This window comes from Cavia porcellus, unplaced genomic scaffold (genome assembly GCF_034190915.1).
Source record: "Cavia porcellus strain 051 isolate PalLab524CR breed Dunkin Hartley unplaced genomic scaffold, mCavPor4.1 scaffold_23, whole genome shotgun sequence".
In the NCBI taxonomy this organism is placed as follows: Eukaryota; Metazoa; Chordata; class Mammalia; order Rodentia; family Caviidae; genus Cavia; species Cavia porcellus.
Window position 1 is genome coordinate 12718752 of NW_026947506.1, and position 144179 is coordinate 12862930.

Genomic DNA, 144179 nt, shown 5'->3' on the forward strand with positions numbered 1-144179 from the left:
CAACCCTGCAGAAAATATTGAAAGACAGTTTAGATACACAAAGGAAAAAACCACTAAGCAAAGCAAATAATTAAACAGAACAGAAAGATAAAGATGCAACAGCAGAGAGATAACATTCCTACAATAAACCAGCATTTAACAGTAAAAACCATTAATGTAAATGGTCTCAGTGCACCAATCAAAAGAAACAGACTAGCAGAATGCATCAAGAAACAAAATCCAACCATATGCTGTTTACAGGAAACCCATCTAAGCCAGAAGGATACTCACAGACTGAAAGTCAAAGGATGGAAAACAATTCTTCATGCAGCAGGTATCCAAAAAAAGGCAGGAGTAGCCATTCTGTTTGCAGACAACGTGAACTTTAAACCAACAATGACCTTAAAGGACAAAGAAGATCACTACATACTCGTAAGGGGAAAACTCCAAGAGGAAGAGATAACTATCTTAAATATATACGCACCAAACTCCAGAGCACCCAGTTATATAAAACAACTATTACCAGAAATGAAAACTCAAATTATCAGTAACACAATTGTAACAGGATACCTTAATACACCATTGACACCAAGGGACAGATCAACCAGACAGAAAATGAGCAAAGAAATAACAGAACTGAATCACATCTGTGAACAAATGGGTTTGATAGACATATACAGAATGTTCCACCCAACAACATCAGAATACACATTCTTCTCAGCAGTACATGGATCATTTTCTAAAATAGACCATATATTAGCTCACAGAACATATTTAAACCAATGCAAAAGAGTTGAAATCATCCCTTGCATGTTATCAGATCATAGCGCTCTGAAATTAGAAATTAATGATAAAAGATACTGCAAAAATCCCACAAACACATGGAAACTGAATAACACACTCTTGAGTAATCAGTGGGTCACAGAAGAAATTAAAGAAGAAATTAAACAATACCTAAAAGAAAATGAAAATGCAGATACAACTTACCGGAATCTGTGGGATGCAATGAAAGCCGTCCTGAGAGGAAAATTTATTGCACTGAGTTCCCACATCAGGAAAACAGAATGAATACCAATAAATAACTTGATGCTACACATCAAATAGCTAGAAAAACAAGAGCAAGTCAAGCCCAAAGCCAAAAGAAGAGAGGAAATTTTACAAATCAGAGCAGATATCAATGCAATAGAGACTAAGAAAACAATCCAAAGAATCAACGAATCAAAGAGTTGGTTCTTTGAAAGAATAAATAAAATCGATAAGCCCCTAGCCAACCTTATTAAAAAAAGGGAAGAAAAAGCTCAAATTTATGCAATAAGAAATGAAAAAGGAGAAATCACTACAGACCCAATAGAAATACAGAAGACAATCAACACCTATTTCGAAAACCTCTACTCTCAAAAGTTTGATAACACAGAAGAAATACACAGATTCTTAGAAGCATATGAAGTACCAAAGCTAGATCAAGAGGATGTAAAACTGTTGAATAACCCAATCTCTGCTAATGAAATTGAAAATGTAATTAAGTCCTTACCCACCAAGAAGAGCCCAGGCCCAGATGGATGCACTGCAGAATTCTACAAGAAATATAAAGAAGACCTAATGCCAACACTCCTCAAACTATTCAATGAAATTGAAAAGGAAGCAATCCTTCCTAAGTCATTCCTGGAAGCAAATATTACTGTAGTACCAAAACCTGAGAAAGACCCAACTAAAAAAGAGAACTATAGACCGATCTCCCTAATGAACACAGATGCAAAAATCCTCAATAAAATATTGGCAAATAGGATGCAGCAAATCATCAAGAAGATTATACACCATGACCAAGTGGGATTCATCCCAGGAATGCAAGGATGGTTCAACATACACAAATTTCAATAAATGTAATCCACCATATCAATAAAGCCAAAAATAAGAATCACATGATCATTTCTATAGATGCAGAAAAAGCCTTCGATAAGGTCCAACATTAATTCATGATAAGAACTTTACAGAAAATTGGAATAGATGGCCTTTACCTCAATATAATAAAGGCCATTTATGACAAACCAACAGCCAGCATCATACTAAATGGCCAAAAATTGAAAGCCTTTACTTTAAAATCGGGCACAAGACAAGGATGTCCTTTATCGCCACTCCTATTTAATATAGTACTGGAAGTACTAGCCAGAGCATTTAGGCAAGAAAGAGAAATAAAAGGGGTAAAGATAGGAAAAGAAGTTAAATTATCATTGTTTGCAGATGACATGATACTCTACATAGAAGACCCCTTAAACTCCATTGAAAGACTCTTAGATACAAAAAATAAATTCAGTAATGTGGCTGGATACAAAATCAATACTCAGAAATCAATAGCATTCTTATACATGAACAACAAAATCACAGAGAGGGAAATAAGAGAAACTGGACTATTCACATTAGCAAGCAAAAAAATGAAATATTTAGGAATTACTCTTACAAAAGAAGTGAAAGACTTATACAGTGAAAATTATAATACACTGAAAAAGGAAATTGAGGATGATCTCAGAAAATGGAAAGACATTCCTTGCTCGTGGATAGGAAGAACAAACATTGTGAAAATGGCCATTCTCCCAAAACTGTTATACAGATTCAATGCAATCCCAATAGAAATACCATCAACATACCTTATAGATCTATAGAAATCACTCCTAAATTTCATCTGGAACCAGAAGAGACCTAGAATCACAAAGGCAATTCTAAGCAGCAAAGACAAAGCAGGAGGCATCACAATCCCTGACTTGAAGTTATACTACAAAGCAACAGTAGTAAAATTTAACATGGTATTGGAATCAAAACAGAACCGAAGATCAATGGAATAGATTAGAAGATACAACCACAACTACAAACACACTCAACCACCTTATCTTTGATAAAGGAGCCAAGCAGGTTCACTGGAAGAATGGCAGTGTCTTTAATAAATGGTGCTGGAAAAACTGGCTCTCCATTTGTCCAAACTAAAGCTAGACCCATGTCTATCACCATGTACTAAATTAAAATCTAAATGGGTCAAAGATCTGAATATTAAAACAGAAACACTAAATCTATTGGAAGACAAAGTGGGTAGAAACCTTGGAGACATAGGAGTAGGTAGAGAATTCATGAACAGGACTTAAACCGCACAGGAAATACTTCCCAGAATCAATAACTGGGACCACTTCTTATTAAAAAGTTTCTGCATGTCAAGAGAAATCTCCAGCATAGTGAAAAGAAAACCCACAAACTGGGAAAAGATTTTAGTGAACTCTCACAGACAAGGGACTCTTGTCTAAAACATATAAAGAATTAAAAAAAACTCAGACCTCCAAAATTCAAAGATCCAATCCAAAAATGGGCATCTGAGATGAATACACAATTCTCAGATGAAGAAATGCAAATGGCAAATAAATGCATGAAAAAATGCTCATCATCATCATTGGTCATTAGAGAAATGCAAATTAAAACCACACTGAGATACCATCTCACTCCTGAAAGAATGGCCAGGATCAAGAAAACCAACAACAAATGCTGGAGAGGCTGTGGGGAAAAAGGAACTCTCCTGCACTGTTGGTGAGAGTGTAGACTGGTACAGCCTTTGTGGAGATCTGTCTGGAGATTTCTCAAAAAGTTGGGATTGGAAATCCCATTTATTCCAGCTATTCCACTTCTAGGCATATTCCCAGAAGAACTGAAAGCATCATACCACAGTAATATATGTGCACCTATGTTTATAGCAGGACAATTTGTAATCGCCAGATCTTGGAAACAACTCAAGTGTCCATCAACTGAGGAATGGATAAAAAAGTTTTGGTATTTCTATACAATGGAGTATTATTCAGCTATAAAGAAGGATCACATTGAGATATTTATCAATAAATGGGCACAGCTTGAGACCATACTCATAAGTGAAATAAATCAATCTCGCATGTGTGAATACCGAATAGTTTCCCTAATGTAAGTAATGATTCAAATATATAAAAATATATGGTAATCATGATTCCCCATTATGTGGCCTTGAAGCCTTATAAAGTTTTCACTCATTAATTAGAATGGCTTTATTCTGGGCTTCTTGATATGGAAACATTTGAAGCTATAGTATATGAAGTTTTATCCAAATATTTCAAGGAAAAAGACAGACACTATGGTAACTACTATTAAGTCGGGTTATATGGTGGTGAAGTACTAGGTTGCTGAAACAGTCATGCTTTGACCTCTATTGTTATATTGTTATGTCCTGTTTTATCTCAATCTCCCCCTTATTCTTTAAAAAAAATTTTAGTTATTTCTTATGTTTGTTTTAATTAAGGGGAGAAATTTTAAAAATTAGGATATATAATAGTAACTCTTTTTGATTTCCTATTAACTTGTTTTGAAGTCCTGTAATACTACCATGATCTTGTTTTGACTGATTAGACTCTGTTCCATCCTGTATGATAGTATCAAGTTTGAGGGTATAGGCAACTACTTTGAAGGCAATAAGATTCACTAAGATGCCCACTCTGGTTTGACTATTGTCTCCTTTGGAAGTCCTGTAATGTTTACAATGCCTAAGTTTTATTGGTCTTGTTCTCTACTGTTTTGTCCAACTTTATAATATCTAATGAGATAGACAATTCTTTTTAAGGAAACAAGAGACAACGTTGATAACCATTGTTGATAACCTTGTACTCTGTTCTACATCATGTGCTATGTCTATCCTTGGTTTTGACTGACAGCTTTGTTTTGCCATATTTGACTTTATTCTCTCCCCCCCCCCAAAAGTAATAAGTACTAAGGAGTAATAAAATCCAAAATGTGTAAATTTTGTTGTAAGAAAGAGAGGGGAAAAAAAAAGAGCTCTAACGGATATAACAGCAAGTGTGTTTAGGGGTGTTAAATAGCTGACTATATCAATGTTTTTGGATCATTGAACACAGCTGTTTGCAGTCTCCCTGTTTGAATGTCCACTTTGTATTCTTTGATACTGTGATTTGAGCAACTATTTTCAAGATGATAATATGTAATCTATTAACAGGTGATTTCTTACTGTTATGTTTTTTTTTTTTGTAGTTCTGTATTACGTGTACCCTTATACCACTTTGTTTTGTTTTGTGTTTTTCTCTTTTTCCTCTTAAATAAAATTAAAAAAAATAAACATAAGTGAAGCTATGGATAACTGCATGTATGTTTAAGTGTATAGGATTGATAGCCATATTAGTTAGTTTTTATTAGATAGTTAAATAGAACTGTTTGCAGTCTCACTGTTTGAATTCCCACTTTAAAAGATCCATTTTTGTATCTTGAACAACTATTTGTAAAATGACAATATGTAAACATCAACTAGTGATTTCTTACTGTTCATTATTTTCTCTGAATGTATGTATTACTTCTACCTATTTTCTGTTTTGTTTGGTCTTTCTTTAAATAAAAATTTTAAAAAACCTCTTTTTGTACCTGAAACAAGATGTCACCACTTCAGTTGATGTAATGTGTTTCACATCTCCTTGTCTCATTTTCTTATAGCACCTTGTACTTTTAATTTTTCTTTATTATCACCACGGTGAGTTTCATACTCTTTTGTTATGAAAATATTATGCATGCTGAGAAACAGTATTGACCAAACAAAAAGTGTTACTCTGTCCTCAACATCTCATGGCTCAGACTGACAAATTCTCTTCTGTTGAGCATGGTGACTAAGCATAAACGTGATGAGATAGGGCAAATGTCTATGGGTATTCAGTAAAATTGGTAGTCCATGTCTGGGAGTGAGATAAAGTGACAGTGTTTGAATGAAACTTGAGTGATGTGCACTTGTGATTCATGCAATTATATGGAAAAATTTTGGAGCCATTGAAGCTGAATATATATGCCAGGCTGGGGTATGGCCTAAGAATGATTGAACTGGGCCAGACAGGTCACAGCTGAGACCACCTGGAGACTTGCTGGATAGTTTTCCTTAATTAGCATAATCTGTTGTTCTGAAGGGTCCTTTATCCCTCACAAGATCCTACTCAGGTTTCCTCCATTGTTCACTCAAATCCTTGATTGTTGTGATTGAATATGGGCTGCCCAGCATCCATCAGCCAGCTGGCTAGCAGAGTTATGAGACTTGCCAAAGATTTTAGTCCTCCTGGAGCTGTAAAGATTGGGTCATTTGTTTCACTGTTTTGGTCCTTCACTGTGCACCTCTTTGAGGGGTTGCATTTCTAGGCATAGACCCCAACAGCATGGTGCCTGAAGAGGGACTTTACAGTGGAGATGTCTGCTGTGGAGGGTGACTTATATTTGCTGTGTTTGTGGGATGGAAAATGGCCCCCAAACATGCCTATTTTATTTTCTTTGGAAAATTCCTTCATTTTCTTTGGAAAAAAATCCCTTTACCAGTTAACTTATGGGGAATTCTATGTCTGAAGTGCAACAGAAACATAATGCAGAAATGCTTTTCCTTAGGAAGGTGGACCATGTTTTGTTCAACTCTTGATGGAAATTCATGATCAATGTCCTTGGTATTCTGAGGTGGGTGTGATCATTGTGGCAGATTGGGAAAAAAATTGGCAAACTGCTGCATTGAAGAGGCTCAAGCTCCAATCTCTGTCTTGCACACCTGGTATCTTTCCTGGGATGTTGTGACATTTGGCAGGCAGGGAGATGGAACATCACACAGTTGGCTTAATAGTTTTCCTTGGTTCAACACTTCTGCTGCTTCTCCACCTACTCTTCCGGCTGCCTCTACAAGTTGCAAGCCTCGCAAAACCTCTGGGCAACACTTCTCTTCTGACTCCCATGCAAACGCTGGCTCAAAAAGCTTAACAACATGGGAATTAACTGCTTGATCTGTTTTGTATCAACACTGTCAAGAGCTCCACTTTGAAAGTTTGTAGTACTCTGTTTAAAGAGTTAAAAGGGTCTGGGATTAGGCTCAGTGGCATAAGTGCCAGCCTGGCCACCACAAGGTTATGAGTTCAATCCCATGTTCCAAAAAAGAAAAACAAAAAGATAAAAAGTTTAATAAGACTGTCAAGGAATATGGACTTAAAAGTACTTTTGTAATTGGCATTATTGAGGGTGTTAGCCATGGTTATGAAATGACCTCTTTGAAAAGTCTTAGTCCATACTATCGTCACTTCAATCCAACATCAGGTATAGCTCTAAGAATATACTGCTGCTGTGGACACATAAGCTTTAAATAATTTAGATTGCAATATTCCTATAGGAGTTACTGAATTATGCAGAGATGGTTTTTCAGATAGCCACCCTAAGGCTATTATGCTCAAATGGCTCAAATTGCTTTAAAAGGTTGGAAAAGAATCCCTGAAGCAGTGGACACACAAGGTTCCTTTAGTACTGTTAAACAGGAGGCCACTCAACCTTTCATTGACTTTATAGAAAGATTAAATTAAGCTATTGAATGCCAGCTGGAAAACATGGCAGCAGCCTCTATCTTGGTAAAGCAATTAATATACAAAACTGCAAATCAAGACTACAAAAATGCTTTAAAGATGTTTCTATGAACCCTGACACTACCTTACAAATCCCTGGTATGTTTTAGAAAGTTCCTACTACTTTTCATGATCCTTTACTGTTGGGACAGCTGAATTAATTCTTTCCTATTCACATGCATGAAAAAAGAGGCACTTTTATGATTCCTGGTGTCACTGATGCTGATTATACTGGCATATTGTTGATTCAATTGTGACCTCTTTACCCATTCAACTAAATGTTTCTGAATCTGTAGCCCAAGTAATTGTCCTCCCTTATGTCTCTTCTAAAGCTTGTGATGTTATTTGTTGAAATCAAGGATTTGGCTCTACTGTGGTGGCCACTGCTATTCCCCTGGGAGATGTATGCCCAAGCCTCTCTTTAACTTCTGACAACCTTTCCTGTTCAGGCTTGCCACACACTGGAGCTGATGTTTCTGTTTTACTCCACTCACCTAGAAATACTTCATTTCCCATTGTCAATGCTATTTCCTCTCTTCTCTTTAGGACGTACCCAAACACCTATAGTCCTTGGACTTGATATAATTGATATTGTCTTTCCATTTGCCAATGCTAACTTTTCCTTTTTGCTCTTCTCTGTAAGATGCAGGGCTGGATATTTAGCTCAACCTGCATGAATGCCTGCCTTACAAGTGTACAGTCATGAGTTAGATCCCTGGTTAAAAAAAAAAAAAAAGGAAAGCCTCTGCAGGTCACTTTGACTAAGTTGGTTCTATTTCTTTCCATATGCCCCATGATTCTTGTTTGTCTCAATTTTCCATACTTCCCTTTGCTCTTCAAACTTGTTTAGTTTTTACTCCTTTACAGAGTGCACTCATTGTCTTCATTGATGGACCACCCGTCATGAAGCTGTAATATGTTTTGTTTATAATACTTGGAAACACCTGTATTCTCTTCTACAAACCTCTTGTCAATTTAGTGAGAGTCTGCTGTTATTCTTGCTTTGCAAGGTTTTTCATCCCAAGTGGTTAACTTAGTTACTGACTCTTTATAAGTACATAATGTTATCCTACACTTATCTTCTGTTGTTATGTCTCCTATGGCAAAAGAGTCACACTTCATGTCTCATTTTTACATCTATAGGCTCTTCTTTGCCCTCACCATACCCCTCTTTTTCTTTTACATATACATACTCATTAACCACTACCTGGCTTTTAACCAGATAATGCTATTTCTGATCAAGGGCTGCATGTTCTCTATACCTCTCTTTCCTTGCAAACCCTGACTACAATTGATGGGAAAGGATAAGATGCGGCATTTTTGAGGCATGAGAAAGTTCTTTAGTTACCAAATGTTACATGTCACTTTTCACATTGGCAGAAGTCCAGCTAAACCAATAACTTAATTTTGAAGAGTGTGGAAAGATTTTCCACCAATATCAAGCCACTACATTCTGTGTTGTATGAGCAAGAACTAGGTATGCTAAGAAACTACATGATGCTGTCTCTCACCTGAACCTGAGCCAGTGGAGCCTATGCTGTCTTGCCTCTGTGTACCTGAATTACCAATAAAGGATTCACTCAGAAGCAGTAATTTTGTGTTGACAAATAATTTAGAAATCTTGTTGACTTGTTATCTTTCTGCTGTTGCATCTTTATCTTTCATGACAAAGAACAGCTGAAGAAATTCATGATCACCAAACTAACCTTGCAAAGAATACTGAAAGACAGTTTAGATACCCATAGGAAATACCTAACATGCAAGAAAGACAATTAAACAGCATGCAAAGATCACATGTCAACAATAAACCAATATATAACAATTATAACCATTCATGTCAATAGGCCAAGTTCACCAACTAAATGGAACAGACTGGTAGAATGGGTCAAGAAACAATGTCCAATCACATGTTGTCTACAAGAAATCCATCTAACCCAAAAGGAAACTCACAGACTGAAAGTCAAAGGATGGAAAACAATACTTCATGCAACAGGAACCCAAAAAAAGCAGGGGTAGCTACTCTGTTTGCAGACAATGTGAGCTTCAAACCAAGAATGATGCTAAAAGATAAAGAAGGTCACCACATACTATTTAGTGGAAAACTTTAGGAGGAAGAGACAACAATCTTAAATATATATGCACCAAATTCCAGAGCACACAATTTTACAAAGCAAGTGTTAATAGCAATGAAAAATCACATAAGCAATAACATATTATAACTGCATAACTTAAAACATCATTGACACCAAGAGACAGTTCAATCACACAGAAAATCAGCAAAGAAATAACAGAAGTGAATCACACCTGTGAACAAATGGACATGATATACATATACAGAGTGTTCCATCCAACATCAAAATACATATTCTTCTCAGCAGTATATGGGACATTCTCTATAAAAGACCATATACTAGCCCATGAAACATATTAAAATAAATGGAAAAGAGTTTACATTACCCCATGCATTTTGTCAGACCATAGCACCATAAAACTAGAAATTAATGCTAAAAACATGGCAAAACCCCATAAACACAAGGAAATTAAATAATACACTCTTTTTAAAATTTATTTAAAGAGAAAAAAAAGAAAGGAAATAAAAAACAAAGCAGTAAAAGGGTACAAGTAATAGAGAATTTCAAGAAAAAAATATACAGTAAGAAATCAGTAGTTGATAGGTTACATATTGTTATCTTAGAAAAAGTTGTCCAAATTATAAAATTAAAGGATATAAAGTGGACATTCATACTGTGAGATTATAGACAGTTCCATTCAGTGATCCAACAAAAGCTCAGTAATTTGGTTTTCCATCATACACACTGAAACATACATGTAGTTATATCCCTTAGACAGCCTTCTTTTCCTCTCTTGTTTACAATAACAATTACACTTTTTGGGTTTTTTTACTCCCACAGTTCTTATTACTTTTTTTGAAGAGAATAAAAGCAAATGTGACTAAACAAAACAGAGTGGGTTAGAACAGAAGGATGAGCATAGTACATGATGCAAAAATAGAATACCAGGTGATCAAGAATGGTTACCACTGTGCCTCTTGCTGTTTTTAAAAAGAGTTGCCTATATCATCAGGTATAATAGAATTGATCAACACAATACACAACAAGACAAATAAAACCTACACTGGAGACCTTACAGGACTTCAAGAGAAGATAATAGTCAGACCATAATGGGCATCACAGTAAATCTTATTGCCTTCAGAGTTGTTGCTTATACCCTCAAACTTGATACTATCAAACAAAATAGAATATAGTAAAATCAGACAAAACAAGATGGGGAGACCAATACTGGGGTTCATATAAGCTTAATAGGAAAACAAGAAAGCTACCATAATATATCCTGCTATTTTTAAATTTAGTTTTCTCTTAATTGAGAAAAAATAGATTAATTTAAAAAGGGGGGCAATTGAGATAAAAGAGGACATTGTAATAGAACAACACAGGTCAGAACCAAACAATTTAAGCATCATTATGTTTCACCCCAAATAATCTAACATAATAGTAGTCATCATATTGCCTCTTTCCTTGAATTGAGTATAACTTTGTATACTGTAGCATCAAGCATATCATGACAGTGTGAAACCATTGAAGAGAATGAAAGAATTACAGGGTATTTAGAACAACGGTTTCTATATTATCTCTTTGCCTATAAGAAATGTTGTTTATACTATCCGCATATAGTAAAATATAGTAAGATACAACATGTTAAAACCAGTGGAAACAGATGTACAACAGCTTGATGGGACTTCAAAACAAGATGATATTATATCAGCACTAGCTTGAATAATACACTCTTAAGCAATCAGTGGGTCCCAAGGGAAATTGAAGAAGAAATTAAACAATATCTACAAGCAAACAAAACAGAGATACAACTTACCAGAATCAGTAGGATGCAATGAAAGCATTTCTAATTGGAAAATATATTTCACTAAGCTCCCACATCGGCAAAACAGAACGAATACAAATAAACAACCTGATGCTACTCCTCAAACATCTAGGAAAGGAAGAGCAAGTCAAGTCTAAAGCCAAAACAAGGGAGGAAATTATAAAGATCAGAGCAGAAATTAATTCAATAGAGACTAAGAAAATAATCCAAAGAATCAATGAATAAAAGAGTTGGTTCTTTGAAAAAATAAATAAAATTGATAAGCTGCTAGCCAACCTTATTTAAAAATGGAAAGGAAAAGCTCAAATTCATGTAGTAAGGAATGAAAGTGGTAAAATCAATACATATTATACAGAAGATCCTCAACACCTATTTCAAAAACCTCTACACTTTTAGGTTGGATAACACAGAAAAAATGGACAGATGTTTAGAAACATATGAACTATCAATTCTGGGTAATGAAGATGTAAAGCTTCTGAATAACCCAATTTCTATTAATGAAATTGAAATATAATTAAGTCCTTAACTACAAAAAAGATCCCAGGCCCAGACAGATTCACTGTAGAATTCTACAAGAAATACAAAGAAGACTTAATGCCGACACTCCTCAACCTCTTCAATGAAATAAATAAGGGAGAAATTCTTCCCCAATCATTCCTGGAAACAAATACTCTCCTAGTAGGAAAACCTGAGAAAGACCCAACTAAAAAAGATTACTACATACCTATCTCACTAATGAACACAGATGCAAAAATCATCAATAACATACTGGCAAACAGGATGCAGCAAATCATCAAGAAGAGTATACACCAAGACCAAGTTGGATTCATCCCAGGCATATAGGGATAGTTCAACATACATAAATCAATGAATGTAATCCACCGTATCAATAAAGCCAAAAATAATTATGACATGATCATGTCTATAGATGCAGAAAAAGCATTTGATAAGGGCCAACACTCATTCATGATAAGAACCTTTCAGAAAATTGGAATATATGGACTTCACCTCAATATGATAAAGGCCTTCTATGACAAACCAACAGCCAGCATCATATTAATTGGTCAAAACTGAATGCCTTTACCTTAAAATCAGGCACAAGACAAGGATGGATCCAAGCTCTGAATATTGAAACAGAAACACTAAATCTTTTGGAAGACAAATTGAGTAAAAGTATTGAAGACATAGGGGTAGGTGGAAAATTCACAGACAGTTTACAAACCACATGGGAAATACTTCTCAGAATCAATAACTGGGATCATGACTTATTAAAAAGTTTCTGCAGGTCAAAAGAAATCTCCAGCATAGTGAAAATAAAACCTACAAACTCGGAAAATATCTTAGTGAACTGTCGCTCTGACAAAGGACTAAAACACATAAAGAATTTTTAAAAATCAGATCCCTGAAATTCAAAGACCCAATTCAAAAATGTTCATCTGAGATGAACACAGTTCTCAAGTGAAGAAATACAAATGGCAAACAAATACATAAGAAAAGGTTCATCATCACAGGTCATTAGAGAAATGGAAATTAAAACCACACTGAGATTGCATCTTATGCCAGAAAGAATGGCCAGGATCAAGAAAACTACCAACAACCAATGTTTGAGAGGCCTTGGGGAAAAAGGAACTCTCCTGCACTGTTGGTGGGAGTGTAGACTGGTGCAACCATTGTGGAGGTCAGTCTGGAGATTTCTCAGAAAGCTGGGACTGGAAGCACCATTTGATTCAGTTGTTCCAACTCTAGGCATATTCACAGAGGTTCTGAAAACATCTTACCACAGTGATATACGTGCACCCATGTTTATAGCAGAAAATTTGTAATAGCCAGATCTTGGAAACAGCCTACATGAACAGCAATTTTGAAGAAAACAAGACATTACAATAGCAAGTGCTGTTTTAATATCATCTTGTTTTGAAGTCATACCATGATTTTCTTCTTCTGTTTCTATTGTTTCTATCATGTTGTATCTTATTGAAGTTTATAATTTGTGATAGTATAAACATATATTTTAAGGACAATGAGATAATAAAGTAACCATTTTTCAGTTTCTCTTATTTGATTCTGAATGTCCTGTAATACTTTCATTCTCTTTAATGGATTCAAACTATTTTGCTATGTTTGATACTATATTGTATGAAAGTATACTCAACTATTTAAACAAAAGAAACATTGTGGTAGCTACAGATATAAAGGCTTGTCTTCTGGTGAAATACTGAGTTGCTTCAATTGTTCTGTTCTGAAATAAATAATTTGCAAATCTCTCAAGTTTTTTACTGATTTTGCTGATGTGCAGAAAAATGTAGGATGCACAATCTGAGTTCCCAAAAGTCAATCATTAGAGAACTATAGACATCTGAACTCATAGAAATTCAACTATAGGATCCACTTATTCCACCTATATTTTGCCTTGAAACTAAGTGGTTCTGTGACATTTTACTACACTTCTACAAGCACAAGAAGGATAAGTTTCTCAAAGCCTCCCTCATCCTTTTTGGTTTATATTTAGACAACGTGTAACAGTGCCCTGTCTCTGTGCTCACCAGACCCTCCTTTGCTTCTCACTACTGTTTCTGCCATCAGTGATATTTTATAACATTGTCTGGCTAACATTTTGTGTTATTCAAACAACTCCAGGTAAAATGCAATTTTTTCTCTTCAATTGAGCTAATGAGTTTCACAATGCCTTTTTCATTTTTTTTACATCTTGCACTTTTAATTTTTCCTTATTATTATCATGGTGAATTTCATACTCAATTGGTATGAAAATATAAAGCATGCTGAGTAATAGTATTAAATAAAAACAAAGAGTTACTCTGTCCTCAGCATCTCATGGCTCAGACTGACAAATTCTCTTCTGTTGAGCATGGTGACTAAGCACAAATGTGATGGTGTAGGGCAAATGTCTATCAGTATTATGTAAAATTGAAAGGCTATGTCTGGGAGTGAGTGAAAGTGGCAGTGTTTGAATGAGACCTGAGTGATGTGCACTTGTGATTCATGCAATTATATGGAAAAATGTTGGATTCATTGAAGCTGAATACACATACAGGTTTGTAGCATGTCCTAGGCATGAACTGAGAATGAGGAGACAAGATAGGTCACAGCTGATGCCACCAGGATATTTACTAGATAGTTTTCCTTAATTAGCATCATTTGTTGCTCTGAGGGATCCTTGAACCCCTCCCAAGATCCTGCTCAGATTTCCTCCATTGTCCACTCAACTCCTTGCTTGTTCTGCTGCTTCTCCACTTTCCTGTGTTGAGGCCTCCACAAGATTCAAACCCTGTAAAATGACTGGGCAACTCCTCACCTGTACTAACTCCCATGCAAAAGCTGGTTCAAGAAGCTAAACAAAATGGGGGATTAACTGCTTGTCCTGTTTGTATCAACAAGGACAAGAGTCCCACTTGGAATTTGCAGTTCTCTGTTTAAAGAGTTAAAAGGGGTTGGGGATTAAGCTAAGTAGGATAAGTGCATGCCTGGCAACTGCAAGGTTATGAGGTCAATCCATTTCCAAAAAAAAAGAGAGAGAGAGAGGTACAGCATTTAAAAACTGGGTCAAATAATATGCAATTAAAAGTACTTTTGTAATTGGCATTATTGAGGGTATCAGTCATGGTTATGAAATGACCCCTTTGGACTGCAAAGTCTTAGTGCATAGTATTGTTACTCCAACCCAACATCAGGTGTGGCTCTGAGAATATACTGATGCTGTGGAAATACAAGCTATAAATAATTTAGATTGCAATATTCTATAGGAACTACTGAATTATGGAGACAGAGAGCTTTTTCAGATATTTGCCAACAAGTTTATTGCCACTCTCAGGCTATTATCCTCAAATGGCTCACATGGCTTTAAAAACTTGGAAAAGAATCCCTGAAGCAGTGGGCACACAAGGTTCCTTTAGTACCATTGAACAGGAGGCCACTGATCCTTTCCTTACCATTATTGCAAGATTAAATAAAGTTATTGAGTGCCAGGTGGACAATGGGGCAGCAGCCTCTTATCTTTTTAAAGCAATTAACATAATTACATAAATGCAAAATAAGACTACAAAAATGGTTTAAAACAAATTTCTATGAAACCCGACACTACCTTGGAAATCCCTGGTATATTTTATAAGGTTCCTACTACTCTTCATGATCCTTTACCTCCTGAGCTCCTGGGACAGCTGACCTAGTTCTTTCCTATTCACCTGCATCAAAAAGAGGCACTTTTGTTATTCCTGGCATCATTGATGCTGATTATCTGGACATATTGTTGCTTCAGTTGTGATCTCTCTCAGCCATTCAACTAAATGTTTCTGAATCTGTAGCCCAACTAATTGTCTTTCCTTATGTTTCCTCTAAAGCTTTTGATGTTACTCGTGGAAATCAAGGATTTGACTGCACTGTGGTGGCCACTGCTATTCCCCAAGTAGTTGCAAGCCCAAGCCTCTCTTTAATTATTGACAGCCTTTCCTGTCCAGGTTTGCTACACACTGGAACTGATGTTTCTGTTTTACTCCAATCATTGGCATCACTTTATTTCCCATTGTCAATGCTATTTCCTCTCATCTCTTGAGGACATACTAGAACACATATAATCCTTGGAACTGTTTTAATCCATAATGTCTCACCACTTACTAAGGCTGACTTTTCCTTTTTGCTATGCTCTGCTGTTCCCTCCGCAAGACACAGGGCTGGGGATTTAGCTCAGTGGCATGAGTGTCTGCTTTCTAAGTGCACAGTCATGATTTTGATCCATGGTAACAAAAAAAAAAAAAGAAAGAAAAACATTTAAGCCTCTGCAAATCCCTTTGGCTGTTTGGCTATCTAAGTTGGTTCCATTCCTTTCCATATGCCCCATCCATGATCCTTGTTTGTCTCTATTTACACTACTTCCCTTTTCTCTTCAAACTTGTTTGGTTTGTACCCCTTTAATGAGTGCCATCATGGTCTTCACTGATGGACATCCCATCATGAAGCTGTAACATATTTTGTTTATAATACTTGGAAACACCTGTATTCTCTTCTACAAACTTCTTGTCAATGTAGTGAGTGTCTGCTGTTATCCTTGCTTTGCAAGATTTTTCATTCCAAGTCCTTAAATTACTCAGTATTTATATGTATATAACATTATGCTACAATGATTTTCTACTATTATCTCTCTTATGGCAATAGATCCACACTTAATGTCTCTTTTTTTTACATCTACAGGCTCTTCTTTGTCCTCACCATGCCCCTATTTTTTTTTTTACATATGCAGTCATTAAACCCTACCTGAAGTTTTACAAGATAATGGTGTCTCTGATAAAGCACTGCCTATTCTTGACTCTCTGTTTTGGAGAAGAGCTTTTGGGGCTGTGTCTTTCTATGCAGTTCAGGCTGGCCATGAGCTCACTCTGTAATATACCCTCTTTTTTATAAAACTAAAGAAAGCCATGTGTTTTTTTTAACATTATGCTTGTTCCTTGCCTAAACTCTTTCATATTCCACCTTCTAAAGCTAGAGCTTTTATTTCCACTGGTTTCCATTGTGCTGCCATGCCTCCTCCTTTTCCCTGTGATGTTATCAACTCTTGTGGGCTCTGCTCCAATCACCCTTGGTAACATGTCACTCACTTTTTATCATTAAAACTTTTTTCATTTCTCCACATTTCTCTTGATACATTTTCTGGTTTTATTTGTGCTTCACCACTGCATGGTGAATCTGCCAACATGCAATTCAACATCTGGCTTCGTTTGCAGTCACGGGTGGCTCTTTCTTCCTTAAAACTGACAAGGGTCTGGCCTATACCTCATGGACTTTCATTTACTTTTGTTCCACATGGCAGATTTGTCAGTAACTTGTATCCTCTATAATCCCACTGACCAAGCTATCATGGAACAAAGTCATTATACACTCAAATCTCTTCTCTTGAAAGAATTAATGGAGAAAAATGCACTTCCTGCACAGGGTTTTTCTATTCTGTGCATGGTGCTATTTACTGTAAGTCACTTGCCCAACATGGCTTTCTTTTTTAAAATTTTATTTAAAGAAAGACTAGCCAAAACAGACAATGGGTAGAAATAATACATACTTTCAAAGAAAAAATAAACAGTAAGAAATCAGTAGTTGATGATTACATATTGTCCTCATACAGATAGTTGTTCAAGATACAAAAGTGAAACATACAAAGTGGGATTCAAACAGTGAGACTGCAAATGGTTCTGTTCAACAATTCAACAAAAACTTAGTAACATGGTTATCAATCCTATAGACTTAAACAGTCATGCAGTTATCGATATCTTCATTTATGTTAAGATTAAACAAACCAAAGCATGCTAAAATCACTCTGAACAAATAATAGTATTGCTGGATTTCACGTCATGAGACTCCAGGATCAGCACTGGGTACTGTAGTGTCTCTTTTTCTTCAAAGTGTTTGTTCATTTCATCATGCATTATGAGATCAGTTCTTGTAAATTGTTTATAGGTTCTACGCATGCATGAGTCTTAACATGTATATCTATCCTTTCTATATTAGAGGAAGAAACAAAATAAAGCAAGACAAAACAAAACATATTCCTATAAACACATGAAATGAAAAAGATATATAAAGCCACTGTACAATGAGTTCTACAATGGTTACTGTTTTTTTTCTTAGTCTCTTCAATAGAATTGTCTATACCATCAGACATGTTATAATTGAATATAGCAATACATAGCAATATTAATAAAAACAAAAGTTTATAGATAGTGTAAAACTTCAAAAACAAGTAATAATCAAACCAGAATGGGTATTGTAGTGAATTTAGTCATCTTCAGTATAGTTGCCTATAGTTTGACTTGATACTATCGATCATAACAGTTTTGAATAAAATCTGTCTATACCAAACAGCAATCAAACAAACCAGATTTAACTTAGATCAGTCATTATAAAACAGTATAAGTTATGCCGGGCTCCAGATTAACTTAATAGGAAATTAAAGATGATTACTGTACTATATTTTGTTATTTTGGGGATAGCTTTCTGTGCCCTCAGATCTAGTGCAAGTAGACAAACTGGGACAGAATAAGCAGAGTGGTATGAGTAATATAGGTTTTAAATCCTGATACACTATTAACAATATCCTCTGCCATCTTTTGTAAGACTCTCCCTCCACTTTCACTTCCCCAGGGTGCACTGTGCATTTTTCGGTCTCACCAACACTCTTGATTTTTAGATTGGGTGGCGATTAACCTGTTATTTTCCTTAGTGGTTCCAAATCTCTCTCCTGGACTTGATCTCTAGTTGTATTCCTTTACCTATTAAAGCCTGTTTTTCCAACCTATCTACAAATACTACTTGAGTTGCCTCTATTACTCTCTGGTTACCTGTCACATAGAGCATTGTGTTCTCATATTTGATTTTCAGTGCATAAACCCTTTTTCAGGTTAATTATATTTCCTATAAAAATCATCTCAGGGGATCCTACTTCTTGATCCACTCTGCCTATGTTTTCTTTTTCCTTTCTTCTTCCCTGATTCAAATATGTTTTACCAGGATATAGCTCTGACAGAGCCTTTTGTGTTGTACAAAACATCCCTAATCCAAATCCTGCTGGTCTGGGGAAGAGGAAATGCTTCTGTGTTATTGCCAAGGCTTTGTGTGGATTCCTGGTCATTGTATTTGCCCTGCATGCAATGAGTTGGCACCACAGGATATACAATGTAATTCCACCATTTCACCTCTCCCTGAAGCAAACCTTGGATCCTTTTATACAAGCCCTCTGCTAGTTGGTCTATAACAAATCCAAAAGATTATTTATACAGTTGCAGATTCTAAATTTGTAAGTCCATATTGTAATTTGGCTTGATTAAGGATATGCTCAAGTGCTCTCTGATTCTATAAGGTTTTTGTCAGTCTGTACATATATCGGTTGTCTGTCTAATCTGTAGGCAGTTGCTGAGAGATGCTAAACTAGTGATTGTTCAGAAAGCAGAAAGCAAAATTGCCCATACACGATTGCTCAAGGGGCACAGAACATCTGGGAAATACTCTCAGGGCATGGAGTGCTGGATGACTAAGAATGGAGCTAGTTTAACAAAGGGGCATGGTACAAGTATGTAATTGGCCTCTGAGAATCTTAAAGTGTTCTAACAGATTCCAACAATCTGTGTGCTTATTTCTATATTTGTTTGAATCTGCACTGATCATCAGTCTATGTGTGTCCATTTGTCCACTTTATTAACAGCTTTTCCTTTCATTTTGAGCTCAATAATTTTTTCTCTTTTTCCATATTTGCATCATTTGATAAAAGATTCTTTGGGTTGTGAGTTTACAATGCATAGCTTCACTTTGGTTGCCAGTTGGTCCAAATGGCACAAAGACTGGGTATATAAATGTAATATATTCTTGTTTATCATTCACTTCATAGTCTCATTACTAAAAATGATATTATTAGGATGAATAAACAAAGTCCCTTAGGATTCAGAATCCTTGAAAGAGCTCTGAATGCTAAATAAGAAAGCAGCTGCCTGGTAACATTTTTAACCAGTTCTTGTTTATTGATCAGAGACCTCAATGATCTCCATAGCCTTATAGGAGAAACATTAACTAAAGTTCTTAAATGTATTCCTAAGTGTTTACATTGGTCATTATCAAAAGAATTAATAGACTTTAGATTGAAGATGCATGTGTAAAGGTTACAGATGGTTATGACAGTTGCTTGTTATCAAATTCATGATGTATTCGATATGTTCATATTTCTGGATGCATAGGCCTCAAAGATTTTAAAATGCAGATTACTTAATAGACTTTTGTTTCATGTTAACATCTCTACTGATACAAAAGACTTGTTCGATTCACATTCCACTAAAGGTCAATAAATTGCTCAATAATACATTAAAAACTTCTTGTATATTAGATAAGGGTGATTGACTAAAACAGATATTTTATGTCAAAAGAAAAATTCAGAGTATTGCAAGGATAACATGGTTTTCATGACACAATAACATGTATAGTTCTGATTCTTGATTTGCTATATAAAATATGTAACTGTTAGCACCATAAGTATTGAAATGTTAAAATGTCCATGCATAGTAGAAAATAGGTTCATTTAATGTTCTAAGGTGCTTCATGTTTAGATAAAATATTAATGTTATGCCTAATACACTGTATTATTATCAACCTTTTCTTGTGGATGTTGAACATCTAAGGTTTTGAGGACAAAATGAGAGAGACAGATGGGCTAAATGCATATCCAATATTTTGGCCTCAGCTCTTCATGCTTGGTGGAGACCCAGGATGTTAAATCTTGTGCTTGCATCATTCAAAGATATTCATTGAGTTCCTGTTTTTCTAATCAAGAAGACAATGAGATCATAGAAGAAAGTGATATTTGATGCAAGGTGTGCATAAGGAGAGTCAACAGTCACCAGAAAAATCACCCAAGCTTTCACAAAAGCTACTTGGTCAAGCAATGGCCATGACTTTTCCTGGTGGCTGACACTGACAGAAGAGAAATGAGGTACTATGCATGGTTGTAAGATAACTCCTGAGGAGACCTAAGTTCCCTTGAAAGGAAGTAAGGAACTGATTGTATTTAATGCAAGTCTCATGTTAGCTTGGTCTTGAACATCCTGAAGAAAATTCTGGCTTCTGGATTTACAGTGCAATGGAAAATATTGGTTGTGGGGAAGCTCAGATCACTAGCATCCTCTGACCATTGCTGTCTATGTTGGTAACTGAATACTATTATGAATTGATGCACTGCTCATTTCTGGAAATTCTCCAAACACAGCTCTTCCATCTTCAGCTGGTCACCCATCCTGTGGATCAACAAAACAAAAAAGAGGGATATGTTGGAGCCATTGAAGCTGAATACTCATGCAGGACTGTGATGTGGCCCAGACATGATTGAACTGAGAATGAGAGATGCCTCCAGGGCCAAGATAGTGTGGGATAGTTCTCCTTAAATAGCATCTTCTGTTCCTCTGAGGGGGGTCCTTGTACTTCTCTCAGGATCCTGTTCAGGTTTTCTCCATTGTTCACCCAAGTGTTGCCAACATGCATCAGCCAGCTGTCTAACAGAGTTATGAGCTCTGCCATAAATGTCACTTCTCTTCACCCCTGGAAACCATGCTGTGTGTCTCATTTCTTTCAGCCTTTGCTGTGCCCCTGTTTGGGGGATTATGGTTTGAGGAAAAGACCCCAACAAGAAACCTAAAAAGTATCTGTTTTAAAGACTGAGCACTGAAATCGGGTATTCTTGGATGAACCTTAAATCTGTTTAAGACAATTCAAGTATACAGAAGTTGTTATTTTCCACTTTATTTTTTTCACCACTGCCAAATCCTTTTTCATGACACAACTTTCATCATGACAATGATTTCCACTGAAATCAATGACCTACATATGAATTATATTCTGGAGGACACAAGATATGCAAGTTTTATGATATGTCTCCAGCAACTCATGCTGATGGCAAAATTAACAATTCAGAGCCATCCTGGGCCTGGCTGGGGAAATAGAAAACTAATTTACCCTTCCTGTGAGCTGGTAGATGCCATGTGGGTCCTGGGATGGGAAACAAGTGAATGTGCCCATCTCATGAATCCGTGGAAGCTACTCTGGTCCTCAGTGGGTAAACAAGAAAGTATCTTGCCCTTCCTTTGAGATAATCAGTGGATTGCTGTGAGACAGCATGAGAATCACCTCCTCAAAACCCCAAGCCTCTGGCTGGTTTGTAGGATAGGTTGAGTTGATAGCAACTGAAGTATAAAAACAACTTAATTCTTGTATTATTTGATTGACTTTGGTGGCCTAAGGCTAGTAATCTTAAGCATGTATAAGGAGCATAATAATATGCAATATAACAAATGTGAGGGATTTTCTTATGTCTTGTTTTTGAAATACTATTCTCTCTGTTTTATTCCATTTTATCATCTTGTTTTTTTCAGTATACAATTTTGATTGGTTTTATTCTGTCTTGTTTTCTTTGATCGTATTATATATGGTTGTAAGTGCAGTAGTTTCTTTTTTTGGTATTGGGTATTGAACTCATGGCCTCACCTTTGCGAGTGGCACTTACACCACTGAGCTAAGGTCCCAGCACCTATGGGCAGCAATTTTGAAGATAACAAGAGGCATTATGTTAACCATTGTTGATTTTCTATTATCCAATTTTGAAATCCTGTAGCACTTTCAGTGTTTTGTTTTGACTGACTTCATACTATTTCACTTGGTTTTATTTTCTTTAACATGCGAAAAGATTAATAATCCAGAAGCAAGGAAACCTGAGTAAAATTTCTTTGAGTGCATGTCTCTAGTGTATCTTTCATTGGTTATCAGAATGTTGTACATGCATACAGCCTATCTGAACTCTTTTATTTGGCCTTCCCATCTCTCTTTGCCCTCTTCCATCATTGCTTCATTGTGTTTCCATGTGTAAAATATCTCTCATTTTGGAATTACTGATTTGTTATTTTTTTGTAAAAGTAAAATTAAACAGAGTAATTTTGAGAGTAAAGTCAATAACCTATATATAGCAGCTTCCTGAATATACCAGTGCATATGGATTTCATCATCCTTCCTATGTTTCTAAGTAAACTGACAGATTTTGATTCCAGTGGATAAAATCCCAAATTATGGTTTAGCAGTCAAACTGTGACTGTGAAAGTGGAAATCCACAAATGTGTGGTGGAAACATGATGATCACAAGCATATGAGTTCAAAGCCTGAAACAAAGTATCAAGTTCATCGATCAAAAACTTTGATGAAGGGTGACCTTTATTTTGAAGTACCAATTTTGCTTTGTTATATCCAGTAGGTGTGTTGAGGGATATGGAAGCAACGAAGGTAATCATGCTCTCTGTTTATCCACATGTTAAGTCTGTCAGTACAGTAAGAGCTAATATGAAAAAAATTCCAAAACTAAAAATTAAAAGTTTCATATCTGTGGCACCACAGCATGACTAAATTACATGTCACTATGATCCACTGTTAGTCTCAATTTATCTCAGAACTACTGTGTGATGTCACATCATGAAAAGAAAAATGAATACAATGGCAAGAGCAACATTCAGAAAAGCACAGCACATTCACTGGGCACGTTACACTATAATTTGAATAACCACTACAGTATCATGTAAAAATCCTTGCAAAGATTACCAATTAAACTTTTTATAGGTATCTATGTATGTAAAAGCCTTTGTGAGTGTTTCATTACTATCTACTGTTGGAAGTATGTATTGGGTACATGGAATCATGTTCATCATGTAAGGGGGAATTACAATTTTATTGTAATAGAGAGGCACATGACTCTCATATTACAGGCTTGTAACAACAGAAGCAAAGACAGAAGTTGTCTGGAAAATTCACAAGTCAAAGCACTCTTCTAAATAACAAAAAGCATGTACATTGCCCAAGAATAACTACTCTTGCACACAAATGTCTAAATCAAAGTTTTTTTCTTGAAAACATTTTATCTTACTCTCTAGTCACTATGTTGGTTTCTCATGGGATGTGATTGAACCTGAAAAGGAATAAACCTGGAAGAGGAATACATCATTGAAATGGAAATGCCTTTTTAATTTATTTAGTATGTACTCTAGAAATGACATTGTGTGTTTATGGTAATGGAGAGATACAGAAAGACAGTGTCTAATGTCAAAGCCAACACAAGTATCACCAGACAGACAGCACTAGGACACATGCATCAGCTTGACTTTTAGAAAACTACTAAGGCTGAGGAAGCAGAAGAGTTCATGTTTGAGACACTGTTCCCCAAACCAGTTTGATTACATATCAGTATCTGTAGACCTCTTCAGAGTCTCAAAACTGTGACTACTTGTCCTTTTGAAAAGCTATGTATAGTATCAGTATTTTCTTTTCTAATTTATAAGGTGACATAAAATGAATCATGGATGGTCACAGTGTCTTATTCAAAGATTTGGGCTCCACATTATTCTCTTCATCTATAAATATTGCTGGTTGGGTGGATTACATCTTCAGCATGAGGCCGAACTGGAGCTGGCAGAGAAAAAGCAATGAATTTTCCTTGGTAAAGACTAGACAACCATCTTCCCCATAGGTGGCCTCCAGCTGGAGATAACACCAACAGAACAGTGAAAACTGCAAAGAATGAAATGCTTCACAGTGTTGGAGTGTTAGACTCAAGCACAGAAATCATGAAGAAGCAGAAGCCACAGCCATTGAGTGCCTTTTTTTCCTTTCTGAGATCGTGACCCTACTTTCCTTGGGTGTTTCTACACAGTTTTGATTTTCACATGCATAGAATTATGGGTGTGAATCTCTAATTTGTATTCATGAAATATTTGTTATCTGGCCCAGAGATAGATTTTTTTCTTATAGTTTCTGGAGAAAGGTGTGATGAATTTTGCAGTTTAGTGAGAACCTTAAATTGACTTCAGGTAAGGGTCTTCTAGTAAATAATAGGGTGTAGGATGTAGCATTTTATGAGTGGGAAAAGAGAGCAACAGAACGTGGTCAGCTCCCAGATCTGAAATTTTTACTTCTTCTTTGCCACCAGGATTCACTGTGGCACACCATTTTGGCAGCCAATTTCTTCCTCTACATGGGAAAGATATTTACCTGTGTGAATGTGAATATTTCCTTTGCTCATTGGTGCAGCAGGTGGCTTTCTTCTCACTTTTGATTCTTATGTAGAATACAGGTGCTCAAGGAATGTAATGGATGTAATAATAATTAGCATCTTGAGTTTATGTTTTCCTATTTTTTAATAAAATGTGCCATAGACAGATGTGGTGCACTCCTATAGTTTTAGCAATTAGGGGAACTTACACAAAGAAACTGCAGATTTTAAAGTTTGAAGCATTGACCCAGATTGCACACCAAAGCTGCCCGCCAGGAGGAGTGAGTTGGGCCGAGCCGTGGGATCCCATTCAGGCCTTGCCAACTGCCCTCTCACCCAGAGTGCATACTTCAACTGCCTGCTAGGAGGAGTGAGTTGGGCTGAGCCACGGGAGCCCAGTTCCAGCCATGCTGATTACACTCTTTCACCCGGAGCTAAATGGCAGCTGCCCCACCTGAAGGAGGGAACTGGGCCAAGCTGCAGGAACCTACTCCAGCCTTTCCTGTGACCTTCTTTCGACCTGGAAAGCACCAGCACTACTGCCACCACCTGGAGGAGGGAGAAGCCCTGCTAAGGAGGTTTGAGGCCTACCTAGGCCATAGGGGGATCTTCTATCAGCCTGGGGAGCTTTGCCATCCAAGGAGCTTGATGGTTACACAACATCCACTCCCTGGGAGAGTATGAGATCATTGATCTAGGGGGTTGGGGGCCCATAGGGCTTGCAGGCACACTAGATTGCGCTAAGCAGGATTTGGGATTGCCTGGACCACACCAGGTGGCCTTCTTTCCCTCAGTGGAGCTTTGCTGCCATAGGAGGGAGCTTTGTAGCTTGAGGAGGCTTTAGGTCTACCTGAGAGGAGCCTGGCAACTTTGTTTTAATCTGGGAGCTTTGCTGCCCAAGGAGAGAACTGCACTACCAGAGGAGTCTCAGGACCCCAGGATATAAGAAATAATTTCCAACACACCCAGGGGAAGCTTTGGAACAATGCTTGAAACATGGAAATATAGGAAAGTAACAAAACTAAAAACCAAAGTGTAATCTCAAAAATCCAGCCCATCCCAAGAATGCCTAGCAGCCATGTATATAAAAGAAAATACATGCCACATGCCTGAAATACCTGAAATAATAGTAACTGAAATAAAGAAGCAACTCCAAGAAGCTTTAAAGGAATTCAAACTAGAAATAATGTCTCAGGGAAAAGAAGCAATGATAAAAGAAATGAAGGAAATGCTGAACATATCTAAAAAAGACACAGTTAAAAAATTGGAGGAACTAAACAAAAGATAGAATCCCTGGAAGAACAATATAAGAAACAAACAATATATAAAGCAGATGCAAAGAGATAAACAGGAAATAAAACATTCCATTGAAAGTTGTAAAAACCACCTCAATGAATGTGAAGATAGAATTTCAGACCTTGAAGACAAGACAGCAGCAAGTGAACAAGAAAGGAAAGATATTTTAAAAATAAGTTGAAATCAGGAAATAACAATTCAACACCTGAAAATCCAAGATGTGTAAATTTTGTTGTAAAAAAGAGAGGGAAAAAAAAAAGAAAAAGAGCTCTAACGGATATAACAGCAAGTGTGTTTGGGGGTGTTAAATAGCTGACTTTATCAATGTTTTTGGAACATTGAACACAGCTGTTTGCAGTCTCCCTGTTTGAATGTCCACCTTGTGTTCTTTGATACTGTGATTTGAGGAACTATTTTCAAGAAGATAGTGTGTAATCTACTAGCAGGTGATTTCTTACTGTTATGTTGTTTTTGTTTTGTTTTGTTTTGTTTTGTTTTGTTTTTTGTAGTTCTGTATTGCGTGTACCCTTACGCCGCTTTGGTTTGTTTTGTGTTTTTCTCTTTTTCCTCTTAAATAAAAACAAATAATAATAAAAAATTAAGAAAAAAAACAATTCAACACCTGGAGGATTACTCAAAGAAAAACAACATAAGGTTGATAGGGATAAATGAAAAAGAAGGGGACACAATAAAGGATGTCAAGAGCATATGTAGAGAATTAATAACTGAAAATATCCCAAGCATGAAATTGGAATTTGATATCAAATCAATGAAGTGTATAGAACTCCAAATAGCCATAACCAAAATAAAACTACACCCAGACATATAATAATCACCATCCCAGAAATTGAACACAAGAATAGAATATTAAAAGCTGTCAGAGAGAAAGGACAGATCACCTATAAAGCAAAACCTATCAGAATCACAGCAGTCTTCTCAGCACAAAAAATAAAGTCAAGAAGAGGATGGAGTAAAGTATTTCAGATCTTAAAGGAAAATGATTTCCAACCTAGACTGATGCACCCTGCAAAACTGTCCTTCAAAATGGATGGAGAAATAAGATACTTATATGACAAAGAACAGCTAAAGAACTTCATGGTCACCAAGCCAACCCTGCAGATAATACTGAGAGACAGTTTAGATACACTTAGGAAAAAACCACTAAGCAAAGCAGACAAACAAAACAAAAAGATAAAGATGCAACAGCAGAAAGATAACATGTCAACAATAAACAAACATATGACAGTTATAATCATTAATATAAATGGTTTCAATTCACTGATTAAAAGAAACAGAGTGGCAGAATGGATCAAGAAACAACATCCAAACATATGCTGTCTACAAGAAACCCATGTAACCCAAAAGGATACTCACAGACTGAAAGTCAAAGGATGGAAAACAATACTTCATGCAACAGGAACCCCCCCCAAAAAATGGGGGTAGCTATTCTGTTGGCAGACAATGTGAACTTCAAACCAATAATGATCACAGGAGATAAAGAAGGTCGCTACATACAGGTTAGGGAAAACTTCAAGAGGAAGAGATAACTATCTTAAATATATGTGCACCAGATTCCAGCACCCAGTTAGATAAACCAAGTACTAACAGAAATGAAAAACCAAATTAGCAGTAATACAATTATAACAGGAGATCTTAACTCACCAGTGACACCAATGGACAGATCAACCAGACAGAAAATCAGCAAGGAAATAAAAGAACAGAATCACACCTTTGAACAAATGGACTTGATAGACATATACAGAGTATTACACCCAACAACAACAGAATACACATTCAGTAATAAAACCCAAAATGTGTAATTGTCATTGTACAAAATAGAGGGGGGAAAAGTGCTTTAAAGGATATAACTGCATGTATATTTAAGTGCATATAAGATAGATAACCATATTACTGAGTTTTGTTGGATCATTGAACACAATTGTTTGCAGTCTCACTGTTTGAAAGTCCACTTTATATGCTTTAATTTTGTAACTTGAACAATGATTTCTAAGATAACAATACGTAATCTATTAACTAGTGATTTCCTACTGTTTATTTTTTCTGAAATTCTATATAACTTGTACCCTTTTCCCGTTTTTTTCGATTTCTCCTTAAATAAAATTTAAAAAATAAATGGAATGCACATTCTTCTCAGCGGTGCATGGGTCATTCTCTAAAATAGACCATATATTAACCCACAGGACATATTTCAATAAATGCAAAAGAGTTGAAATTATCCCTTGTGTGTTATCGGATCATTGTGCTATGAAATTAGAAATTAATGATAAAACATGCTGCAAAAATCCCACAAACAAATGGAAACTGAATAACACACTTTGAGAAATCAGTGTGTCACAGAGGAAATTAAAGAAGAAATTAACAATATCTACAAACAATTGAAAACTGAAATACAACTTACCGGAATCTTTGCGATGCAATGGAAGTTGTCCTCGGAGGAAACTTTATTGCACTGAGTTCCCACATCAGGAAAACACAATGAATACAAATACAAATCTGATGTTACACCTAAAACATCTAGAAAAAGAAGAGCAAGTGAAGCCCAAAGCCAAAAGAAGAGAGGAATTTAGAAAAATCAGAGCAGAAATCAATGCAATAGAGACTAAGAAAACAATCCAAAATATCAATGAATCAAAGAGCTGGTTCTTTGAAAGAATAAATAAAATCAATAAGCCCCTAACCAATGTTATTAAAAAGGGAAGAAAAAGCTCAAATTCATGCAATAAAGAATGAAAAAGGAAAATCACTACAGACCCTGTAGGAATACAGAACATTGTCAACATCTATTTTGAAAAATTCTACTCTGAAAGGTTTGATAGGGGCTGGAGATTTAGCTCAGTGGCATAAGCGCCTGCTGTGCAAGCAGGCAGTCATGAGTTCAATCCCTGGTACCTATAAAAACAAAAAAGACCAAAAAAAAAAAAAAAAAGAAAGGCTTGATAACACAGAAGAAATAGACAGATTCCTGGAGGCATATGAATTACCAAAGCTAGGTCAAGAAGATGTAAAACTGCTGAATAACTAATTTCTATTAATGATATTGAAAATGTAATTAGGTCCTTACTTAAAAAAGATGATCCCAGACAGATTCACTGCTGAACTCTACAAGAAATACAAAGAAGACCTAATGCTGACACTCCTCAAATTCTTCAATGAAATTGAAAGGAAAGCAATCTTACCTGTCCTTCCTAGAAGCAAATATTACTCTAGTACCAAAACCTGAGAAAGACCCAACTGAAAAAGAGAACTATAGACCAATATCCCTAATGAATACAGATGCAAAAATCCTCAATAAAATATTGGCAAATTAGATGCAGCAAGTCATCAAGAAGATTATACACTATGGCCAAGTGGGATTCATCCCAGGCATGCAGGGTTCATTCAACATACATAAATTGATAAATGCAATCCCATACCAATAGAGCCAAATGTAAGAATCACATGAAAATTTCTACAGATGCAGAAAAAGCTTTGATAAGGTCCAACATTGATTTATGACAAGAACCTTAAAGAAAACTATAATAGATTGTCTTTACCTCAGTACAATAAAGGCTGTCTATGAAAAAATAACAGCCAGTATCATACAAAATGGCCAAAAATTGAAGGACTTTACTGGAAAATCAGGCATAAGACAAGGATGTGTCTAAGCACCACTCCTATTTAATATAGTACTGGAAATACTAGCCAGAATAGCAAGACAAGAGAGAGAAATAAAAGGTGTAAAGATAGGAAAAGAAGTCAAATTATCATTATTTGCAGATGACATGATACACTACATAGCAGACCCACTAAACTCCTTTGAAAGACTCCAAGATATAAATAATAAATTCAGCAATGTGGCTGGATACAAAATCAAAACTCAAAAATCAATAGCATTCCTCTAGACTAACAACAAAATCAGAGAGAGAAATAAGAGAAGTTACACCCTTCACACTAGCAACCAAAAAATTGAAATATTTAGGAATTACTCTTGTGAAAGACCTATACAGGGAAATTTATAATACACTGAAAAATGAAATTTAAGATGATCTCAGAAAATGGAAAGACATCCATTGCTCATGGATAGAAAGAATAAATATTGTGAAAATGGCCATTCTCTGAAAACTGTTATACAGATTCAATGCAATCCCAATAAAAATACCATCAATATAATTGATAGATCTACAGGAATGACTCCTAAAATTCATCTGGAGTGAGAAGAGACCTAGAATAACAAAGACAGTTCTAAGCAGCAAAGGAAAGGCAGGAGGCATCACAATCCCTGACTTCAAGTTATACTACAAAGCAACTGTAGTAAAATCAACATGGTACTGGAACCCATACAGAGCGCAAGATCAGTGGAATAGATTAGAAAATACAACCACAACCTCAAACACACTCAGCTTATCTTTGATAAAGGGACCAAATATGTTCACTGGAAGAACCACAGTCTCTTTAATAAATGTGTTGGAAAAACTGACTCTCCGTACGCCGAAAACTAAAACTACACTTATGCCTAACAACGTGTACTAAAATAAAATCTAAATGGATCATAGATCTGAATATTAAAATAGAAACACTAAATTTATTGGAAGACAAATTGGGTAAAAACCTTGAAGACATAGGAGTAGGTAGAGAATTCATGAACAGGACTCAAACCGCATGGGAAATACTTCCCAGAATCACTAACTGGGATCACTTCTTATTAAAAAGTTTCTGCACATCAAAACAAATCTCCAGCATAGTGAAAAGAAAACCCACAAACTGGGAAATAATCTTAATGAACTGCCCCTCAAACAAAGGATTTCTGTCTAACACATATAAAGAATTAAAAAAAACAGCCCTCCAAAATTCAAAGACCCAATCCAAAAATGGGCATTTGAGATGAATACATAATTCTCAGAAGAAGAAATACAAATGGCAAATAAATGCATGAAAAAATGTTCACCATTAATCATTAGAGAAATGCAAATTAAAACCACATTGAGATTTCATCTCACTCCTGAAAGAATGGCCAAGATCAAGAAAACCACCAACAACAAATGCTGGAAAGGCTGTGGGGGAAAAGGGATTCTCCTGCACTCCTGGTGGGTATGTAGACTGGTGTAACCATTGCGGAAGTCATTCTGGAGATTTCTCAGAAAGCTGGGATTGGAAGCCCTATTTGACTCAGCTATTCCACTTCTATGTACATTCCCAGAAGTACTGAAAGCATCATATTACAGTGATATATATGCACCGTGTTTATAGAAGCACAATTTTTAATAGCCAGACCTTGGAAACACCATAAGTGTCCATCAGCTGAGGAATGGAAAAAAAATTGTGATATTTTTATACAATGGAGTACTACTCAGCTATAAATAATGATCACATTGAGATATTTATAAATAAATAGATGCAGCTTGAGACCAAACTCATAAGTGAAATAAATCAAACTCACATGTATAAATACCAAAGTTTCCCTAGTGTAGGAAATGATAAGAATACATAAAAGTATGTGGTAATCATGCTTCCAAATCATATTGGTTGGAAGCCATATAATGTTCTCACTTATTATGTGGAATGGTTTTAATCTGGGTTGTTCAATTTTATTGTCTGTAGTAATAAGAATAGCTATTTTGAAGAAACCAAGACATCATAATAGCTAGGGCTGATTTAATATCATCTTGTTTTGAAGTCCCATCAAGCCGTTGTTCATCTGTTTCCATAGGTTTTCACATGTTGTATCTTATTATATTTTAATATATGTGATAGTATAATGAAAAATTTTTATAGGCATAGAGATAATATAGAAACCATTATTCATTTTCTGTTAGCTGGTTCTAAATACCCTGTAATACTTTCATTCTCTTGAATGGTTTCACACTGTCTTGATATGTTTGATGCTGTAGTATATGAAATTATACTCAAATATTTCAAGGAAAGAGACATTATGGTAACTACTATTATGTTAAGTTATCTGGTGGTGAAAACAATGAGACTTAAATTGTTTGGTTCTGACCTGTGTTGTTCTGTTGTTATGTCCTCTTTTATCTCAATCTTCCTTTTTTTTTTCCTTTTTGGAAAAAAATTAATGTATTTTTTAAATTATTTTTTAATTAAATGAAAAATAAATTTAAAAATCACAGGATACATTATAATAACATTTTTGTTTTTGTATTAACCTGATTTGAACCCCTGTATTTGTCTCCCCATCTTGTTCTGACTGATTTTACTATATTCTGTTTTGTTTGATACTATCAAGTTTTAGGGTATAGGCAACCACTCTGAAGGCAATAAGATTTACTATGATGCACATTATTATTTGACTATTATGCTCTTTTGAAGTTCTGTAAGGTCTCCAGTATTTAGGTTTTATTGGTATTGTTCTGTACTGTTTTGTTCAATTCTATTATACCTGATGATATAGGCAACTGTTTTTAAGATAGCTAGAGGCATAATGGTAACCATTGTTGATCACCTGTTATACTGTTTTTACATCATGTACTATGTCCACCCTTCTCTTCTAACTGACTCTGTTTTGCTTTGTTGCATTTGGTTTTTTTCTCTTCAAAAAAAAAGTTATAAGGACTGTGGGAGTAAAAAACCCACAACGTGTAAATGTTATTGTAAAAAAGAGAGGAAAAGAAAGTGATCTGAATGGTATAACTGCATGTATATTTAAGTGTGTAAGATAGAAAGCCGTATTACTAAGTTTTTATTGGATCATTGAATAGAACTGTTTGCAAACTCACTGTTTGAATATCCACTTTGAATACTTTAATTCTGTAATTTGAACAGCTATTTCTAAGATGACAATATGTAATCTATTAACTAGTGATTTCTTACTGCATATTGTTTTTCTTGAAATTCTGTATTGTACCCTTTTACTGTTTTGTTTTGTTTGTCTTTAAATAAAAAAAGAAGTTTGCAGCATTGCTGGGCAATAAGAACATACTGAAACATTTCTCAAGAAAATATGGCTAGAGATATGGATATGCACATGTGCCCTGATTTGAACCCCAAGCTGAAAAAAATAAAATGGCCTAGTTGGATAAAATTTATGAGAAAAATCTAAACAATGAATCCAAGTACCCCACTCTATACTGCTCAATGATGATATCCCCTACTTCATCCTCTACTAGGGAACCATTCATGCTATAGGAAGCCCTCCTTCTCTGAGTTCTGCTGGGTTCTAATTTACATAGTTCCCAGGGCAAGGGCATGCTGATGGGGCAGGAAGAGGCTACAGGGTGATCACTGATGGGTCATTGTCATATCCATGTATGTGACATTAGCAGGAGAGGATTATGGTTAATGTAGGCACATTATATGCTCATATGAGGGAGAGATGGGGAGACAGCAATGGGGCGGCTGCACTGCTCCCTACAACTGGCCAGACTGTTTAGATCTATGTTTAATTTTAAAAGTCCTAAGGAAACTTGAAGAAATAATCAATACAAAAGTTTGATGTCAATATTTCTTCATAAATTTTCAAGAAATGACAAATTTGAAGTGGAGCGCTCCTCAAATACATATGTTGTATGGTTTTCAATCAATCACTTGTGCCTATCTAGACATTTTACAGTGCATTTGTATTTCAACATGGAACATTTTAATTAAAGATGTTAAACTGAAATGTACTTTTCACTTTCAAGTATGGGTCATTTCAATGTATTTAAAGTTTGTCTTTAAAACTTAATTTTTATATTTATTGGTGAATTGAAATTTTAACCCTGCATTTGTTCTAATCTTTTGGTGCACATGCTTCATTTTCTGTCATAAATGATGTTTTTGAATTTGCTATATTTGCCATTAAGATAAACATTTATGGAAGCTTGGACTATGCGTTTATAACAAAGTTGTGTTCTTTTCACATAACTTGTACATTAATGAATGTTATATTTTTCATGTAGTGCTGAGAGACTGCTTACATCCTAACACCACTGGATATCCTACCATGTACATGATGTTGACTGCTTTTCTTTCTCACTGGAGCCAATATTGGGCATTTAAGTAAATCTTTGTTTTTCTAACTATCAGAATTTTACCCTGTTATGTTTATATTGCATCTTTACTTTGCTAGTAAACTTTCCCCACATGTACCAGAAGTAAATGATACCACTGTGAATATTTGATTGCCCCAGACTGACAGAACCATAACTTGTATCCAAAAGCATATCACAAATTATATTAATGACTCCAGAAAGTATGAAATGTGTTGATTTATGAGTAACCATACTTTGAAAGGAATTTTTCTCAACTGTGGAGTTCCTATGGGAAAAACATGCTACTCTATGCATCATGCAAATGCCTGTATTTTATTCTTGAGGTTGTGAGACCACTATATATTTTGTAATAATCACTGCTTTTCCCTGTGAAACTTAACTATGTCATGAAGGGAAAACTAAGATTTTAGTTGTCAATACAGTAAAAAGGGAATTTTCTCAATTATAATTCAGATTGTGTTCTGCTTTACTGAATTGTAAATTTACACAATGGCATGTCTCACTATTCATCAAGACCACTGCCTGATGTTTGTGGTGTGTGCTGATTATCTTTAAACACATACACTGTGCCATGAGAATCAGATGGTTTCCTGTGGCCTTTGGTTTTTAACTTCCATTATAACTTTCATGTAATTTGTAAAGTGTTTAAGGCAGTGTTGGTGAATACATAATTTACTTAGGTTCCAATGTAATTATGTTTTTAAATCTGTGGTGTCTGAAAACACAAGTGAACACTGCATTAAAAACCACTAATGCAGTAAAGAACACCTAATCTTTGCCCTAGCCCCAATTATGCTAGGACACATCAATTACCAACCTGTTGTGTAATCACCACTAAAATTATGTCTGTTTTGTATCTGAACCATCTGATATACTTCACAAAGTAAAAGACACTCTAAAGTACATTGTCAGCTCTATATACTACAGCAACGTGGCCAGATTCCCTGCATCACATTTCTGCTTACCATCATCAGGAAATTTTGAATTGTGTATTTCTATTCCAGCTAGTAACAGAATATTGGATCTCTAAGACATATATCCTGAGTACGTGCACTTTCTCATTTTACCATAAAAATAAATCTTGGTGGTCCTGTTGATTCGTGCTTGTAATCATAGCACCTCAAGGGGCTTATATTAGTGGAAGAGAAAGTTGAGTGAAGTCTCACAACTTAATGTGACAATGTCTCAAACTAAATCTTCAAGTTCTGCAGATGTACCCTAGTGCTTTAGTATTGTCCATTTCCTCCCCAGTGTCAACATTATTTTAATACTAACAATTACACATCAGTTGTCCTTTTATCACTAGGCCACCTAGAATTTATCCTCAAGCATCACTTTGTAAGTACAGTTGTTTATATATTAACTATGCTGAGCATCATTGGGGCAGTTGTCATTTTAACCAGTTGAATCTTGTACTGAATACATTAGAATTTTCACTTTTATATTTCTTGTACATATTAACAAAATGTGCAATTTTTGATAATAATTACACTGATAAGGAGTTATGTATAAAGGTCTAAGCTAAATGTGATTCCTTCATTTCCAGTATCAGGAGAGGATGAGACAGGACAATCATGTCATTGAAGCTGACTTCAGGAGGCAAATTTGCTAGATGGTTTAGCAGAGTGTGTAGTAGTTTTGTTTATACCTGCATTTGAAGTTTAAAAAAAAGTATTTTGAGGTCAACAATATAAGTGTAGTATAAGATAAAGAAATCACTATTACAAATCATGATTCTTGGGGTCAGGAAATGTACTTTTCATGAAACATGGTGAAACATGAGTGAGCCAGGCATTCCATGTTCTGAAATGTTGAGGCATTAAATAAATTTTTTTTTAATGCTATTGCTGCTGTTTTGTGTAGAAAATAGGATAGATTGACAAAACAAACAAAAAGCATTATATAAGATTTTAATACTCCTGCACAAACATAGAAGAGAAAAAAAAGTAAAACAAAAAAGGATGAAGAAATAACCTACAGAATGGGAGAAGGTTTGAGTGTTACTCCCTGACAGTGAACATGTAAAACCAACATGAATATGACATGAATACACAGTTTTCAGAATAAGTATGAATTGCCAAGAAATACCTGATGAACTATTGAATAACTTTGCACAATAATGAAATGCAAATAAGGACACCCTCTCATTGCAGAGAGAATGAATCACCACAAAATCAAAAGAATGTTCATAGGGGCTGGGGATTTAGGTCAGTGGCATAAGCACCTGCCTTGCAAGCAGGTGGTCATGAGTTCGATCCCCAGTACTGATTAAAATAAATAAATAAATAAAATACATATAAAAGAATGTTCATGAGACTGCATGAGTAAAAGAAATATTTAACCTTGTTGGTGGTAATGTAAGTAAGGAATTCAACCACTACTGAAGTCAGTGTTCAGAGTATTCAAAAGACTAAAATAGTAAGTCTGCTCAGTGCAGTGCTTCTTTCAGTAGGTCTCTTCCCCAAAGAGTTAAATATATATTGCAGTGATTCATGCATATTCATGTTTACTTCAGTAATAGTCACTTTCTCTGTGGTGAGCACCACCAAACACTGCTCCATCACCACAAAATTCCAATGATGAATAACAAATATTCATCAGTGTACTCCATTCAGTAAGGGATATGATATTTTCTTATGAAATGGGCTCTAAGTTAGGTTTTCCTTGTAGACTACAGGTCAGTATAAGCATGATAGTCATGCTAATGTAACAAGGCCATCAATATTACACTACTGTGTTCATTAGATTAGATATATTTGTCTTTTTGAGGCAGTGTCTTGCTATGAAGTTCAGGATGGCTCTGGGATCACTTTATAATCAAGGCTGGTCTCAAACACTGGTCTAAAAAAATTCTCCTGCCTCAGAATCTCAAGTACTGGGCTTACAAGCATGTGTCACCAGGCCCAGTTTAGATTTGGGATATTAAATGCATATTCAGTCTATTTTATTTCAACTGTTTTGATTGTTAAAGTATTTCCACTTTTTATCTCCAGCATCTGTAACCATGGTGACCTTATTGAGGTGGTGATGTACATGCCACTAGCCTCATGACATTCTCTCCTGGGTTCAGTGCTGTCAGTGTACTGCAGTGAGACTAATGTGTACATGTGTATGTAACTGTTTCTTTTACTGATTTCCTTAGAAAGATTTTTAAATTTTCCATGTATAATGAGAGGGTCAATTACCCTGACTACAGTTTCAGGCAAATGCCTGCAGTTAAATAGAGTGTACAATACACAGACAGCAAACATACCACATAGTTTCAGTGAGAGATTTGTCAAGGCAGATGAGAAGACTACTTTGTGAAGGTTTGTGTTCCTTATTATTTCTTTTCAATGAGCTTCAGATTTTCTCACTCTCATTGATGTGAGGTAAATCAGATGATTACCATAAGATATGGAGTGAAATAAGGTATTTTTTTGTACTGAGGATCAAACTTATGACCTTGCACTAGCCATGCAGATGTTTATGCCACTGAGATAAGTCCTAGGCCCCATAAAGTCTGTTATGGGTTTTAAATATCTTAAAAACTGTTTTTTTGATGTGGCCCACTTAGAAATGGAACATGCAGTGAATTGATCATACAGTGGATTGAGTCATCATGATTTTAGACATGGCACAACCATTGAAGGATTCATAGTTGTTCATTGTTGTATGCTAAGAAAATAGTTTCATTATATGTGTATTACAGCAAACCTGTAACGCGGCTCGCTGAATGTGTCTTTTTCCCTTTTTTCCCTCTGGGTGACCTAATTGATATGTTAAGCAATGCTCTCCTCTGTAAAGCATTGCAAAAATCTCAGCTAATTGGTATGTTTTTTTTTAAGGAGAAAAAGAAAAAAAAAGCAGAAATATGGTACAAGTTGTACAGAATTTCAGAAAAAAAATAAATAAACAGTAGGAAATCACTGGTTAATGGATTACATATTGTCATCTTAGAAATATTTGTCTAAGTTACAAAATTAAAGCATATAAAGTGGACATTCAAACAGTGAGACTGCAAACAGCTCTGTTCAATGATCCAACAAAACTCAATAATATCATTGTCTATCTTATACATTTAAATATACATGCAGTTATATCGTTTAGAGCACTTTCTTTGATATGTTAACCAGGGTTGCCCTCTACAGACAACAGAAGTGATGCTAAAACAAGCCAACAAGGGTTGTTAATCACTGTTAGGCACCTCTATTCTCCACTAAAGAGCTAAAGAAAACCAGGATGGCCCTCTAATTTACACTTGTTTGAAGTAACTTGCTTGCATGCAGAGAGATTTGCTTATTAGCATAACCCTTTACCTGAACTTGATCCCCCTCCCCAGAAAGAAAGAAAAACATAGCCACTGTTTTCCTGTTCTGTAGCAAGACTTATTGCCTCCACTCTCCCCTCACCTATCTATCTAGGCTAGGCCATAAAGACTTTGGGTTTCTGGTGACCCCTTCCCGACCCAGTGGTGGTCTGTCATGAAATGTGCCTTAGCTTCAAAGAAATTACAGGAAAATGTTGTGGCTTAACCCTAATACTCCAAAAGGATTAATTTCCAAATCCTTGTACAAACTTAAGTTTCAGCTTCTTGTAACTTTTGATCCCTTCCTACCTGTTAGTGTTAATGAGCTGTCCTGAGATAATTAACTTTCTACTTTCTTCTCCAAGTGTTGTTGCAGATGTGCCATTCCAAGACAATGCTTATCTGCAGTATGGGAGTAACTTAAAGGCACCAAAGGATGCCAAGGTTGTCAGAACTAAGTGGACAGCTTTTTACAGTTTCCAGATTTGGGTGAACAGTTTAACGGCTCTGTAAGTTTCTCTTGCCCCCCATCCCTTCTCCTCTGACCTCTTTTTAAAGCCCTTCCTTCAGTCTCTGGCACGCAGTCTCCAAATTGGCTCCCAGGGACTCGTCACCAGGCCTGGCCTAAATAAAGCCTTTGCTCCCCAAATTTCAGTCTCTTGCTTCCTTGGATTTTATACTGGGGTCCAAGGTATTACATTGCTCAAAAGGCTCAACGTTTCTTTCTGGTCTACAAAATACCTTCAGCGAACTTGGTAATAACAGTGAATCACATACTGTCCCATATATGGTTGCTATTTGCTGAATGGTTTTTATTTTTGTTTTCCCACATATTTTAAAGTTGAAAATGCTTGCTGATGCTAGGTCGAGAAATTGTGATTACCATTTTTTCAATTTAATCATATATTTCCTATATCCATTATATACATTTTATTTCCTATCATTATGCTAAGTGAAACTGATAAACAATTCTTAATGTTACAGTTAGAAATACAGGCAAATAGACAGTGACATAGGTGAATGAAACTCCTGGTCTTCATTGTCTGGTATGATTTTGTGTTCTATAAAATCAAAGAATGAGTTTTAGGAACAACAAAGGTGAAGAACAGAATATAATTATTGAGAGAAATAAAATCAAAGGATTTTTCTTTAGATAGGATATTATGGCAGTGGGGGGGCAGAACAAGGAGAAGTTTACCTTGAGGTCACTTTCCCATCCCTGATTCAACTTACCTGTGGCATGAAAAGAGTCCCAATCAGCTACTCCCACATCAGTAATGCCAACTTTACTCACCACCCCAGTCAAAAACAATATGTATAGCCCCACACCAAAATTGCAGCAGAAAAAGCCAAACCCCCAGTCATCGTGGGGTTCTCTTAATATTCTTAGAATAAATGCCATTTTAAATTTATATTCTCTCTGTTACTGCACTGAAAATCCTATCAAAAAGTTTCTGTCTGAGAGACACTGAAGTGGATTGCCAAGGACTCTGTATATTCTAGGGACTTTATAGAATAAAATCATTGGATGAGTTGGGTTTAAGGTGGGGAAAACTGGGTAGTCACAAGGCAGATGGGCAATGAATGGGACAGAGCTATGCTTAGCCAATAACATTAATAATTCAGGTAAAATTCATTACTTTGGGGACAAATGGGGAAGCAAATCCATAGAAAGCAGGCAGTTTTAGAGAGCAGTGACTCTCCACTAGGGGTATGGGAGGGTGACTCTGACTGAATCAGGGTGAAAGACAATTATTTAGAAAGCCACTTCTTAGGATATGGATGCATGTGCTTGGAGTTTTGTTCTCAGGCATGGCCCACAACAGGAGGTGTCTGTCTCCCACATAGTTGCAAGATATGTGGGCTTCTGCATTGGCCACTTCTAGAACCCAGTCCTGTCTCACTTCCTGTAGTATTTCTAACTAACTCAGCTGCCTGTAACAACAGGGCAGGGCTCTCAAAGGAGCCAGAGGACAAATTGTCTGATAGCTTGCAGCCTTGGAAGAGACAATCACCTCCTTCTATGGGCCAAATCTCAAGACAAAAGCCACAGGAAACACAACCAAGTGCTAAGGGACAACAGTCCAAACAGTTCTCTGATCAACCTGAAGAACTCAAGAGTCACCACCCCAATGCCTATGGGAAGAGTCCCTGCTGTTAAGCATGCCCACTTACTATGTGACTTGCTCCCCATTTGCTCATAATTTAATCAATTTTACCTGAGCAATTAACATTATTGGTTGACCACAGTTCTAACCCCGCCTTATGCTAATCTCGAAAATTCCCATTTTCCCCTCCTTTGACCCACATAACCTCAAGTTTTACTCTATAAAATTTCCTCCAAAAGACAGAGTCTTTTGAAAACTGTGCAGAACCCCTTCTCTCTCTCAGACAGAAGCTTTCTTTCTCTTAATAATTATATTCCATTCCTAACCTTTGTCTTTCTTAAAATTTATTCTTTAATTTTTGAGAACACAAACCCATACCGGACATAAGGTAGGTTAGGAGTTCCATTCCACTATATCATTAACATGAGCCAATTAACATGACTATATGGACATGGTGTATCTGAAAGTTTTTTCCTTTTTCTACAGTTTTAAGTGATTAATACAACTCACAGTGGTTATATAACTGGCAATCTTTAAAGTTGTATACATCAGTCATTATAAACATAAAATAATTGTTTTGAGTGTATAATTTAGCAGGAAGTAGACATTGCCATGGCAGTAGGGTATCTCAAATAACAGAGACGGTTCACCTAAAATTTTTTAGAAAAATATCTATATTCTGTGCTCCTTGAACAATTTTTCTTTAGATAAACTGTGTATTTTTGCCAGTTTCTATTATACTATTGAAAGATGTCTGTAGGCCTCTAAAACCTTGTCTACATTTAGATGTTTTCTCCTGTTTTCAAATTTATATGAAGATTTATTTTTATCTTAGGATTAGACTCACTGCATTGAAACTGATAGAGTGAAACAACAGTCCACTGAATTAATTTCCATTGTATACTCATGGCACTGAGCATGTGAATCACTAAGGATGGAAATTAGCTTCATACATACACAGGAATGAGCACTGTTAGAATTTTCTGGTGTAGCAGGGTAGCAGAATATAAGAAAAAGTAAAAGGGGCCTTTTTATTTAGAAATGTGGAGAGGAGCCCACAGCCACCAAGAGTTTTGCTTTTTTGTGTGTGTGATTGATTGTGGAGTTATGGGGTATGTGTGACTTGTGACTGGATGTGATGCTTGGAGTGGACATTGATGTCATGTAAGGAGCTGATTGGAATTTTATTTGGGCCCTGAGAAAGAAATGAGAAGGTTCTATTCAGGGAAAACAGAGAAAGTAGATATACAGGTAAGCATCCCTGATTGGGCCTTCCACCCTAATGAACTACCACCATAATGTTCTGCAATTGATTCTTGGGAAACTCTTTCAGTACATCCTTCAGTTTGAATGCTGAAATGAAAATAAAGATTTTTCGCTATCTGCCTTCTTATAGGATGGTGGTAAACAATTCACAAGAAATATTTTTAGTCATTTCCTTAATGAATTGTAGATACCAGAGCCAAAATTACAGATCAGTTCACTTTCAGAGAACAGAAGCAGCACTTAAAGGCAGGGATAAAGCCATTCAATGCAAGTAACCCTCAAGAATTGAGATTAACATTATGGAACACAAACTACTACTGATTTCTCTGATATCACTAAAAAGAAAAATTTATGCTAGTATTGCTATAAGGGAAAAAAACTCCCAATCTACTACAATTGGAATGAATTTGTGTTCTCTAAAATCAAAGAATAAATTTTAGGACCAACAGAGGCTAAGAATAGAATATACTTATCGCGAAAAAGAAAGCTAAGAGAGAAGGGGACTATCCTTTCTAGGGACCTTTATAGAGTAAAATCATGTGGTGAGATAGGTTTAAGATGGGGAAAACTGGGAACTCACAATGCAGATGGAGAAAAGTTGGGTCGAACTATGGGAGCCAATAAGATTGATAGTTCATTCAGGTGCTTAAATTGAAACAAATAGGAAGGAAGTCACATAGAAAGCAGGCATTCTTATGCAGCAGAGACTCTTCCCTTAGGGATTTGGGAGGGGGACTCACGACTGCATCAAGACAATAGGTACTATTGAGAATATCAGGCTCTAGAATAGGGATACATTTATTTGAATGGCAACTCCTGACTTCCTTAGAATTCTAGGGAACTATTTGTAATATCAATCTTTAGATAAGGTTACATTTGCTTGATCTTTTGTCTTCAGGCCTATCCCATTGTAGGAGATGTCTGTCTTCCCCAAAGTTGCAACATATCTGTGCTCCTGCATGGGCTCCTTTGAGGACCTAACCCTGTCTCACTGCCAATAGTATTTAACTAACTCAGCTACCCTTAATTGTATTGTTCATAAAATTGAATACAGCTGTCTTGTGCTCTGGGTGAATGCTCTCAGAATGACAGTGTGCAATGTATATACCAGTGTTGCCCTCTGATTGACATGTTTTGAGATTTAGTTTTAGTTTAATTTTTCTCTTCATCACTGAAACAAAATGGATTTGGAAATGAAAAGCCTGAGGTTAAGCTCTTCAGTACAAATTCTTCTCTGTTGAGCTGAGATAAACATGGTTGAATACAGCCAGCTCCAGAAATCTCTACACTACAATCTATCATTTGGGATTCTCTCTGCTGGGAGGGGTTCCTTTGCCTGTTCATTCTTGACTCAGAAAGAGGGCAGTAGTGCAGAAATCAGTCAGTGATGAAGAGGCAGGCTATACCAATTGTCCAATCAGGCGGGTCATGGCAGGCAGTCTCTTGGGTCTTTTCCAGTGTTTAGGCATTATTTACCTGTTATGAGCACAATACTGGGACCAGAATGCTTGCTGGATCTCATTTAGTGCTTTTGATCTCCTGTGGCCTGATTAGCCACAGGATTAGCAAAGAACCAGAGTGACTCTGGAGCCACAGAATGGTGAGGTTGCAGATGGGAGTCCAGAAATAGTGTGGAATTGGGCAAAATCAATTGCAAGGAGCTAGAAGCAGTTCCAGTGTCTGGAGCCTCAGGTACTTAGTTAGATTTATCTCCTGGGGTCCTCCACCATTGACCATGAGTCATCCACTGTCTCTTTTGCCTCTTTCTGATGCAAGGGTGATTCTGGATCCTCAGAACCCTGTACTCACTATGACAGCAGCAGACTTGAGTATCATCTTTGAAATTCTCTACTGCCCTGGCACCTCCACCAGCTTGGGCAGAGGAAGGAGTTTGGCAAGACCCTGACTGTGATGCATTTTGTAGCTGGAGCCACAGTACTGAACTTGGTCTTGGATCTCATTCCTTTGAGCACCATATCTGGAGGGTTTGACATTTATAAATATCTGTAATGCAGAGCATCATAACCACAACTGCTCTTCTTTAACTTGTGTTTTTTTTATATTTATAGTTATCACCTAAATTTATAGTATGTGCTCATATTTCCATCCTAATGACAAGTGTTTGCAAAGGTCCTGAGAATTCAGAGATGTGTAGTGATGTTCCTCAGTGGAGGCAGACTTCCCACACCCCTTGTGAACTGTTTATCATACAGAATGATGCAAAAAATTCTGAACATAATTTATTATTAGGTGACACCCCTGCTCACAGACTATGTTTGTGAGAAAAGCCATAGAGTTTCAAATTCTGAGAAAAATGAATCAGATATGAAAGTGTTAGCAAGGGCAGGATAAAGTCTGCTTGGTATGCACAGATTCCAGAATGAGCTGCCTGTTAAACCCTCATTTAAAAATGCCTAAATTTAAGCATTTGCATATACACATGATATCCTTCTGAATGTAAAGGAATGGGGGGGCATCTCTGAATTAACAGCTTCTTTAACAACTTGGGTGATGATAAACTGTCTAAATAGGGAAATGCTCTGTAATGGACTTTCCTGAATTGTGTAAAGGAGATGCTCTAAATAGAAATTGTTCAGGGATTTCAATAGTTAGGCATGAAGGGTTTTCAGCTTCAGGTGTATCAGAGGAGCATGGAAAGGATGTGGAAGTGATTGACATGATGCAGGGTGCCAAGAGCAGGACTTACAACAGAAAGTTCTCCTGCATCAGCCTCCCAAGATTTATTTCTTATATCTAAGTGGAAGGTGATCACTTGTTGACACTGAGCTATAATTTGCGGCTTGTGCCTGGTTTCATTGTTTATACACTGTGTACATACACTGTTTTCCATGAACATTTGAGTTATTATTTATGTACCATATTTGATGTTATTTATGTTTTGTTTTGTTATATGAAACTGAATTCAGATCACAAAATGCTGCTAAAGTATAATTTTTTGGTTTTTTGTTTTTTGTCTTTTATGAGACAGGGTCTCCTTATGCAGTTCAGGCTGGCCTTGAGCTCGTTTTGTAGCTTTGTAGCCCAGGCTTGTCTTGAACTCACAAAGATCCTCCCACCTCAGCCTCCAGAGTGCTGGGATTACAGTGATGAACCACCTTGCCTGGATTGCTTATGTATATTAAGAACAAAAGACTAAGGATCCTAAGTGAGATTTTAATAGATATCATCAGTAGTCTATCAAAGTGATTCATGAAATATTTGTCTGCCTCTGTGCTCTGTAGATGCTGGTCCTGCAGGCACCCTCTGTGAGCTCTGCTTTAGTGACAGTGCACAGGGATTCTTGCAGTGATTCAACACAAGAACCATTGATCCTTTTTGGCTGTTACATTAGCAGTGAGTTGCAATCTATTATCCAAATTGCTTTCTCAAAAAGTGTGTATATACACAAAATTAATGACCAAGACATGCAATTAAGATTTGAAGAATTCAGTCTCTATTCAGCTATTTTGTTTAGTTTTACTTCATTTAGTTTTGTTTTGTTTTATTGAAACAGGCTTTCTCTCTATATATATCAGCTGAGTTTGAAATCCTGATGGAGCTTACAATGGCTCTGAACACACAGCAACCCACCTGTCTCAGCCTCTTGAGTGCTGGGATTATAGATATACACTATCACACTTTGCTTTTGATTCAGATTTTTATGAGAGATTTTAAGATATCCCAGACCTTGAGTATCAAACTTCCTTTGAGAAATACATATAAATGATACATTAGGAGGCGGTGACCTCTGAGAATGTGGCTGTGAAATTCACTATGAATTTAGTCATCTACGTAAAGCATCTTCCTACATGTACACATTGATTTCATCATCATTCTTATGTTTCTAAGCAAACCACAGATTATGATTCCAATGAAGAGAAACTGAAATTGTGTTTGTTCAGTGACCCTGTGACTCTGAAAATGGATATCCCTATGTGTGCCATGTAAATATCTGTTGATCACAAGCATATGAGTTCAATGCCTGAAAAAATGTACCAGGTTCCTTCAGGGAAATCTTAGTTGAAGGGTTGCCTGGATTTTGAGGTTTCAGATTTTCACTGGTATATCTACTAGTTGTATTGAGGGATATGGAAGCAGCCAACATAATCATATCCCCTATTTATCCACATGTAATGTCTGTCAGTGCAGAGGAGCTAATATTAAAAACTTCAGAACTAAAACTTACAAACTTCAAACCTTGTGCCATCACAGCACGACTAAATTTCATACCACTGTGGTCGACTTTTAGCCTCAATGTATCTCTGAGCTACTGTGTGATGTCACATTGTGAAAAGAAAGATGAGTATAATAGCAACAGCAACATTCAGAGAAAGACAGCACATCACTGGGAACCAGTTACACTAAATCCTGGCATGACTTATCGATTAAACTTTTGATAGGTATATATAGATAGATAGATGATAGATAGATAGATAGATAGATAGATAGATATAATGCTGTGTGTGTGTTTCATTACTATCTACTATAGGAAGAATACACTAGGCACATGTAATCATGTTCACGTTCATCATGTAATGGGGCATTACACTTTTATTTTCATAGAGAGGCACATGACTCTTTTTTTTTCTTTTTTTTTTCCACTTTTTTTGTCTTTTTCCTTTTTATCGGTACCAGGGATCAAACTCACGATGGCCTGCTTTCAAGGCAGGCACTTAGGGTACATGACTCCTACATTACAGGCTTGAACAACAGAAGAAAAGATACAAGTTGTATGGAGAAGTCTAATAGAACAAATTGCCGAAAGACAAAAAGCATACACATTGCCCAAGAACAACTACTCTTACATGCAAATGTCTGAGTCACAGTTTTTTCTCAAATACTTTTTACTTAATCTCAAGTCACTATGTTGGTTTCACATGGGATATGATTGAACCTGCGAAGGAATAAACCTGGAAGAAGAATACATATTTGAATGGGAAATGCCTTTTTAAGTTGTTCAGTATATACCCTAGAAAAGATTTTGTGGGTTTTATGGTAACAGAGATTAGAAAGACAGAAAGACAGTGTCTAATGGCAAAGACAACCCAAGTATCACCAGGACACAAGCATCACCTGGATCTTTAGAAGACTACTGATGCTGAGGAAGCACAAGATTTCATGTTTGAAACATTGTTCCCCAAACAGGTTTTATTACATATAACAATTTGTAGACCTGTTCATAGTCTCAAAACTGTATCTACTTGTTGTTTTGAAAATCCCTGTATAGTATCAGTATTTTCTTTTCTAATTAATCTGGTGACACAGAAAGAATGATGGGTGGTCACAATGTCTTACTCAAAGATCTGGGTTCAATATGCTTGTCTTAATCTATAACTATTTCTGTGATGTGAGTCAATTATATCCTCAACATTAGGCCAAACCCAATCTGGCAGAGAAAGAGCAATGAATTTCCTTTGGTGCAGACTGGACAGCCATCTTCCCCATAGGTGTCCTGCAGCTGGAGAGAACACCAACAGAACAATGAAAAGTGCAAAGAATGAAATGCTTCAGAGTGTTAATGTGTTAGACTCATACAAAGAAGTCTAAAAAGACAGAGATCACAGCCATTGGGCAAATATTTCCTTCCTGAGGTTGTAAAGCTACTTTCCTTGAAAGTTTCTCCACAGTTTTGATTTTGACATGCATAGACTTAGGGTGTGAATCTCTGATTTGTGTGCATCACATATTTATTGAAAGGCTCAGAGATAGATTCTTTCCAGTAGTTTCTGGAGAAAGGTATGAGGAATTCTGCAGCTTAGTGAGAACCTTAAAGTGACTTCAGGTAAGGGTCTGCTTCTAGTAAATATAATGGTATATGAAGTTGCATTTTGCCAATGGGAAAAGAGAGCAGCAGAACATGGTCAGCTCCCAGATCTGAAATTTTTACTTCTTACATTGTCACCAGGATTTACTGTGGCCCACCATTTCAGCAGTCAATTTCATACTCTACATGGAAAAATATTTACCTGTGTGAATGTGAATATTTCGTTTGATCGATCATTGGTGCAGCAGGTGGTTTTCTTCTCACATTTGATTCTTGTGTAGAATACTGGTGATGTGTTGATAATTGGTACCATGGTTTAATTGGTACCATTATTTTTAGTAATTTAAACTGTGCCATAAACAGATGTGGTGGTACATTGCTATAATTTTAGCAATCAGGGAATTTAAACAACAGTTTTGCATATTTACAGGTTTGCAGTGTTGCTGGGCAATAGCCACATACTGAAACATTTCTCAAAAAAATATGGCTGGGGACATAGATATGCACATGTGCCCTGATTTGAACCCCAACCTGAGACAAATGAAAACCCTAGTTGGCCAAAAATTTGAGAAAATTTAGCAATGAACCCAAGTGCCTCATTTCACACAGCTCAATGATGATATGTGATTCTTCATCCTCTGCTAGGGATCATTCATGCTATAGGAAGCCCTCCCTCTCCTAGTTCTGCTTTCTCCCTCTTTACACAGTGTGGAAATCTCAGCACACTTCTCACTCTATTTCCAGGTGAGAACTGTAGTAATGGCTGGAAAATACACGTGGAAGATCTTCACTTGCTCTAGAAAGGCAAGAGCAAATTTACCTTAAAATCAATCAACCCAGTTGGACTCAATCTGTAACCCTTCTTTCTTCTTTTTTTTTTCATTTTTCAACTGACTCTCTTTCTCTTTTTCCTCAACTAGACTTAAGTTAAACTTTCAAGTGAGCTATCATAGTCCCAGCCTATCTTGATTATTTTTCTCTCATTTTTGAGACAAAATAGCTAATGTTCAAAGTGAAACAAGGAAAGGTTATTTAGCTTACAATTTTTAGGAGATTTCAATGCACACTAAGCTGGCTTCAAGGGATAGTGGCATGGCTGGGGGCAGCTGTTTATGGTGGCTGAAAATGAAAAGAGCTATGGGATAAAGGACGGAAAAGCATGCCTCATTCCTTCTCTTTCTTGTATCCTGACACGACTTGCCACCCCTAGACAGGTGCAGCATTTATACCAAAATTTCAACACTAGGACTATAAACCAATCACAAATGCTAAATTTGCCTCCATAATTGCATGAGGCTAGAGGAGGGCTCACAAAACACAAACCATAACACTGTCCTTTCTGATTATTCTTTAACTTTCTATTTCATTTCTTTCCTCTTCTTTCCTTCAGTTTCCCAAAACTTGGGTGATCATTCTTTGACCTCCAGCTTTCACAGTACTGTGTTTGACCTTATTCATCACTTTAGCCCACGTGTACCCACATTAAGCCACTATCCTCCTATAGAAGGGAAAGTCCACTAACCTAAGGGGAAAGCCACTACATCAAATTGCATGGTGTATGATTGATTTCATTAAATAATAATAGAATTTGCTCTTGTGGACAAAGGTATCCAGTTATGGATGACATAGTTAGGAGTTAATCTGTAGTTGAAACAATTTTTATTATCAACTATGCCATTTTAGCCTGTTAGTATTGTATTATAAACAGTTCTTCTGTCATGTCTGATAACACTGTCATTGTAGGGTGTAATACTCTGCTCCACAGTCCACTACCTAAGATTGGGAGCTAAGCTACCTATCAATTTTGTATCACATACAGATTAAGAAGGTAGGTTCTTGGGATAGCTGTAAAATTCCAAGAACATCTGAAGAATATGCTTGAGGAACAGACATCTGCTTCCATACTTGTGGGAAGCCTCAATACTACTAAAAGCTATATATCATAGGAGACTGGCACACATCAACATAGAAAAGAAAATGAAGGGATAATAGAAAATGACAAGATGTAGAAGCAAAAAAGAACCCTAGAATTGCAGCCCATTTGATATAAGCCCAGAGCACAATGAGGTAGATCAAATTGGATGTGAAAAGCTGGAACTTCCTGAAATGATAACAGCAGAATTGAAAAAATTGGAAAAGTTTACAAAGAAAAACTTTCAGACACAAAAAAATACTTTAAGTCAAATATATTAGAGAACACACAAATAAAAAAATACACAAATTTAAAAAATGATGAAAAACAGAGGTTTCCCAACATAGCAAAGAAATGGAATCCATGAAACAAATCCAAACAGGAATTCAAAAGATTAAGTGCTGTATAAGAGATATATAATACCTATAAGAGATTAAAAGTGTTTGCACAGACTGAACAAAAGACAGGTTTAGAATTTTAGATCTTGAAGACAAAATTGTAGCTAGTCATCATGAAAACAGTTCTATCTTAAAATAAGCAAGAGACCATGAGAAATCAATTCAACAGGTACAAAATGCATCAAAGAAGAATAGCATGAGGTCGATTGGGGTCAATGAGAAAGCCAGAGACAGCACCAATACCATAAAAAACTTCACACAAATAAAAGCAGAAGACTTCCCAAGCATGGATAAAGAATTTGCCATACAGATAAGTGAAGCATATATACAACTCCAAACAGACAAACCAAAATAAAACTACACCAAGATATATAATATTCCAGATTCCAGAAATACAGCACAAGAACACAGTATTAAATGCTGTTAGAGAAAAGTCACAGATCACTTATAATTGAAAGCGCATCAGAATCTTAGCAGTCCTTGTTGTATTTAAGCGTAACTGACACCATCTTGAGCCCTGCTTTTAACGGTGCCCTATATTTGACCCAGGAGAATGGAAAATTACCAGAGTACAAGTCCTGTGAAAAAAAGCAGAAGGAGCTGCACCTACTGGACAAAAATTACCCTGCTCAATAAAAGAAGCATGATACAGGTGTCAACTAAAAATTAATGTAAGATTCTAGCTCAATTGTTTCCACAAGGATGTCATTTTGTGTTTCTCTTTTTAGAAGTTTGTAAGGCTCCAGTACAGGGACCATTGTTTGGACTCTGAAATGGGCAGGACTGTATATGAGTGATCCTGAGCTCTATTAATCAAATTCCAAATTTATCAATTTGTATGTTTTGATTCCTTTACTTTTGTTCATGAACCTACCTCAGTCTTCTCAATAAAAATATCCTGATCCGGCCTGCGGACCAATCTATGGGTCTCAACCTGGAGAGGGGATCGGGGATGGGGGCAGGACAAGAGAAAAGAGAGATGGAGACAGGATGAGGTTCCAATCGAGTCTCGTTTATTTTCAAAATGGCTACAACTTACATAGGGTGGGGGCGGGCCATAGGCAGGAAGAGGGCACAGAGTGTTATCTGATAGGTCACCATCACATCCGGATATATGATGTAAGCAGGAGAGGATTATGGGTAATGTAGGTGGACCTGAGGATCATGGGAAATGTAGGCTGACACACAAAATGCCCTCAGGCAGGAGGGGCAGGGCAGCAGCAGCTATTCAAAGCCGCTCCCTACAATATCCAAATAAAGAAGATAAGCTGTAGTTGAAACAGAAGAACAAGTCCTGAAAGTTGGACAGAAGTACAAGTCCTGAAAGGAAAGAACATCCAATCCAGATTGATGTATCCTGCAGAACTTTCCAAATTACCAAATAACCCGTTGGCTGTGAGGTGCACAGTCTTCCATATTGGCTCCCAGAGGCTGCGGCACCAGGTCTGGCCTAAAATAAAGCCTTTGCTCACTAAATTTTAATTTCTTGTTTCCTTGGATTTTATTCTGGGGTCTGAGCTATCACAGTACAAGCACTCCTCTGTGGATATCAGAAGAACTGAAGAAGACAGCCAGCTCCAGAATTCTGCACTACAGTCAATCATTTGGGATCCTCTCTTGCAGGGAAGGTTCTTCCTCTGTTTATTCTTGACTCAGAAGGAGGGCAGTAGAGCAAGTCTCAGTCACTGATAAAGAGGCAGGCTGGGTCGTGGCTGGTGGTCTCTTAGGTCTCTTCCTGTATCTGGGCATTTTTAACCTGTTTTGAGCACATTACTGGAGCAGAATGCTTTCTAGATCTCATTTAGTGGTTTCAATGTCCTGTGGCCTAATTAGGAAAGAACCTGGGATATCTTCGAGCCATGGAATGGTGAGGTTGTGGATGGGAGCCCAGAAATAGGGTGCAAATGGGCTAAACCAGTTACAAATGGTTAGAAGCAGTTCCAGTGTCTCGATCCTCAGGTATTTAGTTAGCTTCAACTCCTGAGGTCCTCCAGGATTGGCTGTGGGTCATCCATTGTGCAGTTTGACTCTTTCTGGTGGCAAGAGTGACTATCTTCACTTTGACAGCAGCAGACTGCAGTATCATCTTTGACATTCTCTGCTGCCCTGGCACCTCCACAAGCTCAGCAAGGCAGCTTAGATAGACCCTGACTCTTGCATTTTGTAGCTGCTACAAAAGTATTGAAGAAGGTCTCTGCACTCATTGCTGTGATGTTTATAAATGTCTGTGATACAGGGCTTCATAGCCACAACTACTCTCCTTAAACTTGTGCTTTGTTGTATTTAGAGTGATCTCCTAAAATTATAGTATGTTCTTGTATTTGCATGCTCATGATAGGTGTTGGCAAAGGCACTGAGTATTCAAAGATGTGTAGTGATGTGCTCAGTGGAGGAAGGCTTCCAAAACACCTGGTGAACTCCTGTGTATCATACAGAACAATGCAAAAGAATTTTGAATATAATTATTTAGGGGACTCCTCAGCTCACAGACTGTTTATGAGAACAGCCATGGATTTTTGAATTCTAAGAAAAATGAAGCAGATATGAAAGCTTTATCAAGGGCAGGGTAAAGTGTGCTTGCTAAGACAAATTCCAGAATCACTTGTCTGTTAAACCCTCATAGAAAAATGCCAAAATGTATGCATTTGCAGGGACACATACACATGATATCCTTCTGAATGGAAAGGAATAGGGCTGTCATCTTTGAATTAACAGCTGATTTAATAGCTTGGATGATAATACACCTTGTTTATATATAGAAATTCTCTGCAATGGACTTTACTGAGTGTTGTAAAATAGAAACCCTAAATAGAAGTTATGCTGCAGGCATATTCATAGTTAGGCATGAAGGGTTTTTTGTGTAGGGTGGATCAGAGGAGCATGGAAAGGGTGTGCAAGTGATTGGCATGATCCATGGTGCCAACAGCAGGATTTACAACTGAGAGGATCTTCACTGAAAGTTGGGAAGTTCTTAGAGTAAACATGAAGTTAAAGTTGGCTTCTGATTTCTTACTTGCGATGAATAACACCAACTCTGTAAACAATCAGTATTCCACATACCTGCTAACCCATGAATTCTGGGTTCCATACTTGAGATCGAATTTTGATTTTGTCTAATTATGTGCCAGTGTCATGAAGTAGGAATTTGAAACTTTTGTTTTTTGTGCCAGGGACTAAACTCATTAGCTCATGCTTGCCAGGCAGGTGTTTATGCCACTGAGATAAATACCCAAACATGAATGTATTTTCTATATTATGGAAGGTATCAACATCCTCAGAAAGTGTTGAATGTTTTTGGAATGTTACTATATTGTTTGGATATAATTTTTGAAACAAACAAATGGTGTTTTATGCAGTCAATTTTCAAGTTTCATTTTTTGTGGGGTTTTTCAGTCAGTGTCTTTCTATTTCAGACAGCTCTGGAACTGAGGTTGGCCTCAAACTCAAGGCAGTTCTCTTGCATCCGCCTCCCAAGATATATTTCTTATTTCTGAGTGAAAGGTGATCACTTTGTGACATTGAGCTATAATTTTCAACTTGTGCCTTGTTTCATAGTTTATACATTGTGTAAACTGTTTTCCATTATCATTTGAATTATTATTTATGTACCATATTTGATGTTATTTAAGTTTTGTTGTATGAAACTAAATTCAAATTTCAAAATGCTGCTTATGTATATTAAGAATGAAGGACTCAGTGGCCTAAATGATATTTGAATAGATATCATCTGTAGTCTCTCAAAGTGATTCATGAGATATTTGTCTGCCCCTTTGCTGGGTGGATGCTGGTCCTGCAGGCTCCCACTGTGAGCTCTACTTTAGACATTGTGCACAGGGACTCTTGCAGTGACTAAGCACAAAAATCAGTGCTCCTATTTGGCTGTTACATTAGCAGTGAGTTTCAATCTAGCATCCAAATTGATTTTTCAAAAAATGTGTGTATACATAAAATTAATCATGAAGACATGGAATTAAGCATTGAAGAATTCAGTCTCCATTCACCTGTGATGTTTGGTTTTACTTTGTTTAGTTTAGTTTTGTTTTATTGAGACAGGCTTTCTCTGTGTATATCAGCTGGATTTGAACCCCCTATTCTGCCTTCAGTTTCTTTGACTTCACATCAGCCCTCCTGTCTCAGCCTCTTGAGTGCTGGGATTATAGATATGCACCAACTCTGCTTTTGATTCAGATTTTTATGAGAGAATTTAAGATATCCCAGGCCATGAGTCTCAACATTCCTTTGAGAAATATATGTATGAATCTTTAGGATTATATTTTTGTCACTTGGCCACTGAGCAGTTATCCCCTAGCATCACTTGGAAAGCCCATTTGTTTATGCACTGACTATGCTGAGCATCGTTGTGCCAGTTGTCATTTTAACCAGTTGATTCTTGTATTGAATACATTACAATAGTCATTTTTATATTTCTTGTTATTTTATAAAACTAACAAGTATGCAATTTTTGATTGTCTTTTTTTTTTAAATAATTGCACTGGTAAGGACTTACCTAAAAGCCCTAAGCTAAGTGTGATTCCTTTAGTCCCAGCATCAGTAGTGGATGAGATCAGATGATCATGGCTTTGAAGCTGACTTTGGGAGGCAATTTTGCTAGATGATTTAGCATAATGTGTGGCAGTTGTTTTTATATCTATAGTTGAAGTTTAAGAAAACAGGTAAGTTTAGGTCAAGAATATAAATGTAGGATAGGATAGCTGAATCTAACTGCAAATCATGATTTTTTGGCTCAGGAAATGTGTTTTTCATGGTAATTTGTGCAGCAATCTTAAATATGCCTGTATTAGAGTAAAACATATTGAAACATGAATGAGCCAGGCATTCTAGGTTCTGAATTTAGAGGCATTAACAAAACTTATTTACTCAATGCTACTGCTGGTGCTTTTTATAGAAAATAAGACAGGGTAACAAAACAAGAAAAAAAGGATTATATAAGGATTTAATACTTGTGCACAGAAGAAGCCAAAAAACAAGTCAAATAAAAAAGGATGAAGAAATAATCTACAGGATACAAGAAGATTCCATGTTACTTCCTGACAGCTAACATGTAAATCCAATAGTAATATGAAATGAGTACACACTTCTCAGAACAGGTACAAATTGTCAAGAAATACCTGAAGAGCTATTGAGCATTTATGCACAATAGAGAAATGGAAATCAGTACACCATCTCATTGCAGAGATAAATCACCACAAGATCAAAAGATCATGCATGAGATGGCAGGAGAAAAGGAACTATTTAACTTTGTTGGTGGGAGTGTTAGCTAGTACTTCAACCACTACTGAAGTAAGTGTTCAAAATATTCAAAAGATTAAACATAGCAAGTCCACTAAGTGCAGTGCTTCCTTTAGTGGGTCTCATACTCAAAGATCTAAGGAGTCATTGCGGTGATTCATGCATATTCCTATGTACTGCAGCAATAGTCACTTTTTTGGGGAGAGCAGCAGCAAGCACTGCTCCATCACCACCAAATGCCAATGATGAACAACAAATACTCATCAGTTACTCCATTTAGTAAATGATATGATATTTTATTATGAAATGGGCTCTAAGTTAGGTTTTCATAGTGTGATAAGCATGATAAAAGCATAATAGTCATGCTAATATAAAAAGGCCATCACTATTACACTATTGTGTTCATTAGATTTGAACTGTTTTTCTTTTGGAGGCAACATCTTGCTATGAAGTTCAGGTTGGCTTTGAGATCACTTTATAACCCAGAGTGGAGTCAAACAGTTCTCCTGCCTCAGCCTCTCAAGTACTGGGCTTACATACACATGCCATCAGGCCCAGTTTAGATTTGGTGTATTAAATGCATATTAACTATTTTTATTTCAACCATTTTGGTTGTTAAAATATTTCCACTTTTTACCTCCAGCATCTATAACCACTGCCACCTTATTGAGGTGGTAATGTGCCTACCACCAGCCTCATGACATTCTCTCATGGGTTCAGTGCTGTCAGTGTACTGCAGTGAGACTTATGTGTACAAATGTATATAACTGTTTGTTTTTCTACTTTCCTTCAAAAGATTTTAAAATTTCCTTATATAATCAGAGGATCAATAGCCTTGTCTACAGTTTGATGCAAATGCCCACAGTTAAGTAGAATATAGCACACACACACAGGAAAGAGACCACAAAATTCCCATGAGAGTTTTGTCAAGGCACATGTGAAGACAGTTTTGTGGAGGCATGTGTTGCTGATTATAACATTTGAATGAGCCTCAGGTTTAATCACTGTTGTTTATGTGAGGTAAACCAGATGACTACGTTAAGATATGGAGTTATATAAAGTCCTTTTTTTGTGTAGAGAGGATCAAACTCATGACCTTGAGCTTGCTAACCAGATGCTTATGCCACTGAGATCAATCCTCAGCACCCATAAAGACTTTTTTTTGGATCTTAAGTATCTAAAGAACTGCTTTGGTGGTGTGGCCCACTTATTAATGTCAACTTGGATCACCCAGTGAACTGAGGCACCATGGTTTTGGGGATAGAGCCTGAAGGATTGTTGCAAACATCATCAAAGGAGAAATGGAGGGGAAAGTGCTGGGCTGTTGATTCTAATGGAGACGCTTGTATCAAAGTTTTCCAAATATGAACACCGACACATCATCATTGTCAGAGGAGGAGGAGCTCAGGACCTGATTATTACTGTGCATGACTACTGTTTTCTTTTGCAGATCTCTGGCCCTTATTTTGAGCTTTATGTCTTGGCTCCAGTACTGATCACTCAGCCTGATGGCACACATGCTGTGCCCAAGTGCACAGACTTTGTAGCTTCCAACACTGAACTTTGACTCTTTCTAGTACACAACACTGATAGAGACTTGCATGAGACATTGGCAGTGCCTCTAGGTCTCCAGGTAAACTTGTGGTGGTCCTTGACATGGGCTCTAGGTTTTCCACAGAACTTGAGAAGTATATTGTCATAGGATTCAGATTATCTGCTGGATTCTTTAGGTATCTAGTATGTGGACAGATCTACACCTCTCTAAATCTGACTTTTTGGGAGTGAATATTTTGAAATAAGCTTATCAATTATAAGTTCCATATTAAATTTCTTTCCTTGAAACCCTGACTACAACAGATAGGAAAGAGTAAGAGGTGATATTTTTCAGACATGACAAAGTTCTTTAGTTAGCTAATGTTCCATGCCACTTTTCTTGTGTGGAGAAGCCCAGCTCTATTAATAGCTTGGTTTTGAAGACTGTTAATAGATTCTCTACGGATATTAAGCCATTACATTCCGTGTTGCATGATCAAGAAGCACATGGGTTAGGAACCTGCATGGTGCTTCTTGTCACCTGAACCTAGCCTTTGTAGCCTATGCTGTCTGGCCTCTGTGTACCTGAATTGCCAATAAAGGATGCACTCACAGATGCAGTCATTTTATATTCACTAATAATTTGCAAGTATATTGACATGTTATTTCTTGTTGCTGAATCTTACCTTTCATGACAAAGAACATCTAAAGAAATTTATGACCACCAAGCCATCCCTTCAAAGAATACTGAAAGACAGTTTAGATACTCAGAGAGTAAAACTACTAAGCAAGACAGACAATCAAGCACAGTAAACCAATATATAACAGTTATAAACATTAATGTGAATGGGCTCAATTCACCAATTAAAAGAAACTGACTGGTAGAACGGAACAAGAAACAATTGCCAATCACATGCTGTCTACAAGAAACCCATCTAACCAAAAATTAAACTCACCAATTGAAATTCAAAGGTGAAAAACAATACAAAATGCAACAGGAAGTGAAAAAAAACAAGGGTAGCTATTTTGTTTGCAGACAGTGTGAACTTCAAATTAGGAATGATTCTAAGACATAAAGAAGGTCACTACATACAGGTTAGGGGAAAGCTTCAAGAGGAAGAGATAACTCTCTTAAATACATAGGCACCAAATTCCAGAACACAAAGTTATCCAAATCAAGTATATATAAATGTGAAAAATCAAATAAGCAATAACACAATTCTATCAGGAGAACTTAACACACCAGAGACAGAACTTAACACACCCAGAGACAGATCAACCAGACAAAAATCAGCAAAGAAATAACAGAACTGAATCACACCTGTAAACTAATGGACCTGATGGGCATACACAGAGTATTCCACATGACAACATCAGAATGTATATTCTCTCAGCATTACATGGGATATTCGCTAAAATAGACCATATACTAGCCCACAGAACATTTTTAAATAAATGCAAAAGAGTTGAAATTATCTCATGCATGTTATAAGATCATAGTTCCATAAATCTAGTAACTAATGATAAAAGAAACTGCAAAAATCACACAAACACATAGAAATTGAATAATAAACTCATGAGCAATCCGTGGGTCACAGGGGAAATTATAGAACAAATTAGACAATACCTAAAAGTAAACAAAAGAACAGATACAATTTACTGGAATGTATGGGAGGCAATAAAGCAGTCCTCAGAGGAAAATTTATTGCACTGACTTCCCACATCAGGAAAACAGAATGAATAAAAATAAACAATCTGATGCTACACCTCAAATATCTAGAAAGACAAGAGCAAGTGAAGCCCAAAGCCAAAAGAAGGGAGGAAATTATAAAAATCAGAGCAGAAATTAGTGAAATAGAGACTAATAACACAATCCAAAAAATCAATGAATGAAAGAGTTGGTTCTGTGAAAGAATAAATAAAATTCATAAACACCTAAGCTACCCTATTTAAAAAAAGGGAAGAAGAAGCTTAAATTCCTGAAATAAGGAATGCAAATTACAAAATCATAACAGACTCGGGAAATAAAGATCATCAACACCTATTTTAAAATTCTCTACTTTCACTGGTTTAATAATCCGGAAGAAATGGACAGATTCCTAGAAACATATGAAGTATGAAAGCTCGATCAAAAAGCTGTAAAACTACTGCATAACTCAATCTCTATTAATGAAATTGAAAATATAATAATTCTCCTTACGTACAAAGAAGAGCCCAGTCACAGATGGATTCACTGTGGAATTCTACAAGAAATACAAAGAACTTAATGCCATCACTCCTCACACACTTCAATTAAATCAAAAGAAAAACAATTCTTCCTTAATCATTCCTGGGAGCAAATATTATTCTAGTTGCAAAACCTGAGAAAGACCCAACTAAAAAACAGAACTACAGGCCAGTCTCCCTAATGAACAGAGATGCAAAAATCCTCAGTAATATATTGGCAAAGAGGATGCAGCAAATCATCAAGATGATACACCACAACCAAGTGCGATTCATCCCAGGCATGCAGGGATGTTTCACCATATGAAAATCAATCAATGTGATCCACCATATCAATAAAACCAAAGGTAAGAATCACATGAGCATTTCTATAGATGCAGAAAAAGCTTTTCATAAGGTGCAACTTCCATTCATGAAAAGAACCTTACAGAAAATTGGAATAGATGACCTTTACCTCAATATGATAAAGGTCATCTTTGACCAACCATCAGCCAGCATCATATTAAATGGCCAAAAGCTGAAGGCATTTACCTTAAAATAAGGCACAAGGCAAGGAAGTCCTTCATCACTGTTCCTATTCAAAATAGTACTGGAAATACTAGCCAGAGCAATTAGATAATAGACAGAAATTAAAGGGGTAAAGATAGGAAAAGAGGAAGTTAAATTATTATTATTTGCAGATGACATGATACTCTACATAGAAGACCCTCAAAATTCCATTGGAAGTCTCCTAGATACAATAAATTCAGCAAAGTAGCTGAATACAAAGTCAATACTCAAAAATTAATAGCATTCCTATACAGTAAAAACAAAATCATTGAGAGAGAAATATGAAAAGCCACACACTTCACATTATCACCTAAAAAATACTTTGGAATTGATCTCACAAAAGTAATAAAAAAAAGTCTATATAAAGAAAATTATAATATCCTGAAAAAGAAATCCAAGAGAATCTCATAAAATGGAACGATATTGCTTGTTCATGCATAGGACAACTAAATATTGTGAAAATGGCCTTTCTCTCAAAACTTTTACACAAATTCACAGCAATTCCAATGAATATGACATCAACATACCTCATAGATCTATAGAAATCACTCCTAAAATTAATCTGGAACCAGAAGAGACCTAGAATAGCAAGGCAATCCTAAGCAGCAAAGGAAAGGCAGGAGGCATCACAATCCCTGAGTCGAACTTATACTACTAAGCAATTATAATAAAATCAACATGATATTGGAATAAAAACAGATCTGAAGATCAATGGAATAAATTAGAATATACAACCACAACTACAAACAAACTCAACCATCTTATCTTTGATAAAGGGTCCAAACATGTTCACTGGAAGAACCACAGTCTTTTCAATGAATTGTGCTTGAAAAACTGGCTCACCATAGGCTGAAAATTAAACTAGACCCATGCCTGTCACCACGTAGGTGTTGTTCAAAGATATGAATATTATAACAGAAACACTAAATCTATTGGAAAATAAATAGGGATCAAATCTTGAAGATTTAGGAGTAGGTAGAGAATTCATGAACAGGAATCAAACCACACCAGAAATACTTCCCAGAATCAATAACTGGGATCACATCTTATCAAAAAGTTTCTGCATGTCAAAAGAAATCTCCAGCATAGTAAAAAAAAAAACCCATAAGTTGGGAAAAAAATCTTAGTGAACCGTTCCTCAGACAAAGGATTTCTATCTAAAATATATAGAGAATTAAAGAAAAATCAGACCCCCAAAATTCAAAGATCCAAACCAAAAATAGCATTTGAGATGAATACAGAGTTCTCAGATGAAGAAATACAAATGACAAATAAATACATGAAAAAAAAAAATGTTCATCATCATTACTCATTAGAGAAATGCAAATTAAAACTACACTGAGATTCCATCTCACTCCAGAAAGAATGGCCAGGATCAAGAAAACTACCAACAACCAATGCTTGAGAGGCTGTGGGGAAAATGCACTGTTCATGGGAGTTTAGACTGGTGAAATCATTATGGAGGTCAGTATTGAGATTTCTCAAAAAGCTGGGATGTGAAGTCCCACTTGATCCACCTATTCCACTTCTAGGCATATACCCAGAAGAACTGAAAGCATCATACATCAGTGATATATGTACACCCATTTTTATAGCAGCACAATTTGTAATAACCAGATCTTGGAAACAGCCTAAGTGTCCGTAATGTGAGGAATGGATAAATCTGTGGTATTTATTCAATGGAGCACTATTCAGCTATAAAGAATGATCACATTGAGATATTTATAAATAAATGGATTCAATTTGAGACTTTACTCATACATGAAATAAATCAAACTCACATGTATTAATACTGTATACTCTCCCTAATGTAAGAACTACTAAGAGTACATAAGAGTGTATGGTAATCATGATTCCCCATTATATTTCTTTGGACACTCACATTGTTCCCATTCATTAGTTGGAATGGTTTTATCGTGGATTGTTTGATTTTTTTATCTGTGATTGTATGAACAGCTATTTTTAAGAAAACAAGACGTTATAATAGCCACTGGTAATTTAATATCATCTTGCTTTGAAGTGCTACCATGCTTTTGTTCTTCTGTTTCCATTGGTTACTTCATGTTTTATCTTACTGGATTTTATTAATAAACAAATCTTTTTGTGATAGAATAAACAAATCTTTTATGAATAATGAGATAGTATGGTAACAATTTTCCATTTTCAGTTATTTGGTTTTGAATGTCCTGTAATAATTTCATTCTCTATAATGGTTTTATACTATTTTGTTATGTTTGTACTATTTTACATGAAGGTATACTCAACTATTTCAAGGAAAGAGAAATTATGGTAGCTACTGATATATTGGGTTATCTTGTGGTGAAATACTGTGTTGCTTAAATTGTTCTGTTCTGAAAAAATATAATTTGAAAGTCTCCCATATCTTTTACTGATTTTGCTGATGTGGAAAAAAATGTAAGATGCACAATCTGAGTTCACAATAATCAATTATTAGAGCAGCATAAATGTATCAGAACTCATGGAAATTCAAATATAGGCTCCCCTTATACCATCTAGAATTTGCCTTGAACCTAAGTGGTTCTGCAACATTTTACTAGACTTCTACAAGCACAAGAGGGATAAGTTTCTCAGAGACTCCCTTCTCCTTTTTAGTTTACATTACAAAGTGTGTAACAATGCCATGTCTCTATGGTCAGCACACCTTCATGTCTTTGCTTCAAACTACTGTTCATGCCATCAATGCTATTTTTACATTGTCTGGGTAACCTAATTGTGTTATTGAAACAACTCTAGGTAAAATGCAATTTTACTCTTCAGTTGAGCTAGAGAGTTTCACACTGCCTTTTCTCATTTTCTTACAGCATCTTCCAATTTTAATTTTTCCTTATTATCACTACTGTGAGGTTCATACTCACTTGGTCTAAAAATATTATGCATGCTGAGAAACAGTATTGATCAAAATCAAAGTGTTACTCTGTCCTCAGCATCTCATGGCTCAGACTGACAAATTCTCTTCTGTTGAGCATGGTGACTAAGCATAAATGAGATGAGATAGGGCAAATGTCTATCAGTATTAAGTAAAATTGAAAGGCTATGTGTGGGAACGAGAGAAAGTGCCAGTGTTTGAATGAGACCTGAGTGATGTGCACTTGTGATTGATGTCATTATATGGAAAAATGTTGGAGCCATTGAAGCTGAATACACATGCAAGCCTGTGGCATGGCCTGGGCATGATTGAACTGTGAATAAGTAGACCTCAAAGGGGGCAAGATAGGGCAAGATAGTTTTCCTAAATTAGAATCATTTGTTGCTTTGAAGGATTCTCAAATGCCTCCCAAGACTGTACTCTGGTTTCCGCCATTGTCCACTAAACTCCTTTCTGGTTCAGATTAAATACTTACTACCCAGCATCATTCAGCCAGGTGGCTAGCAGAGTTATGAGCTCTGCCAAGAATTTTAATTCTCCTGCAACCCTAAAGATTGTGTCACTTGTTTCATTGTTTTGGGCCTTTGCCATGCACCTGTTTCATTGTTTTGGGCCTTTGCCATGCACCTTGGGCCTTTGCCATGCACCTGTTTTGGGCCTTTGCCATGTACCTGTTTGAGGGGCTGGGGATCCAGGAATGGAACCCAAAATCTTGGTGACTGAGCAGGGACTCTACAGTGGAGATGTCTGATGTAGAGTGTAACTTACTTTTGTTGAGTTCCTGGGGTGGAATACAGCCCCCAAAGCAAGTCTATTTCACTTTCTTTGGAAAATCCTTTCATTTTCTTTGTAAAAAAAAAAACCCTTTACCCATTAAATCATGGATAATTTTGTGTCTAAGGGCAACAGAAACATAATGCAGAACTGCATTTCCTTAGGAAGGTGGACCATGTTACTTCCAAGGATAGTTTGGAGTACCTCTTGTGGGCAATTCATGATCATTCTCCTTGTTATTTGGAGGTTGGTGTGATCACTGTGGAAGATTGGGAAAAACCTACATAAACTGCTGCATTGAGGAGCCTTGAGCTCAGAAGTCTATCTTGCACACTTGGTATCTTTGCTGGGATGCTGTGACATTTGACAGGCATGTGGAACAATGCATGGTTGGCTTCCCAGTTTTCCTGGATGCCTCACTTCTACTGTTTCTCCACCTCCTCCTGCTGCTGCCTCCAAAAGATGCAAACCCTGTAAAACCTAAGGACAACTCTTCACCTGTTCGACCTCCCATGCAAAAGATGGCCCAAGAAGGTAGACCACATGGCAAATTAATTGCTTAACCTATTTTGTATCAACAGGAAAAGAACCCACTTTAAATGTTTGCACTACTAAAAGGGGCAGGGGGTAATCTCGGTGGCCTACATGGCTGCATGACACTCACAAGTTTAGGAGTTGAATCCTATGTTCCAAAAATAAAAACAAGAAAGATAAAGAGTTTAAAATGGCTGTCAAGGAATATGGATTTAAAAGTACTTTTGTAGTTGGCATTATTGAGGGTATCGTTCATGGTTGTGAAATGACCCCTTTGGACTGGAAAGTCTCAGTGAGTACTATTTTCACTCCAGCCCAGTATCCGTTTGATGACTTAAGAACATACTGGGTGCTGAGGACATGCAAGCTATAAATAATATTGATTGCTATATTCCTATAGGAGCTGCTGAATTATAAGTGGAGAGAGATTTTTCAGATACTTGCCAATAAGTTCATTGCTACCCTCAGACTATTATACTCAAACTGCTTTACAAGCTTGAAAAAGAACCCCTGAAGCAGTGGACACACAAGGTTCCTTTAGTACTATTAAACAGGAGGACACTGAACCTTGCCTTGCATTTATAGAAGATTAAATAAAGCTATTCAATACCAGGTGGACAATAAGGCAGTAGCCTCTATCTTGTTAAAGCAATTAACATACAAAAATGCAAACCAAGGCTAAAAAAAGGTTTTAAAAGATGTTACTATGATATCTGACACTGGCTTGGAATCCCCTGGTATGTTTTAGAAGGTTCTTACTACTTTTAAGATCCTTTACCTCCTGGGACAGCTGACCAGTTCTTTCCTGTTCACCTGCGTCATAAAAGAGGCACTTTTGCTATCCTTGGCATCTTTGATGCTGGTAATACAGGCATATTGTTGCTTCAATTTTGATTTCTCTTACCCATTCACCTAATTTTTTTGAATCTGTAGCCCAACTAATTGTCTTGCCTTGTCTCCTCTAAAACTTGTGATGTTATTAATGGAAAGCAAGCATTTGGCTCTACTGTGGTGGCTATTCCCCTGGGAGATGAATGCTGAAACCTCTCTTTAACTATTGACAACCTTTCCTATTCAGGTTTGCTACACACTGGAGATGATAGTTTTGTTTTAATCCACTCACCTGGCAATACTTTATTTCCCATTGTCAATGCTATTCCCTCTCATCTCTTGAGATGTACTGGAACACCTATAGTCCTTGGAATTGATTTAATCAATATTGTCTTACCATTTACCAAGGCTAACTATTCCTTTTTGCTGTCCTCTGCTGTTCTCTCTGCAAACTCAGGCCTGGGAATTTAGCTCAGTGGCATGCGTGCCTGCCTTACAAGTGTACAGTCATGATTTTGATGCCTGGGACCAAAAAAAAAGTCTCTGCAAGTGGCTTTGGCTGTCTATGTTGATTCCATTTCTTTTGATATGCCCCATGATCATTGTTTGTCTCTATTTACCCTACTTCCCTTTTTTCTTCAAACTTATTTGGTTAGTACCCCCTTTAAATAGTGCCCTCACTGTCTTCACTGATGGAAACCCCCCATCATGAAGCTGTAACATATGTTTTTATAATACTTGGAAACACATGTATTCAGTGCTACAAACCTCTTGTCAATGCAATGAGCTCTCTGTGTTATCCTTGCTTTGCCAACTTTTTCATCCCAAGTCCTTAACTTAGTTACTGCCTCTTTATATGTACATAATGCTATCCCACACTTATCTTCTCTTGTTATCTCTCCTGTAGCCATAGACTCACTTAATGTCTCTTTTTACATCTACAGTCTCCTCTTTGCCTTCACCATGCCCCTCTTGTTCTTTTACATATAGGTAGTGATTAAGCCCTGCCTCTTGTTTGATATGATAATGCTATTACTGATCAAGCATGGAATATTCTGTTCCTTCTTTTTTTGGACAGGGTCTTTTGGACAAAGTGTCTCTATATGCAGTTCAGGCTGCTCTTGAGATTAATTTGTAGTCTACCATCATTTGATAACACTAAAGAAATCCCCACCTTTTTCCACCAGTCAGAATGTTCCTTGCACAAATTGTTTCACATTCCACCTTCTGTGGCTAGAGTTTTAATTTCCACAGGTTTCCATTGTGCTGCTATGCCTCAACCTTTCCCCTGTGATGCTGTCAACTCTCATGGCCTCTTCTCCAATGAATCTTGGTAAACATGCCACACACTGTTCCTTGATTTATTTTTCATTTCTTCATATTTCTGCTGATACATTTTCTACTTTTATTTGTGCTTCCCACAGCCTGGTGAATCTGCCTGACATGTAATTCAACATCTCCTGGCTTCATTTGAAGTCATGGGTGTATCTTCTTTCCTTAAAACTGTCAATGGTCCAGACTATATCTCACAGGCTTTTGCTTCCTTTTGTTCCACATGGAACTTTTGTCATGTAACTTGTATCCCCTATAATGCCACTGGCCAAGCAATCATTGAGCAAGCTCATTATACCCTCAAATCTCTTCTCTTGAAACAAAGGAGAATAATGCACTTCCTGCACAGGTTCTTACTATTCTGTCCATAGTGCTCTTTACTGTAAGTCACTTCTCTTTCCCAACAAAGTATTTGTCTTCCCTAGTTCAAATATGTTTTTACGAGGATATACCTCTGACAAAGGCTTTTGTATTATACAAAACACCCCCAGACCCTTGGGGGCAGAGGCTTTTGCCCCTGCTTATTTGGAGAAGAGGGGATGTTTCCGTGTTATTGCCATGACCTTGTGTGGATTTCTGATAATTGTGTTTTCCTTACCATGGAATGAGTTGGCACAACAGGCTCCACAACATAATTCCACCATTTTACCTCTCCCTGAATCAAACCTCAGATCCTTTTATACAGCATCTCAGCTAGTTGGCCTATAAAAAATTCAACTGATTTATTTATAGTTGTAGACTCTAAATTTGTAAGAAGGTATTGTCATTGGGCTTAAGCATATGCTCAAGTACACTCTGATATTATGAGATGTTTGTCAGTCTCTCCATATATCCGTTGTCTGTTTAGTTTTTTGTAAGCAGTTGCTGGGAGTTGCTGAGCTAGTGATTGTTCAAACCTGTAAAGCAGAAAACAAATATGTCCATACAGGAGTGCTCAAGTGTCCAAGAACATCTGGGAAAACCCTGAGTGCTGGAGGTGTGTAGGTGTTCCAGCACTGGGAGCACGGGGTGTAGGGGATGAGGTAGTTTAACAAAGGGGTATGGTACAAGTACACAAATGGCCTCTGAGGAACTTAAAGGGTTCTCACAGACCCCCCACAAGCTCTGTGCTTATTTCTGTGTTTGTTTGAATCCACACAGATTGTCTGTCTATGTTTATCCACTTGTCCACTCTGTGAACAGCTGTTCCTTTCATTTTGAGCTCAATAATCTTTCTCTTTTTCCATATCTGGATCACATAATCAAAGATTTCTTTTGGCAGTTGTCTTAGTTACTTTTTACTCATTGCTGAGATAAAATACCTGAAGCACAAAATTGGGAAAGGAAAGTTTTATTTCTTACAGTTTTTGGAGGTTTCAGTCCACACTCAGTTGGCTCCAAGTCAGGCAGGCATGGCTGGGCTGCAGTTCATGGTGGCTGCCAACAGCAAAGCAGGAACCAGCAAAGAGAGCAAGACACACCTTCTTCCTGCCATTACATCACATCCTGGATCCACCACTATGTGGGTGGAGCACTGACATCATCAATCCAAGCACTAGACAATGAACGAATAACAAATGCACACTTCAAACTCATGAGGCCTAGGGGCCACAGACATAAACCATGACATTCCACCCCTGGCCCCCAGGACTCATGTACATCCTTTATACAAAAGACATTTAGTGCACCTCCAAGAGTTGCCAAAGTCCTAACAGTTTCAGCACTGCTGAATAGTCCAAGTCCCAAGTCTCCTCCAACATCTATGGGAAACTCTTAACTGTAACCCCCCATACAAATGAAACAAGGTTAAACATTTCTGAAATGCAAAGGCACAAGATAAACATTACCATTCCAAAAGTTACAAACAGGGGAATATAAAGTATTGGAAACATAGCAAGTCCAACATCCAGCAGGGCAAACATTAAGTCCTAGAGTTTCAAGCTCAGCATCTGAAGCAATCTGGTTACAAGCTCCAAAAGGCTTGGGTGATCCCACCCCCATGGCATTTCTGGTGATTTCAACTCCTGCAGCTTTTCTCTTAAATCTTCTCTGCTCGCTTTTTGCAGATTCCCTTGGATCATCAACATTCCTGGCTTTTCCAAACTTCTATGGCCTCCACTGCACCTTCAGCTTCACCCTTACATCTTCACAAATTGCCCTCTCAGGGCCACATTGCGTGGCCTTCCAGGCCCTTTGCAATTAAGGTGGAAGCTGTCTTACCCTCAGAATTCATGCATTTTCCTTGCACCTAAAATCAGCACCTTGTGGATGCCACCACGGTTTGTTGCTAGCTGAAGCAGTAGCCAGGCTATTCTCCTTCTTGGTTGTAGGGGTCAGTTGCCTGGATTGCAGGGCTCTGTTTTCCTGATTGTGATGAAAAGCTTGTCAGTGTTGCCACCATTCTGGACACTCATGTGGCTTCTGTCACCATTCTGGAACCTCACTTGGCCTCTGTCACCATTCTGGAGCATGGCACTCTGTAGCTTTTTTCTCTGAGAAAATTATTTCACCTTTGCTGTGAGGCTTCAAAGGGTTGGGACTCACTTCCTGGGATGCCCTGGAGCCATCTTTCTTATCTCTCTGTTTCTCAGGAATCAGAATCTCAACTCTGTCTTTATAATCCACAGCCTTCCTGGAACTTTCCTTCTGGCCAAACTCACAGTATTGGAAATTATCCTGCTGGGCTCTTTGCTCCTGATTTCAAACATAAAGCTGGCTGACAGCCCCAACAGTAGCCATGCCACAGCCTCAAAGTTTGATTGCTTTTTAATTTTTTTTTAGATTAATCAGTCCATTGCCCTTTGTCTCAATCTCAGGCAAAGTCTCTGGGCATGAACAAAATGCAGACAAACTTTCTGCCAAGCCATAACACACATCATGTAGAGTCCAACAACCAGTGCAGTCCTTCTTCCCAGCAGAAACCTTCCAAGCCTGGTCTTTACCACAAGGCTTTTTATCAGCCTTCTGGTCTCTGGAGCTCCGACCAGAATCTCCTCTACAGAACAGCCTAAGCTGCTCCAGCTTTATGCATCCAGGCGACATGTCCAAACCTTTCCAAACTCTGCCCACAAGCCATTTCCAAATCCTCTCAAAAAACATGGCCAGATATAGTCACAGCAAATAATCCCACTCCTCAGTACGAAATTCTGTCTTAGTTACTTTTTACTCATCACTGAGACAAAATACCTGAAGCACAAAGTTGGGAAAGGAAAGGTTTATTTCTTACAGTTTTTGGAGGTTTCAGTCCACACTCAGTTGGCTCCAAGACAGGTGGGCATGGCTGGACTGCAGTTCATGGTGGCTGCCAACAGCAAAGCAGGAGCCAGCAAAGAGAGCAAGACACACCTTCTTCCAGCCATTACATCACATCCTGGATCCACTGCTATGTGGGTGGAGCACTGACACCATCAATCCAAGCACTAGACAATGAACAAATAACAAATGCACACTTCAAACTTGTGAGGCCTGGGGGGTCACAGACATAAACCATAACAGCAGTGAATTTATAAAGTATGATTTTACCTTGGTTGCCAGCTGTTCCAAATGTCAAAAAGACTGGGTTTATGAATGGAATATGTTGTTATTTATCATTGACTTGATAGTTTCATTATTTAAAAATGATATTATTAGGATGAATAAACAAAGTCCCATAGGACTGAGATTGCTGGACAGGGCTCTGATTAATAATTCACAAAGAAGCTGCCTGGTAACATTTTTAACCAGTGCTTGTTTACTGATCAAAGACCCCAATGATCTCCATAGCCATACAGGAGGCACTTTAACTAAAGTTATGAAATGTACTCCTAAATGTTCACATTGGTTATTATCAAAAGAATTAATATTTTTTTGTATTGAAGATGCCTGTGTAAAGGTTTCACATGGTTATGACAGTTGATTGTTAACAAATTCATGATGTATTAGATATATTCACATTTCTGGATGTATAGGCCTCCAAGATTGTAAAATGGGGATTACTTATGGCAGCAGACTTTAGTTTCCTGTTCATACCTCAGCTAATACCAAATATTTGTGAGATTCCCTTCAACTAAAGGTCAATAAATTGGTCAATAATACATAAGAAATAATACATAAGGGTGATTGACTAAAATGGATACTTTATGTCAAAAGAGAAATTAAGATTACTGCAAGGATGTCATGATACAATTATATGTATGGTTCTGATTTCTGATTTACTATGTAAAACATGTCACTGTTAACACTGTATGTATTCAAATGTTAAAATGTCCATGGATAGTAGAAAATACTTTTCATTTAATGTTCTAAGGTGTTTCATGTTTAGATAAAACAGTAATGTTAAGCTTATTGCCTCTAATATACTGTATTGTTATCAATCTTTTCTTCTGGATGTCCAACAGCTAACGCTTAGAGACCAAAAATGAGAGACATAGATGGGCTACATGGATAGCCAATATTTTGGCCCCAGTACTTCAAGCTTTGAGGAGACCCAGGATGTAAAAGAAATTTTGCTTGCATCATCAGAAGATACTCAGTGAGTACCTTGTTTGCTGATCAGAAAGATGATGAGATCACAGAGGAAAGTGAACTTTGATGCAAGGTGTGCCTAAGGAGAGTCACCAGGCACCAGGAAAATCTCCTAAGCTTTCACTGAAATCAGCATGGTCAAGCATTGGCCATGACTCTTCCAGGTGGATGAAACTGACAGAAGAGATATGAGGAGCCATGCATGGTTATAAAATTGTTCATGAGGATACCTAACTGGCCTTGATAGGAAGTAATGAACGAATTGTCCTTAGTGCAGTCCTTATGTTAGCTTGGTCTTGAAACTTCTCCAGAAAAGTCTGGTCTCTGGAGGTAGAGTGCAATGTAAAACATTGTCTGTGGGTGAATCCTGGATCACTAAAATCCTCAGACAATTGCTGGGTATGCTGATAACTGACTACTATTATGAATGGATGGACTATGCAGTGGTGGGAGCTCTAACACAGCTTCTCCATCTTCAGCTGGTCACCCATCTGTGAATCAACCAAACAACAAGGAGGGGTATGTTGGAGCCATTGAAGGTGAATACTCATGCAATGCTGTGATGTAGCACAAGCATGATAGAACTCAGAATGAAGAAAAGCCTCAGGGGGCAAGATAGGCCACAGCTGAGGTCACCTAGATACTTTCTGTGGGATAGTCCTCTGCAGTTAGCATCATCTCTTGCTCTGAGAGGGTCTCGAACCTCTCCCAAGATCCTGTTCAGGTTTCCTCCATTGTCCACTCAGTTCCTGCCAGCATGAGTTGGCCAGCTGGCTAGCAGAGTGATGAGCTCTGCCAAGGATCTCTTTCCTTCTGCAGCCCTGAAGACCATGCTCTGTTTCTCATTTCTTAGAGCCTTTTTGGTACACCTTTTTGGGATCTTGGGGTCTAGGAAGAGACCCCAAAATGAAACATAATATGTATCTCTTTTAAAGACTCAGCAATGAAATCTGGTATTGTTGGGTGATGCAGGACCAAGTATTAAACCTTTTTTAAGAGAATTCAAGTATACAGAAGCTGTTCTTTTCCACAGTATTTTTTTGGATAACCTATGCCAAGTCCTCTTACATGGCACAATTTCCCTCAAGACAATTATTTCCATTCCAATTAATGACCTACATATGAATTATTTTCTGTAGGACACACACAGATATGCAGGTTTTATGTCTCCACCACATCATCCTGATAACAAAATTAAAATCCAGAGCCACCCTGGCCTGAGATAGGAAATATAAAGCTAATTTGCCTTTCCTGTGCGCTGTTGGAAGTCATGTGGGGAATGGTAGGGAAAACTAGCCAACCTGCCCATGTTGTGATTCTGTGGAAGCTATTCTTGTTCTAAGAGGAAATACAAGAAAGTAATTTACACTTCCTGTGAGCTAACTACTGCACTGACTGGGAGATGAGCACCACAATCACCTCCTCCCACCACCAACCATCTGACTGGACATGCTGAGTTGATAGCAATGGAGGTATAAAAACAACTTAATCCTTATATTACTTGATTGACTTTGCAGCATAAGGTTAGTATTATTAATCATGTATTTAAATTGGGAAATAATGGTAAAAGAAGTTGCAAAAACTTCATAAGTATATGCAAATTAAATAGCACTCTCCTAAACCACCAATGAGTAACAGATGAAATAAAGCAAGAAACTTAAATATATCTACAGCCCAATAAGAATATAGATGCAAAATCCTGGTCCTTCAATGAAAGTAATCCAAATAGGGAAATTTATAGTAGTCAAATCTCACATAAGGAAATAGAAAGAGCATAATCAAATCATGTAATGTTGCATCTCAATCTTCCAGAAAAAGAATGGCAAGACCAACACAAATCCCATACAAGGGAGGAAATTACAAGACCAGACAAGAAATTCATGCAATGCAGAAAAAGAAAACAATTCAAAGAATTAATGAATCAAAGAGGTGGTTCACTGAAAGAATAAACAAAATTGATAAACCCTTGGACAACCATATGAAAAAAGAAAAAATAAAGACTCAAAAGGAGTCTTTTGCATTGAGGAATCAGGAGAATAAAATAACTACAAATCCTGTGAATATTCAGGAGATCATCACTATCTACTTGAAAAGCTTATACTTTAATACTTTAGAAAATATAGAAATGTGCTGATACCTAGATACATATGAAATGTCAAATCTGACCCAAGAAGTTATAAAAATTCTAGAAAATACGGTATCAGTTAATGAGAATGAGGATCTAATTAAAAATTCATCAGCTGCTGGGCATAGTGGTGCATTAATGTAATCCCAGAATTTGGGAGGGTGAGGTACAAGGATTATTGTGAGTTCAAGACCATACAAGGCTACAAAGTGAACTCAAGGCCAACCAGAACCAAAAAATGAGAGCCTGCCTCATGAGCACATTAAAAAAAAAGAAAAACAAAGACAACAGAAAAGCAAATGACCAACATAAAAAAGTCTAAATCCTGAAGGATTGATTGCTGAATTCTACAAGAAATGTAGAAAAAAGTTTAAGCCCACTGCTGTTTAATGATATTGAGAGAGAAGCTGTTCTCCCTAACTCATTCCTGGAGGCAAGTATTACTCTGATACTAACACCAGAGAAAGACCCAACCAGAAAAAGAAAATTATAGGATAGTTTTCCTAATGAACACAGATGCAAAAAAATCCTTAACAAGATACTATCAAAGTAAATGTAGCAAGTCATCATGAAGATTATTTCTTTTTTATCTTTTTCTTTTTTATTGATACTGGGGATCGAACTCACCACTGCCTGCTTACAAGGCAGGCACTTATGCCATTGAGCTAAATCTCCAGCCCCTATCAAGAAGATTTTAAACCTGACCAAGTTGGATTAATCCCAGGAAGCCAGGGATGTTTCAGTATGCACAAATCTACAAATTTAAATGTCATATCAACACAAGCAAAAACAAAAGTCACATCGTGATCATCTCAATAAAGGCACAATAAACATTTGATAAAGTCAAGCACTGATTTGTGATAAAAACCCTCCAGTAAATAACAATAGATGACCTTTATCTCAAGCTGATAAAATCAAAAAATGATGGGGCTGGGGATTTAGCTCAGTGGCAAAAGTACCTGCCTTGGAATTGTGTGGTTGTGAGTTCAATCACCAGTACTGATAAAAAAGAAAAAGACAAAAAATCAAACAATGACAAAAAAAAATCTAGCATCATACTAAATGGAGAATAACTGAAAACTTTCATTCTACAGTTATGAAAGGACACGGATGACTACTGTGACTATTCCTATTCAATATAGCTCTGGAAACATTAGGCAGAACAATTAGACAAAAGAGAGAAATAAGAATACATATAAAATAGAAAGTAATTAAGCTATCATTATTCACAGATGATATGATATACTATACAGAAGATGCAAAAACTCCATCAAAACAGTCCAAGAATTAATAACCAAATTCAATAATGTAGCTCGAGACAAAGTTGACAATCAAAAATCAATAGCATTCCTGTACACAATCAACAAACTCCCCAAGAGTGAAGTTACAGAAACCACACCATTTACAAGAGCCTCAAAGAAAATGAAATACTTGGATTGAACCTAACAAAGAAAGTAAAGGGCTTACATATTGAAAATTATAGTATTTGGAAAAGGATATTGAAGAGATTATCAGAAAATGGAAAGATATCCCTTGCCCATTCTGTGCATTGTCTTTTCAATCTGTTAGTGATTTCTTTTGATGTAGAAATGTTTTAATAAGTTGGGGTCCCAGTGGTTGATTGTGTAAAATTTGTATTTTGTTTATGAAGCCTCATTAGTGTTTCTGTTTTAATATTTAGATCTTTGATCTAGTTTGACTTTTGTTTATTTCATGGTGATAGACATGGCTTCAGTTTAAGTCTTCAGTATGAGGAAAGTTATTTTCTTTAGCACCATTTTTTGAAGAGGCTATCTCTCTTCCACTGAACATATTTGGCTCCTTTGTCAAAGACAAGGTAGCAGAGTGTGTTTGTAGTTCTATTTGTATCTTCTAGTCTTTTTGGTTGATGCTCAGGTCTGTTTTTCTGCCAGAACTATGCTGATTTTTTGATAGTAGCTTTCTAGTATTATAGCAAGTCAGGAATTGTGATGCTTCGTGACTTGCCTTTGTTGCCCAGCAATGTCTTTGGTGATTGAGAGCATTTCTGTTTCCAAATGAATATGAGAAATGTTTTCTCAACATTTGTGAGCTGTTCTAATGGTATTTGGTGGGCAATGCATTACATCTGTATTACAGTTTGCACTAAGATTCTTTGAGTATTCTCCATATCCTTCAAGGTAGTTTTACTGGTCTTTTATACTCACCAAACCAAACCTAATAGGTATGATTCTAAGAGTTTCAAGCTTTTGAATTCTTCTTCTCAAGGATATCCATGATAATATGATTTTTTTTTTCTGTTTGTTCGAGACAAGATTTCCTTATGAAGTTAAGGGTGACTGTGGACTCACTTCTTAGTCCACTAAATTCACACTGATTGTTCTAACTCAGCCTCTTAAGTCCTGGGAATTACAGGTGTGCACCTAACACTTGAAAGAATTACTGGTGCTATTTGAAACATGATGAAACAGTCATGAGATACACATGTATTCATTAACTGATATTCTTTTAAATGAAAAGTGTCCAATTTAACATATAACATCATTGGAGTACAGAGAATCACAAGATGTGTTTCTGTCTCTTATGAGCCTGGGATGCCAGGCTAGACTACTGCAGAAACAGGAGATGTCACAGGTAGGGATATGAATCAAGTGTGAACATTAGTATTAAGAAAACAGAGAGTATTGTATTTAAGGATCATGAGGAAAAGACCAGTGGAAAGCAATGAGAGGCCTGGTAAGCTTAATTTGTTCTTACTATAGATCACACTTTGCTATAAGGATGAACATCACAAATAGTGAAATATTCAAACATTATGTGCTTTTTACCCTAGAAAATATTGAGGCTTGACACTGTAGCTCAACTGTATTGTAGCTTGGCATCCATACTGTATTGTAGCAGATGCCATCTTGCACCCTGCATTTATCTAGTGCCCTGTATTTGACCAGGAAAATGAAAAATCACTCAGGGTGTAAGTTCCATGAGAAAAGCAAAATGAGCTGTACCCAAGGAAAAAAGTAACTTGCTAAAAAAAAGGAGCAGGATACAGCTGTCAACCAAAAATTAATTTAAGATTTTAGCTAAATTGTTTCCAACTGGATGTCTTTTGTGATTCTCTCTGTTAAAAATGGCTAAGTCTCCAGTTCAGGGCCACTTATTTAGATTCTGAAATGGGGAAGGGGATCTGTATGCAAATGGTTCTGAGCTCAGATATTTAAATTCCAAATTTGTAATTTGGATGCTTGGATTCCCATACTGTTGTTCACAAACTCACCTCAAGCTGCAGAAAGATTTACTGACACAAACATCTGGATTGTATGGCAGTGCACCAGAAAAGAAAGAATAATAGTGAAAAGGAGGGAAGAAAATGACAAACACCATGTGTTATGATGCCCACCTCTTGTTCACAGCATTAAAGAGGCTGAAACAGAAGAATGGCCATGTATTCAAGGACAGTCTAACCTATACAGTGAGTAAAAGGCAAGCCAGAACTACAAAGTGAAACTATGTCTTTAAAAACAAAAAAATAAAAATGAAAAAAAGTAAAAAACCAAGGGAGAGAGAAAGAGTATTAAAGGAAAACAAAAATAATAGAGCTGAATGAAAGCTGACCTAAATTGGAAATTATGGAATGATGTTGCAGTGGAAAGCTGGCCATGTAGTGGCATCCTGGCAGCTGTGAGAAATACAGAACTAGCAATGGTACCTATTCTGCTACAGGACAACAGTGACCTCCTTCCTCCAGTATATCTGCAATTTGCTAGAACAAAGAGGTCCAAAAGCTCATGGAAATCTTAAACTCAGAGAAAGCAAGTAGCTTCACACAAAGGCTTTGGAACATGACCTTTAGTAGATGTTTGATATTCAACTTGAAATAGGACAAATATAATCTTGCCTGGTTTGATATCAAATACACCAAGTTGGTTGGCTCACAACATTGAGCAATAAAGTCACAAACCAAAAGAAGTTAAAAAATTTTCTGGGAAAAAAGAGAAGAATAGCCCTGGATTTTCAGGAGTGCTCTTCAGTGTTTAGGTCACAGACCTATTGTCAGGGGTCATTTATTTATACACAAAGTCACAATGTGGGTACAGTGTGGGTCTCAAACTACAATCAACCTATAAGCTTGTAGTGGCTTAACTAATACTATTCAACAGTGGAAGGTATCACCCAGAAAAGGTATGCAGAAAGGGCCAAGGCATTTTGTGGGAACAATATTCCAGTTGTTCTGGTTATTGAATATGATAATTGATGCCTATCTGGACATCCTGGAGGAGGTGGTGGTAACTGTAGTACATTTCAAGCTATTGTTTTTCTCTTCAGGAGGCATGTAGACATGGTCACTGCATCTTCACTTTCAGGTCTGGCTTTCTTCAGCTGTGCCTCTAGCAGGGATTGTTGTGTTTAGTTTTTTATGTTGACTCCTTTGAGGTTCCAGTTCCTCTTTGACTGTATATAAGTTCTCTCTACTTTGAACTTCTATTGTAAAATCACAATATTATTTGAATAGATAATGTGATGCTTGTACATTTCATAAAATATTATTCAATAGGGGCCAGGGATTTAGCTCAGGAGGCAGAAGCACCTGCTGTGGAAGTGCTAGGTTGTGAGTTTGATCCCCAGTACCTAAAAATACAGTGCTTTAAACTGCAATGAAAGAGAATAATTTCATTTGTGAAGATGTGGATTAAAAAATTTTTTAATTAATTATATCAATGGCAACTTAAACATTGATAGTAGTCATACATAGAATCTAAAGGTATTGGGCTAAGTATTGAGTTCAGTGGTCAAAGTACCTGCCTGGCAAGCACAAGGTCAGGAGTTCAATCTCTGATACCAAAGAAAAATCTACAGTTGTCAACCATGTAGTGCTATGAGCATAATTATTGAAATTTGTACTTATTCATTAAAAAGCTCAAAATTTCTTTTGTCATCTACAAAGTACCTACGAATAACATGGTAACTATATTGAATAATACACTGTGCACTATACCATTGTTATTTGCTGAGAGCTGCTTTTATTTTTTCCCCACAAACTTGAAAGATGAAAATGACTGATGACGACAGGTAGAGAAACTGTGATAATAAATTTTTCGATTTTATTGGATATTTCACTACATCATTAAGTATATTTATTTGCTACAATTATGCTAAGTGAAATTAATAAATAATTCCTAATGTTACAGGCCACAGTGTTAGTTAGAAATATAGGCAGTCACATAGTGATATAATAGAATGAAACTCCTGACCTACTATGCCTGGTAGGATTTTATGTCCTGTAATTTAAAAGAATGAATTTTAGGAACAATGAAGGTGAAGAGCAGAATATAAGTATTGATAGAAAAAAAGTGAAAGATTTTTGCTCTAGACAGGATATTACAGCAGTGGGAAGCAGGCCAGGGGACATTTACCTTGAGGTCACTTAGCCCTCACCTATGAAACTTACCTGTGGCACAAAGAGACCCAATTAGCTACTGGCACATCAGCATTGCTGCCTTTAAGCACCACCCCAGTCAAAAAGTAGATATAAGCCACCTCACCACGTATCCAGCAGAAAAAGGCAGATGTCCAGTGGTCATGAGGTACTCGTGACCTTCTTAGAATAAAGGCCATTTTGACTTTATATTCTCTCCTTTACCACAGTGAAAACCCTATCAGAAAGCTATCAGAGGGGTCATAAGTGGGTTCTCAAGGACTGTATCTTCTAGGGACTTTATAGGATAAAATCAACGGGTGAGATGGGTTTAAGGGGGGGAAAATTGGGAACTCACAAGGCAGATGTGCAATACGTCTGACAGACCTATGTTTAGCCAATAAGATTAATAATTCAGGTAAAATCATTTACACTACAGACAAATGGGAAAGTGAGGTCATGGAAAGCAGGCATTTTAAGAGAGCAGTGACTCTCCTCTATGGGGTTGGGAGGGTGATTGCTGACTTCGGCAATGTGACAGGGGACAATTTTGAAAATCAATTCTTAGGATATGGATGCATTTGCTTGGCATTTTGTCTTGAGGCCTGACCCATAACAGGAGGTATCTGTCTCTCCCATAGCTGCAAGGTATCTGGGTTTCTGCGCTGGCGACTTCTAGGACCTGATCCTGTCTCCCTGGCTACAAATTTCTAACTAACTCAGCTGCCAGTAACAACAGGGCTGGGCCCTCACAGGAGCCAGAAAATAAGTTCAGAATGCTTGCAGCATTGGAAGAGACAATCACCTCCTGCTGTGGGCCAAATCTCAAAACAAAAGCCAAAGGAAATACAACCAAGTGCTAAGGAAACAACAGTCCAAATAGTTCTCTGATCACCCTGAGTATAGAGTCACCACCCAACCCCCTACAAGATGATTCCCTGCTGTTAGGCATGTCAACCTACTATGTGACTTGCTCTCACATTTGCTCCCAATTTAACCAATTTTACCTGAGCAATTACCCTTATTGGTTGACCACAGTTCTACCCCGCCTTATGCTCAATGTGTGGATTCCCATTTTTCCCCTCCTGTGATCCATCTAACCTCATGATTTAACTCTGTACAAGATCCACAAAAAGGTAGAGTGTTTGGCAACCCACTAAGGACCCTTCTGTCTCTCAGACACAAGCTTTCTTCAACCAATAAATATGTTCCATTCTTAAATTCCATCAATCCTAAAATTCAATTCTTCACATTTAGAGAACACAGACTCATACTCCACATAGAGTAGGTAAGGAGTTTCATCCCCCTATACCATGAACATGAGCCAAATTAACATGACTATACTTTTATAATATCTGAAATTTATTCCTTTCCCTGCAGTTTTAAGTGATTAATGAAACTCACAGTGATTGCAATAATGGCAATACCTAAAAATTTATACACCAGTCACTATAAATGTAAAATAATTGGTTTGAGTGTATTATTTAGCAAGAACTAAACATTGCCATTGCAGTAGGTTATATCTTATAAAACAAAAGGTTGACCTATAATTGTTCAGAAAAATTTCTACCTTATTGGCTGCTTGAACAATTTTTCATTAAACTGTGTATTTTTGTCAGTTTATAGAAGGCTTCTATTATATTATTGAAAGCTCTCTGTAGGCCTCTAGGATTTGGCTGTATTTTGATGCATATTTGTGTTTTGAAATTTATATGAAGATTTATTTTATTTTAGGATTAAACTTATTGCATAGACACTGATAGAGTGAAGCAACGGCCCACTGCATTAATTTCCATTGGATACTTGTGGCATAACTGCATGTGAATTACTGAGGAGGTAAATTAGCTTCATACATACACAAGAATCAGTACTGTTAGGATTTTGTGGCCCAATAGAGAAGCAGAATATAAGAAAAAGTAAGTGTCCTTTCTATTAAAGAATGTGGAGAGGAGCCTACAGTCACCAAGGGTTTGCCTTTTTTTCTGACTGATTTTGGGATTATGGGATATATGGGAAATTTGGCTCTATGTGGTGCCTGGCACTGACATTGATGTTATGCAAGAAGCTGATTGGAATTTTCTTTGGGCCCTTGGGTAAGGAATGAGGAAGTTGTATTCAGGGAAAAAAAGAGAAAGTAGCCCTAAGGGTAAGAATCTCTGATTTGAACTTTCACCCTGATGAACTACCACCATGATGTCCTGTAATTTATTCTAAGGAAAAACTCTTTCAGGTACTTCCTTCCATTTGAATTACAAAATGAAAATAAAGAATTTCTGCTATGCGTCTTCTTCTCAAAAGAGTTCTAAATGATACAACAGCAAGAGTGTTTAGGGGTGTTAAATAGCTAACCATATTAATGTTTTTGGTTGGATCATTGAACACAACTGTTTGCAGTCTCACTGTTTGAGTGTCCACTTTGTATGCTTTGATACTGTGATTTGAGCAACTATCTCTAAGATGATAATATGTAATCTATTAACCGGTGATTTCTTACTGGTTTTTTTTTTTGTAGTTCTGTATTACTTGTACCCTTACACTGCTTTGTTTTGTTTTGTCTTTTCTCTTTTTCTTTTTAAATAAAATTAAAAAAAAAAACAATTCACAAGAAAAGTTTTTAGTCATTTCCATAATGCATTGTAGATAGTGTAAACAAAAGTACAGATCAGTTCACTTTCAGATAAAAGAAGCAGCACTTATAGGCAGGGCTAAAGCTCTTCAGTGCAAGTGTCACTTAAGAGGTGAGATCAACATTTAAGAATACAATCATCTACTGATTTCTCTGACTTCAAGAAAGAGAAAAAATTTATACTGGTATTGCTATAGGGGAATGAAACTCCCGGTCTACCAGGTCTGGTATGAGTTTGTGTTCTCTGAAGTCAAAAAATGAATTTTAGGGACAACAGAAGTCAAGATAACATATTTATTGGGAGAAAGAAAGCTGTGTGAGAGAGAGAATGCATTCTGAGTGGGTTGGCAAAGACAGTCTTTTCCAAGGACTTATATAGAGTAAAATCATGTGGTGAGATGTGTTTACGTTGGGGAAAACTGGGAACTCACAATGCAGATGGTATAAGATGAGACAGAGCTATGGTTGCCAATAAGATAAATAGTTCAGGTAAAGTTGATTAAACTGGGAACAAAGGGGGAAGGGAGTCACATAGAAAGCAGGCATTCTTAGGCAGCAGTGAATCTTCCCATAGAAGGTGGGAGGCTGACTCCTGATAGAAATTATTTAGAATATCAGTCTTTAGGATATGGAAACATTTACTTGAATGGTGACACCTGTCTTCCTCAGAGTGCTAGGGAACCATTAGAATATCAGTCCTTAGGATATGGATGAAGTTGTTGATCTTCTATCTTGAGGCTTGGCCCATAGCAGGAGTTGTCCATCTTCTCCATAGTTGAAAGTTATCTGGGTTTCTGCGTGGGCTCCTTTGAAGGACCTAGCCCTGTCTCACTGCCAACAGTATTTAACTAACTCAGCTCCACAAGACAGTATTTTTAGGAAAATGTATTACAGATGTCTTGTGCTCTGGGTGAATGATCTGGGGATGACAGTGCGCAATGTATATACCAGTGTTGCCCCCTGATCCACATGTTTTGAAGTTTAGTGTTAGTTTATTTTTTCTTTTAATCTTTGAAATCAAATTGATTTGGAAATGAAAAGCCTGAGGTAAAGCACTTTGGTACACATATTCCTCTGTGTAGCTGAGATAAACTTTGTAGAAGACAGCCAGCTACAGAAGTCTCTGATTATAGTCTATCATTTGGGATCCTCTCTTGCAGGAAAGAGTTTCTTTCCCTGTTTATTTTTGACTCAGAAGGAGGGCAGTAGAGCAGCAGTCAATCAGTGATGAAGAGGCGGGCTATATGAAATGTCCAATCAGGTGAGCCGTGGCAGGCGGTCTCTTGGGTCTCTTCCATTGTCTAGGCATTATTTACCCGTTTGGAGTACAAAACTGGGAACAGAATTCTTGCTGGATCAAATTTACAGGTTTCAATGTCCTGTGGTCTGATTAGCAGAGAACCTGGGAGACCCTCTAGCCACGGAATGGTGAGGTTTTGTATGGGAGCCCAGAAATACGGTGGAATTGGGGAAACCAGTTACAAGTAGTTATAAGCAGTTCTGATGTCTGTAGACTCAGGTATTTTATTAGCTTCAGCTCCTGAGGTCTTCTAGCATTGACCTTGGGTCATCCATTGTCCCTTTTTTCTCCTACTGGGAGCAAGGGTGATTCTGTGTCCCCAGAACCCTGACTTAATTATGATAGCAACGGACTGGAGAATCATTTTTTAAATTCTCTACTGCCTTGTTACCTCCATCATAGGGGGCAGAGGAAGGAGCTTGGGGAGACCCTGACTCTGATGCATTTTGTAGCTGGAGTAGCAGTACTGAGCTTGGTCTCTGCTCTCATTTCAGGAATCTTGAGGTTCTAAAGTTTATAAATGTCTATAACGCAGGGCCTCATTTTCACAATGGCTCTCCTTAAACTTGTGCTTTTTTGTATTTACATTGATCACCTAAATTTATAATATGTTCTCACATTTCCAACCTCATGACAGGTGTTGGCAAAGGACATGAGAATTCAGAGATGTGTAGTGATATGCCTCAGTGGAGGAAGGCTTCCCAAACACCTGGTGAACTCCTGTGTATTACACAGAACAATGCAAAGAATTTCTGAACATACTTTAGGTGACACATCTGCTCATAGACAATGTTTGTGAGAACAGCCATAGAGGTTTGAATTGTGAGAAAAATGAAGAAGATATAAAAGTGTTATCAAGGGCATAGTAAAGTGTGCTTGCTAAGGACACATTCCAGAAAGGGCTGCCTGTTAAATGCTCATTGAAAAATGCCTAAATTTAGTCAATTGCATGAACATATACGCGTGATATCCTTTTGAATGGAAAGGAATATGGGTGTCATCTCTGAATTGACAGCTGATTTAATAGCTTGGTTGATGATAGACATTATTTAAATATGGAAATGCTTTGCAACGGACTTTACTAAGTGATGTAAAGGAGATGCCCTAAATTGAAATTGTGTAGGGATATCAATAGTTTAGGCATGAAGGGTTTTCTGCTTAGGGTGGATCAGACAAGCATGGAAAGAAAGTGGAAGTGATTGGCACGAGGCAGGGTGCCAATAGCAGGACATACAACAGAAAGAGTCTTTACTGAAAGTCAGATAGTTCTTAGATTAAGCATGAAGTTAAAGTTGGCTTATGATTTCTTCCTTGAGGTGAATAACACCAGTTCTGGTAACAATCATTATTCCACATCCCTGTCCACCCATGAATTCTGTGTTCTTTACTTGAGATCTAATTTTGATTATCTATAATTATGACCCAGTGTCATGAAAGTGAAAGTTGATTTTTTTTAACCAGGGATCAATCTCATGATCTCATGCTTGCCAGATAGGCATTCATGTCACTGAGCTAAATACCCACCTTTTAAAGTATTTTCTGTATACTATGCAAGACATCGACATTGTTCCTCAGAAAGTGTTGAATATTGTGGAATTTTTCTATATTGCATGGCTGTAATATTTTAGAACAAACCAAAGGTGTCTCATCCAGTCACTTTTCAAGTTTCATGTTGTCTGTGGGGTGTCTCAGTCATGGTTTCTCTGTAACTCTGTAGACATCTCTGTAACTTAGGCTAGCCCCAAACTAAAGGTGCTTCTCCTACATCAGCCTCCCAAGATATATTTCTTATATCTGAATGGAAAATGATTACTTGGTGACACTGAGCAATAATTTGAGGCTTGCACCTCATTTCATTGTTTATATATTTTTTACATACAGCAATTTTCCATGAATATTTGAGTTATTATTCATGTACCATACTTGATGTTTTATGTGTTTTGTTCTATGAAACCAAGTTCAAATATCAAAATGCTGCTTAAGTATATTAAGAACAAAAGACTCAGTAGCCTAAATGAGATTTCAAGAGATAACATTGGTAGTATATCACAGTGGTTGGTGAGATATGAGTCTGCCTCTTTGCTTTATGGATGCTGGTCCTTCAGGCTCCCACTATGAGCTCTGTTTTACAGACAGTGAACAGGGACTCTTGCAGTGACTCAGCACAAGCATCAGTACACCTATTTGGCTGTTACATTAGCACTGAGTTGCAATCTAGCATCAAATTTGGGGTCTCAGAAAATGTGTATATACAAAAAATTAATCCCAAACACATGGAAATAAATTTGAAGAAATCAGTCTCCATTCAGCTGTTTTGTTTGGTTTTATTTGTTTAGTTTAGTTTCATTTTATTGAGACAGGTTTTCTCTATGTATATCAGCTAGAATTGAACACCCTATGGAGTGCAGAATTGCCCTAACCTCAAAGCAGCACTCCCGTCTCAGCCTCTTAAGTGCTGGGATTATAGATATGTGTTTTTTTACCTTAGATAATATTGAGGCTTGTAACTTAGCTGTGTTGTAGCCTGGCATAGTAAATGCCAGTTTGATCTTTGCATTTAAATAGTGCCCTGTATTTCACCCAGAAAAATGGAAAATCACTCAGGATAGAAGTCCCAGCAGAAAAGCAAAATGAGCTGTACGTAATGAAAAAAATTAACCTGCTAAACAAAAGAAGCAGAACACAGGTGTCATCCAAAAATCATTATAAGATTCTAGCTAAATGATTTCCAACAAGATCTTTTTGTGATTCTATCTTTTAAACATCTGTAACTTTCCAGTTCAGAGCCTCTTGTTTAGATCCTGTAATGGGGGTGGGAGTTCTGTATACAAGTGGTCCTGAGACCAGCTAATGAAATTCCACATTTCTCAACTGGGTTGGTTGGATTCCTATAATGTTGTTCACAAACTCAACTCAAGCTACAGAAACCTTCACTGACACAAGCAAACAGCTGGATTAAATGCCAGTGCCACTGAAATGAAGGAATAATAGTGAAAAGGAGAGGAGAAAAAAGACAAAAGCAATGTTTTATAATGCCCACCTCTTTTCCCCAGCAATGAAGAGGCTGAAAGGGAAGAATGACCATATATTCAAGGACAGCCTAACCTACACATTGAGTGTGAGGCTGGCCAGAACTCCAAAGTGAGATTGTTTCTTTAAATCAAAAAACTAAAATGAAAAATTAAACAACCAAGGAGAGAGAAAGACTATTTAAAAAAACAATAATAGAGCTGAGTGAAAGTTGACTTATCTAAAATGGCAATTAATGGATAATGCTTCAGATGAAAGAAGGTCATGTAGTGGCATGCAGTAGGCAGTGACAAACACAGATTTAGGAATGGCATTTATTGTGCTACAGCACAACAGTGATCTCCTTCCTGCAATACATCTGAATATTCACTAGACTGAGGACTTCTAAAAGCTCTTGGAAATGTTAAACTCATGGCAAACAAGCAGCTTGAAATCAAGGCTCTGAATCATGGCCTGTAGCAGTTGTTTCTTATTCAAATTGAAATAGGAGAAATATAATCCTGCCATGTTTGATGTCAAGTGCACCACATTTGTTGGCTCACAACATTGAGGAATGAAGTCACAAACCAAAAGAAGTTCAAAAATTTTCTTAGAAAAAAAAGAGAGAAGGAAAGCCCTGAATTTTCAGAAGTGGTCTTCAGTGTTTTAGTCACAGATGTATTGTCAGGGGTCATTTATGCAGGAAAGTCGCAATGTGGGTACAGTGTGGGTCTCAAACTACAGTCAACCTACATGCTTAAAGCTGCCTAAATAATTATTATTCAGCAGGGGAACAAATCAGCCAAAAAACGTATGTGGAAAGAGCAAAAGCATTTTGTGGGAACAATAGTCCAGTTGTTTTGTTCATTGAGTATAGTAATTGATTCCTATCAGGACTTCCTGGAAGAGGTGGTGGTAACTATAGTACATTTCAAGTTGCTGTTTTCCTCTTCAGGAGGCATGTAGACATGGTCACTGCATCTTCACCTTCAGGTCTGGCTTTCTTCAGCTGTGCCTCTAGCAGTGATTGTTGCATTTAGTTTTTTGCATTGACTCTTTCAGGTTCCAGTTACTCTGATTGTATAGCAATTTGTGTCTACATTGACATCCTTTGCTAAAATCACAATACTATTTGAATAGATAAAGTGATGTTTATACATTTAAAAATATTCATTAATAGAGGCCAGGGATTCATCTCAGCAGGCCGAAATGCCTGGCTGGAAAGTGCTAGGTTGTATATTTGATCCCCCATACCTGAAAAATAGTAATTTAAACTGCAAGGAAAGAAATAATTTCAGTTGTGAAAATGTAGGTTTACAAAATTTATAACTAAATATGTGAATGGCAAATTAAACATTGTTATTAGTCATATTTATTATCTAAAGTTGTTGGGGCCTGGGTATTGAGCTCAGTGGTACAAGGAGCTTCCTGGAAAGCACAAGGTAATGTGTTCAATCCCTTATACCAAAAAAAATTCACAGTTTTCAGCGATTCAGTGCTATGAGCACATTTTTTGAAACTGATACTTGTTGATTAATAGGCTCAGTGTTTGTTATTATGTCTATGAAATACCTACAGAAAACTTGTCAATTACAGTGAATGATATAGTGTTCCCTATAGGATTACTATTTTTTGAGTTGTTTTAATTTTTTGTTTTCCAACATACTTGAAAGTTGAAAATGTTAGGTGATGCTAGGTAGAAAAACTGTGATAATCATTTTTTCAATTTAATGACATATTTCCCTATATACATTAAGAACATTTTATTTGCTACAATTATTCCATTTGAAATTGATAAACAATTCTTAAAGTTACAGGCAGCTGAGTTAGTTAGAAATATAGGCAGCCATACCATGACATAGTAGAATGAAATTTCTGACCTTCTATGTCTGGTATGAATTTGTGTTCTTTAAAATGGAAGAATGAATTTTAGGAACAACAGACATGAAGAACAGAATGTATGTATTGAGAGAAAAAATGTGAAAGTATTTTGCCCTAAATAGGATATTTTGACAATGGCTGGTGGAACAAGGGACTTTTATCTTGAGGTCACATTCCCCTTCCCTCTTCAACTAACTGTGGCTGGAAAAGAGTCTCAATCAGCTACTTGCATAGCAGCAATGCCACCTTTAAGCACCACCCAAGTCAAAAACTATATGTATCCTCACCACATATTTCCAGAAGAAAAAGCCAGACCCTCAGTGGTCAGGGATTCTCTCCATGGTCTTAGAATAAAGGTCATTTTGACTTTATATTCTCTTCTTTACTACACCAAAAATCCTATTGGAAAGCTTCTGTCCAAGAGAAACAGGAGGGGTTCTGAGCCGGTAACAAAGGTCTCTGTCTTTTCTAGTGACTTTATATAATAAAATCGTGTGGTGAGATAGGTTTAAGGTGGGTTAGATTATTAAGGTTACTGAGGAGGTAAATTAACACAATAGAGAAGCAGAATATAAGAAATGTAAAAGTGGCCTTTTATTTAAAGAATATGCAGAGGAGCCCTCAGCCACCAAAGGTTTTTTTTTTCCAACTGACTATGGGGTTATAGGGTATATGTGACTTTTGACTGGATGTGGTGCTTGGAGGGGACACTGATGTGATGAAAGGAGCTAATGGGAATTTTCTTTAGGCCCTGGGAAAGAAAGAGGAAGTGGCCATATGAGGAAGCATGCCTGATTTCGACTTCTTCCACTTGAACTACCACCATGAGGTCCTGTAATTGTTTCTGGGTCAAAACTCTTTCAAGCACATCATTTGGTTTGAATGCAGAAATCAAAACAAAGAATTTTTGCTATCTGTCTTCCTCTATGGTTGGTGGTATACCATTCATAAGAAATATTTTGAATCATTTCTTAATGCATTGTAGATACCATAACCAAAATTACAGATCAGTTCACTTTCAGAAAACAGAAGTAGTACTTAAAGGCAGGGGTAAAGCCCTTCAATGCAAGGATCCCTGGGAAGGTGAGGTCAACATTATAGAATACAAACTATTACTGATTTCTCTGACTTCAAGAAAGAGAAAAATTTATACTGATATTGATATAGGGGAATGAATCTTCTGATCTATGTGATAGCTTGCACCCCAAATAAAATCCAAGGAAACAAGAAATTAAAATTTAGGGAGCAAAGGCTTTATTTTAGGCCAGGCCTGCAGCCTCTGGGAGCCAATATGGTGACTGCATGCCTTACAGCTAAAAGGGTTGGGTTTTAAAGCCAAAAACCACAGGAATGTTGCGAACTTTGACCCAGTTTAATAGCAGCTAGTTTTCTTGGTATCTCCTGTATCTTCCTTGTAGTTAAATGTTTCTTGGTTTTTTTTTTTTTTCTTTCTTTTTCCTTTTTATCAGTACCAGGGATGAACTCACAACTGCCTGCTTGCAAGGCAGGTGCTTATGCCACTAAGCTAAATCCCCAGCCCCCAGTTAAATGTTTCTTAAGGACAGCACATTGTATTACAGATAGGCTGAAGGGGGTGGGGGGATTACAAGAAACTGAAAATTAAAGCTTTTATGGGAAATGCAGACTTAACCTAAAAAGAATGGGGAGGGGAGGGGAATTTACAAGGAGCTGAAACTTAAGTCTTTACTGCAGATGGAAATTTAATCTCTATTGAAACTGTGCATACAAAACAGAAAGGAGGTGCATTGGTTAGAACTAGGTTACAACATACCCCTCTGATGTTGTGACTGAGGCCAAATCTTTGCCCACTTAGTTGGGAGGAAAGTATAGGCCATATTTCCTCCACAAATGAATACTTGTCCTTCAGCAGGATAAAGGGAGGGAGTCTGGTTAACTATGGAACTACAATTAGTAAATGAAACAATTACCACATCAATGTCAGGGGTATTGTTATGAAAACCTCCTCGGAGACAGAGAGTCCTTGAAGCCTATGGTTGTACTTTAAAGGAGGGGACCCACACTACAATTTAAGTAATCTTGTTCCCCCAGTGTAGTTAGAGAAACATTGGTGGGGATCGAAAGAGTCATGGGGGAGCCCTGTGCCATACATAACCAGCAATTTTCAGCCAAAATTGGGTTGGAAGCATTTAAGGCTTTATGCATGGCTTTTAGAATATCAGAAGTTTGAGAATCTGATCAACTCCCCTGATTTAGGCAGCATTAAGGGGTGGTAATGTATCTGGGGAAACATTATTTTTTTAATAAAAACAATTCTGAGGGTGTAGCCCTGGCTGTCTGTCTTTGTTAGGTATCACGTGAGGCTTTAATTTACACATCCACATTTGAGTTAAACCCCCTGTAACTGAGGGTATAGCAACATGGAATGCTAACTTGTCCCTACAATCTGTCCAAAGACTATATTATATAATTTATCATTTCTGTAGGAAAGACCCTACTGTATGTAAAATTTTCTACTGTATGTATAATTCCACCCAGTCAGTATATTTTCCTTTAGTATAGCCTCCTCTGCAATCATAGGGGCTCCCATACAAAGATCTCAACAATTGTTCTTTGCTTACAGGGGGATGAAAACCCACATGCAAGGTCATCATCAATGTTATTAAAATCCCCAGCAGTGGGATAGAAGGAGCAAAAGCAAGCAAAGCAAATACGCTAAAGCAGTTCATGACTGGTGCAATCTAACTATGTTTAGTCAGTTTTAACTTTAAGAGGTTACCAGTCTGTTGTATAGTCCTCTAAATATGTCTCTTGTTGTCCGCTGTTTCCAGTGGCTTTATGTGAGTATGGTGAATCCACATAATTTTTTCTGCTACCTTGATGGCAGTGGGGGTACTGAGCACCATGGTGAATGATCCTTCCCAATGGGGTTTGAGGGAGTCTCGATGGTGATGTTGCACCAGGACAGAAGTTCCTGGCTTGATGGGTACTTTGAGTGGCACTTATGAAGGTGGGTCTGGGTGTTTTTGTCTAAATAGCTGGTGGATCGAGGCCAACACAGGCTGCAGTGACCACAGGGACATAATGAGATCTTGGTTAGTTGTTTCAACTAATTTGTCCTCTGACAGTCTTGGAACCAGTAGAGGGGGCCTTCTGAAAATAGCCTCAAATGGGAAAATTCCAGAAAAGTATGGGATACATCTAGTTCTTAACAGCACAAAGGGAAGAAGGCTCACCCAATTGAGTTTATAAAGACAGCTTAGCTAAAGTGTCCTTGAGAGTTCCATTCATACATTCTACTTGCCCTGAGCTTTGTAGCTGATATGCACAGTGGAGTTTCTAATTAATCTGTAATGTCTGGGCTAACTTTTGGGTGACTTGGACTATGAAAGCCGGGCCATTATCGGACCCCATTGATAGTGGGAGGACAAATAGAGGTATGATCTCATGCAATAGCTTTCTGGCTACCACTAAGGCTGACTTGGACTTAGTAGCGAAAGCCTCTACCCAGCCAGTGAAGGTGTCTACTAATGCCAAGAGATAGTGGTGCCCCTGTAAACCAGGCTTTATCATGTCCATGAAGTCTACTTACCAATGTTATCCTGGAACAATTCCTCGATGTCAGGTGGTCTCCAGCATAGAGCTCTTGGCTCAGTTGACTAACAAGCACTGTGGGCATCTGGAGCTCAAAGAGGTGATCAGTTTGGAGAGTTTTGGAATAGAAAATCGAGTTCTGAACAATTCAACAAGTTTAGTTCCCCCTAAATGGATAGTTTGGTGAGCCTGGTGAGCTCCTGCCCTAGTGCCTCCAGTTACAGTACTCATTTATCAGGCAACTGGTACCAGCCCCCTGGGGTGGGGGACTTCACTCCAAGTTGAGATGCTAACTGGATGTCCTTCTTTATGTAGACTGGGTCTGATAAAATGGGAGGAACCAACATCAGAGCAGTTACCTCCTCGGTTGGCCCCTCTGATGTAGTGGCTATTTTTCTAGCAGCCTGATCTGCCAAATTGTTTTCTAGGGTGAATAACAGCAACACTCTGAGGCAGCCAGACTGCTGCCATCAAGTCTAGGATCTGTGGAGCATTTTTTTTTTAATCTTAGTCCTGGCCGAGTTTAAGAGACCTCATTGCTGGTAGATGGCTCCATGTACATGTACAGTAACAAAAATATATCTACTGTCAGTATAGATGTTTACCCTCTTTCCTGTGGCTAGTTTTAGTGTCTCAGTCAAAGCAATGAGCTCTGCCTTTTGGGCAGAACGGCCAGGCTCTAACCGCTTAACCCAAAGTACCTCCTTTTCGGTGGTCACTGCTGCCCCAACCACTCATTTGCCATCCTGGATGAAGCCGCTTCCATCAGTGAAATAGTTGTTGGCATTTCCCAAAGGCTGGTCAGTAAGATCAGCCCATAGGTTCTGCCGCAGTTCGAGGATATCAGCACACTCATGGAGAGGTGTCCTCCGAGTTGTCATCAGGCATAAAGGTGGCTAGGTTTAAAGCTGAAGAAGTCTTGAAAACTACCAACTCTGTGTCTAGGAGCAGGGCCTGACAGTGTAAAATTCTAGCATTTGAGAGCCATTTTTCAGGATGGATTTTGATAAGAGTCTCCAAACTGTGGGAGATCACCACAGAAATGTTCTGTCCATAAGTAAGTTTTTTTTAGCCTCTTTAAGTAACCTTGCCACAGCAGCCAGCATTCTCAGGCAGGGGGGGCATCCTCCTGTCACTGGATCAATTCTTTTGGAGAGGTAGGCTATAGGCCTCTTCCAAGGGCCAATGTCCTGGGTTAGGACTCATTTGGCAATGCCCCTGAGTTTATTTATGAACAAGGTGAACAGCTTGGTAACTTCATGGAGTCCCAGGACTGAGGCCTCTGTCAAGGCCCACTTGTGCTGCTGGAAGGCCCATTCACATTTATCAGTCCAGTTCAGTGAATTTTGATTTTCTCCCATAAGGGAGTCATATAGGGGGCGAGATTTTCAGTAAAATTTAGAATCCATAGCCTACAGTATCCAACTGCCCCCAGAAACTCTTGTACTTTTTTTTTTTTAATTCTCTCTCATAGAGCAATTCTAACACCCTGGTTATCTTCTTGTTGGTAGCTTCTTGTAAACTCCCTCAGTTCTCAAAGACCTTTTGTGCTATCTCTATTAACTGGCTGAGGGGCATTTTATCAAATCTCTCAAACCTTTGCAATTTTTGTCTAACATGTGGGGCGAACTGAGTTGCAAAGAGAACAACTGGTGATACTCCAGAAACCTCCTTAACTCTGGTTGTCCAATTGGGGTGGGATAAAGGAAAACATGGTTTTGGCATTCCAGATCAGACAGCAGGCTTCATCTGGATGGCACACCGCTTTTTGTACCAGGGGCTGTGTGGCAGGCCATCGTTTTACTGAAATTATGTACTTAACAAAAAGGGCTTTTTCATGGGTATCAAAATTAATTGTGCCACATAATCTCTTAAATGTCTACAGCACATGCAAGAATTTGTATTTTATTTCTATAATCACCAGTCACATTAGCACAATAGTTGTTTCTTTTAAATTTAGATCGGCCCTTTTTTTCAGTACAAGACGAATTGTTTTTTGCAATCAAAATCTCAACTCCGTTTTTACAATCTATAACATTTCTGGAAATTCCCCTGCCCCAAACTCACAGTATTGTAAATTATCCTGTTGGGCTCTTTGCTCTTGATTTGCAACACAAAGCTGCTTAAGCACCCCCCAACAATAGCCATGCCACAGAAAGCATTTTCTCTTTTACATTTTTACTTTAAGACAAAACTACCCTTTTTTTACTTATCATTAGTCAATTACCTTTTTCTCTTGCTTTTTAGACAACATTAAAACCTTTAACAAGATCCTTAAAGTGACCCTTTAGTACTCTAAAACATATTTAACCATTTTATGTCTTTTTACCACATTAAAATGCTGTATTTTAAAAAGCTGTAACCTTTTAACTGGCTCAATTACAGACCTGGTTTTTACTTGGTAAAGTTGAAATGATTCTTAAAAACCATAAATATACATATATATGGACATATGCTTACATTTTAACCAGAAAGAAAAGTACTCTTTTTTAAAAGGCATGCCAAGGTTGCAAGTAATCAATTAAGGACTAAAACATTAAACAAGTTGCCACAACATAAAAGACACAAACAAAGGTTGTTTCATGCATAGTTTGATGAGGTAAAGGAAATAATTTTTATTATGATCCTTGAGTTTAATAAGCCATATGGATCCTGCAACAGACATGGGCAGTGAGCCGCTAAGTTAGTAATGAATTCAAACAGGCAGTTAATTCTATAGTACAAAAACTCTGAACATAACTATCTAAATCCTTTTTGGGCTTGCTGAAGGGTTTCCTAGAAGATAATGTTTTGTTAGATTTGGGGTAACCAAAAGGAGAACAATTAAGAATAAATGGACACAGACAGACATACAAGACAAGATAAGCTGCAGCAAAAATGGCCTCTGCTCAAAAATTGGCCAAATTTTGGAATTGGTCAAATTTTTGGATCTGGAGGAATTAACAAATTAACCAATGGAGCAGATCCCCTCCCAGGGCAGAGTCACAAATGGACGAGATTCATCCCAAAAAACTCTTCTGACTCTGTCCTCAGGAGGTCCTCACTCCCCAGATTGAGGGCATCCCCTCCCAATGGAGTGGTTTCCCACTCCCCAAATTGAGGGCATTCCCTCCCAATGGAGTGATTCCTCACCCAGGACAGAGTCACAACGGGACAAAATCTGACCAAAAAAACCCAATTGACTCTGTCCTTGGGAGGTTCCCACTCCCCAAATTGAGGGCATCCCCTCCCAAAGTGCAAACTGACCATTTTCTAATTAATCCCTCCAGAGTACTTACTTTTAGGTGTTCAGAATTGAATTGGGGGTCTTTCTTCCATCCCAGATGAGCCTGCAAATGTGATAGTTTGAACCCCGGAATAAAATCCACAGAAGCAAGAAATTAAAATTTAGGGAGCAAGTGCTTTATTTTAGTCGAGGCCTGGGGAAGAAGCCTGTGGGAGCCAATATGGAGACCGCACACCTTACAGCTAAAAGGGTTGGGTTTTAAAGCCAAAAAACCACAGGAATGTTGCAAACTTTGACCCAGTTTGATAGCATCTGGGCTTCTTGATATCTCCTGTAATTTCCTTGTAGTTAAACCTTTCTTAAGGACAGCACATTTTATTACATATAGGCTGAAGGGGGTGGGAGGATTACAAGAAACTGAAACTTAAATCTTTTATGGGAAATGCAGACTTAACCTAAAAAGAATGGGGAGGGGAGGGAGATTTACAAGGAGCTGAAACTTAAGTCTTTACTGGAGATGGAATTTTAATCTCTATTGAAACGGCGAATACAGAACAGAAAGGAGGTACATTGGTTAGAACTAGTTTACAAAAGTCTACTATGTCTGATATGAATTTGTGTTCTCTAAAGTCAAAGAATGAATTTTAGGAACAACAGACATTAAGATAAGAATATACTTACTGAGAAAAAGAAAGCTCCCTGAGATAGACAAGGGGTCCTGAGCAGGTTGCTAAACATTGTCCTTTCTAGGGACCTTTATAGAGTAAAATCATTTGGTGAGATGAGTTTAAGGTGGGGAAAACTAGGAACTCACAATGTAGATCGGCATAAGATGGGACAGAGCTATGGTAGCCAATAAAATTATAAGTTCAGGTAAAGTTGATTAAATTGGGAACAAACTGGGAAGGGAGTCACACAAAAAGCAGGCATTATTAGGCAGCTGTAAATCTTTCCTTATGTGTTTGGGAGGGTGACTCTTAAGTTCATCAGGATGGTAGGAACTATTTAGAATGTCAGTCTTTAGGATAAGGATACATTTCTTTCAATGGTGACTCCTGACTTCCTCAGAGTGCTATGGAACTATTTAGAATATCAGTCCTTAGGACATGGATGAATTTGCTTATCATTTGTCTTGAGCCTTGGCCCATAGCATGAGGTATGTGTCTTCCTCTTAGTTGCAAGTTATCTGGGCTCCTGCATGGGCTCCTTGGAGGACCTAGCCCTGTCTCATTGCCAGTGGTATTTAAATAACTCAGCTGCCTGTAACAGTATTGTTTGGAAAATTTATTAAAGATGTCTTATGCTCTGGTTGGATGATCTGGGGATGACAATGTGCAATGTATATACCAGTGTTGCCCCCTGAATGACATGTTTTGAAATTTAATTTTAGTTGATTTGTTGTTTTTTCCTTGAAATAAAATGGATTTGAAAATTAAAAGCCTAAGGTAAAGCTCTTCAGTACAAACACTCCTCTGTCGAGCTGAGTTCACTACTGTAGAAGAATGGCAGCTCCCGAAGTCTCTGCACTGCAGTTTATCATTTAGAATCATATTTTGCAGGGTGGGGTTCCATTTCCTGTTTATTCTTGACTTTTAAGGAGGGCAGTGGAGCAAGAGTCAGTCCGAAATGTGGAGGCGGGCTATATGCACTGTCCAATCAGGCGGCCATTGCTGGCTGTGACTTCTGTCTCTTCTGGTGTCCCAGCATGATTTACCTGTTCTGAGCACAATACTGGTAGCAAAACACTTGCTGGATCTCTTTTAGTACTTTCAATGTCATGTGGCCTGATTAGAAAAGAACCTGAGAGACCCTGGAGCCATGGAATGGTGAGGTTGTGAATGGGAGCCCAGAATTAGGGTGCATAGGGGAAAAACAATTAACAGTGTTTAGGAGTAGTTCTGGTGTCTGGAGCCTCAGCTTCAGCTTCAGCTACTGAGTTCCTCCAGCATTGGCCGTGGGTCATTCACTGTCCCTTTTGCCTCTTCCTGTTGGCAAGGGTGATTTGGGGTCCCTAGAGCCCTGCCTTCACTATGACAGGAGCAGACTTGAGTATCATCTTTGAAATTCCCTGCTGGCCTGGTAACTTTACCATCTTAGGAATTGGAAGGAGCTTGGGAAGACCCTGACTCTGATGCATTTTGTAGCTTGTAGAGCAGTAATAAGTTAGATCTCTGCTCTTTTTCCTCTGAGTAGCAGATCTGGAATGTCCGAAGTTTATGAATGTCTGTAATGCAGGGCCTCATAGTCACAATGGCTCAACTTAAACGGGATTTTTTGTACTTATAGTGATCGCCTAAATGTAGAGTAAGTTCTCATATTTCCATCCTCATGACAGGTAGTGGCTAAGTTCCTGAGAATTCAGAGATATGTAGTGATGTGCCTCAGTGGAGAAAAGCTTCCCAAACACCTGGTGAACTCCTGTGTATTATACAGAACAGTGCAAAATAATTTCTGAACATACTTAATTATTTAGGTGGCAACCCTACTCACAGACTAGGTTTGTGAGAAGCATCATAGAGTTTTGAAGTCTGAGAAAAATGAAGCAAATATAAAAGTGTTATCAAAGACAGTGTAAAAATTTGCAAAGGACAAATTCCAGAAAGGGCTATCTGTTAAATTCTCATTGAAAAATGCCTAAATTCAGGCATTTTCATGGACATATACATGTGATATCCTTCTGAATGGAAAGAAATAGGGGTGTCATCTCTGAATTAAGAGCTAATTTAGTAGCTTGGTTGATCATAGACAGTTTGATCACACACATTGTTTAAATATGGAAATGCTCTTCAATGGACTTTACTAAATTCCGTAAAGGAGAGGCCCTCAATAGAAACTTTGCAGGGATATCAATAGTTAGGCATGAAGGGTTTTCTGTTTGGAATGGATCAGAGGAGTGTCAAAAGCATGTGGATGTGATTGGTATAATACAGGGTGCCAATAGCAGGGCATACAACAGAGGGGGTCTTCACTGAAAGTCAGGTAGTTCTTAGAGCAGGTATGAAGTTAAAGCTGGGTTCTGAATCCTTCTCTGAGGTGAATAACACCAGCTCTGGCAACAGTCAGTATTCCACCTCCCTGTCAACCCATGAATTTTGTGTTCCATACTTGAGATCTAGTTTTGATTATCTCTAATAATGCCTCATTGTTATGAAGTTGAAATTTGAATTTTTTTAAAACATGGATTGAACTCATGACTTATGCTTTCCAGGGAGGCATTCATGCCACTTAGCTAAATACTCAGCTATGAAAGTGTTTACTGTATAGTATGGAAGATATCCACATTGTTCCTCAGAAAGTGTTGAATATTGTTAGAATTTTTCTCTATTGTATGGCTATAATTTTTAAAAACCAACCAAAGGGGTCTTATGCAGTCTCTTTTCAAGTTTCACTTTGTCTGTGGGGTGTCTCAGTCAGAGTTTCTCTATTTTAGACATCTCTATAACTCAGGATAGCCCCAAATTCAAGGAAGAACTCTTTCACCAGCCTCCCAAGATATATTTCTTATACCTGAATGGAAATTGGTTGCTTGGTGACAGTGAGGTATAATTTATAGCTTGGGCCTGGTTTCATTTTATAAACTTTTTTTTTAAATACAGCTGTTTTCCACTAACATTTGAGTTATTATGTACCACATTTGATGCTATTTATGTTTTGTTCTATGAAACCAAATTCATATTTCAAAATACTACTTAAGTATGTTAAGAACAAAGTACTCAGTGGCTTAAATGAGATTTGAAGAGACATCATCTGTAGTCTATCAAAGTGATTGAAGAAATTTCTTTTAATTGTGAAAGTGGTAAAATACAACAGAATAAGACAGAATAAGGCCAATGAAGATTGTACAGTGAAATTGGTACAGAACTTCACAGCATGTTACTGGGATAACAGTAATAGGTATCAGTATATTTTGTTATCTTTGTCATAGTTGTTCTTTCAATCACATATATCAAAATGAGATGAAATATAGAACATTATGGAACTCATCAAAAGACAATATTGAATAGATCAGTGACATTAATCAGAATGAAGCAAAACAGTTATAACAATATTTGCTACAGTAATAACAATATCAAAGAGATAGTAGAAGAAAGTCCCTCTTATTTGATATGGTCAACTTCCCAGGAGACACTCAGATTTCTGGTTCCTATTTGTTAACAGGGGGGGGTGGTTAGGAGAAGAGGGGTAGGGGAAGTGGAATGGTTGATTCTGGGCTGTGCATCAGTAGGTTCACTATTGCTTAGCAGTGAGGCAGGCTGATTGGTTTCACAGCATTCTAAGTTCCATCATGGTGCAGATCTCAGGAGCTACTGTTGGTTCTTCTCTGGAAGGCCCATAGTCTGTCACACTGCCATTGCATACCAGAGAGGGGTAGTGCTTGCTTGGCTTCCCAGCATCCTAAGTTCCAACATGGCGTGGATCTCAGGAGTGCTGCTGGTTCTCCCCCTGGAAGGACCACAGTTTGGTAGACTGCCACTGCTTACCAGGGAGGAGAGGTGCTTCCTTGGCTTCCCAGTGTCCCAAGTAGCAACATGGCATGGATCTCAGGAGGCTGCAGTCTGCCAGACTGCCACCACTTACCAGGGAGGGGATGTGCTTGCTTGGCTTCCCAGTTGATTGATGAGATATTTATCTGTCTCTGTGCTTTGGAGATGCTGGTCCTACAGGCTTCTCACTGTGAGCTCTGCTTTAGAGACAGTACACAAGGAATCTTGCAGACACAGCACAAGAATCAGTGCTCCTATTTGGCTGTTACATTAGCAATGAGTTGCAATATAGCATCAAATTTGCTGTCTCCAAAAATGTGTATATATACAAAATTAATGACCACGACATGGATTTAAGATATGAAGAAATCAGTCTCAATTCAGCTTTTTGGTTTGGTCTTATTTGTTTAGTTTAGTTTTGGTTTTTGAGACAAGCTTTCTGTATATATATATCAGCTGAATTTTAACACCCAATGGAGCCTATAATTGCCCTGACCTCACCAAAGATGTCCTCTTAGCCTTTTGAGTGCTGGGATTATAGATATATACCACCACACTTTGCTTTTGATTCAGATTTGTAGGAGACAACTTAAGATATCCCAGACCTGGGGTCTCAACCATCCTTTGATAAATATATGTATGATCCTTTAGGAGGTGGTGACCTTTGAAGATGTGGCTGTGAACTTCAGCAGTGAGGAGTGGGCTTTGCTGAGTCCATCTCAAAAGAACCTCTACAGAGATGTGATGGAGGAAACCTGTAGGAATATGACTGTGATAGGTAAAGATGTCATTTTTTTTGTCACTCATGCTATCAGAATATTTTTGCTGCTCATCAGTGCTGTTTCATTAAAAAGAATGTGAAAATATTTTGAAAAATAGTTCAGACCTGGTCACATTATATCATAAATCTAATCAAAATCTATTAATTTGTATGTATTACTCTAATGAGTCCTGGTATTTTTATGTCCACAATTCAGGAGGACTTGGGGATATCCAGGAAGCTGAAAAAGGATGCAAAATTTACTGGAGATACTTAAGGTAATTTGCACTCACAAGGAGAAGGGATGTTCCTGAGTAATTAGTGAGTGAGCAGAAAAATGACAGATAAAGAAATGAGGCACCATTCAATTCAATGTCAGTAATATTCTTCGAAGATGTATAAGCTGGGGCATGTATAATGAGGGAATTAAATATGAAAATGCATGACATTGCATATAGATGTGTATGAGTGGCATACACTTTGAGTTATGACATTCTGCCTTCACTTTTTCTACCCATATATACATGTGATTACAACATATTCATTATCTAAAAACTGCTAAGATTGCAATACAATTTGAAATAAAACTGAGTGCTCATGTTTCCAAGCCATGCTCTAGAGAATCAGCCCTTCTGATTCAAATTTTTAGTGGGCTGGTGGAATGTTAAGTGCACTCATTCTGAATATCAGTATGCAGTTGTCTTTAGAAGTTGATCCCCTCATACTTTTCCTGGGTATATTTTTAAAATCTCAAAATCCACATAAAATACAGATACATGCTTACTCATATGCAAAGCAGATCAAGTTATAAGAGATCAGGCCTTACATCAGCTTAGCTATCTATCACTGGATTTGTGGAGAAGTAAAATGTTAATAGACTATGTGATTGTGCATTCTTGTAACCCCAGCACACTAGGAATCAGATTTTGCGGAATGCCAAATTTAAGTTCAAACTTCACAGCTTAATGATCATTGAAAATCTCTTAAAATAAATCAAAAAGCTAGAGATTTTATGCTAATATTTGTTGTTTTTTCCCAGCATGGTAAAGAAAAAATGTGTTACATAATGTCAAAAAATAAATAATATAATACCCTTTGCCAAAAGACATAGGTGTGTTTTTCTCCCATCAATTCAATGAAATAGCTCAGCTATGAAACCTAAAAGGTCACAGGGTGTCTCTTAGATGAGAACCCAAAATATAAATTGTGGAATGAAATGAAAGTTGATAGAGAAAGGTAAGACTGACCATTTGGAAAAGGGAATTACAGGTTAAGGACAGAAGGGAGATTGTGATGGGGAAACATATCTGAATGATCTGCATGTCATACACATATGTACCCATGCCCAAAGTGAAGCTAAACATTCTGCATTTCAAAAGGTACCAACATTTTTTTTTGTCTTTGTCCTTTTTATCGGTACCAGAGATCGAACTTACAACTGCCTGCTTGCAAGGCAGGCGCTTATGCCGCTAAGCTAAATACCCAGCCCCAAAGTTACCAACTTTTAAGATTCCCAAATGTGTATGAGACTTTTGGGAATGGTTGTTTTCAACAGGCATTCTGCTACTTCATTGTCAGAATTTCTTTGCAGGCATTAAAAACAGAACTTGACATTAATGCAGTCATTAACACAGAGACCCATTTCACTGTGATTATTTCCCTTTTTTTAAAATTTTATGTAAGGAAAGACTAACCAAAACAAAATAAGTAGAAATAATACTACTTTCAAAGTGAAAATAAACAGTAAGAAATCACAAGTTGAGGATTATACATGGTGCTCATAGAAAGAGATAATCAAGATACAAAAGTGAATCACATGAAGTGAGGATTCAAACAGTGAGATTGCAAACAGTTTTGTTCAGCTCTCCAAAAAAATCTTAGTAATATGGTTGTCAATACTATATGTGATTTATCTCTTTACAGAAATAACACGTTAGGGAAATCCTATGGACATACATCTTGGAATCAGTGTAAAGGATTCCTTTGTACTGCAGAAGGTAATGTGGATGTGAAAGAAACAGACCACAGTGTTCAGATCCCTAAAAAATATTGCAGTGGAGGGAAACGCTATGTATGTAAGCAATGCAAGAAAGGTTTTACCACACATAGAATTTGTAAGAAACATGAAAGAATTCACAGAGAAGAGAGACCCTACATATGTAAGCAATGTGGTAAAGCTTTTACAACAAGTACATATTGTCAAGTACATGAAAGGCTTCACTCTGGAGAAAAACGTTATAAATGTAAGCACTGTGAGAAAGCTTTCAGCACACGTACTTATTGTGTAATCCATGAAAAACTTCACAATGGGCAGACATTGTATATATGTAAGCAACTTGGGAAAGCTTTTAACACATGTGAATATTTTAAAAATCATGAAAGAATTCACATTGGAGAGAAACCCTACATATGTAAGCAATGTGGGAAAGCTTTTACCACACAGGCATATTGTAAGGATCATGAAAGAATTCACACTGGAGAGAAACCCTATGTATGTAAGCAATGTGGGAAAGCTTTTACCCATCGTGGAAATTGTAAGAAACATGAAAGAATTCACACAGGAGAGAAACCCTATGTATGTAAACAATGTGGGAAAGGTTTCAGCCAATCTGGAAGTTGTAAGGAACATGAAAGAATTCACACTGGAGAGAAACCCTATGTATGTAAGCAATGTGGGAAAACATTTACCAAACATAGACATTGTAAAAAGCATGAAAGAATTCACACCGGAGAGAAACCCTACGTATGTAAGCAATGTGGGAAAGCTTTTACCACACGTGCATATTGTAAGATACATGAAAGAATTCACACTGGAGAGAAATCCTATGTATGTAGACAATGTGGGAAAGCTTTTAATACGCATGCATATTGTAAATATCATGAAAGAGTTCACACTGGAGAGAAACCCTATGTATGTAAGCAATGTGGGAAAGCTTTTACCCATCGTGGAAATTGTAAGATACATGAAAGAATTCACACAGGAGAGAAACCCTATGTATGTGAGCAATGTGGAAAAGGTTTCAGCCAACCTGGAAGTTGTAAGGAACATGAAAGAATTCACACTGGAGAGAAACCCTATGTATGTAAGCAATGTGGGAAAGCATTTACCAAACATGGACATTGTAAGGAACATGAAAGAATTCACATTGGAGAGAAACCCTATACATGTAAGCAATGTGGGAAAGCTTTTACCACACGTGTATATTGTAAGAAACATGAAGGAATTCACACGAGAGAAACCTTATGTATGTAAGCAATGTGGAAAAGCTTTTAACTCACATGGAGTTTGTAAGCAACATGAAAAATTTCACACAGGAGAAAAACTCTATGTATGTAAGCAATGTGGAAAAGTTTTTAAACCACATGGAGTTTGTAAGCAACACAAAAAAATTCACACTGGAGAGAAACCCTATGAATGTAAGCAATGTGAGAAAGCATTTACCACACATGGACATTGTAAGGAACATGAAAGTATTCATACTGGAGAGAAATGCTATGTATGTAAGCAATGTGGAAAAGCTTTTACCACACACAGAGTTTGTAAACAGCATGAAAAAATTCACACTGGAGAGAAACCCTATGTAAGTAATGTGGGAAAGTTTTTACCCAGCATGGACATTGTAAGCATCATGAAAGTTCACACTCAAGATAAACCCAGTGTATATAAGCATCGTGAGAATGGTTTGAGCACACGTACATATGTGCATAATGCATGGAAATCTTCACACTGGGCAGAAAACTTATATTATGTAAGGAATGTGGGAAAAGTTTCAGCAGAAATGCTCATTGTCCAATACATGAAAGAATTGACACTTTTGAGAAACCGTATGTATGTAAAGAATGTGGGAAAGCTTTCACCACATATGGATATTCTAAAATACGTCAAAGACTTCACACTGGGGAGAAATCCTATGTATATAACAATGTGGCAAAGCTTTTACCACATACAGTCATTGCAAAACACATAAAAGAATTTGCACTGGGAAGAACTACTGGCTATGTAAGCAAGTGGAGACTCATTCAGCAGCCATAGTGTAAGTGAAATACACGAAGAAACTCACACTAGAGATAAATCCTATGTGTTATGGGAATCCTCTCAACACCCATCATAATTGTTACATATCTGAAAGAGCTCACTGGCCTGAGATCCTCTTTGGATTTGCAATGTGAGAAATACAGCAATCCATATTTGTTGTTAAATACATAGAAAAAGTGTCCCTGGTCCAACAGTTTAGATCTAAGTTTACTTAAATATCCCCAGGAGACATGAAGAAATAATACAGAAGTTTGATGTCAACATTTCTTCACAAATTTTTCATAAATGACAAATCTGAGGTGGGGCTCTCCTCTAGTGCACATGTTGTATGGTTTTCTGTTAATCACTTGTACCTCTCTAGATATTTTAAAGTGTCCTTGTGCTTCAACATGGCATCTTGTAATTAAACATGGTAAACTGAAATGTGCTTTTCACTTTCAAGTATGGAAAGTGACTGTTATAGTCAGGGATTGTGCACAGAGAACAATTGGATTGACAGGAGTTTATAATATTATTTTTGTAATACTCACCAGGAGTTAACACAGGAAAATGCAGGAAGTGTATCTGCAACACCAAAGACATGGATTATTTATTCAAGAGACTAACTCCCACAGCAGCATCCCACAGGATTCCAGATAAAAATCCAGAGCTCAGGACAATGCCTCTTATGAGTCCTACCGGAGGTCCAGAGCCCACAAGAAGGACTCATGGATTCTCTTTTATGGATCCATTCTAGGAGGACCCAAGGGTCAGTGGTGGAAGCTAGAAAGTCTATGCCAGACTTCCAGGAGAATGTGGCAGATAAATAACAGCAGTTACGAAGGTTCTCTGATATAACCAGCTTAGAATCTAGGAATGGTGCATTGTGAGGACTCCTAAGCAAGGGGAGATATACCCTGCCAACACAGGAAAAAAACTACGCTGAGAGAAACCAACTGGAAATGCAATCCTGGTGCTATAACCGGAACAGATAAAATCACAGCAGGGAAGCTTGAACCCACACCTCTGGAAATCACAATTTGAATTTCCTGCCTCCACTGCTGCTGCATCCCACAGCAGGCAGAGAGATGCACGAAAGCTCTGATAGTGGGAATCAGTGAATGGAGTTGAGAGCAGGACTAGTGGGAGCCCTGCATTGACCTGTGGTGAGTGAAAGGAGTGGGGACCCTTCCATAGACTAGGAGGCTTCAAAAGAGTACATTCCAGGACTTGGCAGGCTAGCCAGAACTGGACATTGCAGTGACTTTAGTCACATATTCCCCTCTCAAGCGGGGTTGGTGCAGAGTGTTTGGCCTAGATGACGCCACTGATTAAGACCCTGTAGGCTAACTCAAACCAGGTACCAGTGCCTGGCGGTGCACCCTATCAGTCAAGCCTTCACTAGGTTGTCCTGGAGGGGCAGGCCCAGAGAAGTTTGCCCAGGTCTGTGTTTCCCTAGTACACTGCAGTGGGTGGGAACACCTAGCCAGCAGATTCAAACTGTAATCCACAAAGAAAAAAATTGGGCCTCCTATATATACACTTGTATGGAAGGAACAAAAAGTATGGGAAGAGGGAGCAAGAAGAAAGGGGTTTCAGTCCCCAATCCTGAGAACACTGATCCAAGAAAGGTAAATGCAAAGGAGAATGAGGAGAAAAAACATGCAATATTAGACATGGCACCAATAGACATTAAGTGATATCTCTGGAGCCTCATAGATGAGTTCAAAAGTGAAATATTTAATGAAATAAAGCAACACATAAGTAGAATACTTAAGGGAAATGCTAAGCACCACCCAAGAAAAAACAGATAGTAGAATGGAAAAACAGAAAAAAGGGGAGAATTGCTTGATGGAGAAAGTAGAGAAAACATGGAATACATGAACAAAATTCACAGAGATTACAAGGAAACTAAAAACTATTGAAAGCTGGCATAACAGCTTGAGAAAACTAAGGATAGGTTATCTGAACTTGAGGGCAGATTTGTAATGCAGGAGCATGAAATGAAATATTTCTTAAAAATAACAAGAAAACAAACAGCAATAATACAAAGGCTAGAAGATGATAAGAGGATCTATAACTTTAGAATTAAGAACATAATAGAAATAGAGACACAAACAAATGAACTACCAAAGCTATTCACAGAAATAATCCAGGAGAATTTCCCTAATTTAGCAAAAGGTAAAGATACTCAGATGTATGAGGCATACAGGACCCCAGCCATCTACAACCCAAACAGAGCTACACCCAGGCATATAATAATCAAAATTACAGAAATCCAATATGAGAACAGAATCTTAAAAGCCATCAGAGACAAGAAACAGCTCACTTACAAAGGAACGCCCATCAGAATTACAGCAGACTTCTCGGTACAAACCATCAAATCATGAAGAGTGTGGGGGGAAATAATTTAAGCTTTGAAAGATAATAACCTCCAGACAAGACTGATATAACCTGCACAACTGTCCCTAGAAATTGATGGAAAAACAAGGTGCTTTTAGGATAAAGAGGAACTAGGGGAATTTGCAACCACCAATTCAACTCTACAGAGGATACTGAAGGATATTCTAAAAAAAGAAAAATACCAAGATTCCAGAAACAGAGGCCACAATGAATGGAGCAGAATGTGAAATGAAGAAGACAAACTGACAACTAATGACATAAAAAGAGCTCCACAGAAACGAGGCAGAGAATGTTGGATGCTTGGAACAGCTATTTTGGAGAAAACAAGACATCATAATAGCTAGTGCTGATTTAATGTCATCTTGTTTTGAAGTCCCATCAAGCTTTTGTTCTTCTGTCTCCATCAGTCTTAATATGTTGTATCTTACTGGGTTTTATTATATGTGATAATATAAACAAAAACTTCTATAGACAAGGAGATTATACACAAACCATAGTTCATTATCTGTTAGTTGATTCTAAATACCCTGTAATACTGTCATTCTCTTGAATGGTTATACACTGTGCTGATATATTTGATGCTACAGTATACGAAGTTATACTCAAAGATCTCAAGGAAAGAGACAATATGGTAACTACCTTTATGTTGGGATATCTTGTGGTGAAACACTATTTTGCTTAAATGTTTATGTTTTGACCTGTGCTGTTTTGTTGTTATGCCCTCTTTTATCTCAATCTCCTTTTTTTATTATTTACTTTTTTATTTTTATCTTTTTAATTAAGGGAAAGATAAATAAAAAATAGCAGGATATATTATAGTAATCCACTTTGATTTCCTATTAATTTTATTTGAAACCCTGTATTGCTCTCACCATCTTGTTTTGACTGATTTTCCTCTATTCTGTTTTGCTTGATAGTACCAAGTTATATCTAAAAGTATAGGCAACAACTGTGAAGACTTCATAAGACAGGACTTCATAAGAAGATAATAGTTAACCAGAATAAGACTCATTATGATGCTCATTCTGGTTAACTATTATCTTCTTATGAAGTCCTGTAATGTCTCCAATGTTTTGGTTTTATTGCTTTTGTTCTTTACTCTTTTGTTCAATTTTATTATAACTGATGATATAGGCAATTCTTTTTAAGATAGCAAGAGGCAGTATGGTAACCATTGTTGATCACCTTGTATTTTGTTTTTACATTATGCATTATGTCCATCCTTTTGATTTGACTGACTCTGTTTTGTTATGTCACATTTGATTTTACTCTGTTCAAAAAAAAGTAATAAGCACTGTGGGAGCAATAAAAACCAAAATGTGTAATTGTCATTCTACAAAAGAGAGAAAAAAAATGCTCTAAAGGATATAACAGCATGTATATTTAAATGTATAAGATACATTAACATATTACTGAGTTTTGTTGGATCATTGAACAGAACTGTTTGCAGTCTCACTGTTTGAAAGTCCACTTTATATGCTTTAATTTTGTAACTTGAACAACTATTTCTAAGAGACAATATGTAATCTATTAACTAGTGATTTTCTACTGTTTATTTTTTCTGAAATTCTGTGTATATTGTACTCTTTTTCTGTTTTATTCTTTATCACTTTAAATAAAATTTTTTAAAAATGTAAAAAAAAAAAAAAAGAAAGAAAGTCTATGCCAGCAGGATGAAAGAGCTGTGCTAGTGGGATGAGGGTTCTATGCTGTAGCTGAGAAGTCACACAACAAAGAAAAGGGATATCCTGAAAGGCAACATCGCTGTCCTCAGCGACATGGAGGCCACAAGCTCCTTCGATGACAAGCACAGTTGGATACATGCCAGGAAGCAGCATGACAAGCTCATCCTGGAGACCAAGCAGCACCTGTCTTTGCCTCCAGAGCCAGGAAGCAATGCTCGATGTGAGGACCAAGGCTTCTCAAGGAGAACCAACAGCTCAGACAACAACTCGTAGGAGAACCCACAATGCCTCCTTAGCACCTCAACCCTCATCCCTTCTTCACGACCTATTTATCCTGGCAACTTTCCTCAGGTGGAGCATCTTCACTCAATGCCATGCTGATGTAATCCAGCTGGTGCTAAATTGATCACCAGTTCTTAATCCAAAACAATGTCTATGTACTTAATGTTTGTCTTTAAAACTTAATTTTTATATTTTTTGGTGAATTGTAATGTTTTTATTTAAAGAGAAAAAAACAGAAAAAAGAGTAGAAATAACACAGAATTTCAGAAAAATAAACAATAAGAAATCACTAGTTGATAAGTTACATATTGTCATCTTAGAAATGTTTGTTGAAGTTACAAAATTAAAGCATACAAAGTGACATTCAAATAATAACACTGCAAACAGTTCTGTTCAGTGATCTCACAAAAACTTAGTAATATGCTTATGTGCCCTACACACTTGTTTTTTATCTTAAAGAGGGTAAGATTAAACATGACAGAACAGAACAGTTCATAAGAAAACAAGCAAGTCCACTGGAGCAAAGCAAGTCCACTGGAGATGTTCACTGTCTATCTTTCTATCTCTGATTTTCTTCCAAATAGCTGTTCCCATCTTCACATGCATTGAATATATACTGAACATTATAGAAGTAATAAATAATTACAGTATGGTGAAGGCTTTTTTGGTGTTCAAGACCTGATTTGGGGAAAGTTGATAATGACTAAAATAATGTCTCTCATTTTCTTCATAGTAGCTGTCTTTATCTTTATGTGTGCTGAAATTGAACATAATAAACTAGACTAATATCACTCTGAAGAGTGAATAATAGTATCCTGAGAAAGAGAAAGGTGAGGAATTGCCTAAACAAAGGAGACAGAGGACATTGTTAAAAGTATATCAGGATTTAAAAGCTACAATAGTCTTATTGCTCTGTGTACTTTGACTATATTTTGTTCTGGTCTGTCTACTCAGATTAGATTTGATGGCACAGACATATAACCCAATAATAGCAGGTTGTACCATGTTAACTATCCTTAATTTCCTATTAACTTAAACTGAAACCCTGTATTACTTATATTGTCTTACTATGACTGTCTTATTTGGAGCTGGTTTGTTTGAATGCTATTTTGCCTTGCTGATTTTATTAACATTTGCTATGCTTGCTAGTATCAGGTCTAAGAGCAAAGGCAACTACTCTGAAGATGACAAGATGTAAAAGATGTCCATTCCAGTTTTGATTATTAATTGTTTTCAAGTCCTACAATGTCTTCAATGTTGTACTTTCATAAAAATAGCGATGTATTGCTATGCTTAACGATGTAATGCCTGATGATGTGGAAAATTCTAGTGAAAATAACAAGAGAAAGCATAGTAACTACTGCAGGTCACATAATAGTGTGGTCTTATGTGTCTTTTTCATATCATGTTTTTCTAGGAATTTGTTTTGTTGTCTTGTTTTGATCTGTTTTTCCCAATAATAAAAATGGATAGATATATGTAGATTCACACATGGGAAGAACTGCTAAACTATTTATGGGAATAAGTTATATACTACATGCTGCTATGTTTTCCATGCTGTGATGAGATACCTGATGATTTCCTAACATCACTTCATATCATACCATGTACATTATGTTGCCTGATTTTCTTTCTCACTAGAGCCAATATTTGGCATTTAAGTAAACCCTTGTTTTCCTAATCATCAGAATTTAACTGTTATGTTTACATTACATCTTTACTTTGCTCTTAAGTTTTTCCCACATGCACCAAAAGTAAAGCATACTACTGTTAATTTCTGATTGCCCCATACTGACAGAACCATACCTTGTCTCCAAAAGCATATCAAAAAATATATTAATATCCCCAGAAATTAAAAAATTTGGCATGATTTATGAGTAACCTTACTGTGAAATGAATTTTTCTTCAATGTGGAGTTGTTTTGCGAAAAAATGTTGTTATTCGATGTATCATGCAAATGCCTTTATTTTATTCCTTGGTGCTGTGAACACATTATATATTTTGTAATTATTACTGTTTTTTCCTCAGACATGGAAATAATGGCATGAAGGGAAACCTAAATTTTGAGCTGTCAGCACAGTAAAAAGTAAATTTGCTAAATTAAGGTTCAGATTGTGTTCTGTTTTACTGAATTGTGAATTTATACAATGGCATATCTCTTTATTTATAAGGACCAGTGCCTGATGGTTGTGGTGTGTGCTGATTATCTTGAAACACATATACTGGACTATGAATCACAGTTGGTTTCCTGTGGCCTGTGATTTTCACTTCCATTTTAACATTCCTGTAATTTGTAAAGTGTTTAATGCAGTGTGGATGAATGCAAAATCTACTTAGGTTCCAATGGAATTGTGTTGTTAAAAACTGTGGTGTCATGAAAACACAAGTGAACAATGCATAGTACCCCTAATCCAGTGAAGATAGCTTGCCCAAGTCTCAGTTACCCTTGGAAAAATAAATTACTCACCTGTTGTATAATCATCACTAAAACTATATCTATTTTTTACCTGAAGTACCTGATATACTTCACAAAGCACATTGTCAACCTCTATGCACTACAGTATGTGGCCAGATTCCGTGCAGCACATTTCTGCTTACCATCAATGGGAAAATTTGGAGTTTGTTTATAGCTCATATTAGAATACTGAATCTATAAGACATGTATCTTGAGTGCATGGACTTTCTCATTTTACCATGAAAGTAAATTTTTCTGGTTGATGCATGCTTGTAATCCTAGCACCTCAGGGGGCTTAAATTAGTGGAAGAGGAAGTTGAGCCCAACCTACACAATTAGTGTGACCCTGTCTCACAATATATCTTCAAGTTCTGCAGATATAGACTAATGCTTTAGTTCTCTTCCCTTTCCCCCCAGCGTCAACATTTTTTAATACTCACAATTACACATCAGTAGTTGTCCTTTTGTCACTTGGACACCTAGCAGTTATCCCCAAGCATCGTTTGGGAAGCACATTTGTTTATGCAATGACCATCCTGAGCATTATTGGAGCAGTTCTCAATTTAACCCATTCGTTCTTGTATTGAATACAGTGGAATTGTCACTTTTATATTCCTTGTTATTTTATAAAAATTAACAAAAAGTATGCAATTTTTGATCATGTTGTATTTAAATAATTGCATTCGTAAGGAGTTACCTATAAAGATCATGCTAAAGGTGATTCCTTTAGACCCAGCATCAGTAGAGGATGAGATGGGATGATCACGGCTTTGAAGCTGACTTCGGGAGGCAACTGCTAAATGATTTAGCAGAGTGTGAAGCAGTTGTTTTTATCCCTGCATTTGAAGTTTAGGTAAACAAGTAAGTTGAGGTCAAGAATATAAATGTACAGTAGGACAAAAGAATCACCAATACAAATTGTGGTTTTTCTTTCACTCATGAAATGTACTTTTTTGGTAATTTGTGCAGCATTTTCAAATATGCCTCTAGTAGAGCAAAACATAGTGAAATATGAAAGTGCCACTTTCCATGTTCTGAATGTAGAGGTATTAAAAAACATTTTTCTTAATGCTATTGCTGCTATTTTGTGTAGAAAATAAGATAGAGTGACAGAACAAGCAAAAAGACTTTGTAAGATATTAATCCTCCTGCATAAACATAGAAGCCACAAAATTCAAACCAAAAAATGAAGAAATAAACTACAGAATGAGAGAAATTTTGCCTGTTACTCTCTGACAGCTAACATGTAAAACCAATAGAAACGTGAAAGGAACACACATTTTTCAGAATATGTACAAATTGCCAAGAAATACCAGAAGAACTAATGAGCATTTTTGCACAATAGAGAAACACGATTATGGACACCATTTCATTGCAGAGAGAACAAATCACCACAAGATCTAAGGTACCTACCTGAGACTACAGGAGAAAAGGGACCATTTAACCTTTTTGGTGGAAATGTAGGTAAGCAGTTCAATTACTAGTGAAGTCAGTTTTTAAAGTATTCAAAAGACTAAAATTAGTAATTCTAATTAATGCAGTGCTTCCTTTAGGGTATCTCTTCCCCAAAGAGTTAAGGATATATTGCAGTGATTCATGCAGATTCCTGTTACTGCAGCAATAGTTATTTTTCTGTGGAGAACAGCTGCAAGCACTGCACCATCACCACCAAATACCAATGAAGAACAATAAATACTCACCAGTGTACTCCATTTGGTAAATGGAGTGACATTTTATTGTGAAATGGGCTGTAAGTTAGGTTTCCTAGTAGACTACAGATCATTATAAATGTGATAGTCATGCTAATGTCACAAGGCCATCACTAGTACATACTATGTTCATTAGATTTGATATATTTTTCTTTTGGAGGAAGCATGTTGCTATTAAGTTCAGGCTGCCTTTGAAATCATTTTATAACCCAGAGTGGTCTCAAACAATTCTCCTTCCTCAGTGTCTCAAATACTGGGCACCACACAAGAGCCACCAGGCCTAGTTTAGATTTGGTGTAGTAACTGCATATTCAGCATATTTTATTTCAACTGTTTTTGCTCTTAAACTATTTCCACCTTTTACCTCCAGCATCTGTAGAAACCTCAGCCTTGTTGAGGTGGCGATGTGCATACCACATCCTCGTGACATTCTCGTGACATTCTCTCCTGGGTTCAGCGCTGTCACTGTACTGCAGTGAAACAGGTGTACATAACTGTTTCTTTTTCTACTTTCCTTAGAAAAGATTTTTAAAATTTCCTGGGATAATCAGAGGGTCAATAACCCTGTCTATAATTTCATTCAAATGCCCACATTTATGTAGTATGTAGGACACACAGATGGAAACATATCACATAGTTTCAGTGAGAGGTTTGTCAAAACAGATGTGAAGACTACTTTGTGAAGATTTGTGTTCCTGATTATTTCATTAGAATGAGCCTCAGGTTTTGTCACTGTTGTTTATGTGAAGCAGACCTGATGACCACTATAATATATTAAGTGGTATAAAGTCTGTTTTGGATTTTAAGTATCTAAAGAAGTGCTCTGGTGCTGTGGCCCGCTTAGTAATGGTCAACTTGGATCACCCAGTGAATGAAGTCATCATGGTTTTGGGACAGAACATCCATTGAAGGATTATTTAAAACAGCATTAAAGAACTATAGGGAAAGGAGCTGGTCTGTTGATTTTCATGGAGAAGCTGGTAACACTGGTTTTCCAGATATGAACTCAGCCATCATCATCATCAGAGGAGGTCAGATCCTCATTTTTACTTTGCATGGCTACTGTTCCCTTTAGCAGATCTTTGGCCCTTATCTTGAGCTTCATATTTTGGCTCCAGTGCTGATCACTCAGCATGGTGGCACAGATCCTATGACCAAGGGAACAGAGTTTCTAGCCTCCAACACTGAACTTTGAGCCTTCCTAGTGTACAACCTAGTGAGACTTGCATGAGACATTGTAAGTGCCTCTAGGTCTCCAGGTAAACTGTTGATGGTCCTTGCCATGGGCTCGAATTCTTCAGCTGTAATTGTACTGGATATTGTCATAGCATTCAATTGCTCAGCTGTATTTTTTGGTCTCTAGTATCTGAAAAGCTCTACATCTCTCTCAATCTGACTTTCTGGGATGAATATTTTAAAATTATCTTATCAATTATAAGTTCCATATTAAGCCTCTTTCCTTGCAAACCCTGACTATAACAGATGGGAAAGCATAGGATGTGACATTTTTGAGACATGAGAAAGTATTTAGTTACCTAATGTTATATGTCATTTTTCTCTTTAGAGAAACCCAGCTATATGAATAATTTGGTTTTGAAGACTGTTGATAGATCCTCCACCACTATCAAGCCATTACCTTGTGTGTTGCACGGGCAAGAAGTAGGTGTGTTAGGAGCCTGGCATGGTGCTGCCAGTCACCTGAAAATCAGCCTTTGCAGCCTATGCTGTCTGACCTCTGTGTACCTAAATTATCACTAAAGGATGCACTCACAGTGGCAGTCATTTTATATTGACAAATAATTTGCAAGTCTCTCAGGTATTTTAGTGATGTTGCTGATGTGAAGAAAAATGTAGGATGCACAACCTGATTTCCCAAAAATAATTATGATAGCAGCATAGACCTATCTGAACTCATGAAAATTCAGCTATAGGTTGCCCTTATTCCATCAAGAATTTGCCTTGAACCTAAGTGGTTACGCAATGTTTGTTAGACTTCTACAAGCACAAGAGGGATAAGTTTCTCAGAGCCTCCCTGCTCCTTTTGGGTTCACATTTAGACAGGTGTAACAATGCCCTGTTTCTGTGCTCAGCAGAACCTCATGTCTTTGCTTCAAACTACTGCTTCTTCCATCAATGCAATTTTAACATTGTGGGGGTAATTTCCTTGTGTTACTCAAACAGCTCTAGGTAAAATGTCATCTCTTCAATTAAGCTAATGGATTTCACATTACCTTTTCTCATTTTCTTACAGCATCTTGTACTTTTCATTTTTCTATATTATCACCACAGTGAATTTCATACTCATTTGGTATGAAAATATTATGCATGCTGAGAAAGAGTATTGACCAAAAACAAAGTTTTACCTGGGTCTCAGCATCGCCTGGCTCACACTGCCATATTCTCTTCTGGTGAGCATGGTGACTAAGCATGAATGTGATGAGGTAGGGCAAATGTCTGTCAGTATTCAGTAAGATAGAAAGGCTATGTTTAGGAGTGACAGAAGGTGGCGGTGTTTGAATGAGACCTGAGTGATGTGCACTTGTGATTCATGCAGTTATTTAAAAACTTGTTGGAGTCATTGAAGCTGAGTACACGTGCAGGGCTCTGGCATAGCCTGAGCAGGATTGATCTGAGAATGAGGAGACACTCAGTGAGCATGATAGGTCATAGCTGAGGCCACCTGGAGAATTGCTGGATAGTTTTCCTTAATTAGCATCATTTGTTGCTCTGAAGGTTCCTTGAAACCCTCCCAAGACCCTGCTCAGGTTTTCTCCATTGTCCACTCAACTACTTCCCTGTTCTGATTAAATATGGGGTGCTCAGGATCAGTCAGCCAGCTGGCGTGAATAATTATGAGCTCTGCCAAGGATTTAATCCTCATGCATCGCTAAAGATTTTATCACTTGTTTCATTCTTTTGGGCCTTCACATTGCACCTGTTTGAGGGGTTGAGGATCTAGGCCTGGATCCCAACAGCTTGATACCTAAACAGGGACTTTAAAGTGAAGATGGCTGCTCTCAATGGTGACTTACATTTGCTGGGGTAGTAAATTGCCCCCAAAGCATGTCTATTTCATTTTGTTTGGAAAATCCCTTCATTTTCTTAAAAAAAATCCCTTCACCTGTGAATTCATGATGAATCCTATATCTGAAACGCAACAGAAACATATCAAAGAACTGCTTTTCTTTAGAAAGGTGAGCCCTGTTACTTCCAAAGATATTTTGGTGCAGCTCTTGTGGGAAATTCTAGATCATTGTTCTTAAGGTGGGTGTGGTCACTATGAGAGTTTGGGGAAAATAGGTAAACTGCTGCATTGAGGAGCCTTGAGCTCTGATCTCTGTCTTGCACACCTGGTATCTTTGCTGAGGTGATATTTGGCAGGCAGGCACATGGAACATGCCATGGTTGGATTCCCAGTTTTCATGGATGCACCACTTCTGGTGCTTCTCCACCTCCCCTGGCACTGCCTCCACAAGAGGCAAACCTTGCAAAACCTCTGGGCAACACTTTACCTGTTCTAACTCCCATGCAAAAGGGGGCTCAAGAAGCTAAACAACATGGGGAATTAATTGCTTGTCCTATTTTGCATCAGTGACAAGAGACCCACTTTGAAGGTTTTCAGTAACAGTTTGAAGAGTTAAAATGGCCTGCAAATTAAGCTCAGTGGCATAAACACCTACCTGGAAACTGCAAGATTATAAATTGAATCCCCTCTTCCAAAAGAAAAAAACAAAAAAGATAAAGAGTTTTAAAAAGGCTGTCAAGGAATATGGACTTAAAAGTACTTTTGTAATAGGCATTATTGAGGGTATCAGTCATGGTTATGAAATGAACCCTTTGGAGTGGAAAGCCTTAGTGCATACTATTGTCACTCAAACCCAACATCAGGTGTGGCTCTAAGAATATACTGATGCTGTGGGCAAGCAAGCTATAAATAATTTAGATTGCAATAATGCTATAGGAGCTACTGAATTATGGGGAGAGAGCTTTTTCAGAAATTTGCCAAAAATTCATTGCCACCCTGAGGCTCTTACCTTCAAATGGCTTAAATTGCTTTAAAAGCTTGAAAAAGAATCCTTGAAGGCCTGCATACAAAAGGTTCCTTTAGCACTATTAAACAGGAGGACACTGAACCTTGCCTTACCTTTATACAATGATAAATTAAGCTAGTGAAGGCCATGTGGAAAACACAGCAGCAGCGTATATCTTGTTAAAGAAATTAACATACAAAAATGCAAACCAAGACTACAAAAATGCTTTAAAAGACATTTCTATGAAACCTGACACTGCCTTGGAAATCCCTAGTAAGTTTTATGAGGTCTCTACTACTTTTCATGATTCTTTGCTTCCTGTGACAGCTGGCCTGGTTTTTTCCTGTTCAGATGCATCAAAAACAGGCACTTTTGTGATTCCTGCTGTCACTGAGGCTGATTAAACAGTCATATTGTTGAATCAGTTTTGATCTCTCTTACCCATTCAACTAAATGTTTCTGAATCTGTAGCTCAACTAATTGTCTTGCCTTATATCTCCTTTAAAGCTTGTCATGCTATTTGTGGAAATCAAGGATTTGGCTGCACTCTGGTTTCTACTGCTATTCCCCTAGCAGATGCATGCCAAAGCCTCTCTTTAACTATTGACAACCTATCATTTTCAGGTTTGCTACACACTGGAGCTGAGGTTTCCCTTTTACTTCACTCATCTGGTGACACTTTATTTGACATTGTCAGTGCTATTCCCTCTCATCTCTTGAGATGTACTGGAACACCTATAGTCCTTAGAATTGATTTAATCAGTACTGTCTTACCACTTACCAAGGCTGAGTTTTCCTTTTTGCTGTCCTCTGCTGTTCCCTCTGCAAACACAGAGCTGGGGATTTAGCTCTGTGGCATGCATGCCTGCCTTGCAAGTGGACAGTCATGATTTTGTTCCACTGCTCTTTGAATCCAAATTTTATGTAATCCACTGTTTTATCTTGAACACTTATTTGTAAGAGGATAATATGTAAACATCAACCCGTGATTTCTTACAGTTTAGTTTTTCTTTGAAAGCATATATTCTTTCTACATGTTTTGTTTACTCTGTTTTAATTTAAAAATAAAAAAGAATATCTCTTCTCTTTAAACAGTTAAAGAAGAAAAATGCACTTCCTGCACAGGTTTTTACTATTCTCTTTATGGTGCTATTTACTGTAACTCAATTGTCTGTCCCAATGAGGCTGTCTTCTTCCCTGATTCAAATACATTCTTAATAGTATATACTTCTGACAAAGCCTTTTGTATTATACAAAACTCCCCAAGACCCATGGGGGCCGGGGCTGATGCCTCTGCTGATCTGGGGAAGGGGGACCCTCTGTGTTTTGCTAAGGCCTTGTGTGGGTTCCTGCTGATTGTGTTTGCCCTGCATGGAATGAGTTGGCATCATGGGCTACACAACGTAATTCCAAAATTTCACCTCTCCCTGAATCAGGCCTTGGATCCTTTTTTACAATATCTCTGCTAGTTAGTCTAAAACAAATCCAACTGGTTGATTTATAGTTGTAGATTCTAAATTTGTAGGAAGCTATTGTAATTTGGCTTGATTAAGGATATGCTTGATTGTACTCTGATTTTGTAAGATGTTTGTTAGTCTGAACATATATCAGTTGCCTGTTTGTCCAGTATGTTTGTAAGCAGTAGCTGGGAGTTGCTCAGCTAGTGATTGTTCATACCTGTGAATCAGAAAGCAAAAATGGCCATACAGAAGTGCTCAAGTAGCAAAGAACATCTGTGAAACCACCTGAGGATATGGGGTGCTTGAGGTGACCAGGTGTTCTAGCACTGGGAGCATGGGGTGTACAAGGGCAGCTAGTTTAACAAAGGGGAATGGTGCAGGTACATAAATGGCCTCTGGGGAACTTAAATGTCCTCACAGACCCCTACAAGTTGTGTGCTGATTTCTGTGTTTGTTTAAATCCACACAGATCATCTGTCTGTTTGTCCATTTGTCCACTCTGTGAACAGCTGTTCCTTTCATTTTAAGCTCAGTAAATTTTCTCTTTTTACATGTTTGTATTTTTTGATCAAAGATTTGTTTGGGTTGTGAATTTACAATGCATGGTTTCACATTGGTTGCCAGAAATGTCACAAAGCCTGGGAATAGGAATGCAATATAGTGTTATTCATCGCTGACTTTATAGTCTCATTATTTAGAAATTATATTATTAGGATGAATAAACAAAGTCCCAGGGGAGAAATGGTGGTGGATAGATAACAGCAGGGTACAGAAGCTCTCTGAGATAGTCAACTTGGAATCACAAAAATAATATGGCATAGTGAGTCTCAGACAGAGGGAGATAGACCCTCACAACCCTAATGAAAACTAAGGAGAGAAACCATTTAAAAATACAGTCCCAGTGTTACTATTGGAACAGCTACAGTCTTGGAGCTGCCACTTGAACTCACTGCCACTGCTACACTTGATCTCATGCAGCCAAGATTTATGGAACTACACCAAAGTTCACCAGTTTCAATTCACTGGAGACATTTGCACTGAGGATGGGAGCCAGTGATCTGAACTGAGAGCTAAGCTGGCAGGAAACCCTGCATTGACCTTCAGTGAGTGACAGGAATAAAAACCCTTCCATAAAGAAAAAGGAGCTCCAACAGATGACATTCTCCTACCAGGAAAATTGTACAGAACAAGAGGCTGCAGTGACTTCAGTCAGTTTCTCCCTTTTCAAGTGGGACTGGTGGGGAGCACCTGACCTGGGTCACACCTCAGACTGAGACCAATAGGCTAGCCTGTACCAGTACCAATGCCTGTAAGTACACGATAATGCAGTGAAGCCTCCAACAGGTTGACTAACCCAGATGGGCAGGCCCAGCATAGACTGCCCTGGTCTGTATCTCCATGTTCTTGCCCAGTGCAGTGTAGTCAGCACTTCAGACAAACTGTAACCAACAAACAAAGAAGATGGGCCTCCTATATACACCTGTAGGGAAGGAACAAAATATATGAAAAGAGGCAGCAAAAGAAAGGGTTCCCACTCCCCAATCCTGAGAACATTGATCCAGGAAAAGTAAATGCAAAGGAAAATGAAGACAGCAAACATGCAATATCAGACATGGCACCAGTAGACATAAAGCAATATCTTCAGGAACTCATAGACAATTTCAAAGGTGAAGTATTTAACAATGTAAAGCAAGATACAAATAGAATAATTAATGAAATGCTAAGCACCTCTCAAGAAAAACATGGAAGAAAAGAAGAACCATCTTCCAAAAAAGAGGAGAAATGTTTCATGAGGAAAATAGAGAAAAGATAGAATAAAGGAAGCTGGTTCAAAGAGACTACTAGGAATTTTAAAACTCCATTGAAAGCTAGCAAAACTGCTTGAAAGAAACTAAGGATAGATTATCCATACTAGAGGACAGGTTGGCACTGTGGGATCATGAAAGGAAAAAGTTCTTAAAAATAACAAGGAAACAAGCAGTAACATTACAAAGGTTAAAAGATGACAAGAAGTTTTATAACTTAATAATAACTAATGTGAATGAAGAAGGAGGGGTACAAGCAAAGGAACTACAAAGTCTATTCACAAAAACAGTAAAGGAAAACTTCCCAAGAATAGGAAAAGGAAAAGATATCCAGGTGTATCAGGCATACAGAACTCCAGCCACCTAAACCAAAGCAGAACTACATATAGGCATATAATAATCAAGATCCCAGAAATCCAATATAATAACAGAATATTAAAAGCTGTCAGAGACAAGAAACAGATCATTTATAAGGGAAATACCATCAGAATTGCATCAGACTTCTCAGCACAAACCATCAAATCAAGAAGACAATGGAGTGAATCATTCCAAGTCCTGTTTTTATAGCTCCATACTATCTATAAAGCTGTATTTCTATTATACTGTTATGCACTGATATATTCAATTATACTTTATCTAATGATATAGCCATTTCTATTGATGATAACAAGAGACAACATAGCAACCATGGTAGAACTCCTTGTACAGCACTTTTACATGTCTTTTTAGTTTTATGTATCTCTCGGATTATGTTTTGCTCTGTCCTGCTTTTTTCTGTTTCTCCCTCTAATATAGAAAGAATAGAAATAACATGTTAAGACGCATGCTTCCATAAAACCTATCAACAGTTTACAAGAACTGATCTTATGACACATGGTGAAATGAACAAATACTTTGAAGGGAAAAAAAGGCACTACAGTAACCAGTGCTGATTCTTTAGTGCCATGAGGTGAAATTCAGCAATACCATTAATCTTTGATCAGAGTGATTTTAATCTGCTTTGGTTTATTTAAACTCAACATAAATGAAAATATGGATAAATGCGTACATGTTTAAGTGTATAGGACTGATAGCCATATTAATTAGTTTGTATTAGATAGTTGAACAGAACTCTTTGCAGTCTCCCTGTTTGAATTCCCATTTACATGTTCCACTTTTGTATCTTGAACAATTATTTGTAAGAGGACAATATGTAATCACAAACTAGTGATTTATTACAGTTTATTTTTTTCTTTAAAAGTATGTACTATTTCAACCTGTTTTCTGTTTTGTTTTGTCTTTCTTTAAATAAAAATAAATTTAAAAAGATAAATAAACCAACAAACTCTCTTAGCAATGAGTTTGCTGGACTGAACTCTGATTGATAAATAAGAAAGTAGTTGCTTGGTAACATTTTTAACCAGTTCTTATTCATTGAGTAGAGACTGCAATGATCTCCAGAGCATTATAGGAGACACCTCAAATAAATTTATGAAATGTATTCCTAAATGTACACATTGGTCATTATGAAAAGAAGTAATACATATTTTTGGTTTGAAGATCCTGTATAAATGTTTCACATGTTTATGACAGTTGATTGTAATCAACTTCATGTTGTATTGCATACATTCATATTTCTGGATGCATAAGACTCCATGATTGTAAAATGGGTATTACTTGTGGTAACAGATTTTTGTGTCATGTGCACACCTCTGCTGATACCAAAGACATGTGAGATTCACATTCACCTAAAGATCAATAAGTTAGTCAATAATACACCAAAACTTCTTATCTATTAGATAAGGGTGATTGACTGAAGAAATATTTTATGTCAAATGAGGAATTTGATTATTAAAAGAATCTCATGATTGTCATGATGCAATACTATGTATGGTTCTGAATCCTGATATACTATGTAAAATATGGAAATGTTAACACTGTAGGTATTCAAATCCTAAATTGTCCATGGATAGAAGAAAATAGTGTTCATTTAATGTTATAATTTGCTTCATGTTTAGATAAAATAGTAATGTTAAAGCTTACTGCCTCTAATATACTGTATTGTTACCAAAAACTTCTGAATGTTCAATAGCTAAGGCTTAGAAGCCAAAACTCTGACAGATGGCCTAAATAGGTAGCCAATATTTTGGTCCCAGCCCTTCAAGGTTGGTGGAGACCCAGAACATAAAATAATCTCTGATTGCATCACCCTAGGATACTCAGTGAGTCCCTGGTTGTCTTATCAAGAAGATGATGAGATCACAGAGGAAAGTCATCTTGAATGCAAGGTTTGCCTAAGAAGAGTGACCATGGGAAATCTCCCAAGCTTTCACAGAGAACAATGTGGTCAAGCAATGGCTGTGACCCTTCCAGGTGGCTGACACTGACAGAAGAGCCATGAGGTGCTATGCATGGTTCTAAGATAACTCCTGAGTAGACCTAAGTGACCTTTATAGGAACAAAGGAACTGATTGTAGTTAATGTAGGTCTCATGTTAGCTTGGTCTTGAACCTCCTGCAGAAAAATCTGGCCTCTGTAGATACAGTGCAATGTAAAATTTTGGCCTTGGGAGAATCTCAGATCACTAACATCATCTGACAATTGCTGTCTATGCTGGTAACTGACTACTGTTATGAACTGATGAACTATGATGAGTTCAATCTCATCTCCTCAAACTCCTCATCTCATCTCCTCAAACCTTCTCCATCTTGAGCTGGCCACCAATCCTGGGAACCAACAAAACAAATAAAGAGATAGATGTTGGAAAGCGTTGAAGCTGAATACATGTGTAGGGCTGTGGTTTGGCCTGGGCATGATAGAATTGAGAATGAGGAGACACCTCAAGGAACAAGATAGGCCACTGCTGAGACCACCGGGAGACTTCCTAGATAGTTTTCCTTAATTAGCATCATCTGTTCTTCTGAGGGTTCCTTGATCCTCTCCCAGGAACATGCACAGGTTTCCTCCATTGTCCACTCAATTCATTGCTTGTTCTGATTAAATACACACTGACTAGTGACAGTTGGCTGGCCTGCTAGCAGCATTATGAGCTCTGAAGAGGATTTCACTCTTCCTGCTGCCCTCAAGAGAATGCCACTTGTTTCAATCTTTTGGTCATTTGCTGTGCAATTTTGGGTACTCGAGATTTAGGCATAGGCCCAAACAGAAAATTGACTTTCAAATAGGATAACTGTAAGTTTCCTGAAAAGATTACTATATGTAAACTTTTCTGTATCTGATGATGGAAGTGTTATACTACCGATCAACAAAACATATTGCTACCTTATCAATATATTTCTACCGTGTTAACATATATTCTGTTATTAACATATTGAGAGGTATTATATTAATTTCTCAGAGGGCATGATCACACAACCTTTCACGTAATTATGAATATTCTACATAAAGTTTTCTAAGTCAGAACTTACAAGTGAATTTGTTAGATGATAAAGTAGGCATCCATCAATTTGTTAAGTACTACATAACATGAGTGTAGGTGTTTCTAGCAGTTCATTTGTTTCAACCATGAGTGCATCACCAGAGGCCTGTTCTGCCTGCTTGGCAGAGAATGGGTTCTACAGGAAATTAGTGGTTTTCATCTGCAAAGAATTGCTGGAGTCAAACTGAAATAGACACATGCTAAACACTGTCAGGGTATTCATAGATTAAAAACTCATTTACATAAATAGTTGAAGAATGAGTTGATACATTTGGAAGATTATTTAGGACATACACCTTGCTGAATTATATTAGATATTTATTTCTTTTCTTTTATACAGGTATAAAATATCTGTCCTACAGAATTTAATAAAAATATATTCTTTTATGTCATTGTTTCTATGAGGGAAGTTTGATTTTGACTGCTTCCAATACAGAAATATCTTGGAAAATAGAAGTGAAAAAAAAAGGTTAGTTTTTTATGAGGTCAAGGAGCCAGAGAAGAGTTAAAGAGCCTGAGAGAAAGGATCCAGGGACCAGATTTGGTTCATGGGTTCCAACTCATATGGCTCCAATCTACACATAAGTAAGTGATTATACTAATATCCTACACATCTCTGATGCCAAACAAGTTGTTAACAAATGGATCACATGGCTTTAGGGATATTAAAATCCTGAAGAGCAGAGTGACAATTTGTAACAAGGGAACTATAGGGCAAGGGGAACTTAGAGTTTGAAGTTCTTAGGGGTCACTGCCCCATCAGAAGGAAATGTTTAATTGGATTAGGAATTTGGTTCCATTTCAGCAATAATTGTGCCCCCATGGTTGGCAATATGATTACTTTCAGAATTCAGGATTTTTATGAGTCTGAATGAGTATCAAGCTTGTCTTGGACAATTCATGTTTGCATTTGTTTCATGTTTACTCCCTTGCAGACTATTAGTATCATTTAAATGTAATGTCTTCACTTCACACAGTAACTGGGCTCCTTTTGTGTTCACAAACTGCCTTTCTAGGTGGAAAATTAATAGAGATGACAGTGAAAATTTTGCAAATGAAGTCTGATGCCTCTCACATGGCCTTCCCACTCTCTATTCTGTTGTGTCCTGCCCTGGCCTGGGCTCAGAATGTATTCTAAAATCGGAGGATTTTTTTGTTCCTGGATAATTGAACATAAATCTTGAAAACATTTGCAGCCCATTATGGAAAGAGTCCACTGAGCCGTGAAAGAAAGAAAGGGCAGCCATGAAATGGCAGGGTTAAACAAGAAATTTAGAGAAGACCTAGCACCACTACTTCTCAAACTTTTTAATGAAATAGAATGGGAAGTGGTACTTCCCAATTCATTCCTGGAATCAAGAATTACCCTGATACAAAACCAGAGAAGAATGCAAACAAGAAAAAGAATTACAGGCCATTCTGCCTAATGAACATTGAAGCAAAAATCCTCAATAAGATACTGGCAAACAGACTGCAGAATGTCATCAAGAAGATTGTACACCTTGATCAAGTGGAATTTTTACCTAGGATGCAGGGTTGGTTCAACATACATAAATCCATACATATAATACACCATACTGACAAATCCAAAGGTAAAAATCACTTGATCATTTCAATAGATGCAGAAAAAGATTTTGACAAAGTCCAGCACTAATTCATAATAAATACCCTACAAAAATTGGGAGAGATGATCTTTATCTCAATCTGTTAAAAGCCTTTTATGACAAACCAAAAGCCAACCTCATACTAATTGAACAAAAACTGAAAGCTTTCACTCTAAAGTCAGGAATAAAACAAGCATGTCCACTGTCTCTACTCTTATTCAATATAGTCCTGGAAACTAGCTGGAGCAATTAGACAAGAGAAAAAAATAAAAGGAATAAAGATAGGAAAGGAAAATCTTAAACTATCATTATTTGCAAAAGACATGATCCTCTCCTTAAAAGACCCTAAAAATTCCACCAAAAGACTTACAGTTTAATAAGCAAATTTAGTAATGTAGCTGGTTACAAAGTCAACACTCAACAATCAATAGACTTCATATACAAGAATAAAGAACTCGTGAAAGAGAAATCAAGGAAACAATAACTTTTACAATAGCATCCAACAAAATGAAATACTTAGGAATTAATCTAACAAAGGATGTATATGGCTTCTACACTGAAAACAGCAGTACTCTCAAAAAGGAGATTGAAAAAGATACTATAAAATGGAGAGCAATCCCATAGTCTTGGGTAGGAAAATTCAATATAATTGAAAATGGCCATACTTGCAAATCTATTGTAGTGATTCAGTGCAATGCCAATAAAAGCACCAATAGCATATCTCAAAGAATTACACAAAATAAATCCTAAAATTCATCTGGAACCAGAAGAGACATAGAATAGCAAAGGTGATCCTGGGCAACAAAGAAAAGACAAGGTTCATCATAATTCCTGACTTGGAATTATACTATAAAGGTTCTGTGATAAAAAAAAAAGGTGTGGTACTAGGGGCTGAGGATTTAGCTCAGCGGCATAAGTGCCTGCCTTGCAAGCAGGCATCGTGAGTTCGATCCCTGGTACTGATAAAAAGGAAAAAGACAAAAAAAAGGAGTGGTACTGACAAAAAACAAAACAAAACAGAACCAGACCTAAAGATTAGAGGAACAAATTAGAAGATGGAGACACAACCCCAGACACACTAAAACATCTTATCTTTGACAAACATGCCAAACACAGTCACTGGAAGTCAGACAGTCTCTTTAATAAATGGTGCTAGAAAAACAGGTTCTACACATGCTGAATATTAAAACTGGACACATATCTTTCAACATGTATTAAGCTAAGATCAGAATAGATCAAAGATCTTACATTAAAGCAGACACATTAAATCTGCTGGAAGGTAGAGCAAGTAAAACCTTGAAAACATTGATGTAAGCAAAGAATTAATGAAGAAAACATGGATTGAACAGGAACAATCACAGAGAATCAAGTGGGATCTCACCCTACTGAAAATCTTTTTAACAGCAAGAGAAACCACCAACAGAGTGAAGAGACAACCCACAACGTGGGAGAAAATGTTTGCCAGCTGTTCCTCAGACAAAGGATTACTCTTGAGAACACGGAAAACTCAAAAAATTCAGTCTTCCCAGATTTAAATACCCAATCCAAAAATTTGCATCTGAGATGAAATACACAGTTCTCAGATGAAGAAATAGAAACAGCAAATAAATATGTGACAAAATGTTTTACATCACCAGTCATTTAACCGATGCAAATTAAAAGAACACTGAGATTTCACCTTGCCCCAGAAAAAATGCCTACTGTCAAGAAATCAAGCAATAACGAATGCCGGAGGGGGAGTGGGGGAAAAAGGATCCCTTCTCCATTGTTGGTGGTAATGCAACCACTGTGGAAATCAGTGTGGAGATTCTGCACAAACTAGGTCTAGAGGCCTCACTCAACTCAGCTATTCCCCTTCTGGGTATCTGCCCCAAAGAATAAAAAACATCATACCACAGTGATATATTTGCACCCATGTTTATAGCAGCACAGTTTGTGGTAGCCAGATCTTGGATGGAATACAAGACCTTGAGCTTGCCAGGCAGGTGCTTATGCTGCTGAGCTAAAATACCAGACCACATTTTTTTTTACTTTTTATCTTTGAAATAAAATGGGTTTGGGGGAAAATACAAGAGCTGAGAGAAAACCCTTCAGTGCATATACCCATCAGACGAGCTGAGGTGAACATTCCAGAATAGACCCAGCTCCAGAAGTCTCCATGCTCTTTTATTGGAGATCCACAGTTACAGGTGGATTTTTTTTCTGTAATTATTCTTGGTGGGAAAGGCAGACAGGAGAGCAGGAGCCAATCAGTGATGAAGAGGCGGGTTGTATGAACTGTCCAATCAGGCAGGCAAGGTAGGCGTTCTTTTGTGATGTCACAGCGTCAAAACAGGGAGAGCTAGATTTTTGCTAGACCGCATTTTGTGGCTTCTATTCGCTGTGGACTGCTTAGAAATAACCTGGGAGACCTCTGAGCTACACAATGGTGAAGTTATGGGATGGGAGCAGTGAAATGGGGTGGAATCAGGTTGAGACCAGTTAGAAGTGGTGAGAAGCAGTTGTCCTGTCTAGAGTCTGCACGCTTAGCCTCAGACCATTGGGTCCTCTAGGGCTAGCAGTGAGTCATCCTCTGTCACTTTTACGTCTCATTGGGGCCAGGACAGTTCTGGGTCCCTAGAATGCTGTCGTCACTGTGACACCACCAGGCCACAATTTCAATTTTGAAATCACCTGCTGCCCTTGCTCCTCCAGCAGTCTGGGCACAGGAAGGGGAGTCAGGAGACCCTGATTGCGATGTGGTTTCGAGTTTGGGTGCAGCTGTAATAAGCTAGGTCTCTGCTCCCATTCCTGTCAGCAACAGATCTGGAATCCAGAACTTTATAAATGTTTGTGATGCAGGACCTCATAGTCACAACCGCTCTTCTTAAACTTATGCTTTTATGTATTTATAGTGATTGCCTAAATTTATACTATGTACTCGTATTTGCATGCTCATGAAAGGTGGTGGCAGAGGTCCTGAGAAGTCAAAGATTTGTATTGATGTGCCTCAGTGGAAGAAGGCTTCCCAAACACCTGGTAAATTCCTGTTCAGCATACAGAGCAATGCAAAAGAATTTCTGAACACATTTAATTATTATGTGTTACCTAAAATTAAGGCATTTACATGAACGTATACATGTGATATGCTTCTGAATGGAAAAGACTAAGGGTGTCATCTCTGAATTAACAGCTGATTTAATAGCTTGGCTAATCATAGACATTGTTTAAATATTGAAATGCTCTGCAATGGACTTTACTAAGTGGTGGAAAAGAGAAGCCCTAAATAGAAATTGTTCAGGGATATTAATAGTTAGGCATGAAGGGTTTTCTACTTAGTTTGGATCAGAGCAGCATGGAAAAGATGTGGAAGTGACTGGCAGGATGCAGGGTGTCAGTAGCAGGACTTACAGCAGAGAGAAATTTCACTGAAAATCAATTAGTTCTTAGGGTAGGCATGAAGTTAAAGTTGGGTTCTGAGTTCTTCTTTGAGGTGAATAACACCAGCTCTGGCAACAATCAAAATTCCTCATCCCTGTCCACCCATGAATTCTGTGTTCCATACTTGAGATCTGATTTTGATTATCTGTAATTATGCCTCAGTGCCATGAAGGTGAAATTTGAAATTTTTTTGTACTAGCGATCGAACTTATGACCTCATGCTTGCCAGATAGGCGTTCATTCCCCTGAGCTAAATACCCAGCCATGAAAGTGCTTTCTGCATAACATGGAAGATATCAACATTGTTCCTCAGAAGGTATTGAATATTGTGGAAATTTTCTATATTATATGCCTATATTTTTTAAAGCATACCAAACGTGTCATATGCAGTCACTTTTAAAATTTAACATTGTCTGTGTGGCGTCTCAGTCAGGGTTTTTCTCTTTCAGGCAGCTCTGTAACTTATCCTAGCTCCAAACTCAAGACAGTTGTCATGCATCAGCCTCCCAAGATATTTTTCTTATATCTGAATGAAAAGGGGTCACTTGGTGACACTGAGCTATATATATAGTTTGCAGCTTGGGCCTACTTTCATTGTTTATACATTTTTACATACAGCTGTTTTCCACTAACATTTGAGTTATTATTTATGAACCATATTTGATGTTATTTGTGTTTTGTTCTATGAGACCAAGTTCAAATATCAAAATGCTGCATAAGTATATCAATAATATAAGTATATCAAGAACAAAGGGCTCAGTGGCCTAAATGATATTTGAAGAGATATCATCTGTAGTCTATCAAAGTGATTCATGAGATATTTTTCTGGTTCTGTGCTTTGTGGATGCTTGTCCTGCAGGCTCCTTCTGGGAGCTTTGCTTTAGAGACATTGCACAGGGACTCTTGCAGTGACTCAGCACCTGAATCAGTGCTCCTATTTGGCTGTTACATTAGCAATGAGTTGCAATCTAGCATCAAATTTGCTGTCTCAAAAAATATGTACATACACATAATTAACCCCCAAGACATGGAATTAAGATTTGAACAGCAGCATAAGTGCCTGCCTTGCAAGCAGGCAGTCGTGAGTTCGATCCTTGGTACCAATAAAAATGAAAAAGACAAAAAAAAAAGATTTGAAGAAATAAGTCTCTACTCAGCTGTTTTGTTTGGTTTTATTTGTTTAGTTAGTTTTGTTTTATTGAGACAGGTTTTCTCTATGTATATCAGCTAGATTTGTACCCCTTATGGTATGTGGAATTTCCCTAACCTGAAAGCAGCACTCCTGTCTCAGCCTCTTGATTACTGGGATTATAGATATGTGTTTTGTAGCCTAGAAAATATTGAGACTTTGAAACTGAAACTTAGCTGTGTGGTACCTTGGCTTAGATTGCATCTTGAGGTGTGCATTCAATTAGTGCCATGTATTTGACCCAGAAAAATAAAAAATTACTCAGGGTATAAGTCCCAAGAGAAAAGCAAAGTGATATGTGCCCAAAGAAAAAAATTAACCTGCTCAACAAAAGAAACAGAATACAGTTGTCATCCAAAAATTATTATAAGATTCTAGGTAAATGATTTCCAAAGGATGTTTTTGTGAATCTATCTTTTAAAACATCTGTAACTTTCCAGTTCAGGGCCTCTTGTTTAGATCCGGAAATGGAGGGTGGGGGTTGGTATACAAGTGGTCCTGAGACCAGCTAATTAAATTCCACATTTTTTAATTTGTCTGCATGAATTCCTATATTGTTCACAAACTCAACTCAAGGTGCAGAAACCTTTACTGACACAAGCAAACACCATGATAAAATGCCAGTGCCACTGAAATGAAAGAATAGTAGTGAAAGGAGAAGAGAAAAAAGACATACACCATGGATTATAATGCCCACCTCTCTTCCCCAGCAATGAAGAGGCTGAAACTGGAGAATGGCCATGTATTCAAGGACAGCCTAACCAAATAGTGAGAGCAAACCCAGCCACAACTCCAAAGTGAGACTATGTCTTTAAAAACAAAAAACTAAAATGAAAAAAATATACTGTTAGGGCTGACGCTGCAGGGAAAGAGACCCCAAGGACTCAACTCTTGGTGAGGAAAAAAAAGTTTATTTCCATGCACATGGGGTCCTCCAGGCAAACAAGTGCGGAGGGCCCCGAGGGGAATTTGTGCAGGGTTTTTAAGGGCACAAGCAGGAAGCAAGCAGGTTTACAAAAGCAGATCGCATTGGTTAATTTTGAACAGCGCAGGACTTGGCAGATGCTGATTCGAGGGGTCTGGGGCTGAGTAACCATGGAGACTGAGGGTCCTGGTCTGATCTCAGAGTGCCAGGTACAACTCGGTCTCGTTTGAACAGCACATTCCTTTACTTATCTTTACCTTTACAGAGGACAGAACATCTTGTGGTTAATGACTAGCAGATGCATTCCTTCCTGTCCTGCTCCGATATCTCAAGGAGGAATTAGGGAGTGAAACATTTCTTACAGCTCTGTTCTATAGCTCGGGAGGGTTACATTACAAAAGGGGAGTCGATTCTCTCATTCCCCCCTTTTTCTTGTGGATGACTTTTAATCTTAAAGGTCCTGTATGGGTAAGGGATCATATTGTTGACGTAGCACCATAACTTTTACTTGAGAAATCTGGGCCCTCACAAACCGGGTTACTCAGTTAATGAGGCAAGGGGCTATAGCCATGACTATAATGAATCCGGCCAGGGGTCCCAATAAAGGGAGGATATAGGGCAGAATTGATTCCCGGAAAGAGAACACTTTGGCTTCACTTGAAGGGGGCTCTCATACAAAGATCTTTAACAATTGGTTTTTTTTGCTTACAGGGGGACCAAAGCCACCATGTAAGGTCGGCATCAATGTTATTAAAATCAAAACAAGCAAGCTAAAACAGTTCATGACCAGCATAATCTAACTATGCTTTAGTCAATTTTTAACTTTAAGGGTTACCAGTCTGTTGTGTAGTCCACTGAGTATGTCCCTCGTTGTCTGCTGTTTCCAGTGGCTTTACATGAGTGTAGTGAATCCACGCAGTTTTTCCTGCTACCTTGATGGCAGTGAGGGTACTGAGCACCACGGTGAAAGGTCCTTCTCAGCAGGGTTCAAGGGAGTCACGGTGGTGACATCGAACCAAGACTGGAGTCCTTGAGGCCTTGGTCTCTGAAGGCAGGTCCAAGTGTTTTTGTCTAAACAGCTGGTGGATCCAGGCCAACACAGGTTGGAGTGTCTGTAGGGACTTAAGATCTTGATTAGTAATTTTAGCTAATTTGTCTTTTGACAATCTTGGAACCAATGGCGGGGGCCTCCCAAACATGGCTTTAAAGGGGGAAATTTTAGAAACATATGGGGTATATCTAGCTCTTAACAGTGCAAAGGGAAGAAGGCTCATCCAATTATCGCCAGTTTTTGAAAACAGCTTAGCTAAAATGTCCTTGAGACTTTGGTTTATATGTTCTATTTGCCCTGAGCTTTGTAGCTGATAGGCACAGTGGAGTTTTAATTAATTCTTAATGCCTGGGCTAACTTTTGGGTGACTCGGGCTATGAAAGCCAGGCCATTATCTGACCCCATTGATAGTGGGAGGCCAAATCAAGGTATGATCTCATGCAATAGCCTTTTAATTACCACTAAGGCTAACTCAGACTTAGTAGGGAAAGCCTCTACCCAGCCAGTAAAAGTGTTTATTAATACCAAGAGATAGCGGTGTCCCTGTAAATTAAGTTTTACCATGTCCATGAAGTCTTCTTTTTAATGTTCTCCTGGAACAATTTCTTGATGTCGGGTGGTCTCCAGCGCAGAGCTCTTGGCTGAGTTGACTAACAAGCACTGTGGGCATCTAGAGCTCGAAGAGGTGGTCAGTTTGTAGAGTTTTGGAATAAAATACTGAGATCTGGACAAATCCACAAGTTTAGTTTTTTTTTTTTTTTTCTAAATGAGTAGTCTGGCGAGCCCGGTATAATAGCTCCTGCCCTAGTGTCTCCAGTAACCGTACTTGTATATCAGGTAACTGGGATTAGCCCCTTGGGGTGGGAGACTTTACTCCAAGTTGAGATGCCAATGTAGGTCTTTCTTTGTGTAGACTGGTTCTGACAAGGTCAGAGGACTAGTATCAGAGCAGTTACTTTCTTGGTTGACCCCTCTGATGTGGTTGCCATTTTTTATCTTCGGTTGGGTGAGCCTTGTAAGGAATAGCAACCCATTGAGGCAGCCAGACAGCTGCCAGCAAATCTAGGATCTGTGGAGCATTTTTAGATGGCTTCCATGTATATGTACAGTAGCAAAGGGATATCTTCAGTAAAAAAAATGTTTACCCTCTTTTCCGTGGCTAGTTTTAGCCTCTCAGTCAAAGAAACAAGCTCCGCCTTTTGGGCAGAAGTGCCAGGCTCTACCCGCTTAACCCAGAGTACCTCCTTTTCGGTGGTCACTGCTGCCCCAGCCACTCGTTTGTCGTTTTGGATGAAGTTGCTTCCATCAAACAGTTGTTGGCATTTCCCAAAAGCTGGTCAGTAAGATCAGCCTGTAGGTTCTGCTGCAGTTCGAGGATGTCAGCACACTCATGGAGAGTGGTGTCCTTTGTTCCTCCGGATCATCATCAGGCATAAGGGTGGCTGGGTTTAAAGCTGAAGAAGTCTTGAATATCATTGACTCTGGGTCTAGAAGCAGGGCTTGACAGTAGAATTCTGGCATTTGAGAGCCTTTTTTAGGAGGGGTTTTGATAAGAGTCTCTAAACTGTGAGAGGTTACCACAGAAATCACTTGCCCAAAGCGAGTTTCTTTGTCTCCTTAAGTAGCATTGTCACAGTAGCTAGTATTCTTAGGCAGGGGGGCCATACTCCTGTTACTGAATCAAGTCTTTAGGAGAGGTAGGCCTCTTTCAAGGGCCAATGTCCTGAGTTAGGACTCTTTTGGCAATGTCCCTGAGTTTATCTATGAACAAGATGAAAGGCTTGGTAACGTCAGGGAGTCCCAGGGCTGGGGCCTCTGTCAAGGCCCGCTTGAGCTGCTGGAAGGCCTGTTTACATTCATCAGTACAGTTCAGTGAATTTTGAGTTTCTCCCTTATGGGAGTCATATAGAGGCAAGCTTTTCAGTAAAATTTAGCCTACAGTATCCAATTGCCCCCAGAAAGTCTCGTCTGTTTTTTAAAAGTTTTTTCTCATAGAGCAATTTTAACACCTTGGCTATCTTTTTGTAAATTTTTTAGTTCTCAAAGACCTTTTTGTGCTATCTCTATTAACTGGCTGAGGGGCATTTTCTTAAACCTCTCAAACCTTTGTAATTTTTGTCTAACATGTGGGGCCGACTGAGTTACAAAGAGAACAACTGGCGATATTGGGAAACCTCCTTACCTCTGGATGTTCAGTCAGGGTGGCACAAAAGGAGAACATGGTTTTGGCATTCCGGATCAGAGAGCCGGCTTCATCTGGATGGCACACTGCTTTTTGTCCAAGGGTGTCACGTGGCAGGCCATCATTTTACTAAAATTATATTCTTAACAAAAAGGGCTTTTTCATAGGTAACAAAATTGTGCTGCATAATCTCCCAGATGTTCACAGTACATGCAAGAACTTGTATCTTATTTCTAGTATCACCTATAATCTCATTTTAATGGAAACATTTTGCAGCAAAGTACAATCTTATGTATACTTTTACCAAAACTGATCTAATACTGTCAAATTCTGAACACATTTACTTCTTGTCAAACCTGTTATTTGTAGTACTATAAACCAAGACAAATAAAATTCACATCCTCTTGAGCCTTCTACAACTTACAATAATACCTCTCAAACTAAGCTTTAATCTTTTTCCACATTCTGGCATAGCCAGACACCTTTACTTGAAGACCACTATCTTTGTCCCTCTTTTTACTATTACCAGTCAATTACCTTTCTTCTCACTTCTCAGACAACATCAAAACTCTCAACAAAACCCTTGAAGTCACCTTTTAATAGTCTAAAACATGCTTATTTTATGTCTTTTTACCACATAAAAATGTTGTATTTTAAAAACAAAACTGTAACCTTTTAACTGGCTCAAATATAGTACCGCCTGGTTTTTAGTTGGCAAAGTTGACATGACTCTTAACAACCATAGATACACATATATATATGTGCACATGTTTACATTTTCACCAGAGAGAAAAAAATACTCCTTTTAAAAGGCATGCCGAGGTTGTAAGCAATCAATTGAAGTCTTACATATTAAACAAGGCGCCACAACATTAAAGACACAAACGAAGGGAGCTTCTTGCACAGTTTGGTCAGCTAAAGGAAATAATTTTTCTTATCATGAACCTTTAATCTAATAAGCCATATGGATCCTACAACAGAAATGGGCAACAAGCCCCTAAGTTAGTAACAAGTTTAAACAGGCAACCAAGGAGAGGGCAGAGGAAGAAAGGGTTTTACCCACGGTGGGGGATCCTCCCTGAGGTCCTGCCATACCAAGATGTAGGCGATCCAGTTGGGGTGGCCCTTTCGTCTGGGGTGGAATATGATGTTCTTAACTGCTAAGATGAGGGGAAGGTGGAAAGTCCCTTCCGGTGGCCAACCCACGGAGAACGTGGGCCACTCAGACGAGCAGAAAGTCTGCCATTTACTTTTTTAACCTGTAAGGAGAGATTGTGAGCCCTCTCTCGAACCTCCGACCAATGGTTGAGGCTGAGGGACAATGGGGACGATGTCGTTTGTCCCATGATGTTCTGAAGACAAAGAGTGGTTAGCGTACGCGCAACACAACAAATAACCGTTCACAACAGTCACAACACACAGGACAAACAGGCCGGCCACCTCACTCTCACGCATTAGTTTCACACCAAACGAGTCACCTTAGGGGGTGCCTCCAGATTGGCCCGAATGGACCACAGATTGGGCCCCAGATTGGCCCAGACGGACCACAGATTGGGAATGAAATTCCCCAAACCGATAGGAAAATCCTATCGCAGACGGTGAGTCACGGAAAACCGTGTGGGGCGTCCCCCGGTCACCAGAGAACAGAGAACAGATAACAAAAACAGGTAACAAAAATTGCCCCTAGATCGGAGCCATTTGGCTCAGGGCGTAAAATACCGGTAGATTGATCCTCAGAGTAAAAATAAGAAGCGACCGGTCGTACTCACCCACCGCAGAGCCGTTGAGGTCACCTCCCGTGAGACGTGCTATCTCGCTGGGGCCTCCAAGATGTTAGGGCTGACGCCGCAGGGAAAGAGACCCCAAGGACTCAACTCTTGGTGAGGAAAAAAAAGTTTATTTCCATGCGCATGGGGTCCTCCAGGCAAACAAGTGCGGAGGGCCCCGAGGGGAATTTGTGCAGGGTTTTTAAGGGCACAAGCGGGAAGCAAGCAGGTTTACAAAAGCAGATCGCATTGGTTAATTTTGAACGGCGCAGGACTTGGCAGATGCTGATTCGAGGGGTCTGGGGCTGAGTAACCATGGAGACTGAGGGTCCTGGTCTGATCTCAGAGTGCCAGGTACAACTCGGTCTCGTTTGAACAGCACATTCCTTTACTTATCTTTACCTTTACAGAGGACAGAACATCTGGTGGTTAATGACTAGCAGATGCATTCCTTCCTGTCCTGCTCCGATATCTCAAGGAGGAATTAGGGAGTGAAACATTTCTTACAGCTCTGTTCTATAGCTCGGGGGGGGGGGTTACATTACAAACGGGGAGTCGATTCTCTCAATACAAGAGAGAAAGACTATTTAAAAAAATAGTAGAGAAACAATAGAAAAACAATAGTAGTAGAAAGTTGACTTACCTAAAATGGGAATTATCCAATGATGCTGCAAAGGAAAGAAGGCCATGTGGTGGCATCCAGGAGGCAGTGACAAATACAGAGTTAAGAATAGCACCTATTGTGCTGCAGCACAACAGTGATCTCCTTCCTTCAATACATCTGAATTCACAAGACTGAGGACTTCCAAAAACTCATGGAAATGTTAAACTAACAGCAAACAAGCAGCTTGAAATCTAGGCTTTGGAACATGGCCTTTAGCAGACATTTAATATTCGTATTGAAACAGAAATATAATCCTATTCTGTTTGATGTCAAATGCACCAAGTTGGTTGGCTCACGACATTGAGGAATGAAGTCACAAACCAAAAGTGGTTCAAAAAAATTTTTTGGAAAAAAAGAAAGAAGAATAGCCCTGGATTTTAAGGAATTATCTTCAGTGTTTTGGCCACAGACCTATTGTCAGGGGTCATTTATATAGCAAAGTCACAATGTGGGTACAATGTGGGTCTCTAACTACAGTCAACCTATAAGCTTATAGCTGCTTAACTAATATTATTCAGCAGGGGAAGGAGTCACCCAGAAAAGGTGTGTGGAAAGATCCAAGACATTTTTGTGGGAACAATAGGCCAGTTGTTCTGGTCACTGAGTATGGTAATTGATGCTTATCTGGACCCCCCTGGAGGGGGTGGTGGTAAGTGTAGTACATTTCAAGCTATCATTTTTCTCTTCAGGAGGCATGTAGACGTGGTCACTGCATCTTCTTCACGTCTGGCTTTCTTCAGCTGTGCCTCTAGCAGTGATTTTTGTATTTAGTTTTTTCATTGACGCTTTGAGGTTCCAGATCCCCTCTGATGGTATATCAATTTCTGTCTACATTGACATCCTTTGCTAAAACCACAATATTATTTGAATGGATAAAATGATGTTTATACATTTAAAAATATTCTTTAATAGAGGACAGAGATTTAGCTCAGAAGTACTTCTTTCTTCTACCTGGCAAGTGCTCCGTTGTAACTTTGATCCCTGTTACCTAAAAAAAAAGTAATTTAAACTGCAAAAGAGAAAATAATTTCATTTTTGAAAATATAGTTTAATAAGATTTAGAACTAAATATGTCAGTGGCAAATTAAATATTGGTAATAGTCCTATTTAGTATCTAAAGTGATTGGGGCTAGGCATTGAGCTCAGTGGTACAAGGAGGTTCCTCGCAGGTACAAGGTCATGAGTTCAATCCCTCATCCAAAAAAAAAAAATCGACATTTGTCAATGATGCAGTGCTGTGAGCACAATTATTGAAACTGATACTTGTTAATTAAAAAGCTCAATTTTTTTTTGTGATCTACAAAATATCTATGGATAACAGGGCAATTACAGTGAATGATATATTGTCCCCTACAGGGTTGTTATTTTCTGAGTTGTTTTTATTTTTTGTTTTCCACATACTTGTAAGGTGAAAATGTTGGCTGATGCTAGGTAGAAAAACTGATAATTATTTTTTCGATTTAATGATATATCTCACTATATCCATTAAGCATATTTTCTTTGCTACAATTATGCCAAGTGAAATTGATAAACAATTCTTAATGTTACAGGCAGCTGACTTATTTAGAAGTCCAGGCATCTGTACCATGATACAGTGGAATGAAACACCTGATCTTCTATGTATGGTATGAGTTTGTGTTCTCTAAAATGGAAGAATGAATTTTAGGAACAACAGAGTTGAAGAGCAGAATATATTTATTGAGAGAAAGTGAAAGTATTTTTCCCTAAATAGGATATTTTGGCAGTGGAATGTGAAACCAGGGGACTTTTACCTTGAGGTCAATTTCCCCTCCACTATCCAACTTACCTGTGGTGGGAAAAGAGTCCCAATCAGCTGCTTGCATATCAGCAGTGCCCCAATTAAACAACACCCCAGTTGACAACTATATGTATGCCCCCCCACACTTTTCCAGACCCCCAGAAAGCCAGACCCCAAGTGTTCATGGGGTTCTCTCCATGGTCTTAGAATAAAGGCCATTTTGACTTTATATTCTCTTCTTTACTACACCAACAATCTTATTGGAAGCTTCTGTCTGAGCGAAAGTGGAGGGGTTCTGAGCTAGTTGCAAGGGACTCTGTCTTTTCTAGGGACTTTACAGAATAAAATTATGTGGTGAGATATGTTTAAGGTGGGTTAGGTTAGTGAGGTTACTGAGGAAGTAAATTAGTTTCATAGGTACACAAGAATGAGTTCTATTAGCAATTTCTTGTGTAATAGAGAAGTGGAATATAAGAAAAAATAAAACTGGCCTTTTTATTTAAAGAATATGGAGAGGAGCCCACAGCCACCAAGGGTTTGGCTTTTTTTTTTTTTCTGACTGACTATGGGGTATACGTGACTTTTGACTGGATGTGGTGCTTGGATGGGACATTGATGTCATGCAGGGAGCTGATGGGAATTTTCTTTAGGTCCCTGGGAAATTGGGAAATGAATGAGGAAGGTGTAATCATGGAAAAAAGAGGAAGTGACCATATGGGTAAGCATCCCTGGTTTGGCCTTCCACCTTTCTGAACTACCACCATGAGGTCCTTTAATTGTTTCTAGGGAAAAACTCTTTCAAAAACACCCTTCAGTTTGAATGAAGAAATGAAAATAAAGAATTTTTGCTATCCGTCTACCTCCATGGATGGTGGTAAACCATTCACAAGAAATATTTTTAGTAATTTCCTTAATGCATTTTAGATAGGATAAGCAAAATTACAGATAGTTAACTTTCATAAAACAGAAGAAGCATTTAAAGGCAGGGATAAAGCCCATCAATGCAAGTATCCCTTGAGAGGTGAGATCAACATTGTAGAACACAAACTACTACTGATTTCTCTGACTTCAAGAAAGAGAAAAAATTATACTGATCTTGCTATAGGGGAATGAAACACCTGTACTATTAGGTCTAGTATGAGTTTGTGTTCTCTGAAGACAAAAGATGAATTTTAGGAACAACAGAAGTCAACAAAATATACTTACTGGGAGAAAGAAAGCTGTCTGAGAGAGAGAATGGGTCCTGAGCAGGTTGGCAAAGACTGTCCATTCTAGGGACCTTTATAGAGTAAAATCATGTGGTGAGATGAGTTTAACGTGGGGGAAGCTTGAAACTCACAATGCAGATGGCCATAAGATGGAACAGTACTATGGTAGCAAATAAGATTAATAGTTAAGTAAAGTTGATTACATTAGGAACAAATGGGGAAAGGAGTCACATAGAAAGCAGGCATTTTAGGCAGCTGTGACTCTTCCCTTAGGTCTTTGGGAGGGTGACTTCTGCCTTCTCAGGATGATAGGAAGTATTTAGAATGTCAGTCTTTAGGATAAGGATACATTTCTTTGAATGGTGACTCCTGACTTCCTCAGAGTGCTAGGGAACTATTTAGAATATCAATCCTTTCGATATGGATGAATTTGCTTCATCTTTTGTCTTGAGCCTTGGGCCACAGCATGAGGTGTCTGTCTTCTCCATTGTTGCAAGGTATCTGGGATTCTGCATTGTCTCCTTGGAGGAACTAGCCCTGTCTCATTGCCAGTAAGATTTAAATAACCCAGCTGTCTGTAACTGTATGGTTTGGAAAATTGATTACGGATGTCTTGTGCTCTAGGTGAATGATCTGGGTATGACACTATGCAATGAATATACCAGTGCTGCACCCTGATAGACACGTTTGAAATTTGTTTTAGTTTATTTTTTCTTTTTATCCTTAGGATAAAATGGATTTAGAAATAACAAGGCTAAAGTAAAGCTTTTCAGTACAAACAGTCCTCTGTGGAGCTGAGTTCAAGACTTTAGAAGAATGGCAGCTCTAGAAGTCTCTGCACTGCCGTCTATCACTTGGGAACATGTCTTGCAGGGTGGTGTTCCTTTCTCTGTTTACTCTTTACTTAGAATGAGGGCAGTAGAACAAGAGTCAATCAGTGATGAAGAGGTGGGCTATATGAACTGTCCAATCAAGGTGGGCCATGGCTGGCTGTGTCTTCTGTCTCTTCCGGTGTCTCAGAATGATTTGCCTGTGCTGAGTACAATACTTGTAGCAAAATGCTTGCTGGATCCATTTAGTGGTTTCGATGTCCTTTGGCCTGATTAACAAAGAATCTGAGAGACTCTGGAGCCATGGAATGGTGAGGTTGTGGATGGGAGAAATAGTGTGGAATTGGGCAAAACTAGTTTGAATTGTTTAAGAGCAGTTCCGGTGCCTGGACCCTCAGGTATTTAGGTAGCTTTCGGTTCTGAGGTCCTCCAGCATTGGCCATATGTCCATCTCTGTCTGTTTTGCCTCTTGCTGTTGGCAAGGGTGATTTGGGATCCCCAGAACCCTGGCTTCACTATGACAGCAGCACACTGTAGTATCATCTTTGAAATTCACTGCTGCCCTGGTAACTACCTTCTTTGGCAATGGAAGGAGCTTGGGGAGTCCCTGAGTCTGATACTTTTTGTAGCTGGTAGAGCAGTAATGGAGCTAGTTCTCTGCTCTCACTCCTCTGAGTAGCAGATCTGGAATGTCCAAAGTTTATAAATGTCTGTGATGCAGGGCCTCATGGCCACAACTGCTCTCCATAAAGTTGGGCTTTCTTGTATTTATAGTGATCTCCTAAATTTACAGCATGTTCTCATATTTTTGTCCTCATGACAGGTGTTGGCAAAGGTATGCCCATGCAAGAGTAAGAGTCAATCCCAAATGATAAGTAAGAGATGATCCCAAATGATAGACTGCAGTGCAGAGACTTCTAGAGCTGCCATTCTTCTACAGTCTTGAACTCAGCTCCACAGAGGAAAAAGCTTTACCTTAGGCTTGTTATTTCCAAACCCATTTTATCCTAAGGATAAAAAGAAAAAAATAAACTAAAACAAAATTTCAAACATGTCTATCAGGGTGCAGCACTGGTATATTCATTGCATACTGTCATACCCAGATCATTCACCTAGAGCACAAGACATCCGTAATCAATTTCTCTGAGAATTCAGATGTGTAGTGATGTGACTCAGTGGAGGAAGGCTTCCCAAACACCTGGTGAACTCCTGTGTTTTATAGAGAACAGTGCAAAAGAATTTCTGAACACTTAATTATTTAGGTGGTACTCCTGCTCACAGACTATGTTTGTTAGAACAGCCATAAAGTTTTGAATGAGAAAAATGAAGCAAACATGAAGGTTTTATCAAGGGCAGTGTACAGTGTGCTTGCTAAAGACAAATTCCAGAAAGGGCTGCTTGTTAAATCCTTATTGAAAGATGCCTAAACTTAGGCATTTGCATAGGCATATACACATGATATCCTCCTGAATGGAAAGGAATAGGAGTGTCATTTATGAGTTAACAGCTATGTAATAGCTTGGTTGATCATGACATTGTTTAAATATGGAAATCTTTTGCAATGGACTTTACTAAGAGGTATAAAGGAAAAGCCCTAAATTGAAAATGTTCAGGGATATCAAGAGTTAGGCATGAAGGGTTTTCTGGTTAGGGTGGATCAGAGGAGCATGGAAAGGATGTGGAAGTAACTGGCAGGGTTCAGGGTACCAATATCAGGACATACAACAGAAATCATCATCACTGAAAGTCAGGTAGTTCTTAGAGTAGGTATGAAGTTAAAGTTGCGTTCTGATTTCTTCCTTAAGGTAACACCAGCTCTGCCAACAATCAGTGTTCCACATACCTTTCAACCCATTAATTCTGTGTTCCATACTTGAGATCTAATTTTGATTATCTCTAATTATGCCCCAGTGTCATGAAGGTGAAATTGGAATTTTTTTGTAACAGGGATTGAACTCATAACCTATGCTTGACCAGGCAGGCATTCGTGCCACTGAGCTAAATACCCACCTATGAAATTGATTCCTGCATAGTATGGAAGATGTCACCATTGTTCCTCAGAAAGTGTTGAATATTGTTGGAATTTTTCTATATTGTAAGACTATAATTTTCTAGAACAAATCAAAGATGTCTTATGCAGTCACTTTTCAAGTTTCACTTTGTCTGTGGGGTGTCTCAGTCAGGGTTTCTCTATTTTAGACAGATCTGTAACTTAGAATAGCCCCAAACTCAAGGAAGTACTCCTGCACCAGCCTCCCAAGATACGTTTCTTATATCTAATGGAAAGTGATCACTTGGTGACACTGAGCTATAATTTGCAGCTTGAGCCTGGTTTCATTGTCTATATATTTTTTACATACAGCTGTTTTCCACTAACATTTGAGTTACTATTCATATACCATATTTGATGTTATTTCTGTTTTGTTCTATGAAAATTCATATTTCAAAATGTTTCTTAAGTATATTAAGTACAAAGAACTCAGAGGCCTAAATGAGATTTGAAGAGATATCATCTGTAGTCTATCAAACTGATTGATGAGATATTTATCTTCCTCTGTGCTTTGTGGATGCTGGTCCTGCAGGCTCCCACTGTGAGCTCTGCTTTAGAGATATTGCATAGGAACTCTTGCAGTGACTCAACACAAGAATCAGTGCCCCTATTTGACTGTTACATTAGCTGTGTGTTGCAATATAGCATCAAATTTGCAGTCTCCAAAAATGTGTATGTACACAAAATTAATGACCAAGACATGGATTTAAATTTGAGGAATTCAGTCTCCATTCAGTCTCCATTGTTTGGTTTTGTTTATTTGGATTAGTTTTGTTTTTTTGAGACAAATATTCTGTATGTATATCAGCTGGATTTGAACTCCTTATAGAGCTAGAATTGCCCTGATCTCACAGATGCTCTCCTGTCTCAGTGTTTTGAGTGCTGGGATTATAGATATTCATCACCATACTTTGCTTTTGATTCCGATTTGTATGAGAGATTTCAAGATATCCCAGACCTGGGGTCTCAGCCTTCCTTTGAGAAACATATGTATGATCCTTTAAGAGTCAGTGACCTTTGAGGATGTGGCTGTCAACTTCAGCAGTGAGGAGTGGACTTTGTAGAGGCCATTCCAAATGAAGCTCTACAGAGATGTGATGGGGGAAACCATTAGGAACATGGCTGCTATAGGTAAGGATGACATCTCTTTGTCAGTCATGCTATCAGAATATTATTTATTGCTCATCAGAGCTGCTTCATTAAAAAGAATCAGAAAATGTTTTCAAAAATAGGACAGACCTGGTCATACTATATCAGAAATCTAATCAAAATCTATTAATTTGTATGTATTACTGTAATGAGTCCTGTATTTCTATGTCTACAATTCAGGAGGACTTGGGGATAACTGGGAAGCTAAAAAAGAATGCAAAATTTACTGGAGATCATTAAGGTAATACACACTTACAAGGAGAAGGGATGTTCCTAAGTAATTAGTGAGTCAGCAGAAAAATAACAGCCAAAGAAATGAGGCATCATTCAATTTAATATCAGTAATATTCTCCAAAGGTGTATATGCTGGAGCATGTACAATGAGGGAATTAAATCATGAAAATATATGTCATTGTATAAAGATGTGAGCAAAAGGCATACACTTTGAGTTTGGATAACATCCTGCCTTCAGTTTACCTACCCATGTATACATGTGAATGCAACACATTAATTATCTAAAAACTGTTAAGATTGCAGTAGAATTTGAAGTAAAACTGAGTGTTCGTGTTTCCAAGCCATGCTCTAGAGAATCTGTACATTCTGCTTAAAATTCTAAGTAGGTTGGTGGAATGTTAAGTGCACTCATTCTGAATATCAGTATGCAGTTGTCTCTAGAAGTTGATCCTCTCATACTTCTCCTCGAAATATTTTCAAAAACAAAATCCACATAAAATACAGATACATGCTTACTCATATACAATGCAGATTGTTATAATGGATGAGGCCTTGAAGCAGCTTAGCTATCTGTCACTGGATTTGTGGAGAAGTACAATGTTAGTAGACTCTGTGTGATTGTGCATTCTTATAAACCCAGCAGCACCCTAGGAATCAAATTTTGCAGAATGGCAAATTCAAGTTCAAACTCCACAGCTTAATGATCAGTGAAAATCTCTTAAATAAAAAGCTAGAGATTTTGTGTTAACACCTGTTGTTCATTCTGAGCATGGAAAAAAAATGTGTTACATAATAAGTGAAAAAATAAATAATATGATGTCATTTTCCATAAGAAATAGGTGGGTCTTCTCACATCAATTCATTGAAATAGCCCAGCTATAAAATGTGAAAAGTCATAGGGTTTCTGTTAGATAAGAAACCAGAATATAAATTGTGCAGTGAAATGAAAGAGAGTTTATAGAGAAAGGTACGCCTGACTGTTTGGGGAGGGAAACTACAGGTTAAGTTCAGAAGGGAAATTGTGATGGAGAAACATATCAAAATGATCAGTATGTGATATACATATGTACCCATGCCCAAAGTGAAACTAAATATTCTGCATTTCAAAACACATCAACCTTTTTTTTGGTCTTTTTCTTTTTTATTGGTCCCTGGGATCTAACTCATGACTGCCTGCTTGCAAGGCAGTCATGCCGCTGAGCTAAATCCTCAGCCCCAAAAAAGTACCAAATTTAAGATTCCCAAATGTGTAACAGTCTTTTGAGAATGATTGTTTTCAACATATTTGATAAGGCATTCCATTGATTCATTGTCAGAATTTCTTGGCAGGCATCAAAACAGAACTTGTCATTAATGCAGTCATTAACACAGAGACCCATTTCACTGATTTTTTTCTTCTTTTTAATTTTATTTTAAAAAGACTAAAAAAACAGAAAATGGGTAGAAATAATACTACTTTCAAAGTGAAAATAAAGAGTAAAAAATCACTAGTCAATTATTACATATGTTGCTCACAGAAAGAGTTAGTCAAGATACAAAAGTGAAACATATGAAGTCGGGATTCAAACAGTGAGACTGCAAACAGTTTTGTTCAACTATCCAACAATAATTTAGAAATATGATCATCAATCCTATACATAATTTTTTTTCCTTACAGAAATGACAAGCTAGGGAAATCTTATGGACATATGTATTGGAATCAGTGTAAAGAAGTATTTCTTTGTACTGCAGAAGGTAATGTGAGTATGAAAGAAACAGAAACAAAACACCATGTTCAGATCCATAAAAAATATTGCAATGGAGGGAAACATAATTTATTTAAGCAATGCAGGAAAGGTTTTACTACATATGGAATATGTAAGAAACTTAAAATAATTCACAGTGGAGAGAGACTATACATATGTAAGCAATGTGGGAAAGCTTTTACCCATCGTGGACATTGTAAGCGACATGAAAGAATGCACACTGGAGAGAAACCCTATGTATGTAAGCAGTGTGGGAAAGCTTTTACCACATGTGAATCTTGCAAGGATCATGAAAAAATTCACAGTGGAGAGAAACCCTATGTATGTAAACAATGTGGGAAAGCTTTTACCACACGTAGACAGCGTAAGAAACATGAAAGCATTCATACTGGAGAGAAACCCCATGTATGTAAGCAATGTGGGAAAGCTTTTACCTTACGTGAAAATTGTAAGATACATGAAAGTATTCACACTGGAGAGAAACCCTATGTATGTAAGCAATG

The 144179-nt window shown here is 37.6% G+C and overlaps 1 protein-coding gene across 1 annotated transcript; it reads left to right on the plus strand.

The window, feature by feature from the left end:
• Positions 1 to 25287: 25287 nt before the first annotated feature.
• Positions 25288 to 102074, plus strand: LOC134472257 (zinc finger protein 239-like; the record flags this gene model as incomplete). The annotated part of the gene is made up of 4 exons (XM_063233530.1): positions 25288 to 25427; positions 99677 to 99680; positions 101036 to 101836; positions 101931 to 102074. Coding segments are annotated over exons 1-4 (1089 nt in total), but the record flags the coding sequence as incomplete, so codon positions are not given.
• Positions 102075 to 144179: the final 42105 nt, after the last annotated feature.